Genomic DNA, 130,120 nt, shown 5'->3' with positions numbered 1-130,120 from the left:
TCTGATTCTGATGCGGGTTGCCAGCACGCGCGTCTTCAGTAACCCAAAGAACGTAGTTCGAGCGCTCGTATAGCAGCTTCAATGCAGCAAGGGAATCTGCTGTTATGTTCTGGAACACTGGTTCGTCCAAGTCCGACAAGTTCAGCGTAAGAGGGCCGTTGGATAGGGCAGGCGATATTGCCACCAAGTCGGAAAAGCGATCAACAGCATGTACCTGATCGAACCGGGTGTCGAGGTGTTGTTTCACGAGATCTCGAAGCACGCGTACGGAGCTGGAGGTACCACCGATAAGTACAACCGGGGTGGCACGATTCACAAGATCGCTAGAGGTGGCAAGGGGGTTGCGAAGGAAGTCGACCGTTTCATCGACAGCTTGTGAAACAATCGCAGAAGCAGGATAGGGAAGGGCATCAGCGTCAGAGGTGACAGTATCAACGCCAGAAAAGCCCGTCAGCTTGAGCAGCCGATCCCATTCTTCGGTAGGAACGCAGGGAGACAGAACACGGCCATCATTGGCACCCAACCACCAGCCAGGCAGGGAACCGAAAATGTAACCAAGGCGACTTTGCTCCAGGTTGGTGACCTCAAGCATTACCACATAGCCACCAGGCTTCAGAAGACGACGGAGGTTGCGCAGAGTCGTCTCTAGGTGGCTGGTAGCATGAAGCACGAAAGAGGCGATAATGAGATCGTATGACTGCTCCCCGAACCCTTGAGCCACAGGGTCCTTTTCCGCATCCAGGACCTTGTACACCATTTGGTCCTGATGGCTGGCGAAAATCTCACGGGCATTCTCGAAGAAGCCACTCGAAATGTCGGTAAAGGTATAACTGCCGAAACTGTGTCCGACCCGTTGGATCACCTTCTTGGTGGCCATACCAGTACCAGCACCTGTACAGATAGAACAGTGTTAGTGCCTGTTGTAGGATCAAAGGTGAAGTACCTACCAATCTCCAGAACCTTCATGTGTGGGTACCGATGAACAATTTGCTCAACCACACTGGCAAGGTAGTCACTGAAATGGCCAATACCCATTGCTTGCTCGTAGTACCGACTGAGCAGATTATCCTTGGTCAGGTATTCGAGGATGGTGGCTCGAGTGCTGATCACTTCGACCATATGTTCGCCAATGATGTGCATGACTGCTAAGTCAACGTTGTTGGGAAACCTGTTGCGCATCCATTAGCAAGTTCGACTTGATGGCTCGAAACCTAGATATGTGAAATACGAACCGCTGGCTTTCAGACTTGATAAGGGCCGCTGTATCCCGGGCCCAGTGGGGTTGGGTGTACCGATGATGACCACTGGCCACCTGCTGGGTTACATGAGTTGCATAGTTGAGCAGCCCCACATAAGACCCTTCATGCCGCGCAGAATGATCCATGGGGAAGGCGAGATGAATTTTCCGCAGGTAAAACGCCGACACCCGCTCGAGAACATAGGCCAATTCATACTCCTCGGGCGTAGCAGTAGCGTCGAAGTTGACTGTCTGCGAATCCGGGGCGGCTGGTCCCCAGACAACACCGCTAAAGAAGGGTCGATCCCGGTCTGCATTGGCGGCTTCCAAGGGAACCGCATGGATACCCTCCATACGGGTCATAGTGTACTGTCCGTCAGCAGAGTAAACATCAACATCACCTTGAGTGTCGGACGCCTTCATCATGGTGAGGACTGCGTCTAAAGGAAAGGTAGACTCTTCCCCGTTGCCAGACGGAGCGCATAGGGTAAGGTTGACCGCAATGCGATGAATCACCTTAGGCACTTGCGAGCACCAAAGTTCACCATCACCGGGGAAGCTCTTTGCGAGTAACACAGCCTGGATGGCAGCATCCAGCATCGCGGGATCCAGCGTAACAGTCGCCAAGTCGGCCGCCTCCTGTCGCGTCACTAGACCAGTAGCAATACCCAGCTTACGCTGCATCGACTTCAAAGCTCGGAAACGCCCGGTATAGCTGTACCCCAAGGGATCCAATGAGTTGTAGAATCGCTCACTAGGCACATCGACCATATCCACGAGAGAAGGACGCTGCATTGGAAGTGCATCCTTCCTGGCCGGACCATAAGTGATGACAAGGCGACCCGATGCGTTCAAGGTCATCTGCGTCGACTCCTTACCCACGGCGGAGTAGAAAGAAAACTGGGCACGGACCATGTCCTTGGAGTGGTGCGTCACGTCGGTGATGGAGACTAGGGTTTCCACCGAGGCATTTTCATCCTCGAAGACAATAGCCTGGCGAATCAGTAGCTCCTGCAGCTCCACCAACTGAATTGACTCATTGCGGGACATGGCGCGAGCAGCATCCACGGCTGCTGAGATATACCCAGCACCGGGGAAGATGATCTGGCCTTGAATGCGATGGCCCGTCAGCCAGGGTAGTTCCTTCAGGCTGAGGAAGTTGCGCCAGCGGAATTCCTGTTCAACGCCATCGGGACAGCGGGTTCCGAGAATTGGATGGCTGGCTGCGGTCCGTTGACGAGTCGCGCGAGACACGCGTGATTCGTACCAAAACACACGGTCATGATCCCAGCCATATCCAGGAAGATCTTTGATGACACGAGAGACAGCCCCCTGTGACAGAAATGCGTCGTAACTCGAGAGATCCACGGATCCGGGGGCAAGTCCCTGCCACAGCAAGCCCAGACACTCTGCCATTGCCTCCACATCATTCATACCACGTTGCAAAGTGGGGGTGTACGGCAAGGAAGTGTCAAGGAGGTCCTGAATTGTCTGCTGTGCCGGACCCCGGAGAGCTGGATGGGGACCAACTTCCACGGCCATGTTGAATGGGCCTCGGGCAGTGAGGGCTGACTCGACGGCCTGTGCAAACAGGACAGGGTTGACCATGTTGTCATTCCAGTAGGGACCCGTGAGATCCGCCAAGTCAGCCTCTGTGACTGGACCCTCGCGGACGCTAGAATACCAGACGCATTTGGTGTCAGTCGGCGCTGAGACAACGACGCGTGCCTTGTCCAGACAGGAGAGGTAACGTTCCGAGCAAGCCTGCATGTGGTGAGAATGGTAGGCCTTGTCGACCACCAACACACGAGCGAACTTCTTCTCTTCATCGAGAATCTCCTTGGCTTGCTCGATGGCGTCAGCATCACCAGAAAGAGTGACACTGGCCGACGAGTTGACAGCCGCGACAGACATGCGACCGCGGAACTCTGGCTCAGCGCAGAGCTCCTGTGCATCCTCCATTCCTGTACCCACGGCCATCATTGCACCCTTCTGGCCCCGAGGACCCTGAGCCAGCTGTGCGCACAATCCACGGTAGTAAGCAATGCGAATCGCGTCCGTGGCAGACAGGAATCCCGCAGTATACGCAGCAGCGATTTCGCCCGACGAGTGTCCAACAACAGCATCAAAGACAACACCGGCGCTTTGCAGCAGCTGAACCAAGACCACTTGTACCGCCGTGCACATGGGTTGCGAGATTTCCGCCGTCTTGATGCGAGATACGGATGCGTCGGCTGTGAGCTCGGAGGCCAAAGTCCAGCCAGGCCGGTCGCCAACAGGGAGCGCCTGCAGAGAGGCGTCCAACTCCTGGATGATCTGGCGCACCTGAGGCGACTGGTACAAGGCCCGACCCATGGTTGCCCATTGTGCTCCTTGGCCCGTGAAGACGCCCAGAATACAAGGATTCTCTGGTCGCGACCCTTGCTGCACGATCGTCAGTTGTTGCTTGGCATCAGTGCCATTCAATCGCGTCTGAAGGTTGGACCGGAGTCGATCGGTCGTTGCGCCTGAGATGACGGTCGAGAAGGGGAATCGTGAACGGCGAGCTTGTAAGGTCCAGCCCAAATCGCGGGCCTTGATGGTGGGGGTCTTGCTCAGGTACTGGGCGTAGGACTCCAACATGCGTCGGAGAGCATTCTCAGACGCTGCGGAGAAGACAAATGGTGTGAATGCAATGTCGGTCTCGTTCGATTTAGAGGGAGCAGTGATTGCAGGCTCATAGGCCTCGATGATCGCATGGGCGTTAGTACCTCCAAAGCCAAAGCTGTTGATACTGGCACGACGAGGAACGCCGGCGGGGAGCACAGGCCACGGTTTGGCGGCAGTAGCGATCTCCAAATTCGTGTAGAATGGTTGGATTTTTGGGTTGAGTTGGTTGAACAGCAGATTGGGAGGGATTGTGCCGTTGCGCAGAGCCAGCGAAGCCTTGAGGACACCCGCCAACCCAGCCGTTCCTTCTGTATGACCGACTACGGTTTTAATGGAGCCAACGAAGAGACTTCCACGATCCTGGTTGTTATCGCCAGGAAAGAAAGCCTCTCGGATGGCAGCAGCCTCCAGAGGATCTCCAGTCGGGGTACCGGTTCCTTCTTCTGTCAGCAAAGGGCGTTTTAGGCATGGGGGTAGGGACTGGCTTACCATGGGCTTCGAAATATTGGCAACGCTCCTCCGGCTTCAGGGGGTCGAGGCCCGCGCGGGCGTAGGTGTCTTGAATCAGGCGAGTTTGGGCCTCAGAGCTAGGCATGGTGATACCTCGGGTGCGTCCGTCTTGGTTCACGCCCGTCTCGCGGACCAAACATTCGATGTGGTCGCCATCGGCCAAGGCAGCGCTCAAGGTCTTGAGGACTACCGCTGCAACACCATCACCACGAGCGTATCCGTCTGCTTGGCTATCCCACATGCGACTGCGACCGGTGGGCGACAGCATCTGCAGCTTACTTTCGGCGATATAGGGCTCGGGACCCAGACACAAATTTGATCCAGCCGCCACAGCCACACGAGAACGGCCAGCACGAAGGGTCTGCACCGCCTCGTGAACAGCCACCAGACTGGAAGAGCACGCGGTGTCGATAGTCATCGAGGGACCATGCCAATCGAAGAAGTAGGAAACACGGTTGGACATGATACTCCGGGCGGTTCCGGTGGACAGATACATGGGGAAGGACTCTGGATCGCGCACCACGATATCGGCATAATCGCCGCACATCAGTCCCACATAGACAGCTGTCTCGGAGCCACGCAGATCTTCCAATCGCAAACCGGCTGATTCTAGAGATTCATAGACGGTCTCCATGAGCAGGCGCTGCTGCGGGTCGATACAGTGAGCCTCCGCGGGCTTGATACCAAAGAACTGAGCATCGAAGTGGCGATGATCCTCGGTAAGCAGGTAGGAATGGCGAACATTGCTGGTGCCATGGTGCAGGTTGTCGGGATGATAGAAAGCATGAGGATTAAATCGGGTAGGAGGGATTTCGGTCTGCACATCGCGAGGGGCTTTCAGCAGTTCCCAGAGCTTTGATGGTGAGCTGCTTTCGCCTGGGAATCGACATCCACTGCCGACGATGGCAATGGGTTCCTGTGGTGTCTGGTGGGGTGCCATCTTCGGGGAATAGTTAAGAATGAGTGAGGCAATGGGTATCCGAGTGAGGTAATGAGAGAGATAATGGACACGGCACCACCACTGATGTTAAGTTGGATAGATAGATTCTGACTTGAGATTCATGATGGGGGGGGGGAGGGTCTGTGGCACTGCTTTTGTTGACTTCCTTCGCCTGGTGTTTGCCGGGGAGCGATCGGAGGGCCTCTTTCGGAGCCGATCTTTCTATCGGTGGTGGCATTCGGAGGCTACGGATTGCATATCCGCAGCTAATACTGATAGGAGGCAGGTGGCTCAGGGCGAGATCCATGTTGGATTTCCCAAAGCAGCGTAATATTGAGGGAAAGATATCGGGGTCGCGTCTCTGAGTTGAAGCAGCGATGGTGAGTAGGGAGTAGGGAGGAGTGGAGATGGTAGAGGTAGAGAGATGTTGAATGTTTTTCTGAAGGGGAGACACAAGAGACACACACGTGGGTCTGGGCTGCCGTAAATGCTGCCTTACCCGCAAGGCCACAACCAAGTGTATATTCCTCGGTCCTGCGTCTACGTCCTCTACTAAACGCTCAGATCAAGCAATGCAAGACAAGATGTAGGTTTTTACTCGAGTACTAGATCTATACAGGGATTAAATTGCCTATATTTGGCGTAATTGATGTTGTTACAAATGTGCTGTGTACGCGGTGTGAAAATGCACTGATTTGCAAGATATATATCTCTAGTCAGATACAGCGCACCAACATGCATATAGTAGCTACCAGTATCATCTCCCAGCCCTATTATATTCCCTATCGCATAGAACTCTCTCACATTGAGATAGAATCCCAATTACCAGATTGCACATCAAAATATGACTAGTTTGACCCCATACGCTCATAACATCTGCTGTGAGCATCCAGAGAAAAAGAGGGGACATAACTATAACTAACTAGTTAGTGATTAGTTATTAAGCAGTTGCATATGCCAGCCGGCACTAATCAATCTATTCTCTTTCCTTCTCCAGCTCCACCTACTTGAAAACCACATCTCCGACCTCACAGACACCAAGCACCAAACACCACGCGAACCACCCTGCTCCTCGCGATCAACACTTGCCAACTCGATCTCATTGGCGAAACTCGAGGCCACTGGAGTCGATACGAGGGACCGACTCCGAATCCGACCGGCTGACTGGCCCGAAACCCGTGGCAGGGGCCCACTTCTTATTGTAGGACTAGGGGGTTGGGGGCCTTCCAAGCCTTGCTGAGCCTGGTGGAGCTCTAGGGCTCCATGCAAGGGTCAAGGCTGGAAGCAGGTGGATGCGGGATTCAACCACGTCTGGCAAATGATCAGATGATCTCAATGAGAGGGAGAGGGACTGGATCTGAGAGCAATGAGATGAGATTGCCATTGCATTGCCCCACGCCCCTATCTATGGCCTATACTCCTACCTATGCTGCTAAATCTTGCAGCAGGAGAGATCATTACGGTCCTCCGGATGACTTGCCCATGTGCATCCGTGGACTTCAATAATCTTACATCGATGTCCAGCTCAAGACTCTTAGGAAGAAAAGGAGAAAGGACTACGGTTTCGACTGTGACAAACAATAAATAAGAACAACGTTCTGCTCTAATAGGAGAAGAAGAGACTACTTTCTGGCTTCGTCTCCGCCAAGTATACGTCTTCGAAGAATCTCCCCAGGGTTCATTACCACTACACCACCACCTGGAAACCCCATCAACAGCCAAACAGAAGTGAAAATAAAAGTTGCCATAATGGCGTTAGAATCCATTCATAAAGCTTCTTCGCTACTAGTAACTAGCTATGCACGACCGACGAATTCCCGCATACAACACAAAAGCAAAAGCATGCACCGACAGGATCAAACCCTCCTCGAGATCCTGACCCACACAGTGGGCTGCTTCGTGATATCATCAAACTCCGAGACCAGGGGCATCTTCCAATCGGCATTGACAATTTGCATATCGTAGCGCATCAGCAAAGCCGCGACCAGGCCGATCATCTGCTTCTCCGCAAAGACGCGGCCGGGGCAGTGGGTTGAGCCACCGCCAAAGGGCTTGGTGGTGCGAGCGTGACTCTCGCCCTCACCACCGAGGTCCTTGTCCATGAAGCGACGCGCATGGAACGAGTCCGGGTCCGGGTGCAGCGCCTCGTTGAAGTGCATCAGACCGCAGGGGATATTGATGACGCCGCCCTTCTGGACCTGCCACGTGTTCTTGCCCGTGAACTTGGTGTCGGCCGTGACCTCGCGCACCGTCAGGGAGTTGTTGTGCATGCGCAGCGTCTCGTGCCAGATGGACCGGAGGAGAGGCATCTTTGCGGGCAGGATCTCGAGCATCTCCTCGGGCGACCGCTCGAGATAGCCGCAGGCAAGGAGCTCCTCGCGCACCTCGTCGGCAAGACCGGGTTCGGCGAGAATGTGGAGCAGGGCCAGGTATCCCGTGGGCATGGAGTTGAGGAGGGAACTGGGACGGTGAATTTCAGCGATTTGGGAAATCAGAGGGAGGGAGGGAGGGAGGAAGAAGCACTTACGCAAACATCGTGCGCAACATATCCGCACCTTGAGCTTGAGGGTTGATTCCCTGTTGCGTGAGGTACACCGTCCGCTCGTACAGGTATTGGGAAACATCCTTGCGGGTCTCGATATTCTCGACCAGATCAGCGTAGGTGTTGATAATGCGATCGCGGGCTTCGTAGGCATTCCGGAAGAGGAACCGAGGCGCGCGGAACAGCAAGCCCCAGAAGCCATCGCGGACCATGGTGGTGAGATCGTCCAGCAGCTCGGGGTGCTTCTCGAGAGTGGTCGCGCCATACAAGACCTGGCACGTCGCCTTACCCTGCACATCAACCACCGTCTTGAGACCCGGCCGCACAATGGCTTTGTCCGGAGCCCCCTCGACCTCTGCATCCAGGACACGGAGCTGCTCCTCAATGCGATGCAAGTAGTGCACCGCGATCTGGTCGTTTTTGTCCGACAGCAGCCACTCGAGATCCATGCGGTGCCACTCGGGCTTGATCTCCCACATGGCGTCGGCATCGGCCGGCCTGAAGCCCCAGATGGAGATGTAAATGAACCGAACGAACCCGCGAATACTCAGGGTCTTGCCATTCTTGTGGATACCGGCAATGTCGGCGGGGTCGCTGAAGATGTAGTGGCGACGGCCTCCCATGGGGACGCTGAAGGGTTGTCCGCCCGTTTTCGCGCTGACTTCCATTAGCATATTGTTCAAGTGGACTTGTGGGATTCACCCGGGGAATGCGCACTTAGCCCAGCGGAAAAAGGATCGCTTGCTGCGAGCGAAACGGAAGGCATGGCCGAAGAAGGGCATCCAGTGTGGGATGAGCAAGGGCTCGTTGGGCAGGACGGGCAACGAGAAGTAGCGTTGAGCGAGCAGGAAAACCACGGTCACGGCCGCGGTGGCCAAGACAGCGGGACTCACCATGTTGGCGGTGATGCTTGTCTGTCGTGGGTGGTCGTGGTGAGAGGACTGGTGATCAAACCTGACATCGTGTCTTGCGAGAAGGACTCTATTTAGGGCCGGGGCGAGATGCGGAGGGAGTGGGGAGGGGGGAGGGCCTCTCCGAATGGCCGTCCGAAGGGAGCCCGACCCCGAACGTTGGGTCCGATCTGACCACCAGAAAGGAAGAAAAAAACTACTCATCATTGACTGTTTCCTGGTGACAACGGAGTAACGAGAATACCCAGACCCATCATGGCTAAAATCCTCGAAACCACGGTCGCTTACCTGGTAGCGCTGCCAAAAGCGTCCTGGACCAGAATCACCTGGCACCTTGCTGTGGTAAGGATACCCGCCGGGCCAAGAAGATCGAAAAAACTCACTCTTGCCTAGCTTTACCTCGGATATGCCATCGTTCGCTCGATTTACAGGGTATGGTTTCATCCGTTGTCGAGCTATCCAGGCCCGAAGCTGGCAGCCATTACCCATTTGTGGTATGCCCGTCACTGGTCAGTACTCCGTCGGAAACCCTAGAAAATGCAGGGATCGCAATGCTGACGGCACCAGGATGGGCGGAAGATATCCATTTGCAATTGAAGAAGCGCATAGACAGTACGGTGAGTGATATATTATCCTTCGCTTTCAGCATATCCAGCATATTCAGCACTGACGGAGAATAACAGGCGAGGTTGTTCGCATCGCGCCCAACGAACTCAGCTTCAACACTGCCCAGAGCTTTAATGGTCCGTTTTGCGCGCTTCCTCATCACAAATATGTGGCTGACAATCCTAGACATATACGGACACACCACCAAGGACCACAAGCCATTCATCAAAGGCACTTTCTATGAGCATTACCAGCCGGAGCCGGGAATTGTCGCGGAGCGCAACCCGGAAAAGCATCGAGACACTCGAAAGTTGCTGGCCCATGGGTTCAGTGCCCGGGCTTTGAAGGCCCAGGAGTCCATCATTCACCAGTACAGTGATCTGTTCCTTGCCCAGGTGAAGAAGCTGGGGACCCAAGAGGGACTTAACATGCGAGAAGTAACGATAGCCCCCCTGCAATAGACCATTGAACGATTATTATAAGATAGCTCTCTGACCCAACGAACGACAGTGGTTCAACTTCCTGAGTTTCGATATCATCGGCGAACTTGCATTCGCCGAGTCGTTTGGCGCTGTGGAATCTGGCAAGTTCTGGCCTTTTTTGCGTTGACGGTAGACTGATTGCTCGCTTGCATGCTTTGCTAATTCATAAACCCTATAGCCAAATCCCACTTCTGGATCGACACCATCCACGACGCCGGAATCCTCGTCACGCTGTTCGAGATTGGCCGGCGTCTTCCCCTCCTGTGGCCGTTCATCCTGTTCTCCTTACCGACCGGCATCAAGAAGAAATTCGACCTCTTCCTCAAATACTCGCGCGACCTCGTCCGCGCCCGCGTCGCGCGACAGGACAACATCAGCCGCGAGGACTTCTTCGCGCGGCTGCTGGCGGACAAGTCCCGATCGCAATCGGAGGAATGGCTCCTCGCGCAGGCGAACGTGCTCGTCATCGCCGGGTCTGACACCACCGCCACGGCCCTGACCACCCTGATCTACTACCTCGCGGCCCACCAGGACAAGCTCTGGCATCTGCAGCAGGAACTCCGGGAGACGTTCGACGAGTCTTCCGACATGACCAGCGAGAAACTCCAGGGGATGCCGTACCTGAACGCGGTGATCGAAGAGGGGCTGAGAATCTGTCCGCCGACCTCTTTCGGTCTGCCCCGGATATCGCCGGGGGCCATGGTGGAGGGACAGTTGATTCCCAAGGGGGTGAGTCGAGCAGCGTCTATCTATCTATCCATCTGTTCGAGTCAACGTATACATGTACTAACGAAAAGAAAAATCAAAATTAAAAAATGACAGACGGTAGTCTCCACCTCCTCATGGACCACCGCCCACCGCGAGGATTATTTCCACGACGCAAGGGGCTTTCACCCGGAGCGCTGGCTTCCGGGCACGCATGGGCTCTGGAACGCCCGGTTCCAGCACGACCACCTTGCCGCGTCGAAGCCGTTCTCGCTGGGCCCGCGAGGCTGCCTGGGCGTCAATCTGGCGTACATGGAGATGCGAATCAGCCTGGCCAAGTTGGCGTGGAAGTTTGACTGGGAGTTGGTCAATGCGGAGCAGCTGGACTGGGAACGCGAGTTGCGGTTCGAGGGATTCTGGAAATTGCCCGTTCCTCGGGTCCGGTTCTTTTGCATGGATAACTAGATAGTGTTATATTCACTGTTGCGTACTCGGATAATCCACGCCGAGAGTGATTGGGAGATGCGATGTGGATAGTATAGTCAAGATACAAGCGCTCGATGTTTTGTCATCCCCACCTTGCGAACGAGTATGCCCTCTAATCTAGAGCGGGGAGTCAGAGTATCTTATTCTCGGGCTTTATATTCTCTGCTAATATCGAGCTGTTTATTAGAAATAAGTGGATGGATCGTTGGATCAAGCAAGCTATACTGGGGATTCAAGATATATATATAAATATATAAATCAACTTCTGTATGATCACTTCAAACCAATTCAATCCCAGTTATTGCCCCCTGTAGTCTGACAGTGTGGGCATTCAGTTATATACATTTCCATCGACGATCTGCCTGACTATTATTACTTCTTTATGCTTACAAGAGACAGGTAGTCTTTAACCCCATCGGATCATCTCGATTCACTCGCCGCATACAACCAACTCCCAATAATATAACATTGCACAGATAGTTATCCCAACCACACTCGCCACCCTACCACAGACACCAACCACCGCGACCACAGCAGCGCAATCAAAACCAAATCACTCACTCACTCACTCACTCACTCCTCCTGCACCCGAATGATAACCTTCCCCTTTGCCCTCTTACTCTCCATGCGCTCGTAAGCCTAAGCCAGAACCCAGTTAACCACAACCACAACCACAACCACAACCACAACCCCAACCACAACCACAACCCCAACCACAACCACAACTCAAACACCCACCAGCAAGTACAAAACCAACAAAAAAAAAAAAAAGAAAAGAAAAGAAAAGAAGAAAAAAAACATACCATCCTAACATCCCCCATCTCCCACACGGAATCAACCACCAACCTCACCTCCCCGCCCTGCACCAACCGCAGAACCCTCCCCAAGGTCGCGCGATCCGGCCTCGCACTATAAAACCGATAAGACCTATCCACCCCCCCCAACCGAACCGGCCACAACGGCAGCAGATGCTGATTCCAGACAAACCCCACCAAGCCCCAAAGGGTAGGTTTGGCGGTCATGGCGCCCAGATTGACAAACAGTTTGCCGGGCGCAAGGTACGGTTCGCAGTGGGTATACAGGTCGGTGACGCCGACGCAGTCGATGATGGCGTCGAAGGGGCGGTCCGCGTGGTGCGCGCGCAGGTACTCGTGCAGCGGGTGCTGGGCCGTGTAGTCGATGACTTGGTCAGCGCCGACTGACCGGATCAGGGAGGCGTCGGTGCCGGATGCGACGATCGTGCCGGTCTCTCCTAGGACGTGTCGCGCCACTTGGATGATCAGCATGCCTACGCTGGTGCTGCCGCCGTTGACGAAGAGCGTGTCGCCTGCGACTAGCTTGGTGAGGTCGAGGACTTGGATGGCGGTGCAGCCGCACGCGCTGAGGCCGGAGGCTTCGAGGAGGGATATCGATGCTCGTGCTGGTGGTGCTGGTACTGGTGTTAGGGTTTCGTCATCTTGGGTGGTGGGGCTGGTGGGGATAGTATAAGGAGGCGGCAAGGGGATCACTTGAGCGGCCGGGGCAATGAGCCGATCCGCCAGCGCGCCTTGACCCTGCACGAAGACGCGTTTAGCAGCACAGCAGCCCAGGACGAGCGTGGAGGGGAGGAGGTCAGGTCTCGTGGAGGGGATGGCGGAGCCGACGGCCAAGATGCGCCCGGAGAATTCGAACTCGGGGACGCCCAGGCGCTTCTGGCGGTTGTAGATGTGCGGCAGGGAGTAGGGCTGCGCGGGGAGAGAGCGCATCAGGGTCGTGAAGCCCGAGTTCAGGGCCACGTAGTTGACGGCGATGAGGAGCTCGTCGGGCCCGAGGTCGGCCGGTGAGGGCGCGGGGGCCTCATCGTCGAGGACGAGGGTTTGCGATGGGAGGCCGGATTGCGTGTATGTCCAAGCCCGCATGGTGGTGGTGGTGGTGGTGATGGTGGAGAACATGTCGGGTTCAGAGAGACGATCGAACGCGTTCACCTAATCCATGCGACAATCCTCTCTTCTCCGCAGGCCATCGTGGGGGACTTCCATCTGGTCTGATGTCAGTCAGATAAAGACTGGGTGAGGATTGATACAGGTCCTCCGATCTGGTCTGTATTCACTGTAGTTTCGCTCGGGGGGGCCGGTCGGGTCGGAGGTGAGGCTTATCCCCCGAATTCGGATTCGGACTCGTCAGAGAGTAGTTAGTTATCATTAACTATCAATCAGCACATCATGACCAATCGCTTGGCATCTATTAGGTGAATACCTACCTGCAAGACCTGCAAACGAAGGCGAAGGATCATGCAAACACGTCGTCCGTTTCCCGCATGAGGCTAAAGGGAATCAAGACGGGTGGGAACAGTATTTACTGCAGGGCCCAATTGAGGGATTATACTCGCCTGAGCCTCACCTGTGGGGGAACAAGGCGAAAGAAAAAAGAAAAAAGAAAAGAAAAAAAAAAAGAGTCATCCTAGGATCGCACAGCATACGCAAAAGGGTAAAAAAAAATAATAATAATAATAATAATAAATGTAAATGGGGACTCCTAGACTCCTAGTCTCGTACCCTATTCTTACGGACTCGTCCCGAGCCTAAAAAGGACGCCGTCTGATCCAGACAAAAGTCAAAAAAAAAAAACTAGCGCATCTCCCCCACAACCCAGAAACTAAGCTCGATCAGATCTAGATAGCGCTGGTGCTCTAGTCTAACTGCTTCTAGCTCTTTGCCTAGAATGGGCCCATCCGCGCCCGCCGCCCAAAGGTTGGATGCGAGCCGTGCACGCTGCACGCACCTATCACACAACCCCCAACGTCGGCCGAGAAGCCCCGTCTTCGCAGCCTTAGCAGCGCCTCGTAAGGTAAGCAACAAGGAATCTCTTTGTTCTGACTCAAATTGCATTACTAATGTTGATGCTCTTTCACGTTCTATCCATGGGAATTATTACCTGCCTCAGGTTGCAACACCACCCCCGCTAATAATACAATCTCTCCTCGATTGTTTTCCTCTCTTCCGTTCGTTCCCCTCAGAGAATGAATTAATAATAAACCACCCGCCATCAATCCCAATCCCAATCCCAACAACACAACACAACACATCACATAACATAACATAATATCGACGAAGAAAATACAACCATGACCACCACTATCCAGAAAGTGGCCATCTTCGGGGTATGTCCAATGTCTACTACCCCTCTATGAGATTCCCCCCCCCCCCCCCCCCTCCCTTGAAACTGACCCCCGCACGGGCATCGGGCAACTTTGGAACCCCCATCACCGCCGCCCTCCAACGCGCCGGCTTCAACATCACCATCATCACCCGCACCGAGTCCTCCTCGACTTTCCCCGCCGGCCTGCCCGTCATCCGCACCAGCTACACCCTCGAGAACCTGACCACTGCCCTGGCCGGCCAGGATGCCGCCATCTGCGTGGTCGGCCCCGGCGGCATCGGCGCGCAGGTCACCATGATCGAGGCCGCCGAAGCCGCGGGCGTCAAGCGATTCATCGTCGACGACTTCGGCTGGGGCCCGGATTTCCGCAACCTGCCGGAATTCCGCGCCATTCACGCTCATCGGCGCGCCGGGTGGGAACTGGCCAGAGCGAAGGCCGAGGCGAATCCCAACTTTACGTTCACTGGTATCACCTCGGGGAATCCGATTGATTGGGTAAGGCTTGTCTGTTTTTTTCTTTTTTTTTTTTTTGTGTTTGTGTGTGATGTGTATGAGAGGAGGGGAACTTGTGCTGACTCGTGGTTCACTTTTTTTGGTGTATGTAGGCAATGAAGCGATTCCCTCTGATGGGCTTCGACATCGCCCAGTGTTCAGCCCTCATCTACGACTCTGGCACGGAGAAATTCACCGCCACCACCCTGGCAGGCATCGGGCAGTCGGTCGTCGGCGTCCTGCAGCACCCGGACGAGACGGCGAACCGGTTCGTGAAGGTGCTGTCGCTCATCACCAACCAAACCGAGCTGCTGGAGGCCTTCCAGCGCGTCACGGGCCGACAATGGCCGGTGCAGCGCGCCTCCGCGCAGACTCTGATCGAGAGCGGACAGCGCAAGTTCCAGGCGGGCATGGGCGGCTGGGTGTTGGAGTTGGTGGTCGCGCAGATGTACGACGAAGGACAGGCCCGATGTGTCATGGCTCCTTCGTGGGAGGCGTCGGATTCCCCCCTGTTGGGGGTGAAGAATGAGAGTGCGGATGAGGTGGTGGCCAAGGTTTTGCAGATGTGAGCATGTTGTTGTTGTTGTTGTTGTTGTATGTAGTGAATTTGAGCATTGAGACCCCAATCTGGGCAATATTTCTTCTTCTTCTTCTTTTTTTTCTGTTCTTCGCACATTTACGCTTATCGTTTGACGGGGTTCTTACCCTTGGGCCTGCATTCGGCGTCGTCGACGGGGTGAAGCCCCACGCGCGTGGGATGCTCGGGGGTGTTGTAGCGGAAGCCCTTGCTCCAGTCGTAGCTCACGGCGTAGGCGAAGATACTACCGTCGTGGTTGAAGCCCGTGGAGGTGATGGGGCCCCCGACGGTGGGGAATGGCTTTAGACGGTGGTGGGCGTCCTTGTCCCAGAAGGCAAAGGTGCCGTCCGCCCCGGCGGTGCTGAAGGTGTAGTACTTGGGATGGAAGGAGATGTCATTCACCGCGTAGACGTTCTGCGCGGTTTTCCCGGCAGCCAGGTCGCGATGACAGCGGAAGGTGAAGTTTTGACTGCAACCACGATTGTTAGAGTGACTGTTTCCTTTCGTTGTAAAACCTGCACAGGACAGCCCACCTGGACTTGCTCTCGTCGACGTAGTGAAACCCGGTGCGACCCTCGGTGCTCCCGATCGCAAACCCCGACGCATCTGGGATGCAGGTGACGGTGCGCGTCTGATGCTTCAGGGGGCTGGTCACCGTCTGGTAGATCTGGCCCGGGTTGCTCAGCTGCACGAGATGCACGTGGCGGTCGGCCGTGGCCACGACGAGCAGGTTCTGGCAGAGATCCATGGCGTAGACGCGCTCCTGGCACTGGAGGGTCGCCAGGGGTCGGTCCTGGCGCAGATCCCAATACTTGACCGTTTGATCCCACGAGCCGGTGACGGCGATATTCCCACAGAAGCGGACGCAGCGAACGGGGGCATCATGGGCCGCGACCTGCTGCGCCTCTTTGCCCGCCGCCAGGTCCATCAGTCGCGCGGACCCGTCGGCCGCTCCCCCCAACACCTTCGCACCGTCGGGCGAGAAGGCGCAGCCCAGGACTGGCGCTGCGAGGTTGAACAGTGCTTTGCCCTCTCCCGTCACCGACTGCGAAACGTCGTAGATGCGCACCGTCTGGTCCCACGACGACACCGCCAGGTGGTTGGCGACGGGCGACCAGCTCAGTTGCGAGATACTGTCCGAAGGGGGGTTGGCCAGGCTGACGTCCTTGGCGATGGAACCCTGATTGTTGGCCATGGTCGCTGCTGATCTGCGGAGAAGAGGAAGGACGCAAGACGGCCGTGGTCGTGATTCTTAACGCTCGGGGGTTGAGGCTGTGGGCAGGATCGAGGCTCAAATAGGATAGATTGTCGGATCATTCCTTCTCTTCACTCCCCGAGGCAGATAGGGTCACTAACTACGTGGTCGGGTTCCCCAGTGGAGCATGTCGGAGCCTCCTCCGTCTCGTTTCCCCCCCCCCAAACCCCTTTGGGGTTGAGAATAGGGGCCGAATGTGCACACCAACAATCCTGGACATGTCCGATGGAGCGGAGAGGGTAATCCGGGGCACCGGCTGCGTACCGTAGTCGGAGATCCGAATTGGAGATTATCGGACAAGGAGGAGCACGAGCATTCGGGGGCCAAAAGTGGTCTGGGCCATGGCCATTGGCATTATTTAGCAGCAGGGTGCTAGTGGATGCCACGGAGCATCTCGGCCGGCTTAGTATCTTATTAGTGCTGACAAGATTAGTTGGTTGGTTGGGTTGGTTGAGTTGCTTAACCCAGTAGAGTCTTAGTCTACCGTATCTACCGGACCACTAATCTGCACTAGTGAAGCTTCCCAGACCCAACGAGCATGGGAAGAACTGCAATCCGTCGAGCTTTAGTGCTCGCTTGTCAAAACGCTCGTCCCTTAATTTAGCCTTGCCTTCCCAACCCTCTCATCGTGCCGCTTTTTTGTCATTCGTATTCAAAGGGGGGGGGGGTTTCCCGTCTTGGCTGCGCTTGGTTGAAAATTTCCGTGCTTCATTCCGCCAAGATGGTCCACCGAGAAAGTCAAGAGCATCGAACCAGTCGATATTTTGGAGTACCCTGAATAATGCTGGGTCAGGCTGTGACAGGGAGTCTGACTAGCGCTGTGTGGCTGTACTTACGGGGTTATCTTGGCGAAGTCTCAGCTTATATTCCTCCAGACAGTATCTCCTTCTTCAGGCCAGGCCGTCCGCCCAGCAACCAACTGCAGCCACGGCAAAGCCCTGGGACGAATCCCAGTACCGGTATATCAGATGTGACTGATGTACGGAGTACTCCGTATCATACAGGAGCTAAGTCATGCAGTCAGATTGATTATGGGAGATATGGCCACGAGTTCCGGCGATTCTGGTAGACGGTCGAAGACGGCGTTGGGGCTAGGGCTGCGGTTGAATGGACCAACTCCGCCCCAAGTGGTCGGGTTGGAGAGACGAAAGTGGACTCGAACCAAACTCAGTCACACCTTAACAGCCTCCCTTGAAGAACTGACACATCCATGTTACTAAGTAACTAACTGTTTCATCACAGTCACTTGACACCTCGACAGGGGGTCTCCCTGTCAAATCAACGTTTTCTGATCCGGGTAATCACATTGCTTGGTAATCCTCGGCCGCAGCAACAACTGTCCTTACGATAGCTCTCCAGCAATGTGATAAGTCAGAGCGTAAGTCCAAGTTGCACAAGAACGCATCAAATGTAACCCAAGAGCGAGTTTTGCTTTTTTTCGGTTGAGGGGCTTCGTAGTGTTATCTGGGACCTGCGATCGGGCCTTAGCCCTCCTCCACCTGGGTCCGGCTCCAGGGTCTAGTATGCATGCTTAGCCTTCCGAAATTACGCGTCAGCCGATGCGTTTTGTTGATTTCTTTTTTCTTTTTTCTTTTTTTTTTTTGCTCTTCGAGCTGTCTTCTCGTTTCATTCTCTCCTCATTCTGCTGCTACCGCCCTAAGGATTGCCGGGTCTGGTAAGATAGTCGCCATTCGACGCTCAGCCTGGGGAATCCACCACCCCCGAACGAAAAGGCTGAGACACATCGATGAGAAAGTAGTCTCAATCCGAATCCATTTCCAGTAGGGTCCTGCAGCTCCGCGGGGCCAGTTTCCACTGGGGTGGGAATAGGACACGATCCTCCTACCAGAATCCTCTCACGAGAGGGGGAATTAGGGCCGTCCGTCTATAAAGATCTACCAGCATCTCCACGTGGATTATACTGGTGCATAGCAACTATTGCTGCTGATCCTCCAGCCCAGCCGGAATGACTTACTTAACCACGGACTATCCGACTGTCATGAATGAGGTCGAACCATCTGTCGTGGTGGCCGACCAGCCCCGACGATCTGCCTGCGATCGTTGTCGGGGCCAGAAACTGCGCTGTGAGCGGCCAGTGTCCAACTCGAGTACGACTTCCTCCTGTCGTCGCTGCCTCAAGGCGCATGTTCGCTGCGTGACAACCATGTCTCAACCGCATCGGACGAAACCACTTTCCTCTCTTCAATCCCTGCATCACACCGAGTCCAACTATGATCCTCATTTGGCCACGGTAGCGGGGCAACCCTCCGTGACTGCTGCTGCTGCTGCTGCTGCTGCTGCTGCCGACGATCTAGGAGACATGGATCCTAGCTTGCTGGATATGACTGGTGCGCAGAACCCTCGTCGTCCCTCACATCCCCCCAGCATGGCAAACCCATGGGACTCGCGGCCACTCGGTCGCACACGGCAGATGTCCAACCCTGACCAATTTCCTCCTCCCTCTCCCTTACATCCGAATGGCGTGCTGGATACAGACGGGACACCGTTGCTGGACTCCATTGACCACCTGCCAGATATGAGTGCCAGTCGTGGCTTTGACTTCAGCGCCGCACTCACTCCACACTCCCCGTCCGGGGGCTCGGACTTCTTCGACTACTTTCGTCCCATGGCCGAGGACAGCGGTCGGTCCCCATGGATGGACGCCTTCACACAGGCCCGCCCGGATCACCGCGAGGGGACGCCGGCGGGGAGCCATTACCACGGCTCCCTGACAGGCGGAAACCATTTCCAGCCCTCATTGCAGTCTTCTCGTGGCTTGAACGGGTTCGAGACGCCCCAGCGCGAGTCCCGCCCTCGCGAGATGGACATCGTCAGCATCAAAAACGAATGTATTGCGCGAATGGGCGAGTTGAACCGCAACCTGCTGCAGGACGTAGGGCTGGTCCACTCGGGCAAAGTGGCGGGGACTCTGCTGTTCTCGCAAGCCTCCCGCTCGACTTATCTGGAGGTCGAGAAGGGCCGCCAGGGGGGCCAGAACTACGTGATCGGAAAGATGTTCCACAGCTCGAAGGAGCTCCTCGACATCCTCAAGCAGCTGGAGCGATGTAAAGGCACCTTGTTCCCACCGGGATGCACCGAGTCCACCACCACCACCACCAGCACAGCAGACGAGACTGGCACCCATGCCCCTTCCTCGCCCTTGGGAGGCAATTCTCTTCCACCACTCTCGGGGCCTTCCTCGGCCTCCGCCTCTCGTTCATCTTCCCGCGCCTCCATCTCCTCCTCCTCTGCCTCCCTCTCCTCCTCCTCCTCCACCTCCTCCACGTCCGCCCCCAACCCTAACCCCAACACCAGCACCAGCACCAGCACCTCCCCTGCCATCTCCTTTCAACTCGACACCACCCTCACCCTCCTCTTCCTGACCGGGTACACCAGCCTGATCCAGCTCTACGAGGGCGTCTTCTCGTTCATCCGCGACTCGGTGGCCGCCAACCCCTCGGGGTCCAACTTCCTGCCCACCCTACCGAACCTCCAGGTTGGCGGGTTCGAGGTCGGCAGCAGCACGCGCGACCTGCAGATCTGCATCCTGCTGCAGGTGAGCACGCACATGCTCAACCAGATCGAAGAGCGGCTGCACGCCATCCGCGACCGCGCGGAGGGCCATGTCCCCGCCGCGCTGCTGGACACAATCCTCGATCGGCGCGATCCATCGCAGCGCGGCGCCAAGGGGAGGGAGTTGTGTCGGATCGTGCGAGATATCAAGGAGCATCTGAGGCATTATGCGGAGTAATATATGTGAAAGTAGCTTATGATTGTGGGATATAAATAATGACTTTTCAACTCACTGCTTTGTGTGTAATATAAGATTTGGAGTATATAATCCAAATGTCGAGTTCGGTTGTGAAGGCTTGCTTCCTTCCAAGCAAAGTAACACATGAATAACATACATCTCCTGTGTTGACTCCGTGGCGCCGAGGAACGAACCAAGGATCAACAATGCTAGTTACTTAGCTAGGCTGTGTACAGGAAGAGAGGATAACACCTCAAAAGTGGAACCTGACCACACAGCAGGTTGGCTTCAACAAATACTCATATATTATCGCCAATAGCTACACTGAACAACAAACAATCTCATGTCTACTGTATCAGTTTCCCTTTCATAGCTATATGATATATCTCCCCTCTCTTCCCCCCCTCCCCCCCAGCAAACACAATCCCGCTTAAGAAAAAATCAAAACTTCATAAATATACACATAACTATAAACTATAAACTCAAGCGCATGCGGCCGATCCGGACGCTGCCAGGGTCATCCCATTCCACGCCGGACCGGACCGCCGCCTGTCACAAGCAATAGCTTATTCCATACCAGTAACTACAACGGCAGGTCATCGTCATCAGGATCGTGTCAAGACAAGCTCCTTGCTAATTCACGTCCGGTTTCATATAACTGGGTCCTGGGTCCGGGTCCGGGTCCGGGTCCGAGTCTAGGTCTCTCATCTCTTCTCCAGTCGCCACGTGCGGTTGATGCAACAGACCGGGGGTGGCATGTCTGTCGGTGTGGGGGCAGCAGCTGATCTAATGCAGGGAATGTCCATGCCGGTGGGAGATAGATTACGAGTGGATAGAAGAGAATAGAATAGAACAGAACAATCATTTTCTTATTTATTTGTTTGTTCATTCATAAGAATGCCTCGGCTCGGGGGTGGCTGTTCCGAGGATGATGCACAGGACATAAGAGCTCTTGTGTTGTAAGGGTGTGCATAAGGGTTCGTTTCGGGGTGGAGGGGATGGGGTTGCCCTTGCTTGCTTCTTCTTCTTTTATGATTACTATGTATTATATTGTGATGCGGATGTTGATGCTGATGCCGGGACACTGATCATGCTGTTAGACAAAGTAGGCTAGCAGGGCTAGGGCTACATGTTATTTCTTTTCTTTGTTCCCGGTGGTGGGATGAGGGGAGTAGTCGTGACTCTGCTTCTGACTTTGTTGTGTTCTGGTTCATGTCATTGCCGCAGTCCGATCACCGAAAATAACATGCTCTATCAGGTTTCTGCTTGCAATGGTCAATTTGTGCTATAGTCATACTATCTGCTTTCATCTTGATGGATCCATGACTGTCTTTACTCTATGACTTATGCTTATTCTGTTGATAATATTCTCTGTGCTTTTAAATTGTTTAATCTCCCACCATCAGTATCAGTGGTCTAAGTTCATGACTCACCAACAGAACAGAGCTGATATACACTACAACCAGAAAGTCAGGGCATTCACTCTAGTTTATTGCTCACTCCAGTATTAGTTAAATAAAATTCATCCGAAAAAGAAAACGCCATACATGCTGCATTCTAGCTCCACCTTCACCTTCACTCCACCCCCACATGCCACAGAATCGCCTATATGGCTTCACCATTCACCATCACTTCCCCCTCCCCAGCCCTTCACACTCCCATTAAAATAAATATTCACCATCTCAAGCCTCCGCCGCAGCTACCTCCGCCTCAGCCGCCTCCTTGTTATTCTCCTCCGTCTGCGCCTTCAGACTCTTCCAGGGGAACCCAAAAGACACGAGGAACCCAAACAAGGCCGCCGCCGTCGAAAGCCACTACCAACCAAGAATTAGCGCTTATCCTCCCAACCCTATCCCACACCCAACAAACCAATCCATCAAAAAAAAAAAAAAAAACAAAAAACATACCATAACCCCGGCAATTGCATCATTATACACTTCCAACACGACGCCCAACCTGTCCGGATCAATTTGATCCGTCAACTTCCTCACCTCCGAATTACCCGCCGCGACATACTGCTGGACCTGGGCGTCGGTCATACCGGCCTTGCTGACCAGGGCGGGGCGCAGCAGGTTCTGGAAGATCGTCTCGGAGATACTCAGCATGATGCTGCTGCCGAAGTACTGGAAGAAGATGACCAGCGAGAGAGCGACGGGGATCAGATGCTTCTGCTTGGCGAGGGCGAGCTGCACGCCGAGGGTGGGGGCTTGGATGATGCCCAGCGCGGCGCCCTGGAGGATCTGGTAGCCGATCCAGTTGGGGCGTGGGGTCGAGGGGTGGAAGTTGGTTTCGAGACCGGAGCCGATGGCTAGGACACCTGCGCCGAAGAAGAGCCAGGGGTTGAAGTAGCCGGTTTTGTTGACTGGATGGGGGATGGGGGGTTAGTATAGGGTTCTGTCTGGTGTGGGGATGAGGAAGGGAAAGGGACGGGGTGAAACGAACCGATGATTCCAATCACCGCCTTGGAAATGAAGTTGGTGATGACGTTGGGGAGTAACATCACGGCACTGGTCTGGGGATTGGCGCCCTTGATGATCTGGAACCACTCGGGCAGGTAGTATCCGACGACGACGTAGCCGCCCAGCAGGGCGAAGCCGTACAGACAGCTGGCGATGATGGTCAGGTCCTTGAAGAACTTGAGCGGGAGCATGGCGTCATCGCCCTGGTAGTGCTCCCAGACCAGGAAGAGGATGAGGGAGACGCCGGCGCCGCAGAACAGGCCGATGATGGTGGCCGAGTCCCAGGCGTGGGCTGTGCTGCCGTCGCCGCCCCACTGCAGGGCCAGGAGGAGCATGACGACGGCGGGGATGAAGACCAGACAGCCGGCCAGATCGAGCTTCTTGATCAGCTGCGCGAGGGACAGCGGGGTGGCGCGGGCGGGCCGCTTGGGCGGCCGGAAGAAGAGGATCAGGGCCAGCAGAGTGACGCCGCCGCAGGGCAGGTTCAGGTAGAAGCACCAGCGCCAGGTGGTGTGGTCGGTCAGGAGGCCGCTGATGACGGGGCCGAGCACGACGGCCGTGCCCACCAGCGACATCATCAGCCCCAGGATGAGCGACTGCTTGTCCAGCGGCACCACGGCAGACACGATGGCCAACGTGCCCGACAGCACCCCGGCTGCCCCTGCCCCCGCAATCGCCCGTCCGACAATGAACATGGGCGACGTGGTGGCCACGCCGCAGAGCAGCGAGCCCAGCATGAACAGGCCGAAAAACACCAGGAACACCAGCTTCTGCGGGAACTGGGCGTAGATCTTGCCCGCCAGCAGCTGGATGGAGGACATGGTGAGGGGGTATGCCGCGCCATACCAGCCGATATCAGCGGTCGTGTGGAAGGTCGAGGTGATGGATGGAACGGCCTATCGCAGATAAAAAAAAAGAACTCTCGAGTTAGCCAGCCGAACACTAATCATCAGAAGGCAGGTAGGCGGGCAAGCAAAGCAGGAAGAAGTTCAAACTGACCGTACCAAGCATGGCCATATCCATAGCCCCCAGGAACAGCGCCAGTCCCAGCCCGACCAGGACCGTATACAACGGCAGCCCAGTTAGGGCACTGGACCCAGCAGCATTGCTGGCAGACACTTCCTTCAGGGTCTCCGCCGTGGTGGCTTTCTCAACGTCACTGATCTCGCTCTCGCTCGTCCTGTCTGAGGCGGACATGATGGCGGTAGTTAGGTAGGTAGGTGGGTAGGTAGGTACTGGTCAATCCGCTGAGCAGAGATCCACAGTAGTCTAGTCTTCCTTCCCTCTTCCAGCCAAGAGAGAAAGAAGTAGGGCATAGTAATAGGGCTCTTGCGCTCTTCTGCTTCGAGCGGTCTTACTCATCTCCGACTCCGAGTCCGAGTCCGAAAGGTCGCCGAAATTCTAGACCGTTTCCTTGCATATTTCCTGCACAACAGGCTGGATGGGAGGCTGTCATTGGTGGGATGGATTGGTAATCGCGGGCAGAAGCATGCGGATGAAGCATGATGAATGAATCCGCCTGGTGGTTTGGGGTTGGAAGTTTACGGGTTACGGTATTCATACTTAAAATGCAGTTAAGATTGCAGAACTTGGTAAGTTAGGGTTACGGAGTAGACCCAGTGTACAGTGGTTGTAGGATAATTCATAGACAATTCAGATTCAATTAGGAACTAGCCGCAAAAAAAAAAGAAGAAGAAGAAAAAAAAAAGCACGAGAACGTAAAACACAAACAGAATCCATAGAATCCATCACTCATCACTAAAAACCAGACAGGAAACCTCGATACTCCAACGGTCGGGAGCACCCTGGGGCGTGCGGGGATCGCGGAAGGCGGAGTGGACGGCTCTGCCGCCCCGGACGGGGCCGTCCTTCTGCAAGGCCTTGGAGTCAAAGATCTGGATCAAGAGCGCCTCATCCTGGGAGATGCCACTGAGGTAGAACCAGCGCTGGCCGGCGGCATAGCGCGGGGCGCCAAAGTCCTCGCGGTACTGCTCCGAGGGATCGGGCTTGGCGACCGGGCGTCCGAGGGGCATGTCCAGGCCGCCGACGCCGCCCAGATGGCTGACGAAGATCTGAATATCGTCGTCCCTGACCGTGGCGGAGCTGGCGACCGCCACGGGACAGGTATAGACGGGCCCGTTGAGGGGGGTCCAGAAGTGCACGATGCGGTAGCGGCCTTGCAGCAGGCGGGGCCCGTCGACGGGGCCCATGTGGCGGAGCACGCGGTTGATGGCGGCGGGGCCGGTCTGGTCCAGATGCGCGATCATGGCCGGGGGGTTGTAGGGCACCGGCCAGTTCTGCGAGTGGCGGATGCCGTGCCGGAAGATGTGCACCGTGTGGGCGCCGGGGATGGCCGACTTGACTGCCGCTTCGACGGCCGGGTAGAAGGTCTTCTCCACGCTTGGGGGGCTGTCCCAGTTGACCTCCGGGCTGCGCGGCACGTCGCTCAGGCCCTGCAGCACCTGCAGCGAGTCGTGGTCGAGGCTGACGCTGTCTTCCTTGCCGCGCAGGTCCTCGACCGTGACCATGGCCGGCTCGCCGCGGATGTTGGTGTACGGAACCCCCGCCGGGGGAGGGTTCTTGATGAACATGTACCCCGTGCTGGGCTTGGGGAAGTTCTGCGCAAAGAGGACGGGTGTGGTGATGTCCCCCTTGGGAGGTGGAGGGAGGGTGGTGTCTTGTGCATGGGATGCCATGGTAGGGACAGGGGTTGCGGTGGCGGTCATTGCGGTAGCCATGGTTGGGATGGATGCGGAGGATGGAAGATTGGAATCGAAGATGGTCTGATTGATGTCTCCAGCAACTGGTGCTGCAGCTGCATTAGATATACACTGATGAGGGTTGTCTGTGACATCGTGAGGGAGGGTTGCTCTCCGAAATGCCCTCGGTGAGGTCGGAGCCAAAGTCGGATATCGGAGGGGCGGCTTAGGGCTGGGCACCGAAAGGGACTGTCAGATCTCACTCAATCTACATCGTGCGGTACAAGGGCTTAGGTTACAACCCGAAGCGCTTCTCCTGGGGATATGCTGATCAAGATTTAGTACTTGCAACGATTCTCTTTAGATAGCTCCCGCGCAAACTGCTCAGGAAATACAGATTGAACACAAACAAGACAAAATAACATAGAACACACGGTTAAAACATTGGGTATAGCACAAGTGATCAGGCCAGTGCGGCGGCTTCTCGGTCGGAGACAGATGGGAAGTACGCAGCTGGCTCATGCACCGGCACACACCAATCAAAAACATCCTTGCCCAACCCCCTCTGAATCTCCTTGATCGACTTGAAGAGTCTGTCTGCACACGGGTAGCCTCCATCCTCCGAGGGCTTATAGACGATCAGATCCTGGAGCGAGTCGCGGGTTATTGATCCGATGGGCACGAGCACTGCCGCCGTTCCTACAGCCAAGACTTCCGAGAATTCGGGCAACTCGGTGTATTTGATCTGGGATGGGATGGTGAGTACGTAGATGTGCCAGTGCAGGGGTAGGGGTAGGAGATACGAACCGGCCGGACCTCAACCGACCAGCCATACGATCGGGCGAGCTGGACGCAGCTGTCGCTGGTGACGCTCTGGATGATACACGAACTATCCGGGACCACCAGGGTGGTCTGTCCCTCATCATTTCTAACCCCGATGAAGCCCGCCGCCGAGAACTCATCGATCTCGGTGCGCGTCTTGCTGTCGAGGTGCAGCGGAATCCCATACCCCTTGGCGCGCGCTTTGGCAGCCCACCGCAGAACAGGAGCATAGTTCCCACCGACCTTGGCATTTCCCGTGCCCATTGGAGCTGTCCGATCAAACTCCTCCATGATCAAAGCATCCACGGGCTTGGTGCCGAGAAGACTGGTGACGGGAAGGACGAAAACACAGAATGTGTACTCTTCAGGCTGGGCCAGATTGATCTGAGGGCCGGAGCCCAACACCAGCGGTCGGATGTAGAGGGCAGCGCTGCTGTCAAAGGGAGGCACGAACTCGGCGTTGACCGACACGGCCAATGCGACCGACCGAGTGAAATGCTCCTGGGGAATAGGGGGGATGGAGACGACCTCACAGGAATGGGCCATGCGCGCAGCGTGCACTTCCGGGCGGAAGATGCGGATCTGCCCCTGCGGGTCGCGAAAGGCTGTGTGTGTATCCATGAGCTGGGCAATTGAACAGACTGCGTTAGGTTCTGAGTCTTACCTTTCATTCCCTCGTATGCTTGCTGGCCTATGCCCCCGGATGTTAGTGTTAGCACCAGATTGACACGACCACGAAGGTACCCTACCGTAGTTGAGAGCAGGAGAGAGTCCGCTGATGGTCAGGTCAATGCCCTTGACCACTTCGGGCTCACTCCAAGATCCAGTCGCAACATTATAGCGACATTGAACATGTCCATTGACTAGACTTTGTGAGATGGCTGCATGGAACTACTCGTCCAGAAGACAACATACCCTCGCGGACTTTGATGCCGATGTTGTCCCAGTCTGGGGATCGTCAGCATGGCCCAAAATCATAGCAGTGTACTGTAAAGGAACGTACCAAGGTCAAGGGGAGCAGGTGGAAAGAAGTCTTTGGGAGCCATAGCGCTCAGAAAGTCGGATAAGAAGCGGCGTAAATCTGGTCGTCGTCGATTGTCGTCACAGCGGACGTGGCTGTGGTATGATTAGTTTGTACTGTATTAGTCTCTATATATCAGCTGCATTCGGAGCCGTGAGTGCCCAGTCGGATCTCCGGCCTCGGAGTCGGGCTCTGAGGAGCATTCGTCGCCGATAGATAATGCTTGCTGACCAGGCCCTGCGGCCATCGAGGCAGGCAGCCCGGCACTGCAGACTGGAGAAACATGAATCCCATGATCGGAGTGTTGTTGAACGCCCCTGTGGCCTTGTTGAAAGGGGCAACTCTTGCCTTGTCGCTTTTCGGTCTCTATGTATGTTATTTTGCTTTGTTTTCTCGCGTGGGCTTGCTAACTTGCTCGTCTGATAGTTGTGTGGCTTGGCCATTTATCGTCTCGTCTTCCACCCACTTGCGCAGTACCCTGGACCGCTGCTCGGCCGAATAACCAATCTCTATGCTGCATACCACGCATGGAAGGGTGACATCCACGAGGATATCTGGCGCTGCCATCAGAAATATGGTGGGCTCGCCCCGGTCTTGTTCTTCCGGCCATGCCATTCACTAATTGACTCACAAGGCAACCACATCCGATACGCCCCGAATCGGCTGGCTTTTGATACCGCCAAAGCAGTCTCAGGTGGGAAAGTACTGCACCGTCGGCTTTCAGGCTCTGACCAGACTTGCAGACATCTACGGCTATGGTGGAAAGGTTCGCAAGTCGCGAGTGTACGACACGCTGGTCCATCGCACGGCCAACACCCTTACGATGCGCGACAAGAAGCAGCACGCCCAGCGACGACGCATCATGAGCCACGGGTTCTCTGACGCAGCCATTCGGTCCTTTGAACCTCGGGTGCAGGAGTTGGTTCGGACTCTTTGCGACTTGCTGATGGTCAAAGATGCCGGGTCGGATGGCGAATGGAGCGCGCCGCAGGATATGGCCAAGTGGTGTAAGTCAAGCCAACCCTCATCCCGACTGGAAGTTTTGCCCTCACTCGCTCACTCACAGCTGGACGGTCTAGTTGACTACCTGACCTTCGACATCATGTCTTCCCTCGTCTTCAGTGCATCATACGACACCCTCCGCCAGGAGAATTACCGGTCGGTGATCCGCGCCATCGAAGAATCCAACGTCCGGGTCAGTGTCCTCCTGCAGGCGCCGATCGTCACCCTCTTCCGTAGCGACAAGAAGCTCTTCGCACAGTCCATCCTCGGCCGTAACCGCTTCGTCCGGTTTATCGGTAGCACCGTCAAGGAACGAGTGCAGAAGAGCAAGCTCCTCGCCGGCCGGGATATCTTTTCCTACTTCCAGACGAGCAAGGACGCTGTCACTGGCGAATCGATGAACATGAACGAGCTCAGCGGAGAGGCTGCCACTCTGATCGTTGCGGGTGAGTGTCGCTCGCCTTCGTTTCAGCACCACATATATCCTGCGATTGCTCTCTCTCTCTCTCTCTCTCTTTCTCTCTCTCTCTTTCTCTCTCTCTCTTTCTCTCTCTCTCTTTCTCTCTCTCTCTTTCTCTCTCTCTCTTTCTCTCTCTCTCTTTCTCTCTCTCTCTTTCTCTCTCTCTCTTTCTCTCTCTCTCTCTCTGACCTCGTTCCTTTCAACAGGCTCCGACACCACGGCCACCACTCTCGCCGCAACGATGTTCTACCTGAGCCAAAACACCGACATCTACCACCGAGTCGCCCAGGAAGTCCGCCAAAGCTTCCAGTCGGCGGAGGAGATCCACGGGGGAAGCCAACTGAGCGCCTGTCGCCTGCTGCGTGCGTGCATCGACGAGGCACTGCGCATGTCTCCGCCCGCGGGGAGTGCGCTGTGGCGCGAGGTCGAGGCCGGGGGCACGACGGTCGACGGCCGGGTGGTGCCCGAGGGCTATGATGTCGGCGTGGGGATCTACGCCGCCCACCACAACCCGACCATCTACCCGCAGCCGTTCCGGTTCGACCCCGATCGCTGGCTGGTGGACGACCCGCGCGACGTGCGCAGCGCGTTCATGCCGTTTTCTCTGGGGACGAGAGGCTGTATCGGTAAGGGCCTGGCGCAGATGGAGGCCCTCTTGACCCTGGCCAACATCGTCTGGCGGTATGACTTCCGCGCGGTTCCCGGGGGGGAGGTCCAGCAGGAGTATAGGCTGAGGGATCATGTCACTGGAGCGAAGACCGGGCCGGTGTTGCAGTACCGTCGCGTGGTTCGGGGGAAGACAAAGACTGTTGTGGGTTGAGGATGGATTATGCATTTGTTGGGGTTGTTTTCCCGGAAAGTGTTGTATCCAGTATCTGCTTGCTGTGTGTGAGGACCATGAGAAGTTTATTGAAGTTGCTTGAAATTCACTATCCGATTCTATATAGATCCTTCTTACAGAGAGCACCCAGGCGGGGGAGTCCACCTTTTGCCGCAGTGGCGCTCACTCATCATTCACTGTATGCGTACTTTGTAGTTGTGGAAATAGCCTACCTTGTTTATCTTTTCAAAAATAATCTTGCATACAGAAACATACAGAGAATGACGAAAGTCCAAAAAACATCATTCTTGTGCCCACAGCTCGAAATGTGGCTTACTATTCTCAATTCCCACCCAGCACCGCAACAGTCACTCACACCATCCACTTCCCCCTGTCAACCCCAAACCCCCTATAATCCCCCCCATAAATCCCCTCTATAACCCCCCCATAACCCCCATAAACTCCCCCCCATAATACCCCCCAAAATCTACCCCCTCAACCCCTCAACCGTCGCCCCCACCCCAACAAGCCAAAACGGGACATCCACGAGCCAAAACCTCCGATTATTAACCCTCAACCACCCAGCCAACAACTCCATAGCGACGTGCGGCACGGTCTCAGGACTCATCATGCGGGTCTCGAACCTCAACATCTTCGGCGCGACGGCCAAGTGCGCAAACGAGAGGCCGAGGCCCACGGCGTACAGGACGCGGGCGGAACTGCCCGCGAGGTCGTCCGGGCGCACGAAGAGATTCAGAATCAGCACGACCCGCGTCAGCAGGACGATGCCGATGACGCCCGTCCAGACGCGGGGGACGACGGTCTGCAGCCAGTGCTGGAAGGCGGGGCCGACGTGGTCGATTTTCTTGGGCGGGGTGTGTGGGGGGAGGAAGGTTGAGAGGGCGAAGTATTGGGCTAGGCGGTTGGAGAGGCTTTGATGGGGGGGAGGGGGGTTAGTTGGTTTTTTTGGAAGAGGAGAGGAAGGGGAGGGGCGTACAGGATGGTGGTGGTGATGAGGGGAGTCACTCGGAGGAGCTTTAGGGCTAGGCTGTCTGCGGAGACGAGCTGGAGATCGAGCGCCATGGTATGGTATGGTATGGTATGGTCGGTTTGTTGGAGAATAGTTGGGACGGAGAGTGACTGGACTGGACTGGACTGGCTGTGAGGGAGGGAGGTCTTGGTCTGGGAGTCAATACTATGAAGACGCAGTCTTTATTGCTGAGGGCAGTCGGACTCGGATTCGGGCCTCTTCGCCACGCCTCCCGAAGGAAGTCGGAGATGTCGCCCGGCAGTCACTCACTATAGTACATACTATACTAGATATACTAGATATACTAGATATACGAGCGAAACACAGCATTCCCACGAGTAGTATTTTCTTTTCCCTTTGAATCCAACACACATCCACACACACACAATGCATCGATTCTTCAAATCAGAATTCTTCAACTTCGAATTCATCCGCATCCTCTCCGCGGCGCCCTACGGGGGAGCCGAAATCGCCGAATGCCTGGTCGCCGCCAGCGAGATCCGCAACGATGACGCGGAGAGCTGGCACCGGGCGTGGCTCCTGCAAGCGGACAAAGCGAAAGCCCTGGGGGACGAGGCCGTGCAATCCGGCGACACGGTGTCCGCGCGACGAGCCTACCTGCGGGCGTCCAACTATTACCGCGCCAGCGGCTACATGTTCCACGACCGCCCGGGGGCACCGGACGCCCGCGTCCTGCCGCTTGCGCAACAGGTCGTGGACACATACGCCCTGGCCCTACCGCTGCTCGACACCGGCGAAGCCATCCCGCTCACGATCCCGTTCGAAACCCTAACCCAAACCCACGGCCTCCCCGCATACCTGTACCTCCCGCGCAACCGCACCACGCCCGTGCCGGTGCTGCTCAGCCTCGGCGGCGCCGACTCCATCCAAGAGGAGCTGTACTACGTGTATGCGGCCAGCGGACCGCAACTGGGGTATGCGGTGCTGACCTTCGAGGGCCCCGGCCAGGGGATCCCGCTCCGGCGCGACCAGACGCGCATGCGCCCGGACTGGGAGGTGGTGGTGGGCCGCGTGCTCGACTTCCTGACGGCGTACGCGCAGCATCATCCCGCCGCGCGGCTGGATCTGTCGCGGGTGGCGGTCGTCGGGGCCTCGATGGGCGGGTACTACGCCTTGCGGGCGGCGGCCGACCCGCGCCTCGGGGCCTGCGTCGCCATCGACCCCTTCTACGACATGTGGGACTTTGTACGCAGCCACGTCTCGCCCGCGCTGCTGGACGCGTGGAACGCTGGCTGGGTGCCCGCGCGGGTCGTCAACGGGGTGATGGCCATGGCCATGGCCGCGTCGTTCCAGGCCCGGTGGGAGGTCGGCCTCGCGATGTGGTTCTTCGGCGTCGACTCCCCCACCGACACCCTGAGACATATGATGAAGTATACGCTGGCCCGTGACGATGGGACCAGTCGGCTGGATCGCGTCCAGTGCCCGGTGTTGGTGTCCGGGGCCACCCAGTCGCTGTATCTGGAGCCCGAGAGCGATGTGCTCCGGGTGTTTGATGCGCTGGCGCACCTGGGCGACGAGCGGCGCGAGATCTGGATCGCCAGGAAGCCGGAGGACGGCGGCTTGCAGGCCAAGATTGGGGCCATTGGGCTGGTGGTGCAGAGGACGTTTCGGTTTTTGGATCAGCATCTGAATGTTACGCGGTAGGGGAGTCATGTGGGAGGATTGGATTCTATAGGTAAATGGAGTTTTGAAGTGGAAATGAGTGCATTGATGCGTGAAAACTATGTCGTATCTTGTATCTTGTTATAGTGATGGATGAATTAATGAAGAAGGTCAGGGATCGCCTCCCTCGAGAAACACCACCAATTTCTCCCCCGACGTCCCGCCGGACTTCAGGATCTCCAGCCCCTTCAGGATCCCCTCGAAGCCCCCCTCGACCGTCCTGGCGGGGTGAGGGACGAACTTGCCCTGGTCGACCAGTCGCTGGATGGTCTGGAAGAACCGGCCACTGTCGGCGCGCAACTGCGGGTTGGCGCTGCGCTCGTAGCCGTCGGCCAGGGCAATCTCCTTCCCACTGGCCGCCAGCCCGACGATCATCTCCTTGCGAACGGTGCGGCGGAGATGCAGTTCCTCGGCGGGCTGTTCCAGGCAGGTGTACTTGCCGCCCACGCGACTGAAGGTGTCGTAGCAGATCAGCTGGGACTGGAGGTCGGTGATGATGTCGAGGACGTGGCGGAGGCGGCCGTGCGTGTGGCGCTTGATGTCGGCGGCGCACGTCTCGGATCGGTAGTCGAAGGTCTGCTCGGCGCCGGCGGCGTGCACGAGGTCGTTGTTGTGGGGAGAGCAGGTGGCTATGGGGCGGTATCCTGAGCTGGATGCGTTGCGGTTGTCAGGAGTGGGAGTGAGTGTGGAAGGGGTTATCGGGGACGAGAACGAGAACATACAGTCGCAGGATCTGGAGAGCGGCTGTTCCGGTGGAGGTACTACCCCCGTAGACCAGCACGGGGGGCACATCATCACTCGCCTGCAGAGGCTTGTCCGGGGTCCCCTCCAGCCCAAGCGACTCGTACAGAGCAATCCACAGAGTCGCGAAGACGCTGCCTCCGAGCACGGCCCCCCGCGCGAAGGAGATCTCGCTGGGCAGTGTCAAGAGCAGGTCCGCATGAGCAGCCACATACTGCGAGAAACTGCCGGATGGCAGATCGATCGGATTGGACCCGTGAATGCCGCCGCACACGCGGTCGCCGAGGCGAAGGTCTGGTCGGATGCGAGCGGCTTCAGGGCCGATCGAGAGCACGGTGCCGGCAAAGTCGCAGCCGATGCGGGCTCCCGGGGTGGGAAAGCGCGAGGGCATCTTCCAGTCGCAGGGATTGATGGACACGGCGACCGTCTTGACCAGCACCATGTGGGGTTCGGGGATGGGCAGTGGCGCATCGTGGTAGATTGTGGCCTTGCCGGTCTCGTCTTGGGCGATCACCGTTTGCTGCCGCGGGAGAGACACCGTCGCGGGTGAGAACCCGGCTGGAAGGGAGTACGGCTGGACGGTCATGTTGGTGGACAGGACAGGAAGGTGATGGAGTCAGGAGACTGGTGTCGTAGATCTGGTATCCCTGGTATCCGTTCAATTCACTTTTAAGGCCTCATCTTCGCTGCGGAGGGTCGGATTCGGAGATTCGGTCGGCGTCGATTCGGGTCAACCGGCCCCTCCAAGCCCTAATTAATCCCAGCCCCGCAACCCCCAGATCACCATCTCCCTGGGCTCCTTCACTCTACGTTCCTGGTCCGACTACATTCCTTGACTCTCAACCAGGGATCCCCATTTCTATAGTCGCCATGGCTCGAATCCCATTGGAGTTTCTGTCCATCACGCTACCCGTGCTCCTCCTGGCGTACTTCCTTGCGATTGAGTACGAAGTCGCTCTCCCAACCACCATCGCCCAGACCAACCCCGCCAGGAACCCGGAAGAATACCTCCCCACGATCTACGAACAACTGAACCTCGATCTCCCCTCGACCTGCACCGTGAGCCAGCTGTCCGCGTTCGACCGCACGCCCACCTCCCACCTCCCCTTCTCCACCTCCCCCTCGGAGCCATTCGACGCCCCCAAGCTCCCTTCGGGCCTGAACGCCACCGCGGGAGAGCAATGGGCATTTGACGGGACGTCATCGTCCGGCCGCAGCGGCCTCCTGCTGGGCATCTACCGGGACGCGTCGTATGCGTTCCTGGGGCCAGGCAACCTGCGGCTCTCGCTGGATCTGGTCTGGGACAACGGCACCACCTGGTCGACGGTCGACTACCTCTCCACGTCGACGGTGCACACCTGCCCCGACCAAGTAGTCGGCATCTGGTCGCACTCTGCCGACCACTACTACGTGTTCACTGTGACCGCCGACGCCAAGCAACAGCAACAGCACCAGCACCAGCACCAGCACGCGCGCATCCACATCCGCACCCCCGACGTGAGCGGCGCCGTCACCCTGCACAGCACCACCCCCGCGCGCTACCCGGACGGCGGGCTCTTCCCGTCTGACTCCGAGGTATCCTCAACGCAGAACGCCCCCATGTTGCACTGGGTCGAGCCCATCCCCGGCGGCTTGATCGACGTCGATCTGAAAGTCAACGGCGTCCCGTTCCGGTGGACCGGCCTCGGTGGGCACGAGCGCTGGTGGTCCGCGAAGGGGTGGTTGGACATCATGACGCATTGGGAGGCCGTCCGGCTGATGGCCGGGCCCTACGTGCTGAGCTTCTGGCAGCCCACCTCCCGCGTCGACGGGGTGGTGTATCCGTCCGCGTTCTTGACCAAGTACGGCGAGAGGGTGGTTTCGGCGGTGTGCGGCGAGGTGTCGGAGGTGGAGGACTATATTCTGTATCGTCCGGTGAGGGGGGAGGGCCAGGAGAGGGAGAGGGAGACGGAGACGGAGACGGGGTATGAGGTCGAGTTGGTCTCTCCGGGGCAAGGCAGGAGGTGGGTGTTCGGGTTGGAGTATCGCAATCAGGAGTTTGAGTTTGAGTTGGGCGAGACGGCGGGGGGCAGGGCGTATGTGGGCAGGGCGAAGGGTGGGGAAGTTCGTGATGTAGATGTGGAGGTGGAGGAGCCGTCCGAGGGCGTGTTCTTCATCGAACATGTGGACGTCGAGGCGTTGACGGTCCCCAGGGCTTATGTGGTTGTTTCGGAATGGTTCTATCGGGTGCGGGCGCAGGTGCTGAACTCGTGGGGGAATGGGGGGCAGTAGGATTTAGGATGCATGAGAGTTCAGATAGACTAGATGTTGAGAAAGGAAGTATCAATCGGTTTTCGGCTGTGGCAGCTTTATTTGTTATTTTCGACAATCGAGTGCTGGTATGCTTGGCTATCTACAGAGCATCTCTTGATCGCTCTCTGCGCGGCATGTCTGAGAAACCAAATAGTAATAAGAGACCAGAAGGACCTTGCGGCAGCTGCAGTACACACTTGAAATCTGGACAGCATATTCCTGAGCACATGACTGCATTTTATAAAGATGATCAGGAAAGAAAAAGAGAGGGCAGGTCATATTATTAAGCTTGAGTAAATTCGGACTGTTTATATATATAAAGATAGTTATGATTTATGTTCCTACAACCTATCTGTATTTATATTTGTGTTCTTGTATACTTACTTAACTTTAACCTTTTCTGCAAGTTCTTATTGTTCTGATACTTTGTTACAAGGGTGATTGGAGAGTAGTACTAATCCTGCTCCCACTTAGCGCAGGGAGTAGCAAAACCAAAGGCGCCGTTTAACAGGGAATTACATTTTCGAAAGCGAGTCCATTGTCCTTGTGGCCCTTGAAGTTGAATATCTTTGCTACAATCGGATGATGGTCCATGGGGCCCATTCGGGGGATGTCGTTGCGACTCCGAATCCATTTTGAATAATAATAACTAAAAACCTATCCCCTTGGGGCTCTCTGCCTGTAGTTCCTGTCTCTCAGGGAATAGTATATAACTCACTGGGCCTGGCGGGGATAAAGTCTTCTTCCCTTTACCTTTTGCTCCTTTTGGACTTCCCATTCTATACTGGACGGAGTCGCGTTTGCTTACGCGTATCTGCTCCGGACGGGATCTTCCCAGGCAGCCTCATCCGCTTGTTTATCAGTTGACGGTCCAAGACTGAACAATGGAAGTCAATAATCAGAACCCGGCGTAGCTCATCATTCCACAGAAAATTCTCCAGCCGAAGATCCTGATGTAAAACTCCCAATGAGCGAATCTCCTTTATCGATTTGGAGATGGAGCTAGAGATATCAGGGCTGGTTGCTTCGGTTTTGCTGATCGGCTTTCCTGCCCAAGCCATAAGTAGCATATGTCGAATCTCTCCGGCTCCATGCAAAAAGTAGATCTTGGCCAAGTCGATCGCGCCGAGAAACACCGGAACCACCGAACCCTGTATTCGCGAAAGAATACGATAGATATCTGCCTCGCGCGACACCTCGTTCCAGAGATAAGATGTAGTCCCTTTGCCAACAACAGTATAGCCATATATTGCACAGGTGATCTTAAACGGCGCCCCAGATGCTCCACAGCCTCCCATAGGTGCACAATCGTCGATATCATTATCCAGCTGCTGTTTAATCTGTTGAATCAATGTCTCCGCGTTGATGAGGTGCCGACTGCTGCTTCCCACCTTCCGGTGGAGTGTTACATTCGGGCAGTACTCGTCTAGTAAGCCCCCCTGTTGCAGGCCAAGTAGACACCGCTGAGTACAAAACTGCGCCTTATGATGTTGGTTTTGATCGCTTGGAACATATCCGGAGCCTGTCTGACGCGCCGATCGCCGTACAGATGGGGATGACGGAGACGACGTGATTTGACTGAAGCGACGCTTCTGCCCCCTGAGCGTTGGCTCCTCATCAGAATCTGAAGAGTCATTGCGAAGGCTTGGTTTCGATGGTGCACACTGAGTCTGAGACCGAGTTGGCGGTCGACGTCCCTCTGTAGGGGATTCAGCAGGGGACGATGGCAGAAACTCCGAACCGGTACGGTCGGGGCTCGTATGTACCGACGGAGTATATTGCGCATCTGGAGGGTTCTGTCGCAATTCTGCCTCTGGGATTCTGGAATGTTCGTGATCAAAACTCGTCGTCCATTCTGGAAGCTGATCCCGCGCATTATTTCGCCACTTCTGATCACGTAATCTTGAACGGAAGCTCATCAGGCAGAGGCATAACACTCGGGCAATACTTGTTGCTGGCTGTTGAAAGCTCTGATCATCCTCGGGATTCACTTCCTTATTGGGTTCGCAGAGGTGATAGTATAAAGTGGTCGGGTTATCATAAGGGACTCGCAGCAGCACTACCGCTAATCCGTTTGTTATATAGGAGTATTCGAGCCCTTTCTGAATCATCACATAGAACTCTTGGACTAGCGCCGAGCCTGTTAGCCGGGCAGCATTATATCTCAGTTTCTCGGGCTCTTGCGTAGGGATGGAATCGGGCGCCACCACCTCTTCCCAGAACCGCATCGGTCGCAATCCGGAGCGAAGATTTTCGACACTTAGTTTATGAGGTGGTTTGTACTCAACTGTTATGAGGATAGATTCTGAATTATCACCGACACGGCGTATGCAAAATAGATCTGGCCTGGAAGGCCGCGAGGTTGATAATTGTTTCAGTTGCGATAAGTCAGTTGCAGGAGGATTAAGAGCGTTTGCGTGATTATCAAAACTGACTCCATCACTCAACTGGAACTCATCTCGAGCGGCAGGTATCTTGCAGAGCGCTGCAATGATATCACGAACAAGATTTTCCACGCTGAAGTGTTCATAGATCACCAAATCTTGTTCACTGCTTATGGGTCTCCTCAATTCTTGCCCGAAACCCTCCAGCACAAGACGTGGAATGAAGAGCTGCTTGGCATCTTGCCCTGATGGCTCCAAATAATTGCAAACAGAGCGGTAGATTTCTTGCTGTCTGATTACACAGTCAGTCCACGGGAGGAGCTGTAGCGGGCAACATTTCCCAGTGGGCGCTGGTATCTGTCCCGTAGTAGAGCGAGACGGATCTTCGGTTCTCAAAGGTCGCGAGAACAGGTTATGGCAATGTCGAATGAGTTCACCAAAAGTCGATTGTCGAGTTTGTTCGTGTCCCTGATCCCTTTCCTTCTCTGCCTGACGCTGGCTTTCCTCTGCCTGACGCTGGCTTTCCTCTGCTTGTCCTCTTAACTCTGCTTCATGTCGTCGCTCTTCCTCTGCTCTCAAGAAGAGCGCTTTGTAGTCTGGGGAGCTGCTGTTAGCCATTAGCTCTATAGCGGGGCCAGGAATGGTGTTCAACCAGTGATGTCAAGGTGAGGTGTGGGGATGGGGCGCGTAGAAAGGGAGGCGCGTGTCAGCTGATAGCGGCAGGCGGTCAAAGTAATCTTCCGTATCGGCCTTATTTACGGCGTATGGTGCCTTGAAACCAAGGGGTCAATGAGATTTATTATGTGACTTGGACAGTACCTACGCATAGTAATTGAACGACCTATGCGCAGGCAGGTCAACTACTCCAGGCCACTTAGCAAGCAAAAAGCAGCACCAAGTTGAACCTTACACAGAGAAGAAAAGTCGTTGATATCCGCAGGAATCCTGTTCAGCAGGATATACTAGATCTACAATCAAACCTCCCCCTCCACACTCTCCACAGAGGGAACCTTATCCAACACCCTCCCATAAAACTGTGCCACAAGCCTCACGCACTCACAAACCCCCTCCACATCCGCCTTCTCGACGCCCAACCGTCTCGTCCCACGAATGTGCCACCGACTCTCCAGCCTCAAATTCTGCCCCATAATCGCCGGCAGGACCACCAACTGCGTATCCAAATCATCCAACACGTCTCTATCCGACAAGAACAACCCGTAGGTAATCTCCCTCGACAACCAGCCGAAATCGCGATGCGAGGCGAACAGATCCATCGTACTGGACGTATTCCGCGCGTAGAGCTTCTCCAACCACGCGGTGCCGCGCGCGTGGTTCGCCTCGTCGCATTGCCAGTTCTCCCGCGTGAAGGTGTAGTCTTTGTCCGAGGGGGATTCGATCGCGTTGATCGCGAAGATCGCCTCGAGGGGCTTGCACACGCCGACGATGATCACGCTTTTGAAGAGCGCTTCGCGCAGGCGTCGCACGAGGGATTGTCGGGCTGACGGCGTTTGGTACGCTGCTTGAGAGATCAGGTAGAGGTATAGTTGGTCGGCGCGTTCGGGGTCCGGGTTGCTGACGAGGGTGGAGATCGCGAGGATGTACCATTTTTCGGGCGGGAGGGTGGTGGTGTTGCGGAATTGGGCTTCCAGGGTTTGGAAGAGTTGCGAGTAGCGCGGGTCGAGGGTGGTGGTCATTTTGGGGGTGTCGTGGGGGAGTAGTAGTGGTGGTGAGGGTTCTGGTTGTGGTGGTTGTGGTGGTGGTGATGGTGGTAAGTGAGGGTGATGGTGGTGGTGATGGTGGTCGGATTGGGGTGGTGGTTCGGGGCGCGGAGGGGAGGATGGTCTTGGTGATGGAGGGTCTGCTCGTCAGGCTGAAGCTACGGCACAAAGGCTGCAGACGAGAGGGGATGCGGGACATGGTACACCGTACTTGGTCCTGGATGAGGAGGAGCAAGTGTGATGCTGCAGCGCCGCGGGTATGCGTTTAAGCCGATATCGGTTTATGTAATGGGGGCATGTCCCAATTGGGATGGCCTCGCCTCGACCCATCCAGGCACACTGTTGCTCCTCCTCCTGCTACTCCTGTTCCTCCGTAACACCAGGGTCCGTTTTGCTTCACCGGCCACCAACGACCCCACCAGGCAAAGAATGGAACATAGCTACATCATCGACCCTTCGCGGACGAAGACAGGATGGATGAAATCAGTGTGCCCCCACCGCACCGGTTATGATCTCAGCGACTGTCCGATGACATCACAACTATCTCGAACCAAGATTCAAGTTCTATAAAGTTGGCTCTTTCTCAGGTCAAGGTCGTTCAATTCAGACTTCTCAGACTTCTTCTCTCTACCATTCACAACTACTTACTCTCCTACGAACAACCCAATCTCTCCAATTCCCCCAATCTCCAATTTTCCCAATTTCACACAACCATGTCCGGACAATCAAGCGTCGGCAACCGCGCCATCTACGAGGCCGGCGACCAGCGCAACGAGGCCCGCGCCAACATCAGCGACCGCAGCCCCTACACCGAAGGCCAGAAGCACAGCCACAAGAACCTTGACTCGAGTATGTTTCCAACCTTTCACCCTTCCACCCTTTCCTATCGGTCTAACACTACGGAATAAATAGAGGACGAACGCTCCATCGCCAACAAGCTCGCCTCCCAAGAACGCAAGCCTGAAAGCGACCACCACCACAACTTCGTCAAGAACCCCGAGGCAGAGATGAGCAAGCAGGACCCGACTAAGCCGGTATGTTCCTGTTCCTGTTCCTCTGCAGCTGGATATCAGAGGATGTAACTGACAGCGTCACAGGCGAAGATGCACGGCCATGAGCCCTCCAAGGGAGCCAAGATCGATGCCGACCTGCAGGCTGAGGATGAGCAACGCCTGAGGGAGAAGGGGATCAAGAAATAAGCCGATGTGATGACTGGAAAAGTGAAGTGAAGTATTATCTGTATCTGTTCATGATTGCCTGAGCACGCCTGGAGCTGTACTATAAGTGTTCAATACCAATTTTGTTTTTCTTTTGGATTTTGTCTTGAGCTTTGTGAGTTGTCCGGTTTGGGAGGACGTTAATCATGTGCTATTAGTCGAGTGTAAACCGTAATAAGTGGGTTAGCTCAGTTCAGCAGATTAGTAGAAGTAAAGTCAGGTTGATATCCGACGGATGCTTATGAATGTCTATGTTTATTATACAAATATGGTAAAGTATAAGCAGGAACAGAAGGTATAATACAGCGGACAATCAACCGTCTCGTTCATAAACAGCATGTCGTAATTGCTTCGGATACGCTCCCAATCCGTTCACTCGTCCGAAAATTTGGGGTCGTCATCGTGCGGCTCCGCGAACACATTCGCCCAGTAGCTGCGCACCTGGTCGCACACCTCGTCTTTGCGCTCCCACGTCCGGAAGCTGATCGCATCGTCGCAGCTGATGTTCTTGATCTCCTCCCAGTACGCCTTCTCCACGTCGTATCCGAACCGCTTGACCGTCTCCACCGCCACCAGCCACGCCCGCCCGTCCGTGCCGTCGGGGCGCAGCGTGGGGGTCGTTTCCCACTTCATCCCGAACACCTTCTCGGCCGGGTTGAACTTGGGGTAGTTGGCGTGGATGAAGAAGGCCCGGGGCGGCTTGGCCACGGAAGGATCCTTCACGCGCCATTTGCCCGCGCTGGTCAGAGCATAGTCCTCCGTCGGATCGGTCTGCACCATGGCGGAGCCGGCAATCCCGCCCGGCTTCGTGTGACCCACCGCTTGAACGCGCTCACTGACGGCATAGTAAGGCTCTCCCACTGCCGTGGCAGCCTGGAGGAAAGTTTCCTTGTCCCCCTCGCCGGGAGCCCCTTGCGACAACAGCCGGAAGTAATGCGACGGACCATAAAAGTTGTAGTACGCCGCAAGGAGCAACGTCAGCTGATGGGTCTTTTTCGAGACCAGGAAGATCCCGGCTTCAGAGGATGCGTGCTCCGACAGAGGGGGCATTTCCTGGCGAGAGATGTTGAAGTAGAGGGGGGAGGCTGATGAGATCCAGAAATCCGGCCAGGTGACCAACCCCTTGGACGTGAACGGCTCCGCCTCCAGCAGGAGTTCGGGCTTGTGCAACGGGAAGCAGTCCGCGTCCATCCAAATAACTTCCTCGAAAGACGAGAACAGGACGGCAAAGATCTTGAGTTGGTAATGCTCAATCGCCCCCTTGCCCACGATGTCGGAAAGCACCAGACAGCGTGCCCCTAGGCCAGGGAGGATATCATCGCAGATCTCCTTCTCGTATTCACTCTTGTCCTTCATATAAACCTCCACTGGCAACGTCGACCCTAACCGACGGAGCATCCGGAGGGACGACAGGAACACGGGGAAATAGGAGGCCCCCGCCGTCGAGACGATACCCCGCGTGCCCGGGGTGTGAACTGGCCGCAGGCGTTCCGAAGTGCGACACCCGTCGAGGTAGCCGGCATGCGCCTCTTCCATCGCCAACAGGTCTGTATCATCGATGATCGTCAAGTCCGGGCGCGGGTCGGTCGTGGTGGCGTTGAAGTGGATCGCATTCACATCGGCTTGCCGCTTGGGGGCCGGGCAGCGCGGCGAGTGCTCCTGCAGGATCGGGTGCAAGGCCTTCCAGAAGGCATTCTGGCGTTCTGCGAGAGGGACCTCGAAGGCAGTGCTGGGAACTACTGAGGCCGGGGGCGGAGTCCAATACACATATACGGTGCAGATGAGCAGGAGGGCACCCGTGGCCGAGAGGATGCTTTTCAGTCTACCGGGGCGAAGGATCGGCATGGTGTGATCTGGTGCCTGCGCAGCTGGGAGGGCACTCTTTTATTGAGGGTTGGCAAATCTAGGTACCGGCTCGATTGTTTGTTGTGGTGGAGACACGGCAGCGGGGCCGTCGAGAATGAATGACAGGGGTAATCGAGTAACCGGAGTCAAAAATGATTTATGCGGTCAAACACCCATCAACATGACTGGCGATATCGGAAGCGAGGGGCTGGGTAAAGGGGGTCGAAGGTTCGGTCCTGGAGGCGTGGGCGTGGGCGTGGGCGTGGGCGAGTCGGGAGGAGGGGCTGTGGCGGTTGGGGGAAGCAATTCAACGCGACCAAAAGTAAACAATCAGGGGGGTGTCTACCGGCGGGCGGAACCCAGGTTTGCTTCAGCCGTGCAAGTTGCCAGCGTCCATGGAGGCTTGCTGGGACGAGGGATCGAAGCAGCAGAGCGCGCGAGCGATAGGAGGAGACTGACTGGCCAGCTTTTTGCAGAAGGCGGTGGCAGAACGGGGACTTACGTTGCCCGCGACTATAAATAACCGTGCAGAAGCAGGGCCACGCAGCCATGCATCAGTCGGCCATCATCAGGTGCTTGCTGAAGATCTCCCTCCAGAATATCGCATGGCAGCCACGCTTCTGGCACGGAGAACCCCAACGCCAATATTGCCCAGCCGCTATGTTCTGTCCCACGGGCATCGGCCTGGGCTTCGTATAGCGCGTCGTATCGGTCGTATTCCATCCGCGGAGAAGGCCAATCGACCAGACCGAGATCGAGTCCACCTATCAAGTTCGACGCCGGTAGACCGGAAAGTGAGTTCCCGGTGGATCTAAAGCAAGTTGTCGGTCGAGAGAAAGTTCAACTGTGGGCGAGGATCTGCTGGGGTGAAGTGTAAACCAAAGTCGAGGTGTGAAGAACCCGACCGAAAGAACTGGCCGGCGGGGGATGGCCGCTAAGCCGCATTGGGTCTTAGCCTCGGCCCTCCCAGTGGTGCGAGTCTCTCCAGTCATCCAGTCATCCAGTCATTCATCGCACTTGGTTGTGTCTCCATCCCACTCCATCCGTCCCATCTCCAACCCGTCCTTCTCCATGGTCCAATTTCGCCGACTCTCCTCCGTCATCAACTCAGAGCCCGCCAACTTGCCAAGATGCTCTCGCCAAGCCTCGCCACTCCACCCCAACTGCCTGGTTAACCTGCCTGCTCACCGTTGCTGACACCACGCAGGAGTTAACCTGGCCTTAATCTCCGGCGCTGCTGGCGGAACTGACCTAACGGCGGGTGATGCCGCATCGATCGTCGCTTATCGTCATCTCCAGTCCGTGGGATCGCTCCCCCCAAAGCCCATTCGATTATAAACAACCGCGCCGTAAGCACCCTTCCTTCCCCCTGCCTGCTAGCCTGCCTTCCTGCGCCCGGTGCCATCCCCCCGCCGTTCACCTCTCCTACTCGCCCGAACGAACGCTTCGTCCTTCCTCGCCCCCTGCCTTCTGCTAGCCTGCTGCCTGCTGCCTGCTACCTGCTGCCTACTGCTGCTGCTGCTGCCCTGTCCACCGGCTCACCAGTCATCACTCATGGGACCCCGCACTCCGCGTCATCTCCACAGCGCTCATCTGAGCTGATTGGCGTCGGTCCCCTATGATCCGGCCATCGCCTTCATCAGATCCCCTCATGGAACCTCTTTCGAAGGCTCGAGTCCGCAAAACACCGTCGGCCTCCGCCCCCGGGACCCGGAAAAGACGCAAGCGGACGGTCGTCAGTCAAGCGGCGGACGATTGCTTCACGTGCGCCCGACAGGGGACCCCATGCGACCGGCGGCGTCCCTACTGTTCCCAGTGCTTGGAAGGCGGCCGTGACTGTGCGGGATACAAGACCACCCTAACCTGGGGGGTGGGGGTGGCCAGTCGTGGGAAACTTCGGGGGCTGTCCCTCCCCGTGACTGGGGCGGCCCAGCCAGCCGCAAGCCCATCGAGACCTCGCCATGCGGCAGGATCACCACGAGTATCTCAGCCTCGACAGCCGGTGGAATCGACTGCAGAGAATTACTGCATTCCCCGAGAACGGCAGCCTTCTTTAGCGACCGGGTCCTCTGACAATGGGGCCCCGTTTATGGCTACACCCGGTCCACAAGCCAGGCCGGCAGTACCCGCACCCTGCGCACGCGAGCTCTATACCACGCATTCCACGATGAACCCGACGGCATGCGAGCCTTTACTACCGGGTTCAAGAAGGGCGGATTTGATGCCACAGTATCATATGCCACCCATCGTCTCAAACACCCTGGACGTGGAAATTGGGATGAGACCGGTACCGTCGGCGCAGTGGCCATGGCCTGGGCATTCTTGGGAGCAGGAAACAGAGAACGGGTCCGAGGAGCAGATCGAACAAATGTACTCCGATGACACGCGATCGTGGCTGGGTGCCTTCCAGTCGCCGTCGTTATCTCAGCAGTTACTAGCGCGTTCCGTGGGACGCACACCGCGACTTCAATACCTCATCAGCTATTACGCGGAGGTCATTGCGCCCATGATCGTGGCCTTTGATAGCCCGACGAACCCTTTCCGGACATATGTTCTGCGTTTGGCGCAGGAGAGCGTATCCCTGCAGGAGGCCATTGCGACACTAGCCACCTGCAACCTGCGGCAACGACGCGAAGGCGGAACAAGGTCAACGGAACGGACTTTGCCAGCCCGGCTGTCCTCTCTGGCTCACCAGGTCTTGACCGACGACACCCTCCAGGATCGGTCGGGAAACCCGGTTCCTGAGGCGTCTGCTCAGGAAGAACAGTTTCACCGCGGCATGGCAGTCAAGGAACTGAACCGGGAATTGGCCGACTCGCGCCAGCGGCTTTCGGACTCTGTTCTCGCGACATTGCTGATTCTTTGTTTATTCCACTGCTGCGATACTGGGGTCGCGCAATTCAAGACACAGTTCGCCGGGGTGACCAAGCTGCTGGCCATCCGACTGTGCAACTCCCGTTGCATGTCGGACGAGCTGAAGTGGTTTGTTCGCATGTTCACGTGGATTGACACGATGACAGCAACCACCAATGACCGCGAGGTGCAACTTCGCGGAGCCTGTTTGGATATCACTGCCGTCTCCGATAGCGAATGGGGCCTCGAGAACCTCGCGGGATGTGATGCTGGGCTCTTCAGAATGGTGGCGCAGCTCGGCCGATTGAACCTTCTGAGTCAGAACCAAGAAGTACGCACTCTTACACCACCTGATATCTATATTCCCTCCACAACAGTCCCGCCGTCGATGGCGTTTTACTCGTCGAATGGCAACCCGTTGCCACCGCCGCCCAGTGACCGTGATAGAACAGCGTTGCCACCGAAGTTCTGGACGGAATGGTACTCGCTTCGCCAGAAGCTCGAGTCCTGGCGGTTTCTTCCCCAGCGCCAGATGAGCACTCCTGACTCCACGCCCAACAACTCCTACATCTCGCCACCGTCATCTCCGCCGATTCAGTCCGTAGTCGCACCCCAACATGTGCAGGATGTCATCCAAATCTCGGAGTCATTCCGGCATGCGGCGATTCTGTATAGCGAGCGCCTCGCCTACCCCGAGCTACCATCTGCGCATCCTCGTATCCAATATCTTGTGCAACGCACGATGAGTCACATTCTAGCCGTGCAGTGCGATGCGTACCTGCTGTGGCCGCTGTTTATCGCGGGCTCGGAATGCGTGCTTGCAGGACACCGCGACCTTGTCCGAAAACGATGCAAAGACCTGTCCAGAGACTCGGGGTTTTTCAACAACCTCTCGTGTCTCGGGTTGCTGGAGAAGGTGTGGGCGAAGAGCCCCATGGGCTCCGGATCGGGCGAGGGCTATCCTACCGCATCGATAGACCTCAGCGCCATGCACGGAGCCGGCGGGAGGGAGCTCGGGGGCTGGACTTTGCCAGGTGCGTCTTCGATGGGACCAGCCCCGAGTCCGCGCAAACCGGGCCTCCGGTGGCACGAAGCCATGCAGAGCAAACGGGCGGAGGGGGAGTATATGACAGTATGAGACAGCGGGTATGCACATGATGGATATGGAGCAGGACCGCGAAGACATAGACATGTATGATGATGGACGGTGTATAGACCTGTGACGAGGATGGTATATAGACATGTATGATGACCGATGGTGTATAGTACGGGCATGAAGATTATGTACATAATGATTGCACTACAACCTCAACCCACTTTAACAGTACCTTACTTAGTTGCCTTACTCAACAGTAAGTATCACCTTGGGCAACAACCACAACAACCACCAACCAGCCAGCCAACCAACCCAACACACTCCACCCCACCATCCCCATCCCCATCACCACCAGTCCCATCTCATCCACGACAGGCAAGTATCTAGAAACCTCGATAGATAGATAGTCGATAGTCAATACAGAGTCCCGACACCCGCCCAACCCTGAATCCACAGCCCACAGCCCACAGCCCACAGCCCACAGCCCACAGCCCACAATCCACTTATCCACTTACCCTCCCGTGTAAAATTCTCCGTAACCTAGAAATCTAGTCTAGAAATCTAGTCTAGAAATCTAGTATAACGGCCGGTGACAACCGAATTACCATCCACATGAACAGAGTATATCCACTGCAACTCCACCCATCCCTCCAGCAACATAGGGGATTATATCCACCCAAACAAGACGATTCACCAATGGAAAGGGCGGTGTTGACCGTAAGTACATATTATACTCGACTAGACTCGACTCGACTTGACTAGATAGGAGATAGAGTAATAATAGATACCGACAGTGGTACTCCGTAACTGAGAGCATGTTGACCGCCAGATGTGGATTGATTGGATGTAGATTGGAAGTTTGTGAGTTTGTGAGTTTGTGAGTTTGGAACAAGGATGTGGTCTGCCAGTGCGCGCGTGTCAAGCGCTCATTTGCGGGGTTGGACTTTAGGGGGCCGAGGGAGGGGAAGGGGACTCAGTCCACTGTCGCCAACTATTGGGTTATTGTTCTATAGTTGTTAGCTATATTTCTTGACTATGGATGGATGTGTACATGTGTGTATGTCTTTTGTAGTTGCTTCGTGCTTTGGACTTTTCTAGAGATTTACCTCCCGGTACTGAGGAGTTTTGTAGTTTGTCAAGAACTGGGTGGATCGATAGATAGGTATGTAGGTATGTAGGTAGGTAGGTACCAGTCCAGATACACCGATTCCAACACCATGCAGTGTGTGTTTTTGCATTTCTGTTTGCACTTTTGTTTGCGTTTGTCTCTCTGTTTGCATGCGAGCTGGAACATGGATAGGATACTCGATAAATACTCGATACGTACTCCGTCCTGGCTACAGAAAGTACTGATTCAGTGGGTGGCTGGGATCTATGTAGGACAGGGTATGTCGTTAAGCCTAATGATGCAATGAGGGGAAGGTGGAGGAGGTGGAGGGAGTAGTAAGTACCGACCAGACACAGCCTACTTAGCTTAACTTACAGGGTAACTAGAAGCCTAACTAACAGTCACGGCATGGCCTAAGGCACTCTGACTCCGCTTAAGGCACCCACCCAGTGGAAGCCAAAACCATCCCACCTTGACCCCGCCATCTACTCTATCGCCTATCTGCATCCTACTAGTTAGGTTATTTGGTGCCCGGCTTCGTCATGGTATGGTGGATCACGTCGTATCGCTTACCTATATCCACTTCTATCTGCCTACTTCCATTTGTCTACGGTGTGGTGTGTATCTAGTGTGTACTACTAGGTGGGTAGTGTGTGTTTGCACCTTGTGCCTTGTGACAGAATCAAAGGTAGACGGTGATCTCATCAGGAGGGGTAAGCAAGCACATACTTTACTTGGTAGTTAGTACCTACCTAGTACTGAACACTTACTTTGAGTTGACGCTGGAGGTGACAATTATGGTGATAGGTTAAAGACCGTCATTCGTCACAGACGGCGGCTATTTCCATCTCATCTCATCACATCACATTGCATCACATCACGTCTGGCGCTTTGGGGGGGTAAGTGGTGGGTGCTTGCGTGCGGGGTATAGATGTCTATCTTCATCTTCATTTATCGCCTGTCTATATCGACTTAGTAAGTACGCGCTTGAAAGAGGGGAAGGGGGAGGAATAGGACGGAAGGATATATTAGCATGGCGCGTAGGTAGGGTGATATCGGTAGGTTGACTAGATAGCTTATTACTTAGCAAGAAAGAGAAGGGAAGGGAAGGAATACTTAGGAGGGGAGAAGGTGGTGTGCATACAAAGGAGGGGTAAAGAGGGAGTACCTAGTCTACACAGTAGTTATCCTTCTCAGGTTTGGATGTACCCCGTACCCATCGACCACCTCCCTATCTACTCCGTAGCTAGAGAGTCAAACCCCTCAAACAAGCCACAATGTATGTATGTACTTCCAAGCTCTGGATAACGCACGCATCTCCCATCTAGGATAAAGATCCTACTGACACGGCATACATACATACATACATACATGCATGCATCTTTATCCAAACAAGTTAGTGGTAAGTTGGGAATTGGTAAGTGGTAAGTGGTAAGTCTACCTAACCGCCTGCTGCCAGATCACGATCCTCCCGACTCGCGCGGAAGCGGAAACCTGCAGAAAGCGCACATAGCCACATACAGCATCTGCGCCGCCTGCGCCGGTGTTGGGTTCACGGCGTATTCGTTGGTCTTGATAGATAGGTAGTCGCGAATAGGGAGAGCTAGCCTGATGCTGTGCTATATGAATATATGAATTTATGTACGCATGTACGCATGTATGCATGCATGTATGTACCATATCTGTCCTCTCCAGGCGGAACACCCATCCATAGTTATCCCCTCTCTAGTTTACACATCTCACCTCGCCTCATCTCCACGGCATATGTAGATACACCATGTGGAAGCCCGGGTAATAGCTAGTAAAATCCTTCGGGCGGATGACTTGCCCTGACCACCCGAAGTGTATGTATGGTAGCAGTTACTTTACTCGCCATGTCATACTGAGAAGTAAGGCATCCATTCATCCATCTGAGGTGAGCATGCAGGCTTAGGGCTCAGGGCAAGGGCTGAGTCATGCGCACAATCCCAGCAGAACGGCAGAACAACCAGACAGGCAGGCCGAATAAAATTAAATCAAATCAAATCAAATAAAAAAGAAACACGGACGGATGGACGGACAGACAGACAGACTGGGTGGGCTGTGTGTGTGTGTGCGTGAGTGGGTAAGTAGATAGTCAGGCAGGCAGGCAGGAATCTGCCTGCACAGCACAGCGCACACGAGACTCGAATTCCGGCCGCGCGATCGGCATGCGGCTGGGAGCGCGTATGCAGGGGATGGATTATTTGCGTTTGCTTTTTGTTTCTGCTTTTCTCTCTACAGGAGAGAATTATGGATGGATTGATAGATGGGTATCTAGATATACACAAACTGATAGAAAGAATAAGTGGATAGATAGATAGACACTGTATGGAGTCAATGTAAATCTAGGTTGCCATGGCTGCTGTGCGTTGCCGTGTTAATGGGCCCGTCTTCATTGGATTACTGGATTAATATTGGCCCTGCTCCATCCATCGCGGGCCCGGGCATGCAAAGTATAGCAGTCAAATCAAATCAAATCAAACTGAATCTCAAACGCCAAATATTTCAATAACCCGCGCAAAGGTACGGGTACGCCGGTATGTACGGTACCGTACACCGCGGCGCAGGTATCTGGTACTTTACGGGTTCCAGAAGTCTAGATCATCGGCCCAGCTGGAGCAAGGGACGGTGAAAACTCTGCGGTTGGTGGGACGGAGCGGTGGGTCGCTGGCTGACCCTCCTCTCGATTGACTGATCCGGTTAGGGTGTGCTTTCTAATTCTAGACGATTTCCTTCTCTGTCTGTCTGTCTGTCTGTCTGTGCGGGCGTTGATTAGATGGATGCTAATTTCCTGTCTGCCCTGTCTGCCCTTCGTCATCCTCCGTGCGGTCCCGGAGTAATATCTCCTCCCAGTCTCATGCTGTGTAGCCTCGCGTCTCGGATGGTCTCAATCTTGGGAGCGATAGGTCCGGCCGGCCATTATACGTACATAGCTGGATGGCCATGGTCATGGTCATAGTCATGCATTCGAACCGTTGACGCCGAGCGGTTAGGGTCTCCGTCTCCCTCCCCCGGCCCTGATCCCGCGCCCGGCACTCGCCCACTCCTCGCCCAATATCCATCCCATCTCTAACCCACTCGGGCAAGCCTGGCGTCGACCCTTAAGGTTTCTGATATGATTCAGGATATCCAAACGCGGCCTGTGACTCCTCCGTCGCAAGTCCAACCAGCGACGCCACCACGTAACCATGATCACATCCGTCGCTGACCTGCTTGCACCCCCGAGCGCCATGTGCGACCCGACCAGCCTAGTCCCTCCAGCCCGCGCGTGAAAGGAGCTGCCTATCTGCCAGGGGTCGCGGAAATCTCTGCCTCGATACACGGAAGACTAGCAGTATCTAGGTACGGAGTACCTGGTATCTATCTACAGAGTACTCGGTAGATAGTCGCAGTTTTCTAAGCCGTAGTGTCGCGGCATCTGGTCTTGCTTTTTTTTCCCTTTCGCCTGCCGGTCGGCAGCATCGCGCATGAGGGTCTATCGTCTATCACATCGGGGAAGCACCCGCGACTTCCAATAGTGCCATGTCGAGACACGATGGGCTCTATCTGCTACGAGTCTGTCTTGGCTTTTATTATCTGCTGTACCGGAAGCCGGTTTCGTTCCTACGGCACGATTTTTAAACTGCCGCGCTCGACTCCCAACTTGCGGTCTGTCCAACAGGCGGCGTCCGATACGTGAAGGATTCCAGCAAGGTGTGGTTGCTGCCCAGCTGTCGGCGGCGGCGGTAACGCCCATCCTCCACCACCTGTTGCCCAACCCAGGCCATGCCATGCCCCATGGCTCGTTACTACGGTCCTCCAGGTATCTAGAATAAACAAACGGTTTAGATGGTAGATAGGTTAAGGTAGGTAGGTGGTCGGGTTCCGGATGAAACCCATGGATTGCCGACGGGTTCATCCGCGCCCTGTCCATGGAACCCGCCCGTCGAGATTCGGGGCGTCTACCTATGGGGATGGTTGGATGTACGGTACTTTGGACCCTGACCTGACCTGACCTGACCTGACCTGACCTGATCTCGACCCTGATCCAGGATGCAGTAGATGGTTCCTCTGTACAGTAGATGTTCGGGGTATGCTTCTATACTTCGGATCGGAACTCGCATGGAAGCAAATGCCGCGCCGTCGCCTTTCGCCGTCGCCTTCGCCACCGCGGAACGGGGAGAGGGAGAGAGAGGGAGAGGGAGAGTGACGGCCGGTGGCACAGAGTCGGCCTGTATAGGATGGATGAGCCACCGTCTGACGGAGGAATGGTGATAATGGTGATTACCTTGAGGAGAGGATATTAATATCCTCTTCACGACTGAGCCACCCGCGGCAAATATGATCATGACTCACATTCCATGGAGGGGGAGGACGACAACGTGATGGGAAAGGTCTGAGGGAGAGTCAAGGCTATCATGGCGGATGGCGGACAGAGATGAGATCTCCGTCTCCCACTCCGATTATCGACAGAACCGAGCCAGCCGTTGCCCAGTCAGGAATCAATCCAAGGCGGGATGCCCAACAGGGCGGTTCAGATGACTCCCCCCCATGGCGCCAATCGAATATTTAAGCACCAGTCGCTGCTGCGACTATGACTTGGGCCCCTGCGGCGATTTCTCACATGAACTCAAACCCGGAGGGATCATCCTCTGGATTATTCGGTGATGGGATGGGATGAGTTAGATGCCTCCTGCTCGTTTCACCCGCCCTACAGTTACTGAAACTATCTCCTACCTTACCTCCTCTCCTTATATTGGGAGGTATAAATTACCTCTGTATCAGTCTCGCGCAAACCGGACGTGACGGTATCTGGCGTAAACACTAAAGCGGCACTAGCGTGGCTCTGCCGGCGGAATAGATTACTTACTTACCTGACGGTGCCTTTCTTACCAGGCCCCCACCCACCCACTCCAATTCCGACTTTCTTACAAAACCGGTTGGCTTTCACTCACTCTCTCTCTCTCTCTCCCTCCTTGACTCCCTCGACTGCCTCATCTTATCCTGTCTTGACGCCCTTCTTGGGTCTTCTCCTCCCCTCTCCGTCGCTTTCCTACCTGGGTGACTGTCCCCCGTCCCCATCCTCTTCTTCCGAACCCCCTCTCATCATCCGGGTAGTTCAACTCCCACAACTCCCACAACTCAGCCGCCGCCTTCGAGTTCGAGTGACGACGTTCAAATGCACTCTCAGCACATCCAGCTCGATTCCTCCTCTCCCCTCGATTCCGTACCGCGGTGACGGTTCTCTCATCGATACCCCGTTCCGTTGTCCTGTTCCCTCGGCGTCGATCCGGCTTTTGAACGATATCCTGTATAATATTACCTGGGTTGTGTGCTTTTCTGCTTTTCTGCTGCTCCATTTCTAGCGATCGCTCTGCGCGTGGGAAGGCTTCCCCATTCCATCCACCCTCCCCAAAAAAAAAGTTGTCCTTCCGCTCTGCTGCCGGCTGCTGCTCCATGCTTGTTTCTCGATAATGTACCAATACTCCAGTCCACCTGCCGGGTGGCCCGCCTTCGACTACTCCAACCCTCCGCCCACCTCGCCGCACTACGCCTACTACGCCTCGCAGTTCGCCACCCCCTTCGCCTCGCCACGCGGCCCTCCCAAGCGCCACAATCGCAAAGCCAGCTACGCCGGCACCAAGGAGACCGCAGGATGGTACGCCGGGTACGGGCAAGGGTTCTACGAACCGCCGCCCGAGTACGGCACGCCGCCGCGCAAGCACGATCCTGTAAGTGCTTCTTTTGGTGGCTATCATCGTCGCCGTAGTACCATGTCTGGTGCGCCCGCCGGTCCGTGGGGTCCTGCCCCTCCGCCGCAGCCGTCGTACAAGCCCTCCGTCTTCGACGATGCGCCCCGATACGCCTTCCGCGAGGAATCCAGTCCTCCCCGTCGCAACCCGACGACGCCGCAGCGCAAGCCCAAGCCACCCACTGATCCTTATTTCTCCTATACTCAGGTGCCGGACCAGGACGACGTTGATTCCGCGAAGCGCTCCCGCGCGCGCCGCCAGTCCACCTCCACGCGCACCCCCTCGAAACCCAAGCCCGCCCGGCCCAGCCAAGCCCGCCCCCAAGGCCACGGAAGCGGACGCCGCGCGCGCCGGCATCCCCCCCGGGTACTCGATCAAGAACTGGGATCCGACGGAGATGCCCATCATCCTGCTGGGCAGTGTGTTCGACGCCAACTCGCTGGGCAAGTGGATCTACGACTGGACCATCTTCCACCACGGCGTGTCGACCCCGATGGCGGACGTGGCGGGGGATCTGTGGCTGCTGCTGATCAAGCTGGCCGGTAAGGTGAAGCGGGCGGACGAGTGCCTGGACCGCATCAAGCGGCGCGAGGCGCACGAGATCGTGGAGGATTTCCTGGAGAGTGGCGAGCGCCTGTGGGCGCGATTTAAGAAGCTGCTGAAGATGTGCGAACAGTTCATGTGGAAGGTGGCCAAGCGCGAAGGGAGCAAGGGCGTGTCAATGGGCCGCAACGCGGGGTGTGAGTTTGTCGAGACGATCTTCGGCCGCGACCGCGAGCTGGAGAGCACGGAGAAGCTGATGCACAGCATCCGACTGTGGAACATGCGATTTGACGCCAACTGCGAGGAGATCCTGCGCCGGCCGACATCCGCATAAGGGCGCGCGATTTCACCCACTACACTTCACTACCCTACACCACCGGAACCAAAAGTAATACTGATTTTTGTCCCGCGATGGGATGCATGCATACTTCGCACACAGGGATACAGGCGCGTGAGCGTTGTTTGATTCTACTGTTACCATCGGATTGCATTTGAGCGCGTTTGGTTTGGCTCGGACTTGTCTGGCTGGATTGCGGCTGCGTCTGATTATTGATACCCCCGTTATCAGCGCGGCGGGCTTCTTCTTCTTCCTCTTATTATTCTTTATTATTACCACCTTTCCTTTGTGATACATTTCTGATTCGTTCCTGGGACGGGGATCTGCATTTTGTCTGCGGCTGCATGCAAGTGACTGGCTTCTTCTGTCTGTCTTGTCTGTTATGATACCATTCTGCGATGACTCGGTTGTCTTGTCTCGGGGTTGCTGGTTGATTCGATCTTTTTGTGCGCGTGTTTGTCTGTCTGTCTTGTTGGGATGGAACTGCGTACTTAGACACCCACTACTACTACTACTACTACTACTACTACTACTACTACTACTACTACTACTACTACTACTACTACTACTACTACCACCATACCAATAGATTTATCTACCATATTTGATTATCATATGCTGGGAGCTTTGACATTTACTGAATTAACTCTGCTTAACAGCTATGCCTATGTTGACACTCTAGTCTGATGTCATATGCCCCAGAGTACCACATGTATACAATATACGTAACTAGTACAGAACAAACAGACTGTAGATTCCTAACGAAAGACCAACATGCACAGAAGACAGAAGAAGATGGCCGAAAAAAAAAAAGAAAAGAAAGAGAATCATTACCCAAACCAGACAAGGGCAGAGCACTAGTACTGACTAAGAGCGGAGGGGAAAGATCAGGAATGAGAGGAGGGGGGCCAGTCATGTTTGGATGTACTGATGGCGTGTATGCATGCACGGTTATGTCGCTCTGGCAGGAGGCGGACTGGGGACACATTCCTTTCCATTCCATCCCATCCTATCCCATCCCTTCATACATACGTACATACGTAGATACATATATACATACATACATACATACATACATACATACATACATACATACATATGCTTGTGATGATGATGATGATGACAGGGTAGGTGGAGTACTACCACCACTACGTGCCAGTGGTGGGCTGTGCTGTGGTTAGGGCCCCGTTCGTCATAGTGGTTGGTTGGCTATGTACTATACCTACATGGAATGTAGTCAGTCAGTCAGCCAGCCAGCCTCGGACTGACACCTTGCCTGATACCTGTTCGTGACGTGCAGGTGTCGCGTGCACGTGTAGCCTACGTAGCTTAGCATGGTCGTTGGTTTGTTTGTCTGTCTGTCTGTCTGTCCGTTTATCCGTCCGTGTCTGGGCAGGTAGGTATGTTAGTTGGTTGGTGGGTGGGTAGGTGGCGGGCCACGTGGTGGGTATGATGACATGGTAATTCATAGGAATAGGAAATAATAGGTTGGATCTGGTGTCGATTATGTATATATATATGTATATATTCATACTCTGTACTCTGTACTAAACTAGTTTTTTACTGATTGCTGATTGAGGTGATATAAGTAAGTAGATTAATAGGTAAATTTTGTGTGGTGTAGTGTGGCTGTTCAATATCAAGGGCTGTGAGAGACTTATTACTAGTATCATGGTGAATGGTACAGCCTAAGCTGGGCCGCATCTAAACAAGATCAAATAATCGAAGAAAAAAAAATGGCAAACCCTAGAGACTGAAAAGTACATATAAACCTTCGTGGTATGTATATAAATTGTAAAATCGTTTTTAATATTCTTTCTTATGAAACAGTAATAAATATTGATATACTAAGCCTTTCAGTAACAAATAAAGGTGTTCAGATTCTTGAATTATTAAATCATACAGGACCGTATCATAATAGTCATCTGGTAGTCTGAAATGATCATCTCGGATATCACCATGCGTGATCCCTAGTCGGTGCAATGCTAAAAGACGCGGATACGACCATGGAAGAGGCTATGATTGTATTCCAGTTCAAAAACACCGAGGCATCCTAGAATAGTGAGCTGATTGTGAAGTTCGCAGCTATCTTCATCTTCTCTGTAGGCTGCTAGGATTCGTCGTGATGGAAGCTTTGGCCTGACGGGCTCAAGGACAACGGCTCGAGGAGTAGTAAAACCGGAGGTGAACTTCGATATACCAAGACCAGCGATAACACCATGACATCCAGGGAAATAGATTCGTTCAGAGCTTGCACACGCCAATTCAATGCGGTGGTATGCTCGAGCCTCATTGATGTATGAATCAAGTTCATCTTTGACCTCCTTAAGGTAAAATTGAAGATGCCGGGTTCGATAAGGATGGTCTTCGATGGGAGGGAGGCGGGCTTGCAACGTATCTTATATATATAGTATCTACCAGGATTTACATACCCATCTACCCAATATCCCATAGACGATAAATCTTAAATAATAAGCCCAACCTAGCCAAACCTCGCGAACCCAATCGAAAAGTAAAAAAGAGAGAGGAATAAAATAGGACAGAAAAGGAAAAAAAGAATCCCCTCAAGAATCAAACTCCGCATTCACCCACCCCGGTTCCTTTGCGCTCGCCCTCAACCTCCCCCCAAACACCTGCAAGGAGATAAGCACCCCCGTCCCCGCAACAAGAACCACCAGGGCCTGTGTGGTGAATGTCCAGGTCCAGCCCGCGGAGGATTCCCATTGGGCTATGAAGAACTGTATATACAGATACGGGTATATATATATATTAGTGTGGATGATTTGAATGCCGGAGGGGAATGGGGGATGGAGGATGGAGGATGAGGGACGGGGCAAGAGGAAGGGATCTAAGAGACGAGAAAAAAGAAGAACGAACCGGATTCGCAAACGCGCTCAGATTGAGAAACACAGCATAAAAGATAATCACGCTGGTGGATTGCAGGGGATACGCGTCGACGATGTAGCTTGTGATGACGGTGTTGCCGATTTGGATTCCTGCGGAGACTAGGTGGATATATAGGTTAGGATATGTAGTTGGTTGGTAGGTGATATAGGGTTGGGGTGCAGGGGGGGAGAGAGAAGGAAAGAAAGAAACCCACAAAAGAAGAACGCCACCTGCCCTACCATCCAGTGGTATCCTCTGTCTATACTCACGCCCCAAAGGATCAGGCCCACTATATATATACTCTTCGTCAGCCACGATTCCAACCCTTATTATCTCAACAGAACCGCACCCATACACAGAGAGAGAACGAAACATAAACAGACACAGAAATAAAAAATAAAAGAAATACTAACCCACCGTCCCCCCAATCCCGCCATACCCCCCCAAAGCCTCATCTCCGGCACCCTCACCCCCCCATTCCTCCTCGCCAACACCCCCACAAGCCTATCACTCAACGCCCCCGAACAGCTCACCTCCGCGACCAACGTGCCCACCAATAATCCTAAAAACAGCAAGCCCTGGATCAGCGGCGAGTACTCCGCGTACGCGGACGGCACCATCGTGATCACCGACATCACCCACCAGTACCACGTGAAGGAGTAGCCGAGGACGGCGATGGGGATGACAGGGAGTTGAAATGTGAGGAGGAAGCGGGTCAGGGAGGCGTGGAGGGGCGGGTGCTTGAGGCCGGGGAGGGGGTGGAGGTTTAGGAAGGGGAGAGATTTGGTGCGTTGGGGGAGGGTGTCTGGGGGTTTGACGTCTTGGAGGGGGTGTTGTTGGAGGGAGAGGATGAATTTGGGGTTGTTGGGGTGCGCATGGGCATGTGCTGTAGCATCAGGGTGCGCGGGTAGAGTGTCTCCGGCATGAGAAGCAGTTCTAGCACGAGGAGGAGGGCGAACAGGATGGCGTTGAACCAGTTGATCCAGGCCGCGCTGAAGAGGTTAAGGAAGCCGCCGACTGAAGGAGCAGTTCAGTTAATAATCAGTACACACTGTCAATTCTGCTGTGCTGTATGAAGCTCAAAGAACGCACAGGTAGGTCCCAAGAGAAGCCCCGAGTCAATAGCCAGCACCCAGAGCCCGAGTTTCTGGCCGCGCTGGTAGTCGAAAAACAGGTCGGTTACTGTGAGGCCTATTAGCTATGGCTGAAATCCGTGTCTGCTGGACATATCATTTCATGTCATCTCATACCAACAGCCATCCCCACCGTCGAAGCCGGACTGACACCAAACCCCTGGAAGAACCTCGCAGCCATGTACCCGCCATAAGTCGTCGCGACGGCGGCGCCAACAGTCGAGACGACGGCGATGACCGTCCCCACGATGAACACGATCCGACGGCCATAGATATCCGCCAGGGAGGACCAGAGGAGCGGTCCCAGGGCGAGACCCAGTGCCGGGATGGCGACCGTCCAGTTGACCTGCGAGTAGTTGATATCGTACTGAGCCTGGATCTCGGTGAATGATGGTACGGTGGTGGTTGTGATGTAGGTGAATAGGAAGTACCTAGTTTAATATTTAGTGGTAGTGTCTGGGTTAGTTGGCTAGGTAGAAGGGAGGAGAGCATACATGAACATGACAATTCCTAGGATGGTATGTTTTTGTATGCTTGACCAGTTGAGTGGATCCAATGGGTCGGCGGTGGGCGTGGGATGGATAGGTGGTTTGCCATCTTGATCTTGTTCGATGGGGAGATCGTGGCTGTCGGTGCTGTCTGCTTCTGCGTCCGCGAACTGCGAGGGGTTCTTTTCGCGAATAACTGTCACGTCTATCGGCGGGGGAGGTTCCAAATGCATGTTGTTTGTTCTTCAAGCATTCATTGAGCAATCCGTGTGTTGAGTAATTATAGACGTACTAATCTCCATCGCAGGGCCTGTACCTTATGACGATATATGTTCTCATTGTATAACCGCCACATGAAAATGAAGTTACATCGCAAATATAGCCTCATGCCCGTCGGAGCAGAAAGGCTGAAACACCGATCCTCCACCGAATCACACGAGCGGACGATATCTCTGGCGTCTGTTCTGGGTTAGGACTGGACGGAAGGATTCCTCCCCTGTCAGCTGGCCGGGGCTAAAGGGCTTAATAGTTAATCCCCTGCTATAGAAGGATAAATAGCGGTCCGTCCCTGCCCGGGGCGTAGGGTTTAGATCCGAGACGAGACGTCGACTTTCTCGCCGTACTACGTAGGCGTGCGCTCATTCATGAGATAGTTGGCCGCGCTGGAGGCTGATAAGATGCATAATGCGATTTAGTATTGCATAGGGCTTATTTTGCTTTGTTAGGACTGGCGTACGTGGGCGAATAGCGGCGGAGAGATAGATTAATTAGGGCTTCCGGAGTGGGTGAATGTCCCTCTTTGTTGGTTTGCTAGATCGATTGTGGCCATTAAGATGATTTTTTTATCTTGTTATCGTGAAGGAAGTCTCTTTTCTGGGCTGTGGGAATTGGACTTGTCAGATTGCATGTGAGATTTTGGGCGAGTATAATTGGACAGTTATACCATTAGCGTGATGTTAATCCACATGTATAGTCGCCGTCCATCCATGATACCACTGCCTCATCTGCAAGATAGATGGTCAATTGATACCGACAAACAAGATAACTTGCGGAATGTCTCCGACCTACCATATCGGGAACCAGCACAACACATCCATCGCATCCCAACCAAGGAAGTATGTCCCTTCATCCGATATCCCCACCATCCGCTATATGTCCTGGACGTCACACAGCATGAATCGACCACCCCCACAGATTCCCGAATAGGTGAATACCGGGAGAGCCACCGTCTTTGTGGCCTCACGGGTCACGACGGCTGATAAGCCTAGCGTCTGACATATGTACAGCTGGAGCACAGATGTGGATCGCGGATCTCCACGGGGGATCATTTGGGTATCGGGCTGGTTGGTTCGTCGGTGCTGATCCGATCGAGGTAAGGGGTGGGTGTCTGTCTTGTCTGGAGATGGTAAGTTAATTGGGAATATTAACCTAACTGAGAATTGTTATACAGCCATGATCCCATTCTCTTGGATCGTGGATATCTCTCGAAAGGCGAAGCTCTACGTCCTCACCTTGCAACATGTACGACTCTCCTCCAGATCACAGTTACTGCAGTAGCGTCTCCTCCTCGGATATGCCTACCGAGCAAACCTCCCTTCTCTCCAGCCCGAGCGAGACCAACATCGCCAGCAATGCGAAGGGCTCTTTCCTGGCAGAATTTCTTCGACTACTGAAGGACTCCGTCCCGGTGATTCTGGCATACACGCTGCAAAACAGCCTACAGACCACCTCCGTGCTGATCGTGGGACGTTCCTCCCCCGAGAATCTGGCGACAACGGCCTTCTCGCTAATGTTTGCCATGATCACGGGGTGGATGATTGCGTTGGGCGGCACGACTGCGCTGGACACGCTGGCGTCGGCGACGTTTACGGGCAGCGCGAATAAGCATAATCTGGGGATCTTGCTGCAACGGGGATTTCTTGTTCTGGGTCTGTTCTATGTTCCGGTTGCGATTCTGTGGGCGTTCTCCGAGCCGGTATTTCTTCTGCTGGGCCAGGATCCCCGGCTTTCGAGGGACAGTGCGCGCTTTCTCACCTATCTGATCCCGGGGGGGTTGGGGTATATTTACTTCGAGGTTATGAAGAAGTATTTGCAGGCTCAGGGTAAGGTACCTGCTGGGTTGTTTGCTGTGGATCCTTGCTGATGATTGGTGTAGGAATCATGCGCCCGGGGACGTATGTCCTGCTGATAACGGCGCCGCTTAATGCGCTGCTCAACTATCTCTTCTGTTACCCGCTTCACATGGGATTGCTGGGTGCGCCAATTGCAACGGGCATTTCCTACTGGCTGTCTTTTGTGCTGCTTGTCTTGTATGCCCGGTTTGTGGCGGGCTCCGAGTGCTGGGGTGGCTGGTCGCGCGAGTCGTTCCAGAACCTTGGAACATTTGCCCGCCTGGCTTTTCTGGGTGTGGTGCACGTAGGCTCGGAGTGGTGGGCATTTGAGATTGTGGCTCTTGCGGCCGGCAGGTTGGGAACTATTCCGCTCGCCGCACAGAGCGTCATCATGACCGCTGACCAGGTCCTTAACACCATCCCCTTTGGCGTGGGGGTTGCCACGTCGGCGCGCGTGGGAAATCTTTTAGGAGCTCGTGATGCGTCGGGTGCAGCGAGAGCAGCTAATACGGCTGCCTGGCTGAGTATGGTGCTGGGAGGGGTCGTGTTGACTGTGCTGATGGGGACTCGGCACGAGTTTGCAAAGATATTCAACTCCGACGAGAGAGTGGTCCGGCTTACGGCGGAGGTCCTGCCGTGGGTGGCGCTGTTCCAGATTGCGGATGGATTGAATGGGAGCTGCGGTGGGAGTCTGCGAGGCATGGGACGGCAGCACGTCGGCGCGCTGGTCAACCTGGTTAGTTACTACTGCGGCGCGCTCCCTCTGGGGATCTGGATGGCCTTCCATGGATGGGGGCTGAAGGGCTTGTGGGTGGGACAGTGCATTGCGCTCTATCTGGTGGGGGCGTTGGAGTGGACGATTGTAGCCGGGAGTGACTGGAAAAAGGAGGTCGATAAGGCTTTTCTGCGGATGGACGTCCATGATCGATTGGAGGACGGTGTTGTGGATGGTGCCACGACAGCTGTGTAATGCATTAGATGAGTAGCAATGTCTCAAAGTCAGGTTTTGTGTTGGAAATAGAGCCGGGTTTCTATCTCGTCGCTGTACTAGGAAGGTGGTGTAAATAATGTGGGGTTGTCTGGAGCGCCAGTACTTTTTGTAGCGCTGGATGGGATAATATCAGACCCTTGCTCGCCCCAGTCCTGCCATCAAGGCTTGAACGGGATCTAGGCCTGGTTGCCGGAAGACTAGACAGGGCAGAAACATGATCGTCGCAGCTGATAAGCTGGCTGTATTGACATTCAGACGCAGCTAGACATGATACGCCCGGTGGATTGATTCATGCACGCTTATCAATACCAAGAACCCCACAGCTTCTCTGCCGGCCTTCCTATTTGGTCCATGAGGCTGATCTGCTTTGCATCCACGATGGTCTGTCATCCGACGTTTGGCATACAGACTGTTCTGCACTTCACGGATTTTGAGCAAGAAGAAACGGCACATATCTGCTATTGACGTTGGTGGCGCATGCTCCACTGGTGCACTCGAATGGTTTTCCTGTTATAGAAGGTCGCAGGAGGAGGATGTGATATGATAAATATTCCTATCCTATCAGCATATCAGTCGGATCGTTGATGCACGAACGTCTATGCCGGAAATGTCCCATGGTATGTGGCGCACACAGCGAGGCCTGGCAAAGTCATTGGACTCAGTCGAGTGTTGCCAGAACAGAATGTGCTGTGGGACTCTAGCTTTTTAATGGAGACGAGGGACATATAACATCCTCTCCCTGCAATGCAGGATCAGTCCTTTCAAGCCATTGATCTCAATAACCACAGCATGTTTCTCAGTCATCTCTGCCTGCTTGTTCTCTCCGCGGTGGCCTCTGCCCACAGCGACCAGACTCCCTTGGCTGGACCGCACCAGAGACTGTGGTACGACACCCTTCCCGGAGATGGAGGCACCCAGGTGAGTGAATGTCCTCGTGGTCAGTGTCAGCGATGGCTGATTCAACAGGCGGACTCGGTCTTCTCGGGAATCACGACCTTTGGCCGTCTGCCGTACTTCCCCTGCCTTTCCAGCGAGGCCGAGAGATACGACATTGCATTCATAGGCATGTTTCTCCCTGCACTTATTGGCCGAGGTTAACCTGCATAGGCGCCCCGTTTGACACAGGAACCTCATACCGTCCCGGTGCTAGATTCGGGCCCAGCGGCATCAGACAAGGATCTCGTCGTCTCAACCTTTAGTGCGTGTCCAATGTTCTCAATTGCGCATGCCCCCGCAGGATAGCTTATCAGATCTTAGTGGTGGGTATAATGTGCCTCTGCAAGCCAACCCCTTCGTCAGCGATCTGAAGATTCTGGACTGTGGCGATATCCCAGTCACCTCGTGCGTTACACCATCGTATCTGGGAGACTTATGCTAAGACACGCAGATATGACAACGCCTGGGCGATTCAACAGATCGAAGAAGGCCACAACAGTGTCTTAATGCGCAAACCATTCACCAATGCGGACGAGTACGGGCTCTCCAAAGCCGGCAAGACCCTGCCTCGCGTCATCACGCTGGGTGGAGATCACACCATCACGCTGCCCCTGCTGCGCAGTATCAACAGAGCCTATGGACCTGTAACGGTCATCCACTTCGACAGCCACCTGTAAGCTCCAATGCCCCTGCTGGTATCATCTATGATGCTCACCGAATAGGGACTCTTGGAAACCCAAAGTCTTCGGCGGTTCACCCAGCCAGGTTGCGGCGATCAACCACGGGACTTACTTCTACCACGCCGCGATGGAAGGGCTCCTGAAGAACGACACCAACATCCACGCGGGTATTCGTACCACTCTCTCCGGACCTTCAGACTATGAGAACGACGGATACTGTGGGTTTGAAATCGTCGAGGCTAGAGAGATCGACACAATCGGTGCGTGGTGGTCGTCCGCAGAAGAGTTCCACTAACACATCAATACTGTAGGAACCGACGGAATCATCAAGAAGATCAGGGATCGCGTTGGGGCCGAGAACCCTGTTTATCTGTCGATCGATATCGATACCCTGGATCCTGCGTGTATGTTCCATCGTCACTCAGAAGTGCCCTGCTGATGCCGGTATACAGATGCTCCGGCAACCGGGACACCCGAGACAGGCGGGTGGTCGACGCGGGAGCTCCGGACTATTGTTCGCGGATTGGATGGCTTGAACTTCATCGGGGCGGATATCGTGGAGGTTGCGCCGGCGTATGATACCAATGCTGAGCTCTCTACCATGTATGATCATGTCTTGTGGTGTTTTGTCTGGGGCTGACTGGTGTAGGGCCGCTGCCGACGTCCTGTACGAGGTTCTGACAATTATGGTCAAGAAGGGTCCATTGTCTGTTGATCGGTCGGATGAGTTGTAGGGGTCAGTAAGGGCCATGCGTTAAACGGTGGCTGGATTGTTAGCTTCTGGGAACTGGAGGGAGGTATCTATATGATGGAAAGACACGGCAGAGCAAAAAGGATTGTGGACAGGGTCCGATTGCACTAGGTTAGTTGACTATTGATGAAAAATCAACAATGAAGGAGAGGGGGTGGGAGGAGAGAAGTGAAGAGAAAAGAAGAAGCGCGAGGTCCTTGTTTACCAACAGCATCACATGACACGTGGTTTACAGTGAAAGGCTGTAATATCCAACCCATTATCACCTTGCTCCGATCTATTCCTTAGTTCTAGCGCAACAGGAAGAGGTTCATTCCGATTTACTGGAAACAATATCCAGATCCACCCCCCTGGCTAGTAAACCATTACCTATCTAAATTCATCAGACCTATACCAGTAGCTATCAGTCTCAGGAACATGACGAGTTGTTTAACATCCTACCACTTCACACACTTAGTTTCTATAAAGAAAGTGAACAGACAACCGGAGTACTCTCCACACAACTGAAGATATCCCCCACACCCACACCCACACCCACACATATTTTTAGAACCCCAACCACGGAGATAACCCATCGCCATCGCCATCGCCCTCGCCCTCGCCCAGCAGGATCAGACCCACATCCTTGCACGGAGTATACCTACCGACTAGATACCGACTCCACTGTAGATACTACCTATATTCAGATAGTCGATCTACCGATCCTCCGCAGAGTACCGTAGATAGATCTCATGATCTCATCAGCTGAATGGGTGGTGGGTGGGTAATCGACCCAGCCCCTTGCATGCGGCAGCGCCACTTACGAAATTTCCAACTTCAAGGGTGATTGGTCCTGATAATTCTGATAAAATACTTTGGATTTTGGATGTGTTCTATCTTTGGATGTGGGGGGGGGGGGGGAATGGATGGATCTATCGCTCAGTATCTCGTGAGGTTTTTGGTGGGTGGTTGGTGGTTGGTGGTAGGTAGGTAGGTAGGATGTGGTGGCGTCATTAGTGAGATGGGTTGAGATGGGGCTGGGGAGGGATTGTGACTGTCTGCCAGGTACCTCCAGGGTAGGTAGGTAGTGATCTATTGGATATTTTCCGATAGTTTGGTGATGAGTACGACCTGGATCTGAGCATGTTTAGATCGGTGGAGATGAGATCTGGTGTTGGTGCCTCGAACTGGGGTATTTGCTTTACGTCATTCCTGGTAGATGTGTGATAATTACCTGCTGGAGGCCGGTACGGGGGGGTAGATTAGTTAATGATGGGGATGGGGATGGGGAGGGGGCTGGAGGCTGGAGTAGTCCTGTTGGGATCTGTGTGTGCTAGGATTAGTATCCACAGTGTGCACTCCGAGGTCGAGGAATTGAGATGAGATGGATAGTAGATGAATGGGTGCTGTGAAAAAAAGGGTAGGAGGCAGGTGCGAGTCGGGCCCCTGCAGCGATGTCCCTACCAATGCGTATCGATATGGAGCTAGAAAAGACGAAGTTGGACATGGAAAGACCTAATGCAGGGACTGGGCACAGGACCGTATGGATGTTGTACAGAGTATGTAGGTGCTGGGTGGTTGGCCGGGCCTAAAGCCTGTTCCTGGTTGTTTTCCAGGACAGGAGCTCCAGAGTCCAGAGTCCAGAGCCCAGACGGCCATACGCATCTTGGCTGCCAATCGTCCGTCTGGGCATTGGATGCAGTAGGGATCTGACATTGACAGTTGGGTGGGATCCACCCGGATGATTGGGACTCGCGGCCTGTCTCATTGTCCGCCATTGTGGTGTGGCCGTGGGCCCTGGGCGTGGAAGAATGGCCGGCAAAGAAGGCATAGATCGTATGCACCATTGTTGAATGCGTCTCAAGACGGGGCAGAACTATTGCCAGAAGATCTGTTTTTTGGATCATTAGCCGGAAAAAGCAAATAATGTATGGAGAAACAGGCTCCTGTCTGCAGGGCGATCATTGCCGGACGAGCGTGGTGCCGGGGCTGGATCGACTGGCGGATTCAGGGGTAGGAACTCTAGACCCCATCCTGACATCCCTGGTCGGCAGCGCAGTGGCTGGAATGAATAGACAGACAGCAGCGAGGCGCGAAGCATGAAGACCGCATGTTTCTCGGCTTCTGGGTCTGGGTCTGGGTCTGAGTCTGAATATCACCTGAAAGCAGGCTGCTATATTTAGGGACTGCAGTCGGTGTTTCATGTGTGGCTGAGATGAGTTATGGAGAATGCTTTCCTGGATTAATGCCCGTGCTGCCGGCTCAACGGCCAGGAACTTCCCTAGGAGGGAAGTATTTTTCTTATTTTACGGAGCTGGTTAGATTAATTGCTCCTGTTGTTGCTATTTATTGCCATGTCCACCCTGATTGAAACACGCACCGACATTCATCTATCTGCCGGGACGGCTTTTTTTCATCATGGATAGTTAATCGATTGGGTTGGTCAGCAGGGTAGATAACTAGTTAGCAAACAGAGTGATTGGCCATCAACACCAATCCAATATTGATCATGCAACTAGGGCAATTCGGAAGACTTCAAGTAAATAAGGCCATGGTAAGTAAGCAGGAAATGATAGATCAGGAGAAGCCAGTGGGCGTGCAGCTCCCACGTTGGAGTCGGGGATGACGGCCGGGGGCTATCTAATATTGGGGATCCTCTGGTTAATCTCGCAGGGCGATGCTGATAGGCAGGCGGTCGGCCGACTTACGCAGCCCGCCGACCGTGGGAAGGGCAGCACGGTGCGTCGATGAATCAGATGCCACTCAACTGGCCGGGGCAGGCTTCATATATCGCAGGCGAGGCTAAGGATCCAGCTGGTGCCCACCCGGCCCTCGCACAGCCAATGAACCCCCCTCCAGATCTTCGAGATGGGGTTCGACTGTCGCACGCCCTCGATGGCACCACGCCGACCCGCCGGCCAGGAACGGGCTGTAAGACTGTAACACCCGAGGCCAAGCTTCTCTCCATCTGGACTCAGACTAACTGACTGTCACTGACCACGTCCAACCGTGCAGCGGGGAGGTTCGGTCGGTCGGTCGGTCGGTCGTCATTTCACTTGAGCCTGGCTTGTGACCGGACCAGCAATCCGGGCAGCAAGTGGCACTGGACGATGGCGCAAGGATGCAGATGCAGACCGATTGTTTGTGGCGGGAGTTCCTGGGTCCTGCGCGAGCTGAAAGAGTTGTCGGTCTCCTGTAGGTCAATCTCGAAGGTGCAAGTGCAACACAACGTCTGACACGGGCGCCGGAGTGGCAGGCATTGCGGAGGGAACCGCGATGACTTAAGGTTTTCGCATTGTCTGTCGGTTGTGCGCGTAAGGAGGCCTGCGGAGGGAGATGTATCGCGGGTAGGAGTATCGTGGGATCGAGTCAGGGCCAAATTGGCTGTGGGGGGGGGAAGTTTTTAGTAGTAGATTGTCGAAAGCATTCTGAAACAGCCCAAAATACTGACAACCACGCGACCGGCGAACGCAAGTGAAATAATAATAATGGATGGATGGCCTCCTCCGCCCGCGAACCGTGGAACTGCCCTGCCGGCGTCCGGGCTCCCGCAATTCCCAATGCAATGCATTGTCTGTGTTGAGCGCCGGTCGGGGATGAGACAATTACTGCTAGTTAGTTGTTGTTGACGGCCGACCACATCGGATCCGCAGCACTTTGGGCCCTACTACTAGTACTACTATCTACTATCTAAGCCTGTCCTCCGTAAGGAAGAAGGATCTGGACCCTCCAGCATGGGCGGCGAGTGGGGGTTTTTTTTTTTTTTTCCCCTGGCGTTGGTGGTAACGCCGTACTGTTGGTCTGTTACGGGACTGGCTGTACGGGACTGGTTGCCGTGTAGTAGTTAGTAGGTAGGTACATAGAGGCACATGGGCACATACAGATAAGTAGACTAAACAGGCAAACAATTGTGTCCTGTAGATACTTCTTCCCCCAGAGGTCAGGAACTCTCCTCTCCGCCTCGAACCACGAACCAGGAACCAGGAACCAGGAACCAGGACCCAACCGGGGGATCTTTTTTGTTTTCTGGGTGAAGGGAAGCACTAAGAGGAGGGGTGGTCCATTCACCATCCCCCATCCACGGCGCCGTTGCTGGCCGGCCCTCCTTTTCCACTTAGTCTCAACCCAGTCAGTTCCACGCCCCATCCGGCTTCGCTTCAACCTTGATGCCACCAATGAACTCTCCGCCTCGCTCAGGAGTTTGGTCTGATCTCTTTACCTCTCTCTCTCTCTCTCGTGCGTGTTCTTATTCCCTCTCCACCAGCTCCCTCCTCCTCCTCCCTCCTCCTTCTCCCTCCGCCTCCCTCCTCTTCTCCCATCTCAGTCTTTCCTGGGTGTCGCCGTCATCCGTCGACCCTCGGAGTCTAGATATCGGCCTCGACTGTCCGCGGGTGTCTGTCCTGTCGCTCCTTCCCCCCCTTCGCTTCAATTCTCCGGTGGTTGGCGCTGCCCGGAATAGTGCTGCTGCTCACTGCCCTCCGTCTCTCCCTCGGAGTCCTCCTCTGTTGGTGCCCTTCCTTTGTCTGCCCATCTGGCTAGTGGTCGGCTACCACCTTCCTGCCTCTGTATTTGGCTTTTTCATCTGTGCCTCGCTTCCCTTCTCGTCTAATCGGTCAGACTTCCACCAGAATCCTCTTCATCAATCCCATTTATTACGACCCGTGAACGTCGGAGAGTGTCGCAGGCCGCCATCTCACCCGAACCCCCCCCGATTCTAAATAATAATCCTAATCAACCCCCCCTCCTCACGCACACCACCGACCACCCACGGCAGATCGCATACATTGCTGGGTTCCTCTCCGTTACTGATGACTACCATCTCCGTTCCCTGACCAATCATCCACCTGTGTCCGCATACCATCGATCTCGCGGCCCAACCTCCCCCCCCCTCTCCTTCCCCGATCCTTATAAGGGGCCATGACCGGCTCGCCGCCCGGTTCCCCCGCGGGTGCGCCCCAGCGTCCGATCAGTGCCATCATGCGCACCCCTCGCAGCACCAGCCGCCTCAGCATGAGCAGTAAACATGGCGGAGGAAGTCGGGCCTCCGACGAGGATGGCAAGACGGCGGTCAAAGTTGGTGGGTGATCCTGATTGATTCGGGAGGGTGCGACCGTTCGACCTGGTCTGCATGCAAGGTTGCGGAGACCCCCTCCACTCGGCGCACCCGAACCTGACGCCTTTATTGTGGTCCCCTGGATAAGTACTGACGGGTCTCTAGCTGTCCGTGTGCGCCCGCCTCTTAAGCCCACCGACCCCGGATACGAGTTGGTCCCGCAGCGCTTCCAACGCTCCATGGTCCATGTCATGAACCCAACCAGCGTCGCCATCGATGTGCCCCAGGGCCGCAAGCTGTTCGTTTTCGATCGAGTGTTTCCCGAGACGGTCGACCAGGATGGCATCTGGGAGTATCTCAGTGAGAGTGTGAGCTCTTTCCTGCAAGGCTACAACGTCTCCATCCTGGCCTACGGTCAATCCGGTGCGGGCAAGTCCTACACGATGGGAACCTCGGGGCCGAGCGAGCAGCAAACAAACTCTATGGGTGGGTTCGACTCTTCGCAACAGACTGCGCGATCCGGCAGACGACTGACGGAAACAGGAATCATCCCCCGTGCGGCTCAGCTTCTCTTCGAGCAGTTGGAAGGACCGTCCAAACCGAACCGGAACAGCGGCACGGGTCTTCGCACCCCTTCTCGATATTCGGTCGGTTCCACTTCCAGCTTTGGGAAGGGAAGTGCCGATAAGACTTGGCAATTGAAAGCCACTTACGTTGAAGTAGGCATCCGGACACCCCATTGCGCTGGAACGGAAATGCTGAAGTTGGCAGATCTATAACGAACAACTACGCGACCTCCTGGTTCCCGACTCTACCCCCCAGGGTGACCGTGGGACAGTCACCATCCGCGAAGACACCAAAGGCCGTATTATTCTCACCGGGCTCCACCAGGTGAACATCAACTCGATTGAGGACTTGATGGGCGCCCTCAGCTTCGGATCTTCCATCCGACAGACCGATTCCACCGCCATCAACGCCAAGTCGTCCCGCTCACACGCCGTATTCAGTTTGAACCTGGTGCAACGCAAATCGCCCAACGGGGTCATCACCCCCGCCCCCAAGGATAAGCGGACGTCGATGGATGTGATGTCTGGCGCGGATGCTTCTGTTATGGTGGACAGCAAACTGCATTTCGTCGATCTGGCGGGAAGTGAAAGATTGAAAAACACTGGGGCCTCGGGCGAACGGGCCCGGGAAGGTATCTCGATCAACGCCGGTCTCGCCGCCCTGGGAAAGGTCATTTCGCAGCTGTCGTCTCGCCAATCCGGGTCCCACGTTTCCTACCGCGACTCGAAACTTACGCGACTGCTCCAGGATTCGCTGGGTGGAAACGCCTACACTTACATGATCGCCTGTGTGAACCCCGCGGAGTTCCACCTGAGCGAAACCTTGAACACCGTCCAGTACGCCCAACGAGCGAGGGCGATCCAGAGCAAGCCCCGCATCCAACAGGTCACCGACGAGAGCGACAAGCATGCCGTGATTGAACGGTTGAAGGCGGAAGTCGCGTTCCTACGTCAGCAGCTCCGCAACGCGGAGGACAACGGTCGACGAAGCGCGGCCCCCCCGGATCGGGCGGAGCGGCAGAACGAGCGCGAAGTCGAGATTCAGAACCAGCTGCTCGACGTCCAGGAGAGCTACAACGCGCTCAGCCAGCGACATGCCAAGCTGATCTCCGACATCGCCAGAGATTCGGAACAGGGCGGCGAGGCGGAGCTGAATGATGTCGCCAGCCTGGTCGGTCGGAGCTCCGTGGAGCGGCTCAAGCGTTCCCAGTCGTTTGCGGAGTCCATCGAACAGGTCGTTCTCGAGTATGAAAAGACCATCCAGAGTCTGGAGTCGTCTCTTTCCAACACTCGCTCCTCGCTGTCCAGCACCGAAAGCGCGCTTCTGGAGCGCGAAACCAAATGTGCCTACGTGGAAACCGTCAACGCCCAACTGCAGGGGCGCATTCAGAAGCTTATGGATCGCGAGAGCAGCACCGAAACCTATATGCATGAGCTCGAGTCGAAGCTTGATGGACACTCCTCGGGTGAAGAAAAGCATGCCGCCATCGTCTCGGAGTTGCGCAAGGAACTTGGCCGTGCCCGCGAGAGCGAGATCAACTGTGAAGATTACATCGCCACTTTGGAGGAACGGTTGGCCGAAGCGGATCAAGACATGGAGCTCATGCAACGGGAGATGGAACGGCTGGAGCACGTGATTGAACGCCAGCGCAGCTTGGGCAAGCTCGACAATCTCCTCTACGAACTCGACCACGTCCAGCAAAACGGGACCGAGCAGGAGCCCGAGGAGGAACCGGAGCATGCCCCCGTAGTGGTCAAGGGCGCGTTCAACCCTCGCAATCGGGCAACTTCCCTGGATGTGCTCACAGAAGCCGTGGAAACCGCCATCCCCGAGTCCGATGAAGAGCTGGGCGAACCAGTTCCTGATCTCGAAAAGGACGTCCCCGGTGAAGCGGAATCGGTTGCCGAGTCGGATGAGGCCGATTTGAAAGCGTTGGAAACCGCTACTAGCCACTTGGATTCCCGGCATAACGGAGTGGTGCACAGTCGAGCGTCTAACCCTACTCAGTCGAAGATCGTTGCGGACAAACTCGACACCGTGACACAAGAGCTTCTCGACCTGCGCATGCAGCATGAAACTACCATCAGCGACTACGAAATTCTTGAGACTAAGTACCAGGAGGCAATGAAGGCGCTTGTAGAGCTCCAGCAGGACGCTGCCGACGAAGTTCGCCATCCTGCTTCGCAGATTCAGGGTCTCCTCGCCCCCGACGCTCTTTCTCGTCCCGTGTCTTTTTTAGAGGATGCGAAGGCCCCCGGCTTGAACGGTGGAAAACAACTGTCGTTCTCTCAATCACTCTCTTCGGAGTTGTCCTCGGCCGGGGCGCCTGCTTCTTCGCCCGAGCCATCTAACGCGACCGAAGCTGCCCCCGAGGAAGGCGAGCTCGATGCGCGAGCCGCAGAAATTGAGGCCCAGGCGCAAGAGGTTGAACAGATGCGCCGGCTGCTCTCCGAGCACCAGGAAGGTGTTAGTATCATGACGCAGAAGTACGCCGAGTTGCAGTCGGAACATGAGGAGACGATGAACCTTATCGAAACCCTCAAGGCTGAGCTGCAGCGTTCCAGGAACTCTTCACCGCCAACTACGCCAGGTCTGAGAACCCCTGTGATCCGGAGAAAGACAAGCCAGAGTCTGATCGGCACTGTCGATCGGGCACACCGCTCCCTCGCCGCCTTGCGTAATATTGCAGTCGAGGAATTTGACTCACGCCCCGATACCATGCAGAACTTCGAGGTCCACCTCGACTCGGCTATGCACGAGCTGTACAACCGCATGGAACGGATCCAGGCGCTGGAAATCGAGAACCAGAGTGTTAAGAAAGAGATGGAGATGAAATCCACCATTATCTCTGGACTCACTCGCGAGAGATCCAGTTTACAGGGCGGCGCGTCTTCAGTTGACATGGGGCTCGTCTCTCAGCTGCGTGACCAGGTGGTCCAGCAGGAGAACATCATCAATGAAATGAAGGAGGCGCATGACTCACGGGAAAAGCAGCTCCTTGCCGAGATTGAAGTACTCAAGGGTTTGCTCAAGACCCAGGAAGCCGCTGCGAAAGCCCAGGATGCAGGCGCTGAGGAGCAGGACCGGAAGATTGCCGCCCTCGAGGGCGATCTGACGGATCTGAAGAGCAAGCACCAGAACGCCATGCAATCACTGCAGTCGTCCGAAGACCAACTGACCGCGACGTTGGCGGAGCTTGACCGTGCTCTGGCGTCCATCGATGCGATGCGTTCCGAGCAGGCAGCCGCGGGTGTAGCCTCTGCCTCCAAGGATGCTGCGGCCAGGGAACTGGAGACCGAGCGAGCCGAACAAGAAGACCTCGTCAACAAGTTGAAGCACGTTATCGACGAGCACAAGGCTACATCTGCGGGTCACCTGGAGAAGATCGCGTCGCTCGAGAAGTCGTATGGCGAGGCGCAGCTGCAACTGTCGGATCTGCTTGCTGCCAAGGACATTGATAGCAGCGAGGTCGAAGCGCATCAGTCTCGTGTTTCCGAACTGGAGCAGGAGATCGAGGGCCACAAGTCCGTGGCAGACTCGTACAAGGCAGAACTGGAGTCGTTGCAGGAGTCTCACAAGCAAGAGTTGAGCGAACTGGAGGCTCGGGCGGCGGCAGCGGCGCAGGCTGAGTACGAATCGCGCTTCACCGAGATGAATGCCGAGCATGACGAGGCGATCAAGGTTCTCAGATCGGAGATCGTTGAGTCCCGGAACGAGTTGACGAAGCTTATCAGCATGGTTTCAGGGCTCCTCAATTCCGACGTGACCGCGGAGAATCTGGCGGAGCAGATCGAGGAGGTTCTGACGCAGAAGCAGTATTTCTCAGACAAGTACGCGGAGCTCATGGATACGAACGAAGACCTCCGGAAGCAGCTGGAGTCCACGGGCAGCGATTCCGGTCGCCTGGAGGAGCTCACGAAGAGCAACTCGACCAAAGAGGCCAAGGTCAACGAGCTGGCGGTGTTGGTCGCCACCCTCGAAGACACGCTGCGGCAAAAGGACGAGCAGGTGAAGAAGAAGGAAGCGATAATTGCCGAGGTGGTGGCGGAGAAGGAGCGTAGCGTGCGGCTGGTGGAAGAACTGGAGGAGCAGATCACCAGCAGCTTCGACCAGCACCACAACCGTCTCTCGGTCATCCAGGCCGAGCGCGACCAGGCCCTGGAGGACGCGAAAGCGAAGATTACGACTTACGAGAGCGACATCGAGACGTACCGCGTCCGGATCGAGCAGCTCGAGCTCCAGATCAAGAACCAGGACAGCTCGCACGACCGCAGCAGCTCGATCACGTCCAACCTGCGCAAGAGCTCTTCAGCGGCCTCCCTTCCCTCGCCACCCCCGGCCATCCCCTTGCCGCCGCTGCCCAACATCGCGGCGACGGCCAACGGCACGGGCAGCATCTCGCCGCCCAGCTCGCGCCACGCGAGCAAGGAACTGGTGAGCGCGCAGATGGTGGAGGACCAGGAGTCGCGCATCCGGACGATCGAGAAGCACCTGAACGCGGAGAAGCAGCTGACGGCGACGCTGGAGGAGGCGCTCGGCGACCTGGAGGCGCAGAGCAACAAGGTCAAGTCGGACTGCGAGGCGTGGAAGAAGAAGGCGTGGCAGCTGGAGGAAGAGCTGACGACGCTCCGCAAAGAGCGCACCTCGCAGCGCCTGTCGCTCCAGGCCGTCGAGGAGGAGCGTAGCGCGCGGCGCGAGGCCGAAGCCGCGCGCGCCCAGCTCGAAGAGCGCATGAACGCGCTGAACAAGAAGAAGAAGAAGAGCACTCTCAACTGTTTCTAGACTGGCTAGACGCGAGGGCGCTAGCGAGTCTTGTCGGCCTCCTTTTGTTCCCCCCTTTTGTGCTACGATGTCCAGTCCCCTGTATTATGAACTCGCCATCGATTCCCCCTTTTGATACCTGTCTCATTTTCTTTTCTTTTTTTTTTTTTTTCTCGCTCTCTCTTCGCTTCTCCTGTGTGTATTTCATTCACCTCTTTCCGTGCACATGCCCTTTCTTCCTCTTCTACCCCTCCGTTGATGAATTCTGACTTGATGACCTTTCGTGTGGCCGTGACTGTACATTCCCGACTCCCCTGGCCATACCCGACATAGCTGCGTTGCGATGGTTGTTTTCAAGCGTTCAGCCGGCCCAGCCACGGCTGGGATCGTTGCTCTCCGTTTCGAATTGCCGATATGAAGTTGTTTTTATTACCGGAATCCGTAGTGATGTGTCTGCCCTCCACATTAGAGATAGATCCAGTCAAATTCTAGCAATGATTTCCCGCGCGAGTGTGTAGATCGGATAGGATATGTGCGTCTCTAAAAATAAACATGAAAAAAAAAAAAAAAAAACAAATCCGCGGGCCAATATGGATATAGATTGTGCCTGTCAGGACCCCGTCGGGCCCCTCCCATCACATGACGCAATCCGTAACTGGCCGCGTGTCTCTTCCTTCCACCACATCTCTTGACACCTACACACAGACATGCCCATCCAACCGCAATCCTTCCCTCCCTCTTGATCCCACGGCACAAACCAACTCCCAACCCCCGAACCTGTGAAAACCGACCCGAAAGAAAGAAAGAAAGAAAGCATGCCCCCCCCCAACATCACCATCATCCACCCGGACCTCGGCATCGGCGGCGCCGAGCGCCTGATCATCGACGTCGCCCTGGCGCTGCAATCCCGCGGCCACAAAGTCACCATCTACACCTCCCACCGCGACCCGTCGCACTGTTTCGACGAGGCCCGCGACGGCACCCTCGATGTCCGCGTCCGGGGGAACACCATCTTCCCCGCTCATGTCGGTGGTCGGCTGTATGTGCTTATGGCTATATTGAGACAGTTGCATTTGACGGGGGATCTGTTGCGCGAGCTGTGGGATGGGAAAATACACGGAGAGGTAGAGGGAGAAGGAGAAGGAGAGACGGCAGATGAGATTTTCATTGTTGATCAGATTCCGGCGTGCGTGCCGTTTTTGAAGATCTTTGGCCCGAGGAGTGGGAGTGGGACTGCGACAGCACGCCAGCGCATCCTCTTCTACTGCCACTTCCCGGATCAATTGCTCTCGCGCCGTGACGAGGGCGGACAGCTCGTTCGCTGGGCGAAGGGCCTGTACCGGTACCCGTTCGATTGGTTTGAGGGGTGGGCCATGAGCGCGTCCGACAAGGTGGTTGCCAACTCGAGGTTTACGAGGGGCGTTGTCGGGGGTGTTTTTGGGAGGGAGAAGTTGGGCGATTTGAGTGTTGTTTATCCTTGTGTGGATGTTGCGGTGGGTTCTGCTGGTGAAGCCAAGGAGGAGGGGTTGTGGGGCGGAAAGAAGATTCTCTTGAGTATTAATCGCTTCGAGAGGAAGAAGGATATGGCGTTGGCGATTCGCGCGTATCATGGTCTTGGGGAGAAGAGGAGGGGGACGAGGTTGGTTGTTGCGGGTGAGTTTATCTTCCTGTCTGGGTTCCTCGAGGGGAAGGAGGGAGAGACTACTGGGTGGGACTGTGGTGGTGACTTGGTGCTAACGGTACGGTGTGAGGACAGGCGGCTACGATAATCGGGTGCAAGAGAACGTGCAGTATCACCGGGAGCTGGACGAGTTGGCGACGCGGCTGGGCCTGCAGACGGCGACATCCAAGACGGTGGTGTCCGCGCTGTCGATCCCAGACTCCATCGACGTGCTGTTCCTGCTCAGCGTGCCGACTGCGTTCCGCGACACCCTGCTGCAGCACGCGAAGCTGCTGCTCTACACGCCCATCAACGAACACTTCGGGATTGTGCCGGTGGAGGCGATGCGCGCGGGCGTGCCGGTGCTGGCATCGAATACGGGCGGGCCGCTGGAGACGATCGTCGAGGGCGAGACGGGCTGGCTCCGTGACGCTAAGGTCGACGCCGACTGGACGGCCGTGATGGACAAGGTGCTGTACGGGATGGAGCAGGCTGATCTGGACCGCATGTCTGCCGCGGCAAAGCAGCGCGTCGAGACGGAATTCTCGCTCACGGCCATGGGCGAGAAGCTCGAGGACGAGATTGCCGAGATGCTCGGCAAGGAGAGACGGCCCTTCCACGGCTTCCAGCAGCTTCTGGTCTTCCTGGCGTTGGTCGGCGGCGTGCTGGTCGTGGCGATGGCGCTGCTTGTGCGGATTCTTTGATTGTTTGTTCGACGAATACCCTTTTTGCGTGTAATATAGGAAGATTCCCACTACTATTCGATTTGAACATATGTATAAGTACGAGTATAAGTATGAGTGTAAGTGTAAGTGTTTTGTCCGATAGTAAATGTCCACGTGACCTCGCGCCGGGGACGTGACCTCGCGACACGTGCGTTGCGGCGTCTTTCCGCCTCGTCGTCCTTCACTTCCTCTTTCTTCTCCTTCTCCTCCACATCTCCATCCCACCCCACAATCCTCATCCCCATCCCCCGCTTGGCATCATGCCTCCGCCGGAGGTCATCAGCCTCCTCTCCTCGACCCCCCCGCCCCCCATTGAACGACGCGAGCAGCTCTCCATCCGAAGAGCCCACTCCAACCCGCCCATTATCCCCGCGGAATCGATCTTCTCCGATGAGATCGACCTCGCCTACGACGATGACCTCGACACCAGCAACAACCCATCCAAACGCCGGCGTCTGAGTCACGACTCCACCCCTGTCCGGAATATTAGCCTCCCCCCATCCAAGAACCCGCTCTTTCTTTTCTCCGACGAAGACTTCATCCTGTCCTCGGACCCTGCGGCCCCGAAACTCCCCGTCTGGAATGGAGAGTCCGATCCGATTATGTTTACCTCGTCGGTGCCGGAACAGGTGGCTAGGTCGGATTCCAGAACAGGTACAACGATCACACAAGGGGTTGGTACTCGTGGTGGAAATAAAAATGAGATTACGATCGATGATGACCATGATGATGATCATAATGATAGTAATAATGACGACGACCTTCTAAACGAGATCACGAAAGATGTCCGCCGGGGAAAGGAGGAGATACAGGAGTTCAGCGACCAGATTGACTTTCCGGATATCAATGAGCTGCTTGAGGTGTCGAGGAGGGTCGAGACGGGGGCGAGCGCTTTTTCCAACCGCACGGCTAGCTTGCTCGCGAGTCTGGAGGACTCTGCAGGCGGGACATCGACATCGACATCGAAATCGAGATCTAAATCGACGGATCGACGCAGACACGAAGTGAGCGACGACATCGACGTCGATATCGAAGATGTGATGCCGCCGCCGCGAAAGCCGCCGCGCAAGACCACCAAGCCGAGCAATGCCGAAAAGGAAGCCAAGGCCAAGGACCGGGAGGCCGCAAAGGCGCAGCGCGAACGGGATAAGCAGCTCGAGAAGGAGCGGAAGCTGAAACTCAAGGAGGAGAAGGCGCGGGAGAAACAGATCGCTGCGGATATTGCGGAGGTTAATAAGCTGAAGGTCGATAAGAAGGAATCGACCCCGGAGATGATTGTTGATCTGTCTTCTGAATTCAAAAATACTAGTGTTGGCACGCAGACAGCGGAGTTCATGCGCCTGCTGAAGGTTGATCTCGAGTACTTTGACAGTGCCGTTCCGAATGTTGTCAAGTGGCGCCGTAAGGTACGTGCTCGGTATAGTGACGCCCTTGGACACTGGGAGCCCTGTGCGCCGCATATCAGCGACGAGGAAGAACATATCCTCTGTCTCGTCCAGGCGCAAGAGTTCGTCAATATGGTTATCGCTACAGCAGCAGCATCATCATCAACTACAGCAACAACAACAACATCCCCCACTCTCAACCAACATATCCACCAACTCAAAACCGCCCACCCCAACCGCACCCCCATCTACCTAATCGAAGGCCTCACAGCCTGGATGCGCAAGAACAAAAACTCGCGAAATCGAGCCTACCAAGCCGAAGTACGCCGACAAATGGACGACTCCCAATCCTCCTCCTCCACCAGCACCACCCGCCCCCGCTCCAAAAAAGCCGCAAACCCCGAAACCACGCCCCCAATCGACGACGACACCATCGAAGATGCCCTCCTGGACCTGCAAATCACCCACGCCTGCCTCATCCATCATACGAATGCGCCCGTCGAATCCGCCGAATGGATCAAGAACTTCACCGAACACATCTCCACGGTGCCGTACCGCCGGGAACGCATGAACGGGAACGACTCCGCCTTCTGTATGGATACCGGGCAGGTGAAGCCCGGGGAGAACCCGTCCGATACGTTTGTGAAGATGTTGCAGGAGGTGAATCGGATTACGGCGTCCATGGCGTATGGCATTGCGAGTCGGTATCCGAGTGTGGTTGATTTGGTGGCCGGGATGAGGGGGGGTGGTGGGGCGGGGCTGTTGGAGGATGTTAAGGTATTATTCTCCCTCCTATTTTCCTTTTGCTTTGCTTTTCTTTTCTGGTCTTGCCTTGCCTTTCCCTTGTCCTTCTCTTCCCCGTTCAGTCTAGGACTTACTCGAGGATCTTTCCCCGGGTTTGGTCTAAGACTTACTCGGGTATAAATTGTGTATTCTCTTGACGTGTACCAACAATGAATGAATCAACCTATGGGTGGATGAACAAATGCTAACGAGAGTATCTGTCAGAAATCCGCGAACAAAAACGGCGCCCTCACCGACTCGCGCATCGGTCCTGCGGCTAGTCGTCGTCTGTATAAAGTCTTTATGGGCATGGATCCGTCGTCGACGGATGTTTGAGTCTCCCCTTGTCTCTTCTCTCTTCTCTCTTCTCTTCTCTCTCCTTTCTCCTTTTCCCCACGGTTCCACCTGGCTAACTCTGCATACACTGGCACTTGTTTCTCTCTCCATGCATCACTGGGCGGTGATATTGATACACTATTGGTATTATATTGATCTTGGCCTTGGTACATTGTTATATATCCATCTTCTGGAGTCCTTCCTTATCGGGTATGTATATATATAATAAGTTATTTTCGCGCTGTGGTGTATACACAACACAGCACAACACAACACAACACATGGTTATAGCGGTACTGGGATCAAGGCTATTACTTACCCTATTAGGCTATCAGATTATGAATTTACAGATTACTCACTACAGTAGAATAAATACCCTGTGTAAATGCATCTAGTTACCACATTTTGTCTGATGTTATGTGAAGAACTCTCGCGGTTGATTATTTCCCCGTGGTACAACTATCCCGTCTATTCAATTGACATTCTCATCCATCTAGATAAGTATCGATCCAGCTGATTCTTTCAATAATACTAGTTAATCAACGTGAATCCGCGCTGAAAGAAATCACACATAGAGTATATCTCAATAAAGAATGATGGATAGATGGATAGATAGGAAGATAGAGAGAGAGAGAGAGAGAGATAAGAATCCGCCGGGCTGGCCACGCACGCAATAAGATAATAAATAGCAATTAGCATCATGTAGACCATAATGACACCGGATACCAATCCATAGATCACCAGTCAACTGGTCAACTGGTGAGTCAGCCAGTCACAGTCACAGCCACAGTAAGTCACAGTAACAGGACCGAAAGGCGGCAGGGAATATAATAAGAAATAAGAAATCCCATCAGCCTGCCCATGCCCACGCCCACGCCCAATGCCTACGAAAGGAAGAAAGAAGAAAGAAGAAAGAAGAAAAGAGGAAAGAGAAAAGAAGGCTAGGCTAATGGACGAGCGAGCAAACACCTGAAGAACCGCAAAGCCAAACAAGACTAAACCAAGTCAAACCCCGACTGACGGGTATCAGTACTGTAGAGGGTAGATATAAGCTAAATATACCGAATGGATGAAAGAACGGTATCCAAACCCGAGCCAATCCATCCAGTCCATCCAATCCATCCAATCCAATCCAACAGTATCTATTCCAGAAAGACCAATCCTTCCATCCAACCCAACCCAATACATAACCACCCCCATAAACCACAAAAGAAACATCAAACAACAACCCCCCTCCTCCTCCACAACCTCCACGCCGCCAACCACGCCGCAATAGCCACCCAAACACTAATTGTGCACCCGACAGCCCAAAACCCATAACACTTCCAACCATGACACTGGCCATCCGGCGAGCCATTCCCATGATCCGTAGCATCCTGGTACGCCTTCGAGTAAATCAGTCCCCAGGCGGCGGCGCCCGCGGCAGGCACCATGGCGACGATGCCCCAGTTCGTGGCGAAGTTCTCGACGCCCCAGACGACGGAGATGATGATGGGGACGAGGGAGAACGCGCTGCCGTAGCCGAGGCCGATCAGGGCGGTGGAGAGGTGGACAAGGGACGGGTGGGAGAGGGGGAGGGGGGTGGCGAGGAGGAGGTAGCCGATTGAAAGGAGGATGGCGGAGGGGAGGAGGAAGGCCAGGCGGGTGAATGTTGTTTTTGTGGTCGCGGGACTGGATGGGGGGAGGGATTCGATGTTTCCATTTCCGGTTCCGGCTCCGGGGAAGAGGTGGACGGCTGGGGGGCGAAGAGGTCGGAGAGGGAGCCGGTGAGGAGGCGGGCGATCGTGGAGGTTAGGGCGATCGTGGTGACGTGTGTTGATGGGAGGCCTGCCGGGGGTGGCGTGTTGGGGGGGCTCGAGATGGGGGTTAATGTTTGGACGATGGTGCCCAGCTGGAGGGAGATGTCAGTGAGATTATATCGCAAAGCAAGGCAAGTGAGTTGGGGCCATACGTTGTTGATATAACCTTCTCCTGGCCCCGTGACCAGGAAGAAGCCCGCCGCGAGCCACCACATGGAGGTGTCCTGGAGGAAGATCCTCGTCTCGTAGTTCAGCAACCAATTCTTCTTGCGACGCTCTTCCTCCTCTCTCGCCTTCTCGAGCCGTTCCGCCTCCCGATCCTCCTCCGACTGCGTCAGCGTGAGCTCACCGTCTGACCCGGTGCCATCCCCTTGCGAGAAAGTCCCGTACGCCGCGCGGACCTCGCTCCGGGACTGGAAGAACTCGCTCTCTTCAAGAATGCCACTGCGCTCCAGCTCGTCGACCGCCTCGTCGATGTATCTCTCTTCCTCCTCGTCGACGATCCGCAGCGCGAACGTGCCGATAACGCCCACGCAGAACAGCAGCAATGCCAGGAAGACAAAGTACTTGTAGACATCCACATCGCCGCGGGTGCCGTCATCGAGACGCTCATAGAGCAGGTACGTGCCGACCTGGCTCTGCCACATGCCGCTGAGACCGAACCCGGCGATGGGAACAGCCAGCATGATCCCCTTGTGTTTGCCGCGCCCGAAGTTCTTCGCGCACGTGGCCACAGCAGCCAGATACATGCAGCTGGTGGCCACGCCAACGGCAATGAACGCCACAATCATCACCCAGAACGGGTAGCCATCGCCGCCCACATCGGGGGGTGGTCCGCTCTTGTAGACCACCGCCGCCAGCAGATAGCCGGCCCCGAACACGAACCCAGAGAATAAAGCCAGGGGGGAGGGCGAGTAGCGATCGCAGAGATATCCGAACAGCGGGACGGGCAGGTACATGGCAACCTCCGCGGCGATAGCGACAGAGTTCACCCGGAGCTGGGAGTAATGGAGCCGAGTGAGCAGCAACGGGCCATATAGGGAGAAAGCGGTGATGCTACCAGCTGCCAGACTGAAGGGAATCCCAGGATCAGTAACCATTGATGATCTGTTGTGCTGCGACTGAAGAACTCACCAGCTGATGACCCCCCACGCAAAGCTACCCACCCTGATCACCTCCCTAGCCATCTTCCTCCTATCTCTCTCCAGTATCTCGTCGACCACGTCATTCAAGAGCCCATCGTCATTGTTGGTGGCGGACAGTCTGGATCCAGGGCGTGATCGGGCAAGAGCCGGTTCCCGCTCCGGGATGGGGTCGACGTCCTGGAGTAACGGGCGATGTGAGTCAAAGTCCCGTTTGTCGATAGCCGAGTCTGGCTGGCCATTGGGGCCAGTCATGCTGCTCTGTCGATAAGCAAGGTATGTACTGTTCGAGGGAGCGTAAGAAGCAATGAATCCAGGGTGAAATAAAATATCAAGAAGCCAGGGAAAGTAAGGTCTGTTAATTGAAAGGACAGCAGCCACAAAATAATGCCAATCCCAACTCAGGGGAGGGGCGAAAGAGAGTCAGCTCCAGCTCCTTCCGAGGGATCCTCGGCCCGGATAAGCAACAGGCAGATGAGCTATCAGTTGACCGATGCGATCGCCGGTCTCAGGCGCGGGAGGCTTTTTGGGTCATTCCAGGTACCCACAGGGGTCAGATGGCGGGAGCAGAGACACGAGACACACTCGTCACTGCCCAGCGGAAGAACAGAGCGAACCCCTGCGATGGGGAGGGGAATGCGGAGAGGGAGAGAGGAATGAGGAGAGATGAGGAGAGATGAGGAGATGAGGAGATGAGGCGAGACGGGCGGAGGATGACCTCACCGCTTCTTGGGGGCTGGCACGTGATGGCCAGGCTATACTACCGGATATAACTACGGAGTACATCCAGTTACATGCAAAATACCCAGGATACGACAGTCATACACACATACACAAAACACCGCAACACCGCAAACACATTAACAACCGATCAAATTATAGCAAACTCAGCAGCATGAGAACCGTCCGATTATGACCATCCTGTCTAATCTCTGCGCCCATCCGTATGGTATGTACACAAGAACAACACCCCAACTGCCGGATCGAATCGAATCGAATCGAATACACTCTGCGATTATCGAAAAAGCACGGATTAAATGTCCCCGGGAATCGGACTAGTTCCCAGGTGGTATAAGCAATAAGACATGTCCGAGAAAGGAAAGAAGCCGGAAAACAACCTGGACCAGAAACACTGCACGACACGACTCAAACCAGAAAGAAGCACAACACAATAACAAGCAAGTTCATACACGCCATGAAAATGTAGGGGCCCCACGGGCACCGTCTACCATGCGCCCGGCACGGGACAGCGCGCCCGAAGGGGCATCATGCCATGATCGTTCGTCAATATCGTAACGTAGGTCGCAGTCCTCCATCTATCTGTCCCCGCAATGCCGTACATCTTATCGACCGGGAAGGGCAAAGGACCAGCGGAACCGAATGAAGGAACCCCGCCCGACTCTCCGTCAGGTCAGTGCGATGCGAGAGCCTCGAATCCGCGGAAGCGGATCATCGGGCACATGGGGGAAAGAGGAAAGCCGTGAACTCCTGTTGAAACAGAGCGCAACCAAAGGGAAACGAGACTGGCGAATCAGAAAAGAAAACGGGGAACAATAGCTCATAGTGATAAAAAAGGACATCCATCCAGGATGGATGGTCTAGGTTTAGAAGCTGACCTCGCCCGGGTCAGTCTCCAGCACATTCTCGTCCCAGTAGCGCTCCGACGAATCGTCGCGGCCCGTATGCTGGGACCCGAGGGCAATGGCCTCGCCTTCGCCCCGTTCGACATAGTCGTCCTGGGTGATCTCCTTCAGGATCCGCTGGAAGTACATCCGCAGGCTGCGCAGGCCGCGGAGATAGCCGCGGTCGATGTCGTCCGGATGCTGAGGAGGGCAGGGGGCATCCGGGGACAGTTCGTCCTCGCCCGTGACGCAGTTCGCAAAGTCAACAATCTTCAACTGCACGTCCATGTAGCCGTCGTCGGAATTCTTGCGCTGCAGAGTGTCGCGCATGTTGGGTCGTCCCGAACGACCATTGGTCTCCTGAGACGCCTGGCCGGTGTTGTTGGGGTCGCCGTCATAGAGGATCAACAGACTGCTGGCATACAGGCGGTACCGCTTCAGCCTCCGGATCATGTTCTCCAACTTGGCTAATTTGTCCAGGATGACGGGGATCTTCTTCGCCACGCTGCGGTAACTGGCGCCGTCGTAGAGAAATCGCGTCAGCGCGTCTTGAAAATCACGGCCTGACTTCAGGTCGCGTCCGAAGTATTTGTCCTCAAACGAGTACTCCTGCTTCTTCACGTTCCAGGTCTGCATCCCGCACAGACGGACACCGAGCTCCTGCGACGTCGTGGATTGACACTTGCGTCGCTGGGACTTGCGTTTCTTCTCGTTGGCTTCGATTCCGTACTGACGGGTCCCCATCTTCAGATCCAGCACACAGGGCTTGTTCATGCCCGCTGTGAGATCCTCCAGCAGAAGGAAGAACTGCACGCGATCATCCTTTCTGGTTTGGGCCTCTTTAGGGTTGGACGGAAGTTGCGCCTCGCCGTCGTCCTTGGGCTCGGAGGGGATGGAGGTGTTGGAGAGGACATCACTGAGCGCATGGCCGTCTACATGCGAATTGTCACCACTCGATACCCGAGAGGTTGGGGGAGACACTTTGGTCTTCAAGGGACTAGACGGCGCTACCGCAGTATCACCTTCCATTGAGAAGATCCCATCTTCCTTATCCCCACCGTACCCGTCGTCTTCGTAAAACAACAACTCGCCTCCGGCTTGCCCGGAGCCCATGCTTCCTCGCCGTTGCAAGCCACTCCCGGACCGACGGCGCCGCATCGGTCGGCTCCGCGAGAGCGAGCTCGAACGCGGCGGGGAGTCTTCGGTTCGAACCTTCTCGAGGCGGTTATGACTCGCTTCCAATGCGGTAGACGCGGATGACGACAGACCCGGCCCATCGCTCGTTTGCTTCGTGATTTCGATCGCGGCAGACGGAACGGGCTCACTCGGGTCAGGTGCATTTCGGCGGCTGCTTGCGGTCTGGTCTTCCGACAGGTTGGCGCGCCGACGAACTCCAAAGCCATCTGACGACGTTCTCGGGAGATTAAGATGGCCTCGAGCATGGCGCCGGTGATGGTGGATAGCAGGGGGGCTAAAGACCTCCCGAAGCACCTGCTCTTGCAGCTTGGTATTGACAGTAGTGGCGCCCCACTGCTTCCTGTTGAAAGACTGCCCATCCAAGAGACAACCCCGCATATTTTCCTCCGCCGACATCTGTCCAGTGTCGCCCGAGAAGCTCCTGGACGCCGACAATGAGCCGTCTGCCGTTCTGGGCCGCTGGCAGCGAGAGAACAGATCCGCGGGAATGATGTGCCGATTATTTTCCAGAATCACCTGTGGCACAATCCCTGTCACCTGCTTCTGACTGAAGATCCGTTGGGTTTCTGCCTCTTTCTGCGGGCGGGCGCTGCTGTCTGCGGGCTGCCCGTGCTTGTCGGCCCCGTTGGCGGGATGTGTAGCGTTGGCGCTCTCGGGGCGCTCCGACTGACTGGTGGAGGAGGCTTTGGGTCGCTTCGGGGTCTTGGAAAAGGTGACGTTGAGAACTCCGATGTATCTGGTGAAACGGGGGATGAGCACGGAGGCGGACTAGCTAGGGTTCCGAGAAAGATACGCACCTGGGGAGAAACATCAGCATCTCCGGATGCCTACGCTCAATCCGCTCGTAGAATTCGTTTTCGCGGTTGTTGAGCTGCTTGCACACGGCGCGCCGGGAGAAGCGGAATACCGTTGTATGGCCCCCAACCTGGTGCCGGTAGGGCTTCAACTCCACTGCGCCCAGAGGAGCGGCCGACTCGTGCTTGCGGCGGGGCCGGGCGATGCGCGAGCGCTGGGTGGGCGTGGCTGTGGGCGTCACCTCAGCTTCATCTGTCACGCTCGATTCCTCGTCTCGAACCGACATGCCACTATCGTCAGCCGACGCAAATTCCGATTCGCAGGTGGAGTATTCCGCGGCGCGCTCGGGGATAGAACCAAGAGACTCTTCATTAAGTTCTTCTATGGGAGCATTCTGCATGCCTTGCTGCAGGTCGCCGTGTAGGATTCTACTATCATTTTTAGAGCGAAGGGATATGTCCACATGATTAGCTTCCGGCTCTTCGGAAACAGCATGTCTCTTGGGTACCAGAACGTGACTACTCTGAGGGGTCGATATATCAACGGGCTCCACGCCGTGCTGGCTATCCGGAAAGGACTCGACCTGGTCGACTTCTTCAGACACCGTCACCCGTTCGTGGGGGAAGTAGACGGCAGAGGAGATCAGCTCGTCATCCTCGTCTTCGAACTGCCCTGAGCCCCGGCGTTGTTCACGATCCGTATCCGACGGGGAGAACTGCTCCCCCAGGCCCGACGGCGCAGGCTCCTTGGTGAAATAGTCTTTGCTCCGTTCGGAAAACTGCGTGGGGATGCTCCGCGAGAATGACGTGCCCCGAGCTCCGCCCGGAGTAAGATGGAAGTTGCGGATCTCCTCCAGCAGACTTTCTGGCAGGATGGGAAGGGGCTTGGACACATTGTCGCTCGACATTTGCGGAAAGGTTTCACTTTCGGGACTGGGTGGGAAGACGGGTGCGTCCGCGAGCGATAGCTGCGACAGGCTTTTCGAGCTGGGCAGTTCGGCGTCGTCGGACGGAGAGGGAATGCGCAATTGGGAATCACGACGTTCCCGGTCATAACGCGGCTCCGAGTGCGCAGTTACTTGCTGCTTGTCATGGGGTTCCGCAAACTCATCATGTCGTCCGCCGCGCTCATCCCTGCGTTTGCGATCCGGCGAAGTGGTGTTTTCCTTGAACAGGCCCAGGTAGTGGCTGGACTTGCGGCTCCGCACATGGGACGCGGGCTCTGGGTTGGCCAGGCTGGCCTCAATGGACTGTTCAACCCGACCACGCCGGCCCCGACTCGAGCTCCGCTCGGGCTTCGGTGCGAGCGACCCGTCCTGTTGTTGTCCCGACCAGGGATGAGGGACCGTCTCACGACCGGTGCCCGTAGGCTTCTTAGTTGGGGATGATCGTAATGCGGAATGAGAGGGCGACAAAGTGCTGTCCGTCAGGGAGGCGGACAGCAGACTGCGGTGCGCCGCAGGGTCCTCGGACGGGGCGAATTTGGTGGCGAGTCCGTCCAACGGGATTCTGCGCAGGGGCTGCAGGGTCTCCCAGACCGGAGGATGTGGCGTTCGCGGCGACACGTCGGAACGCTTCTCCAAGGCGGCGAGCGAGTCCACGGGCAGCAATGGCGAGGAGCGAGGCACCGCGGAGGGAAGCAAGGAGGGCGGGCCTAGTGGGTGCTGCCTGCGAACGTCAACTTCCATGTGGGAAGGGCCGACGCGAGTGTGACGGGGGAGGACCTTGTGAGGGGAAATCGGAGGAGGAGAGGAAGAAACATCTTCGAAGAGGGGGATCAGGGTAGTCGGGGGTCATGCTGGGCATCGCCCACGGGCGCGACGTGCGGTGTAACGCTAGGCTCGGCGTCAGAGGGGAGGTAATGGGTTGCGAAGATGCTGTCGCGCTCGGACAGCTGCGGGCTATGGGAGCGATCCGGACGGGACAGGCGCTCGATGGGGGCGGTAGTGGCCCTTTTTAGAGCAAAGGAGGAGACGGGCTTGGCCCATTGATGGCCGGTGGGGGATTCGGCGCGGGACGGGGAGGGAGCTTGGTTGTGACGGTCGTCGTGGATGAGCTGGCCCCGAGCGTCGCGGTGGCGCCGGTGCTTGTCGAGGAGGGGATCAGGCCCTTCGGAGCAATCATGTTGGGCAGACGCAGCAGGTGTCACCAGGGGTCCTGACCGGGTGTTCTCAGTCGCAGGTGGAGGACTTGACATGGGGAGGACATTGGTCGGAGGTGCAGGGAGAGAGGGCAAGGACGAAAGATGCCGAGCGGAAGGACGCGTTTCTGGGCCGAGAGATATGGTTGGGTGGGTGTGAGTTTGTGGGTTGAGATTTTGTTTTGAGAGAGTGGTCGATGGGGATGTGATGTGTGGTGAGTGGTGAGTGGTGAGTGGTGTTTCACCGAGGGAGGGCGGGAAATGGAAGGGGTGAGGAGAGAGCGAGGATCTGTCTGGCGTCACCGAGCCCGAAAGTTAGGGAGAATCCAAATCCAGCAGGGCAGATCAAGGAACATCAGCCACGTTCGGGGGCAAGGGCATCTTACAGGTTGTTCAGACGGGATGGACTGGGTCAATGGGGAGGGGGGAGGGGGGGAGAGCGATGGTTGGAGGGAGCAGCCAGAGGATGATCGGGGAATGGAGGCTGCTGCTACTTTAGCGGGCGGTACTAGACTGGGGGAGAATAACTGGAGAAGGCAGGGGAGGTGATAGGGCGGGTAGGAGGAGCAACTAGTTGGCAGGAAGTAACTAGCAGTAATAGTAGTAGTGGTAGTAGAGGTAAAGTAAGAAAGTAGTCAGCCTGATGATCCCCAAAGCAGGGAAGGTGAGTGGAAGGAAAGGAAAGGAAAGGAAAGAAGAGGAGAGAGACGGAGAAGGAGAGAGAAGAGATGACGCGGATCCCCGTCACCGCCTTTGTCGCCGTTCTTTTCTTCTTCTACTACTATTGATCCGTTCCTTTTCTCCTACTTCCTCTTCCTCCTACTCATGAGGCCATTACCATCACCAATCGGGACTTCCATCCCCCCAGTTACAGATACGTAAAATGAATCCCTTTCCTGCTTGTCTCGTGGCATCCGTGGGATCCGTGGGATTCGTGGCCTAATGCCCTCAATTTCGGGGAGCAAGAGGGCATCCATCCACTTCTGCTAGCCGGCTGCCACCAGAGCTTTCTCCGCAGTCCTCCTTCCTGCCATGCGAACCAAAGTGGATGCTACTACTATCTACTCCGTACTAGCCTAGCCTGTAGATACTAAGCAGGCTAGATACTGCTGACATGGATGATAAGAGATACACCGTCAGCACTCCGCCCCGTCAGTATCCCAATCCCATTCCTAATCATGGAATGGGCAGAAAAGCCCCCCCTCCCTTCTTGACAAAAGTCGGGCTCATCACTGGGAAGGGGGAAGGGGAAAGGGGGCGCGGGTTCTCATGTGACGTGCCGTGGTTCATTGCAAGCCCCGGTGAAGAAAAAACCAACGACGGAACTGGCCAGCTGCAGACCCGTCCGCCGGGGGTTCGAAATGCAGGCAGTATGGCTGGCTGGCTGAAAAGGGGGGGGATACTTAAGTACAGGCGAGACGATCGCAGCCAATCCGGGGGTCACCCGAAGGTGAAACGTGAGAGTCCAAAGCTCGAAAATGGAGAGATAGACCATCTATCTATCTGGATCATTCTGCAAGGCCAAGTGCACGATGAGCGGTCGCAAATGGAGGTCCCCCCCCACCGGCGCGATTTAGGGCTTCCACTAATGGAGATTGGACTCAGACGCTAGTGATTAGAGTAACGTTGCTCCGGGACTCCGGAGATAGTGACTTATCTAGTAGATAGTATAGATACAGATAGTCTACCGTGATAATCAATATGATAGAGAATATACCTCTCCCCAGGTAGGTATATATCTCCAAGAGATATCTCACAGTCGTACAGAGAGCCAGGTAGGTCGGTAGTCCCACTTCCCATCCGGACACAGAAGCGGTCTTATCTCCTGCCCCCGCCTGACCCGTGCCCTCGATTCCCAGCCAAACCCTACCAATTGTTGGCCAACGTGATCGGCCCGTTGGTCAGGATCGCTTCCAGCCCTCCGAAAACGCCCAAACCTGCCAGATCCTGTGCCTAAACCCAATGCCGGATTGACCTAGTAGTAGTTTAGTTGACTAGTCAACTTCACTAATTGTCTGAAAGTGTCTGTCTGCTAGCCATCCACTACTGTACGGTGTCATCATTTCTGGAATGACGCTTGCTCCCCTTTCTGCCTTACCCGCCTCTGACTGGGTACAGGTACATACATGGTACATGCTTACCTGCATCCTGCATACTTCATAGTACTTCCATCTATCTATCTATCTATCTATCTATCTACGACTCATGACGTTGTTCCTGATCGAATCGATCAGACCAGGCCAGACCACCAACCTAAGGTCTCGACGAGTCGATCGGTAATACATGATGCATGTGTGTGGTATTGTGACTGCCTAGACAGAATCAGGCAGCAACCCGTCGGGTGGGTCGAAAATGAAATATATATACTACTATACATACATATTCTCTCGCTGCCGAATCAGGAATATATTTTGGCATTGACCAAACCAAACCTGATTAGACCCAAGTAAACCACAACCGCCCGAAATATCATATATTTCTGTTAATGTTGTACGAAAACCCAGCAGGTCGATGTTAATAGCCTAGTTACCTACCTCGCATCGTAACAACCCCCCCCTCTCCCAATGCGCACGTCCCACCGCATGATGATAGCTCATCATCCCGGTCCCTCACATACCCCCGGGCCTGGTCGCGATCTAGCAGCTCAATCTCCGACGTCGGCTCCACCCTCGTCTTCACCTGGTCTCGCATGGCGCCGAACTGGAAGACGCGGTCGGCGGAGAAGGCCTGGTGAATGGTCTCCCCAGACTGCAATTCCACCCCGATAGCTCGCTGCTCGTCATCCAAGAGGATCTTGCGTGCGAGCGCGTTCGTCAGGACTTTTGAGATTGGGACGTCCCAGGGCAGGCAGCAGGTATCCGTTGGCAGAGTAGCTGCGTTGCGTCACACCAGTGCGGTCGACAGTGAAGAGGGATCGGTGGGTCCCAATCCGGTTGCGTTAGAGCGATACTCGTCTCAGATGAGTGTACACTTGCTTACCTGCGGCACACTTTGGTATCATCCAGTCATACGCAGGGTTATGCAGCATTGCGCCCATCCCCGTCAGTTTCAGAACATTGGGGTCCTCGAGGACGCCCACCGTCACATTAGGGTTGGCGGTCAACCGGGAGGCGACGACAAGACCGGCCGTGCCTCCGCCGACGACAATATAGTCGAGTGGCTGTGCAAGGGATTCGCTGATGGAACAAGTCTCGGCTGTAGGTATGATGTCAGATTGAATTGATGATTATCTGGGGAGAGAAGCAGCGGAAGCTAAAAGCTGTTCTTGATAAGCCTGCAGATCCGACGATGTTGCGCTTATATGACAGGAAATGCCCCCCAAGAACTTCTGTCCCTATGCACATTGACCAATTGCCACAGCATGCCAACCCCAGTCCCATATCCCCTGGGATGAAACATGTCGGGTTGTGGCTTCTGGTTCGGAGTTTCGAACCGGAAGACCACCCCCCCCCCCCAAACTCGGGATGCTATGGCGTATCCCAGTCCGGGCACATAAATGGAACATAACATATGACGAAGACAAAGACAAGCGAATGCACTAGGGCTGGTAGGTAGATAGATGGCTGGTTACGAAATTTCGTCTGGCTATGGTTACTCAATGATATATCTCGGTATCCAAGATTCCAGTACCCGAAAACAGAAGCTACCTACTTATACTCCTATCCCCCGTCATACTATAAATCAATACCTGAGCTGGCTCGCCCGACTGTCCTTCCAACTGAATCTGCCCAGACGGAGGGGGAAAGGCTGGATGTTCTAGCGTTGCAGGCAATCCTTGTGGATCAGTCTCATTGGTACCGCACCTTTTCCGATGCGCAGTCGGACAGGCTACAAGGCAAGGAGTCCCAAATCGCAAGGTTTGGTCCCGAGCGCTGCGTCCCTCCCTCGCTTCTTCCCAAGCTTGGCTCGCGCATTGTCCATGTCGCTGATTTGGATTTGCATCATCTGCGGCCGGCCCACGAGCTGGCTACTCCACTGTCCAGCACAGCGGAGGATGACGACCCCACGGACTGCCGCATCGCCGTGGTAGGAATGTCCTGCCAGGTACCCGGTGCCAGGGATCTGGAGCAGTTCTCCGCGTTGCTGCGCGAGGGCAAGTCCCAGCACATCGAGGTTGCCAGTAGCCGATTCGAGATGGACACTGTGTGGCGCACCTTAGACAAGAAGCGGAAGTGGTACGGCAATTTCATCGATGATCATGATTCCTTCGGTTACCGGTTCTTCAAGAAGAGCCCTCGAGAGAGAAATGGGCTCGAGCATCGGCTGATTCTGCAAGCTGCCTACCAAGCTCTCGAGCAGTCGGGATACTTCCACGACCAACGCTTCCCGGACAAGCATATCGGCTGTTTCCTGGGCGTGGGGCTGGTGGACTATGAGAGTAACATCGCCTGCCACCCCGCTAGTGCGTATGCTGCTACGGAAAACCTAAAGAGCTTCGCCGCTGGTCGAGTCAGTCATTACTTCGGCTGGACAGGCCCGTCGTTGATGCTGGATACGGCCTGCTCGTCATCCGCGGTTGCCGTGCACCAAGCGTGCCGCGCCAGCCTCCACAACGAGTGCTCTGCTGCCCTGGCTGGTGCGGCCAATGTTATGACTTCGCCTGACTGGTTCCACAACCTGGCCGGTGTTTCTGAGCTGGGGAATCTGACTGATTTTGCGAGTTTGTTGCGCTGCATTGAAGCCGTGCTGGGGTATAGTGCTGGGGGTGAGCAGGAGTCAGCTGGTGAGGTTGGTCCTGTGCAGGTTAATGGCACCCGGGTCAATGGTACTCAGATCAATAAGGTCAATGGCACGTCTCACACGAAGTGCCACTCGAATGGTGTCCTCGCTGGTATGGCGACTGCAGTTCGGGAGGCGTTTGCCATCACGAAGCAGTCAACCGATACGTTCATCGAGCAGTACGGACTGGCCGACTACAACAGAAAGATCCTGCCCACCTCCACAGAGCTTGTCATCGTGCACATCCTGGATGCGTTTGATACCATGGATTGCTCTATCCGTCAGGCGCAACCTGGTCAGAACGGTGTCGAGGATATCCTACCTGCCACGCCACGAACGATTTGTGGACTTCATCTACGAGATGCTAGAGAAGACAGCGGGACTGGTGGTCGTCGAAGGTGCTCGCATCACTCGAACCAGTACCCCCTGTCCTGAAAAGTCAGCCACCGTTCTGCTGGAGCAGCTCCTAGCCGACGGCTCGAATCACTCGTTCGATCACCGTCTCACCTACATGACCGGCTCCCGGCTGGCCGACTGCCTCAGCGGCGCTGTAGACGGCGTCCAGCTGCTCTTCGGGTCAGCAGAAGGTCGCGAGCAGGCGACGGGCATGTACAGCCAGTCGCCCATCAATCTGCCCTGGATCAGGCAGATGGAATTCCTCCTGCAGGAATTCTTCGCGCACCTGCCTGCTGGTTCTGGCACGATCAACATCCTGGAGATGGGTGCGGGAACAGGCGGGACTACCTCGATCATGGCGCCCTTGCTGGCTCGCATGGGAGTTGACGTGATCTACACGGTCACCGACATCTCTTCCTCGTTTGTCGCCGGTCTACGAAAGCGGTTCAAGCAGTACCCGTTCATGCGCTTCAAGATGATCAACATCGAGGAGCAGCCTGCTGCCGATCTCTTGCAGAGCCAGCATATTGTTATCGCAACCAACTGCATCCACGCCACGCAGGACCTGGTCCGCTCCTCCACCGTCAACCCTGGCACGACAAGCTACACATCCTATCTGATCTCCTCGACGCGCCCGCCCTCGTCCCCTTCGCGGAGTGGACCCGGCGCGTGCGTGCGTTTACCGGACCTATCCAGGAGAACCCGGCTGCGCGGCTGGTCGATTTCCTGGACGAGCACTTCGTCGCCATGTCCTGCGATACCAATATGGTGTTGGATACGGCGAATAGTCGCGAGCATTCGGTGACGTTGGCGAGCGCGGAGGCGGTGGGGGTGGAGTTGGTGGGGATGTATGTGAGACGGTGGAAGGAGATGGAGTTCGGATGGGGGTGTGTGGAGTTGTTGAAATTAGCGCGGAAGTCCAAGACGGATCGGCGCGGGAGGTCGCGCGGGGAGAATCGGCGCTAGCGGACACGTGATACTAACTGCTTTGCGTGGCTGTCCAGAGGCATTTATAGACGGCGTGGCACGGGTGTACAGCGCTAATTAAACCATCTCATCTATTTTCTACAAGTAGTCGAGAGAACAACTCCCAGCTCTGTATTGTGTGGCCAATCATGTGGCGTGCACAATGGCCATGTAACCCAGACAGGGGAAACCACATTGGTCCGTCCCACGATGCGTGGGAAGATCCGGGGCCGAATTGGCTTTTTTTTTTCTGCCTGGTTGTTTGATCTGTAGGATGGTTCCTTTCGGTGTCTGTTTGTCTGTTTCACAGCACCGGAGAAGCTGGGCTCGGGCCCAAATTCAGCAGTCCTGTCTTGACGGAGGTGAATGCCATGGTGGAAAGAGCGTTCAGTGGCGTCGTTACGATCAAAGCACCGGGGAGGCATCCAGCGGTCGGTGGATATCTATCTGGTCCAGGGAACGATCGAGGTGTTTCCATCCCTGTCCAACTTAGGGCAGACGTTGGAACAGGGGCCTGAGGCCTCTCACCTCTCCCAAGCGGCCGTGGGTCACGTGATAGAGGCCGGATGACCCGGATGGGCTTCAGGGATGATGGACTCGTCCAGCAGTCATGAGCACTCTCAGGAGAACAGCTGCAGGTGGGCGCTTCGGTGCCGTCGAGTGTGACGCGCCCGACCGGCGATGTGATGTGACGGGAGGTGCTGGCGGGCCCAACGGGAGCTTCCCAATGGCCGCCGGTGTGAAAGGGCCACATTAGGGCCGGGCTAGCAGTGGATGCGAGCAGGCGATGCTGACCATTCGACCACTCGAGCCCTAGCTTTCCCCGCCGTCCATCGAGGCTATACATACATAACCCGTCGGCCGTCCGCAAGTCTCTCGCCCCTCGTTCTCGTTCGTGCATGTCTCTGCTCAGCCTGGGGAGGATACATGTAGATCCAACCCCCCAATGCAGTCCCAGCTTGAGTCGAGCTCACAGCCGTCGTCATGAGCGGACAACTGCGCCTCGACACGTCCAATCTGGGCGCGGACCAGAGATATTCCTTTCTCGAGACCCCTCAAAACATGCATGCCTCTAGGGGTCAATTGGGACATCAGGCCCTCCCGCCATCGACCGCATCAGACATCCAGGTGGCAGAACCGCAGGTCGGGCCCCCGCCGACCCAGATGCCCATGAACGAGAAATCGCCGCAATACCAGCAAGACATGTCGGCCTACGGCTACCCCAGTGGGCCAAGCATCGCGCAACATCCAGCCAACTATGCCCCATACGCCGATGAACCACCACCACCACCACAGCCACAGCAAGTCCAGTCTCAAACCACAATCCCCCACGACCCCCATACATACATCCCGCACTCTCCTGGACCCCTCCCAACCAAAGCAGACCCCATGGTATCCCATTCCCCGCACCCATCCAGTCCCCCGCCCATGGCACTCGCAGCCCCAACCCCATTATACTCGCCCTCATTCCCGCAGTACCCCCTTCGGGCAGCGTCCGGCGCCCCAATGACACCCGCAGGGATGGATATCACGGCGCACCACCGACCCGGACAGATCCGCCACCCGGACCAAGAAATCCGCGGCGGCACATGGAGCACGAGCCTCTGCGGCTGCTCGGACATCGGGGCCTGCTGTCTGGGGTTCTTCTGCCCGTGCGTCCTCTACGGGAAGACCCAGCATCGACTTTCGCGGAAGTCGCGCTCCGAGGACCCCACCAATATGCTGGGATATAGTTGCTGCAATGGTTCCTGTACGGCCATGGCGCTGCTGTGTGGATGTCACTGTAAACTATTCCTTTTCCATTCACTCGCAGCCGAGGGCATATGTAGTAGCTAACCGACTGTATCAGGGCTCTTCGCCACCATCCAACACACCCGCACCCGCAAGGCCTACAGCATCGAAGGCAATATCGCGTCGGACTGTATCCGCGCAACCTGCTGTACCTGCTGCACCCTCATCCAGGACGAGAGGGAAATCAAGAAGCGCGAGGAATCGCGGAGACTCGTCGTTCAGACGACCGGCGCTGCCCTCGTCTCGCCTTATATGACGCCGGTGCAGATGTCGTATGCCCCTTGAGGGATTATCTTGGATGGAGCGGTAGAGTGGGAGGCCCGGTTGGTATTCTTGGGGGTTGAGCTGCACATATTGGAATTTGGGGATGTGGTCTCAAGGCGTTGGGGCTCTTTGTTCTTGACGATAGCTTCTTTCTTTTTCTTGTATAGTTCTGATGCGTGGGATGTGGTTGTATATATTGCGTGTGGATAGTTCAGGGGTTGCTGAGTGGTTATCTGTCTCGTATTATTACTATGGTAGATGGTGGGCAATGTGATTGTTGCTGGTCTTCTTTTCTTTTTCCAGTAGGGTATCTGATCAACTGATATTAACTCTTTCCAGATGATTTCGGTCCTCTTTGCTACAGATGAGTTGTTACATGGTGCAGAAGAGAACCTGCCGGATTCTAATTCCCATCTTGACTTCTTACCTCTGTCTCGCTCGTATATACATAAACCATCGTGTATCCCGGTTCCCTCCTCGGCAGGTAGGGTTTGCCATTTTCAATGTACAGTCTTTCGTGTTCTCTACTAACCCAAATCCTAAGTTTGAGGAACCCACCCGAACGGCCCACTTTCCCCGGAACCATCCCCGGAATACAGTAGGGCTCGGGTTGTGGTCCACCACCCGAGTCCCGTATAAGGATGGATCTTGTCCAAGAAGTCTCCGAAGTGGACTCTACTGTTGTTCACAGTTTCTCCCTTTTTACAGTGGTACGGTTCACAGAATGGGTAAGCTCGATCCAGCCCACACCACTGCAGCTCGGTTGACCCCGGTGCATTTCTTCTCCCATGGCTCGACCATGATGCTGGGCGAGGAGTCCTCGTCTGCCGATTATTGGCGCCAATGCGGTGACGAGGCTCTCGCACGCGGCATTAAAGGGGTAGTTATTATGGTATGTCTCCTCTCACCCTATCCCCACTTTTCCCTTCTTCTTCTTCTTCTTCTTCTTCTTCTTCTTCCCACTAACCCCCCCAGGGCGCGCACTGGGACTGCCACGGTGACCAGATCCAAGTATCCACAAACCCCAAGCCGAACAAAAGCCCAGTGGCCTACGTGCACCCATCCAAATACGTCTCCTACAGCCTCAACCCGGACCTCCCCACCGCCCAACGGTGCATCGAGCTCCTCGCGCGCGAAAACTTCCGCGTCACCCCCAACCCCACCATCGACTGGATCCACGACGTCTACCTGATCCTCATCCGGATGTTCCCCGCCGCCTGCCCCCCCACGACCATCATCTCGCTGAATGCGCGCTACGACCCACACTACCACCTGAAAGTGGGAGCCACGCTCCGCCCCCTGCGGCGAGAAAACTACCTGCTCATCGGCACCGGCGGCGCGGTGCACAACCTCTACCGCAACCGATGGGCCCCGATGCTGCGGTTCCGTGATAACTTCGCCATGGAGAAGGCGCCGGAGCCGTGGGCGCTGGAGTTCCGGCAGTCCGTCGAGGACGTGCTCCTCCGCACGGAGGGGCCGTGGCTCAGGCGTGCGATGACCAGGCTGATGAAGCATCCCCAGTATCGGGGGGCGCATGCGACGGATGATCATTTCATGGCGGCGATGTTTGTGGCGGGCGCGGCGGGGGATTGGGAGGATGAGGGGAAGGAGAGGATGCTGGGAGCGGAGACGTGGGAGTTGACGAATATGTGTAATTCGCAGTTTACGGTGGGTGTAGATGGTGTTGTGTGACATGTCGTTGAGATTGAGATGGGCTTAGGGCTGTTCGGATGTGTGCATCATCCCTGGTATGCTGTGTGACTGTGTCAGTGCCTGTCAGTGCCTGTCAGTGTGTGTCGGTGTCTGTCAGTGTCTGTTTGGTGGTGGTACCGTAATGTCTGTAGGAAAAGAACTCCGAGAACCCCCCAGCTTGTGCTGCATAATTAGTGATCTGGATAAGTTATCCCAAAGGGGAAGGGGCAGAGCGGCACAATGAGTCAGCGGAAGACCCTCCTTCCTCCTCTTCCTCTCTTCTCTTCTTCTCTTCTCTCGTCTCCGGCTTCGTCTCTTCGCTTCCTTCGTCTTCTGCCTCGAGCCTCTCCATCCTTCTCCCCTCCTCCCCCTCCCCCTCCCCCCCCCTCCTCCATCCCCATCCCAATTCCGCCCCGCTCCAATCGATGTCTTGCGTGGCGGTTGCTCCCTCCCTCCCGTCTGCTCACCAGTCCATGCCGCGACCTTTTCCCCGTTGGGCGTCGCATCATGGCGGCTGTCAACCGGAACATGTTTGACGCGACCGTCACCCCTGACCGCCCGCATGCCGCGCAGCTCATGGCCCTGCCCCTCAACCTGATCGCCCAGGTCGTCTCCAATGTGCGTCGCAGCTTCCTTGTGTCTGCAGGAGCTGTCCGGAGAGCTGACCAGCTGTCTTTCTACAGGTCGATGACGCCGGCGATCTCGCCCGCCTCTGTCGAACATGCCGAGTCCTCAACTACATGGCCCTCCCCCAGCTCTACCGCCACATCACCCTGACCTCCTACGATAAGATCCGCTACCGCGATGACCAGCCCGAGGGTATGGGCAGCGCCAGCCCCTTCTCCATGGGCTTGAACGCCATCATCACCCGTCCCTATGCCTCCCTCGTGCGCTCGCTGACCCTCCGCGGCGTCTGGCGCGAGCTGGAGCTGGAGGAGCATGCGCGCGTCGGCCGCGTGCCGGACTCGGCCATGATGCTGAACATTGCCGTGCGGGCCGCCGTGGACCAGATGACCGAGCTGGAAAGCTTCAGCTGGGAGCTCAACACCAAGATGCTGGAGACCGTCTACCTGGGGCTCGCCAAGCTGCCCAAGCTGAAGGCCCTGACCCTGCGCTTCCCGTCCAGTCGGCATCCCCGGCCCACGATCGTCATCCCGCCCATGCCCCACCTGCGATATCTCAAAATCACCGACATCGACCCCCTCTGCTACCCGGATGACATCTCGACCCTCCTCTGGAAGTGCCGCAAGCTGCGAGAACTCAACCTGCACTGGTCGCCCCGCATGCGCAACGAGCAGGAGCCCAGTGTCATGGTCCACGACTACTTCCGCAAGTGCATCGCCGCGAAGCAGCCGCTCTCGGTGCGCAAGGTCGGGCTGCAGAACCTCTACGCCCTGCACACCGAGGAGTTCAACGTGGCCATCGACAACGGCGCGCTCGAAGAGGTGACCATCCTCAACAATTGCGGCGCGGATCTGTCGATGAACACGTTTGTCGACAGCACCTGGCCCACCATGCCGAAACAGAACCTCCGGATCAAGAGTGTCCGACAGGATGCCGTCGGCCGGAAACATGCCGAATTCATCGGCTCGTTCAGCGGGCTGGAACGACTGTATTTCATCAATGCCACCACGAACCCCGGCGACGACATCAACTCCCCCCGACCGCTGCTCCCGGCGACCGCTCTCACGCCCCCGGGCTCCGACCACCCGCCCTCGGAGACGAACGGGTCCGGGTCCTATGCGGTGGCGGCCAACTCGCCCAGCCTGCAATCCAGCATGCGGGATCTCTACCTCAACAACATCACCCTCAACCACGCCGCCACCTTACGACACCTCCTACTCCCCGCACGATGGCCGCTCTCCGCGTCGGCCGTGGCCCGCTTGGTGCACGCCAGCCCGCAACTCGAACAGCTGGGCTTCGCCACAGAGTTCAGCGATATAGAATCACTAGGTCTCCTACTTCCGTTCCTCCGCAACCTGGTCGCACTACGTCTATTGGTGCCCACCAGTCCGACATCCGAGACACAACGGGCGCCCCCCTCCAAGACGGCCCGGTACGCCTCCAAGTCCGCCAACATGCTCGCCAAGGCGCAGAGTCTCGCGGACGTGGTCGAAGTGGAGGACGAGTACCTGATCGCCCGGCTAAGCGAAGGCCTCGCCGACCAGCAGGTCTTCCACCGGCTGAAGGTGATTGGCTTGGGCCGGAAAGGATTCCAGCTCGGCGACTACTACACCGTCCCGGTCGACGAAGCGGAGCAGGGACACGTCCAGCTGCAGACGCCGACAGGCTCGCGGGCCCGAGCGCAGACGCAAACGGGACCCAGGAGCGCAGCCCTACCTTTGGCCTGCCAGGGTCAGCTCCGCCGCCGAAATCCAACCCGCCCTCGACGCTCGGGAAACGGAGACGAGAGGACGGGTCATCCGCCACGGCGCCAGATCACACACCGAGCAGCGCAACGGAGGAGCCCACCCCGGCAGAGACGGAGGAAGTGTTGGATGATCCGTGCGTGCATAAAATCTTCAGGGAGGGGCGGTACTGGCGTCGGCATGTGAGACGGGTGGGCTGGGATGTGCTGCAGCGGTGGGAGATTTGGGGGTTGGATAAACTGGAGTTATGATGCGGATCGGACGGACGGCGCTTATGATTCACGGTGGCACATGTGTCTGGGTATAGAGATGGATAGATGGTGCGGATTAATGGGACATAGATACCAATTTGACTCTACTGGATGAAAATACTGTAGTAATCCATCACCTAAAGGGACTTGATGTTTTCTACTAGATATTAATGGACTTGATGTTTTGTAGTTTATATTTATGTGTCCACGTGTGTCTCCAAATTGACTTTTTTTCGCCCATCCATCTTGATCTCACTCTCGCTCGGTTTATATCTGTATCCAGACTGTGGGGAGTTCGGTTAGTTGTTGAGTACTACCCAGTTGGGGTCTACTATCCTCACATAAGTTGAATGACACCGTGAATAAAGTATATTAATCAGTGTGGGACAGTTCAGCAGTCCAGTCATACTTCTTCCTCATTCAATCAGCCCTTTCTGGCTCTGTTATGTCTACCCCGGTACATTTCGAGGTATATGGTATGTAAAGCCCACCCACTCACTGGTAAAGACACAGACACACAAACACACTGACACACTGACACACTGACACACTGACACACTGACACACTGACACACTGACACACTGACACACTGACACACAAACACACAGACACACATGAGTTATATCCAACCCCAAACCCATACCCTCCTCTAAGCCTGCGCCGCAACCCCCAACCGCGGCCCCTCGGAATCAAAAACGACATACTGACTCTTCAAAAACACATCACCCAGAATCGACAAGCCCAGGCCACTGTTACTCTGCAGGCCCCCATAGCAGGTGCTGCTTCCGGTGGACACGGGGGCATAGTTGATGTAGGTGCCAGGGACGACGGCGCTATATCCACCGATGACGACGGTGAAGTCGGGCAGGCTGGCCGAGCAGGGGAAGACGTAGCCGCCGGCGGAGGCGCTGTTCTCGGCCTTGGAGACTTGCGCGTAGTAGGCGGAGATGGTGCTGTCGTCGAGGAGGATGAGGGTGGTGCCGGTGTCTGTTATTGGATGATTAGTTGTTGTTGTTAGAGAAAGACGGTGGGGAAAGAGAAGAAAGAAACATACCAGCAATAGCCCTAAACCCATCATCATTCACATCGGCATCCCCAACGGCATACCCATCCGCCGTGAAGCCCCAATATCCCTCCGAGCTATCGACATCCACATAGGCCAGAGCCCCGGTATACTTGGACCCATCGATGAAGCCGAAGTCATACACGCCGGGGGCATCGTGCTTCAAGGCGACCGCGAAGAGAGGAGAATCGAGCTGGTCTTTGACCGTATCGAAGAAGGTCGTCTGGGCTTGGGGTTGCACTGATCATTCCACATTCCGTCTTGATTAGCATACCCATCCCTACCCATCCTATGATAGGATGGGTGAATAATGATTTTGGGGGGGGGGGGGGGGGAAATCAAGTTCCTCACCAGTATTGATCGAACTGAACGCCAACCCCAACAGCCCATCATTCGCCGTATCCTCGACGAACTCCTCGCTGATCTGGCTGGCCGCCTCCACGGCCTGCTTCGTGGCCGTGACACCCCCGACCGTCACCACGTCCTTGTAGACGTCGCCGCTGGCGGAGCTGCCGTCGCCGTAGGAGATGTCCCACGAGTAGCCGGACATCTTGCTGGCGGTCGAGCTGGGCGTGTACAGGCTGTGGCCGCTGGATTCGGACGAGGGCAGTTCGGAGGAGAAGACCCATCTGGTTGTCTACTTGTTAGCCCTAGTCTTTCTTTCTTTCTTTTTATAAAAGGGAAGGAGATAGGTGAAGACAACATACAGATCCGCACTCCCCGTATCAAAATCCAAATGCAGCGTCGACCCCCCCACCGTGACGGGGGTCAGATACTCGGCATCATCAGCCTGGGGCGTCGTCACGGCGGAGCCCTCGCCCGCGGCGTCCTGGACGGACTGGGGCACCGTCGCGCCGAACTTGGCCAGCGAGCGGGCGTACGCGGCAGGCAGGTTGACGGAGCGGGTTCTGTTGGCGACAGAGGGTTTAGCGACTTGGTGGATGGAGAAGAAGCCTTTCGGTTGGGTTTGAGGGATTGGGGCTGGGGCTGCGATGACGGCGCTGGAGAGGCCCAGACCTAGGGTGAGGGCGGCAGTTTTGCTGAAGACGACCATTGTTGGGTTGATTTTGATTGACTGGTCTGGTAGGGAGTAGACAGAATAAGGGAAGGCTGACTCTGGTTGATGATGAGAATTGAATAGAATAGAATAGAATCAGTGGAGTCGAGCAGAGCAGACAGACAAGACAAGACAAGACAGAACAGCCTTCTTATACCTCCCTCTTTCTTCCCCTCCTCATTATACCTCCTCCTCATCCTCCCCACCTATACTATACAATACACCCTCAGAAGCCAGAACACAACCCCCAAAGTTGAAAAAGACAGACAACCAAATGTCTCACATCCAAAGCCACCAACCGGGCCATATCGCCCATCCAGGAATCCGCCGAGCAGATCCCCGACTGTCGTCCGGACGAGGATGAGGATGAGGAACATTCGCAGGTGGGGGGGGGTATCTAATGCTGTCTGCTGCGGGCTGGGATCCATCAAAGTAAGACATTGAGGACGTTTAGGGCAGTGAAGGTGGATAGAGATAGGTCCTGACTATCTGGGTTTTGGCCTTGGACCCTGGTTGTGGGGTTGGGTTAGGAGGGACTAAGGACTAGGGACTAGGGTGGGGGGGGGGAGGGGAGGGGACAGGTTGCAGTGAAGATGCAGATGGATGGATGGATGGATGACTGACTGCTCGATCGAAAGACCATAATGCCCATTTAACCCACCATAGACCCAATCAAACACCAACTAGATATAGTAAGAGAGTCAGTCAAGATCAGATACACCAGATCTCCGATCCAGCTACCCCTAGTCTCATTCCATAGTTCTATAGTAAAACAGATAGTACTATCACCCTCATATACATCCCACCCACTATTATTCAACAGTGTATTGTAGTCTAGTGTAGGATAGTATAGTATAGTATAGTATAGTATAGATAGATAGATGGCCATCCGCCGATCCCAAGCAGGGTCCATCCCGTCCATCCAGTCCGTCCCGCCCGCCCGCCCGCAACTCCGTCGGAACTCCAGCAGCAGCAAGTCACAGTGGAGCCAGATGGATGTTCTGTTATCAGGGGCCGGACGGGCGTCCAGAGGTCCTCCGTCCCTGCAGGAAGATAGTGTCTTGGTCTTCTCGTAGCATGTCACATTCTGCAGAGGGGGGATGGGGGCGATGTGACGGTGAGGGTTTGGCTAGATAGATAGTAGATGGGTTTGTTAGGGTTAGGCGTAGTCGGGATTGCATTACTCCGTGCGGGACGGAGACGGAGTACTCCGGGCCAGGGTGGGAGATACTTCTTAGAGATAGATGGTGATGGAGATGGAGGGACGGACCGAGGTATGATTGAGATTGACAGTGACATTTGACAACGCCATTGCCACTACCATTTGACACAGAGATAGTCACGATCATAGCTGGGACTTCGAAAGAGAAGACCGGGACGGGAAGGCCAGTTCGACGGAGCTCTACCGCACGACATGTGAACCCTGCATAGTATCGACTTTGCATCGGACCAGATACTACCTAGGACCTACTATAATAATACTACCTACTATATCCAGACTAAACAAGAATAGACTAACACACACAAACACACTAGTAGACATCACGCAGAAACCTCAAGCCGTCCACCCCACGGTCTATACAGCGAATAAATGGCGCACTCTGGCGCTATTCGGTCCCGTGGGTATATACAATGTACATACATACATACATACTCCCTCTCTCTTTCTCACTCTCTCGCACAGAGACATGGACAAATGGACACTTCTATCAACAACAGTCCACAAGACAGGGATACATACAAATAAACTTGCATCCATACAGCATACATGTAACGGCCACAGCTAACAGCAAAAACAGCGTCAAAAAAAAAGCTATCGCGTAGAGTCGTACAATCATGAACCAACCAATCAATCAATAGACAAGCGAGCTAGCTACACGCACATCATGACTGCATAAACTGCGACGGCAGATTCCCACCCGCCGAGTCCACGCCCTCCCCATTCCCATCATACTGCTCGTTCAGCAACACCTCCAGCATGTCGAACTCGCCGACCATCGGCCCCGTGCCGCCCAGCCCCTGGTCCACGACAGCAGTCGAACTGTTGAAGAACTGGTCCAGCGGGAGGGCGAACCAGTCCGGGAGACCGCCGGACGCGCCGGGGTGGTCATGCAGGGACTGCGGGGGGACGGGGCCGCCGTCGAGGTCGCCGGCCGGCGGCGTCGCGCTGGGGTCGTAGTAGTTGTGGTAGACCGAGGGGGGCGGCGGCATGAAGGAGACGTTGATGTTGGAGGAGTTGATGGGCTGCGCGGGGATGCCGGCGAGGGGGTCGTGCACGCCCAGTCCGGTGCCGGTGCTGTTGCCGTCGACGTAGCCCAGGTTCTGGGTCGCGGTGTGTGCCGGCGTCCAGGCGTGGCTGGATCCCTCGCGGCGACTCGGGGGTCCGTCGCGCGGCCGGGGCGATTGGTGCCGCGAGTTGGGCGCCGATGGCCGCTCCTGCTCGCCGTCGCCGCTGCGGTCCAGCGGGGCGAATCGCAGGAACCGCGTGCGGATGCTGGTCGTCAGCAGCTCCAGCAGCCGTGCGATCGCGTGGTTCAGGTGCACGTCGTCGACCACGCACGTCTTCAGGGCTTCGATTGTGCGGTCCTGCAGGTCCAACGAGACGCGCACGTCGTCTTCTTTGGCGCCGAGCGTGAAGGTCTGGGGAGTCAGCACATCAGTAGACACACACACCCACACACACACAGAGAGAGAGAGAGAGAACAAGAGAGGGAAAGAAAAAGATAGACACACCTTCAGAATAAATATCATCCCCGACAGGATACGAAAGCAGGTCCTCACAGGGGTATGCTTCAGATGGTCACGCGGGACAAGGATATCCAGGACAGTCTGCAAGATCTTGCGAGACGCATCGACAACCTCCTGGATATACTGCTCGTTGACGCGGTACAGCTCCATGAGCACCGAATACCCAGCACCAGCGGACGGGCCAGAGTTGGGCCGCGCGCACTGGGCCTGCGCGGCTTCGTTGGACATGGTCGTCCAGCGGTCGACCACCGCCTGCAGCGCGAGGGAGTTCACATACAGTCCTGCATCATTGTTAGACATATCCACAGGCAGAAGCAGGTAACGTACGGGTGTATTCGTATTCGATCATCAGGATACTTCTCATGGAGGGTGCCACTATACCAGAGACAGGTCAGTATATATCCACCAGCAGTATCAGATCCAGCAGAAGACTCACAATCAATCGTGTCGATATTATGTCGCCATTCCCGCAGAAACGGCTGGAACCGGTCGATCTGGTCGCGGTACCGGCCGCTGCGGATGAGCTCGGAGGTCTGCTCGCTGGACGCAAACAGCAGCTGGTTGCTCTGGTACATGATCTTGGAGATGCCGATCCAGCAGTCGTGCATGCGATCGACGATGGTATCGGTGCCCTTCCCCGTCGCCGAGGTCGGCTGGATGTCGTTGGTCCACTGCGGCAGCGGCAGCATGGACGGGATGCCCAGACGTCCACTGCTCTGCGTGATATACACCAGGATCAGACGACGGAGGCGGCGTTTGCGCGTCTGCTCGGCGGGCGACTCGCTGGCGGCTTTGGCGTCGTTCTTCTGGTCGAACACGCCCAGTTCGAAGGCCAGGGCCTGCGCGGTGCTCAGCAGCATCCACGACATCCGGTCGGACCGCCACGCGGGCTCGAGCCACTTCTGGAAGGCCAGCCTCCCTTCGGCGGCGCTGTTGGGCGCGCGGTTCGCCGTGCCCTCGACGTCGTGCTCCAGCTCGCGTTCGTACCGGCTCTGCGCCTGCGCGTCCAGATCCAGCAGCGCGTTCTCGTCGTCGCCCGGCGGGAAGTGCAGGTTCCGCGGGTGCCAGTCGGTCAGGATCAGCAGCGCCTCGATGGTGCCCAGCGCGCGCAGGTTGCCCTTGTGGCTGCCTTTCGCCGAGGGGGCCGCCAGATCGAACGACCGCGGCTTGCTGATCCCCATGCCGTTGCCGTCGAACTTCTCCTGGCCCCAGAACAGTCGCTCGATCATGCCGCGCAGGTACGACCACAGCCGGTCGTGGATGTAGAACGCCCGCGTGTACGCGCCATCGCCCTTGGGCTTCATGTGCCGCGACGCCGTCGTGAGGATCGTGACCGCCAGCACCGGCTCCTCGGTCAGGAGGGTGCGATGCGTCGACGGATGCGAGAAGTCGGGGATGACGATCGGACTCAGTGGCGCCAGCTGCTCGTAGTAGTACGCCACGTAGGCCATGGCCTCCTCGACGGACAGCCAGCCCGCGCGGACGAACCGCAGTCGCGACCAGGCCTTGACCGCATCCACGAATCCGGGGTCCTGGACATTCTCCGCCGCGTCCGCCTGGCGCCCATCGGCCATCTGCGCATCGGCCGCCCCCGCGCCGCCGGCCTGGAAGTAATTCCCCACCGGCACGGTCCCGGACCGGGGGGGCCGGGAGAACGACCCGCCCCCACTGCGCGGCGTGCCGGCCTGGGTGAGCGGCGACATGGGCGAGTTGAACGACGAGACGGACTGGCGGGCGGCATATCGATTCTCGAGGCTCTGGCGATTCAGATCCTCGGTCCGTCCCGCCGCCTCGGACAGGAGATGCAGCGCGTCATGGCTGTTACTGATCGCCGGCGACAGCAGCTCCACGGCGGTGCGGTTCATCATCGGCTGGCCGCCCTCCAGACTATAACTCGGGCCATGTCTCTCAGCAGCGGGGTACATAGATAACCTGGGACCTCTCGCTTCTGCAAACGGAGCCGCCGTCGGGGCTGTTGTCGTGCTCGCTCCCGCCGCTGCCGCTGCCGACGCCGCGGAATTCAATCGCGACGGGCCATTCGACCCTGATGCCTGGGTGGTAGTCGTAGCCGGAGACTCGTCCGCCCATTTCGCCGCGGGTCTCGCATTATTATCGAAGGAGGAGGTACGCTCCGGGGCCGGGGGAGCGGCGTAGGAGGATGTCTCGCTGACGGAAGAGCCGTTATTCGAGAGGACCTCACCGACCATCATGCGCTTGTCGCGGCGCAGCACGCCCTCGGCGACAGCGGCGGCGACGGTCTCCTCGGCATCGGAGGGCTTGCGTTTGCGGCGGGTGGCGGAGAACTCGCAGCGCTTGCTTTCGCGGCGGCAGCGCACGCATGGCGGAGGACGGGGATTGTCGACGCCTGGGTGGGGGGGGAGGGGGGAGGAGAGGATTAGCTGGGGAATGAGGGGGAGGGGGAGGGGGAGGGGACGAGAGGGGGGAAGAAGACATACTGCCCAGGTCGCACTTCACCTTGCGTTTCCGACATGGGTCGCATGCCTGGTAGCCGCGACGGTGCTGGGGGTTCTGCTGGCCGAGCTGCGAAGCGGGGGGCGAGGGCGACTTGGGGGCCGCTGGGGAGGGCATAGACGGGGTGGTGCTGGAGCTGGAGCTGGAGCTGGGGAGGGGAGGTGGTTGCTGGGGCGGGGGCAGTCATCATGATGGATCCCTCCGTCTGAAGGGGCCGATGCAAAGCGACAACAAGCGGTGGGGATTGGAGAAGATCGCAGCTGGTCGGGCTGTTCGGCTTTCTTCCGGGTGCCTCCCCCAACTTCCAAGACGGCAGGGTGCGTGGTGACCGTCCCACTAGGCGGCAGCTCTCTTTTTTAGGGGGGAGGAGGGGGGGGGGGAGGATGAGACGAGGGGAGAGAGATGATGTGATGTGCTGGGATGAGAGAAGAGATTGGAGAATGGCGAGGGGAGAGATGGAGAGAGGAGATTGGACTGGCTGAGATGGCTGGCTGCACAAGTCGGTCGGAGAGAGCAGAACAGAACAGAACAGAGCAGAGTAAAGCAGATCAGGTGTCGCGAAAAGAATGCGGGGTAGCGAATGACAGGAAATCAAATACAAAAAAAAAAAAAAAAAAAAAAAAGAAGTGATTCTCGGACTGAGGCAGCGTGAGGCCACAAAACACCGCCGCCCTTGCGTCGGAGCCCCGGTGGTTATCAGGCATTTGGCATGCACTCGCGTTGATCCAGTCAGATCGACTCTATCCTCAGCTGCACTCGGCCCATCTTACTCGTAAAGGCAGAGAACAGAAGGAGGAGGTAGATCAATTAGATGTGGGATTATCTACGCTGTCTGCAACTATGTACACGGCTGTCTATCTTCTGGCGGTGGAGAGACACTCTTAAACAGAGTGAGTGGCATCATGGCATGGCATGGCATGGCATGGCTTGATAAGTGGGCCAAAGGAACCACCAACCCATCTCTCTCTCTCTCTCTCTCCACTCCGCGATAAAAAATAAAATAAAACAGATAATAAGAAGAAATTAAGAAAAAAAAAATTCTGACAGACGAGAAAGAAAAAAAAAAAAGCACGCTCTACTCCAAACAATGGCCGCCCATGCATACAACAAATCTCACATATGCGTGGGGGAAAAAAAGATACCAACTGCCTCTGTAACTACATGCATGCATGCATCGTACACACGACATTCCATCCAAGCTTCAGGCCTCACAGTCACGACACCGACGGCGACACCGACGGCATCGCATCCACGAGGCCGCCTTTATTCAACAGCCCCATCACCCCCCTCCGCGCCTCCGTCGTCGCGCCGCTGTCCGCACTCCCGCGCCGCGACCCCGACACTGAGCCGGGGAGGAGGCCCCGGATGCCCCCGGCCTTGCGGGCGGGGATGTCGCTCGTCCCGGCAGTCAGCACGTACAGCAGATACTTCAGGTTCGGAAGGGTGTGCCGGATGTCGAACACGCGCAGCCCCTGCTTGTTCAGCAGGAACTCGATGTCCTTGTTCAGCAGAAACACGCCGTACTCGAAGCGGTACTGCACGTTGACCGGGTACAGCGGGTACGTGCGCTGCGGCAGGGCGGCCGACACGAGGTCCTGGATCAGCGAGGTCGACTGGTACGGGTTGATGGGGTACGGCAGCGGCACGGACAGGTAGAACGACAGCAGGTAAACCAGGTGCGCCGTGCAGCCCAGCGCCGCGGCCACGGCATCGCGGTCGTTCACGTCGCTGAAGTTCGAGTTCGGCAGGGCCAAGCCCGCGATCGTGAACACCAGCGGCTGGTCGGCGATCGGCTCGATGGGGTACACCGCCAGCAGGTCCTCCGAGATGCGTCGGATCTGGCCCTTGGCCTCGTCGGTGGTCTGGTGCAGCAGCCGCACACTCACCGCCAGCTTCCCCTGCGCGTCGGGCAGATGGCTCCGCGTGCGGGCCTGGCTGGAGCGGCCGCGTGCCATGGCGTCGCGGCGGGCCTGGATGCTGGCGAGCAGCTCGTCTTTCCGCCTGGATGCCGTGCGCAGCTGTTTCCGCTCCGTCGCGACGGCCTGTCGGGTGCGCGCCAGCTTGTCTCGCGCGCGCGAGGCATCGCTCGTCGTTCGCAGCGCGCGCTGGTTCTTCTCCAGGATCGAGCTGATCTGCGACTCCAGTTTATCGCGCGTCGTGAGGGCGTCCTGGATGCACTCATCCAGGTTCGCCAGGCGCATCAGGGCGTCGTAGGAGGAAGTGGGCAGCAACGCGGCGCCCTCCGCCGCTTTCGTATGCGTGGTCGGTACCGGCGCCACGACGGGCGGGAGATCGGTCAGGTTCGTGTAGACCCCGTCAGGGAAATGGAAGAGGATGGAATTCGACGGCAGGGGTTGGTGGAAGTTGTCCAACGACTTGCCCAGGAACTGCAGCGACTGCAGACACAGGTGCAGGTCGACCAGCGGCAAGTACTGGTCCATGGCGGCGGTCTTCGCCCACAGCTTCACCGTGGCGCGGTCCAGGCGCGACACGGCCGGGCCGCACATGTTCAGATCGAAGGAGCGGAAGCTGGGGTTCGTGGCCTGATCCACGACCTCGCTCACGTAGACCGGCTCCGGGATGCCGTCGCAATGGATCGACACCCACGTGTCGGCCATGCGACTGCTCGTGATCTCCTCCAATTTCACCTGTCTCGCTTGCGGATTGGGTCCGTTCCACGGCAGGGTGTTTCTTCGCTGCCAGGACCGCAACGGAGGAGGTGGTTGCTCGGGGTCGGGGTGGGCGTCGGCGGCGGCGGCGGCGGCGGCGGACTTGAGGTTGGTAAAGGATCGGGACTGGTGCAGGGATCGGGTGGCATCTTGGGTGAGGGCCTTGGAGGCGGATTGCAGAGCGTTGGGGGCGTCGTCGTCGTCGATGGTCTTCCCGCGAGGTCGACTGGGAGGGGCGACGACGAGGTTACGAACGGAGATCGCCTGCAAATGACGCAGCTTGCGGTTCTGCGCGGGGCGTCAGCGGACGGTCTGGGGAGCGAGTGGTAGTATAGGGAGGAGTAGTGTACCGGTAGAAACAGGCCTGGTCTGTCGCGACGACGTCCAGCATCGTCGGACTCCAGGCCAACCACGGCTGTGGTGGTGGTGGTGGTGATGGTGGTGGCCGTCAGCGACATGGCAGGGAAGCTTAGCTGTCGCAGTGGAGGGCGCGGTGTATTCGGGTCATCCTAGGGAGATGGACGAGGGGAGAAAGAGGGGACCAATTCGACAATTGACGATTGCAACCCGGGGACGAGCAGTCCAGCAAGGACCTCGAGGGTTGTGGAGAGATGATGTGGGGGGGGAGGCAGTAGGATGTAGTAAATAGAGAGTAGTGGCCGCAGCAGGCGGCGGCGGACTCGATCGCCCGTTCGGGATTCCCGTCGAAAAATTGATCCGCTCTCCATCTCAGCCAGCTTCCATCCGCTCTCCTCCCCGTCCACCACCACCACCACCAACACAACCACCCCACGTCCACCGCCACACCCACACCCACACCACTCCCTCTCACCCCCCAGCTCTCAGAGCATCCCTCAACCGCCCATCCCGCGACCAGGGATACCCGGTGGCCGCGGCAATGGCCACGCAAACGGCAGCGGCAGCAGCAGCGAAGAGGCCGCCATTCCAGAAGATCCTGGACCCGACCAAGGTCGGAACATGGCAGGTGGCGCGTCGGCCGCCAATTGAGCAGGGCAGCGTGATCCAAGGACGGGTCCGCGACCAGAACTCGAATGCCTTCAAAGATCACCAGGTCAAGGAGGGAGTGCGGTTACGCAAGGCCCTGAACGCGATCACCCACGGCAAGAATATCTTTGTCTATCATAATATCCGCACCAACCAGGTGGTGTATTCGCTGACACGGTATTTGGAGGTGAGCGGCATACTTCTTCTGGCTTCCATTGAGTTGAACCTGTTCTGTCCGATTGTCAGGCACCTGGCACTCAACCCAATGCACAATCTACCCTCCTCCCCTCTCAACCCCAACTAACATTTGCAATTAAAACAAAAAATACAGGAACACTCCGTCCTCAAACAACTCATCTACCACGGCAAAAAGACCGTCCCCTCCAGCCTCCGCAAAGACATGTGGGTACCGTACTACAGCGTCCACTTCAGCGAACCGAAAATCGGTCTGCGGGCGTACCACCTCCTCCGCGAATTCTCGATGCAGCGCCAACTCGCCCCGCCTCGGTCCCTGATAAGCATCACGGAGTCATGGCTGGCGCAAAGACGGCCGCGGGATCCCAAAGCGGCGGGCGAATTCGACGAGAAGTACGCCAACAAGATGGGCTGGCTGATGGAGAAGAAAGACCGGGCCAGGGCGGTGATGGACCAGAAGGCGACCAGCGTGGCGGATATCTCGGCCGTGTTGGCGATTCAGGAGCAGGAGGTGGCGGATGGGTTTGCGGATGGGAAGAGGGGGTATTTGACCAAGACGGCGAGACGGAGACGGAGGGAGGCGCGCGCCAAGGAGGAGAAGAAGCGTCTGGAGCAGAGTGAGCGCGTCGAGAAGTTTGCCGATACCTTGAGTGGGCCCATGGTCGAGTATACCATTCGCGAGGTGCAGGATACGACCGGCGCCGTGGAGGGCATGGGCGTCAAGATTCTCTGGACGGATGTGCATAATGCCCGGTTTGCGAAGAGTTGGCCGGAACGGGTGAGGCATGGTGAGTTGGATCTGAGCCGCGATCATGTCATGTCGACTCAGAAGGATGTTTATGATGTGAAGATTTTGGCGGATGGCGAGTTCAAGGAGAAGGGTGCTGTTGCTGAGACGAACTAAGGGGCTGGAAGCAGACTGATGGCTGTACTTTTACGCTGCCGGTGCTGGTGCTCTGATCCCGGGCTGGGAGAGATAGATGATGGATGACGATGGATGGAGGATATACATACTTGAAAAGATCGCCTGTTCTCGCATGATGCTACTGCTACTGTTATCTCTGTTATAAATTGTATTTTTATCTCTACATATGTTCGGGTCATCGTCCTGATTGTTACAAATGGCGTTTAGCAGACAGACAACAACACAACACCAGACAATCTAAATGTTTGGTTTTACTACCACTACTCCTGCACTACCACTTTACTATTATAACCACCACTACAACCACCTCTACTAATACCTCAACTACAATAAACTAATCCCATCCCAAAGGAAAAGCATTCACATGCAATGTAAAAAATTCCGGAATGGCCGAAAGACGATTGACAATTGATGATTACTGAAGCATGCGTCGTTGGTGCGCTGCGTCCCAGCTGACCAGATATCAAATGTACATCATATCACCATGTAGGATAGGATACAAACAAGAGCCCCCGCGACTGCGGTTACGGTAGCCGATCAGATCAGGCTGAGCTGGGTGCAGGGTGGCTAGCTGGCTGGCTATCCGGGCCATTTTTCTATCTACCACAAACCGAAGGCAGACGGACGGGACCGGATTCCGAACGAAGGGAGAATGGTGGGTGGATGTAGAACAGGAATATGATATGAACGGGGTGGTCAAAGGGAGAAAAAAGAAAAAGAAAAAAGCCCCGATCTGAAGAAGAAGAGAATAAAAGCCACACAAAGTAAAAGTTTGCATGCAGTCCGCGATCGACGCCAGCAACAGCAGTCGGGGGCAGGGCAGGGAAACAAGGGCACAGGAACGGGGTGAAAGAAAGGAGGAGTGAGTAGGCCAAGGGCAAGCAGCACAGAAACTCCAGGGTAGCCTGACGCTCTATCTCCCTTTGCAATTGCAAAATTTCACACGAAGACTCTCTAAGTCCAGTCCAGTCCATGTTCTATGGCTATGGCTATGGCCTATGAAGTCGGATTCCGGGGCTCCGGCCGTTTCAGATTGTTCACCACCTGGTTGTGCTGCTGTTCCTGGGTAGGGGTCGACACCTCCGGGCCAGGCTCCGAGTCGGTGGACATCTTCTGTAGGATTTCCTCCGTGACCTTCTCGGCCGTCTGCGGGTCATCGGCGATCCCCGCGCTGGCCATGCTCTTCCGCGCCCCTTCGATGATCTTGTCGGCCTCGCTCACCCCGCGCTCCACGTTCGTGGGCGGGTCCCCGTCCACCCCGATGAGATCGGCAGTCCGGTTGATGACCTCCTTCACCCGGTTGGAGTTGAACCGAATCACCATGCAGGACAGGTTGTCGGTACTGAACCGCGCAAGCGCATGGTCGACCAGGATCTTCGACGCGTCCTGGGCATCGGGTACGTTGCGGACGAGGTCGACGGCCTCTTGGTCACTGCACACATCCCACAGCTGGGTCCGTTAGCACATCAATACCCCACGACATGTGGACACAGAACTCACCCCATCACAAGCCAGGATAATAAACTCATCCGAGTCCGGCTGTATCACCGTCTCAGTCGTATACGGGTGTCCAGTGACAAGATCCTTGAGGTAAGCGTCACCCAGAGCTCTGGTCACCGCAAGCACGCCGTTAACCCGGTTGTTCAGTATCAGCCCGCCGGCGTTGGCTATCCGCTTCCCCTCGTTCTCGTCACTGCCCTTGTGGTCGTACGACAAGCGGAGCGCCTTTCCATTGCGGCACAGAATGATTCGCGCATCGCCCACGTTGGCCGTGTAGAGGACCCGCTGACGGAGGGCCTTCTCCTGTAGTTTGGGGAAAGAACCCGAGACGGCGGCCTGGGTGGGCGTATCCGCGTCCGATTCAGTGTCGCCCCGCGAAGCCGCGGCAGCAGCCGGCGCCAGAGCGGACGAGCCCGTCGCGGAATGCGAGCTGGGGACGCGGTCTTCCCATCGGAGAAGCGCAATCACGGCGGTACAGCCACTGTTCTTCAGCGGCAGCTTCTCCAGCTGCTGATCCACGCTTGTAAACGTTTGATCCAGGAGCTCCGGGACCGGTGTGCTGGGGTTCTTCCGCATGACATCTTCCAGGATCAAGTGCAGCTTTTTCCCGCACCACTCGGCCGCGAAGGTGCCGGCATGGCCGTCGAAGATCGCGAAATACCCATTGTCAGTTTCGACGACGCTGGTGCCCGTCTCGGTGGGGGACGCGGTCGTCGGGCTCGGCAGGGCTTTGCTATAAACCTCGGAGGGCGCGGGAGTCCCGAGAAAATTGTACAGGTAGGCATGGGTATCTTCCATCGTGCGGCGACATTTCCGATTGCGGTCTTCGGTCACGCCCACCTTGAAGGAGGAACGCGGCGTGGGGAGCGATTCGCCGGCCGAGTTGTTCAAGGGCCCTTGGGGGACGCTGAGGGCCGGGTCCATGCTCCCGAAGCGGTGCAGGGACGGCTGCTCCTGGATGGTGTAGTTATTGAAGGAGGACTGCTCGCGCGGACTGCTGGAGAGGCTCAGGGAATTCTTGGCGCTGGTGAAGAAGGAGGCGGCCTTGGTGACGGTGCTACTGCGGCGCTTCTTCTCGCCGCCGGGGGTCTGGTCCTCGCTTGCTCTGCGGGTGAAGAAGCCGCCGGGGGGGGAGAACTTCTTCTGGTTGATGCTGGACTCCTCGGGGTGGATGCTCAGGGGAGGCGTGTCAATGGCACCGGAGCGAGTGATGGAATCGGATCTGTCTTTGGGTGGGCTCGAGGAGCCACTGAACATTCTGTTCAGCAACCCACCCTGGCTCGAAAAACTTCTCCGCTTATTCCCTGCCAGCTTGATTGTGGTTTCGGGGGGAGAGGGACTTGAAACCGGGTTTGGATGGAATGAGTGAGTGGGCGGGCGAGTGTGGAGGGCGGCGGGCGGCGGCGGCGCGTGGGGAGGGGGTGGAAGACGGGGGGCGACAGGGACTGACGTAGGATGCGAATTGCGGCGGCCGCGAGGGGATCTGACGAGGGAAACAGGAGAGGTTAGCGACTCGGTCCACTTGAGACCCGATTGCAGGTGGAATCGGATGATGGATGGTGGTTCTTGGCGAAGCCGGGGGCTTCCAGGCATTGCTGGGCTGGCGATGACATCGTGGTCCAACCGCCCCGGATGCACGCCATGTGCCACACCCTCTATCTAGACCTCCGACACAGGCACGGAGCGAGCCGTGGGTGTTGGAATTCAGGCGCAAGCATGCCGTCTCTTTTGGGGGGGGGAACAGAAGCTCGACTGGCACCACATGTCATGCATCCTGGTCGACCCCACTGCGCGCGGATGGAGGGACAGAGTACACAGCAGCGGCAGCAACCACCACCACCACCACCACCACCACCACCATCCTCAGGTCGGGTGGAGAAGAAATTCAGGGGACTTACGGAGGTTAAGAGGGAGGAAGGTGAAGAGAAGTAGCACTCCCTAAAAGATAGATGTGGAACTGGGGGGGTGCGATGATGGAATTTGAGATGGAAGGGGGAGATGGGGGGGGAGAGATGGTGTGGTATGTATGAAAGTAGTAGTGTAGTTTAGTAGTAGTAGTAGTAGTAGTGAGGCGGGCTGGATTATTATTAGCAAGCAGCGGCAGTGGCAGTGGCAGTAGCAGTAGCAGCGCAGCATGAGCACAGAGCACAATCCACACCACCGCGGCGGTTCTCCTACTAGCACTCCGTACTCCGTACCCACTCACCAAACACAGGCAGGCCTTGGCTATTCTGGGAGGCGTCCGGTCCCGTGACCAGGGCTCTTGTGGGGGCCCCAGTCGATGACGACGAACGCCTTTCCCGGTGGCCATCCTTTTGTTCGATTAAACATGAACCATCCATCACGCACTCGCGTCACTCCACACTTACCCTCCACTGGTGGCTGTCATTTCCCATGGAATTGCGTTGGAGACAGACTGACAGTCGGGGCCATTATATCATCCCACGCAATATTAGAGTCGTTCCCAACCTCTGGGTCTCTAGATAACCATCACTATATATATATTTTCACGCGAACAATAACCCCAGCCCAACCCAACCTCCGCAGTATACCACATGAATCTCAAAGGGAACCCCCCCCCCCCCCCCCCCCAAGCAGAAAAAGAAACAACCGGAAAGTATTCTTAAATGTCCTATATAATTACAAGTTCAAGAATAGAAGACCCAAACAACATCTCTTTTTACAACCACTACTCGGTCCATAGATCACCCATAGTATAGACTACCTAATCCCAAGAACTAAAATCCCCAAACCCTCCGCCCTTAGACTTCTTCCTCATCGGCTCGGGTTCCGGCTCTTCATCCACAAACTCAACAATCTCATCCTCCTCACCCCCGGCAGCATCCCTCTCGGCCAGCGCCGCCTTCAGGTACTTGCCCACCCCACCAGAACCGCCCTCATCCTTGGGCGGCCCGGAGCCGCGCACGCGCTTCCCCGTCCAGGTCATCCGGTCGTCCTCGGCGCGGCGGGCCTTCTCGTCCTCCTCCTCCGCGTTGACCACCAGGCCCTTGGCCTTGAGGTCGTCCGCCTGCTTCTGCCGCAGGAACTCCTCGAACGGGTCGACGAACACCGTGACGTCGAGGATGCGCACGTCCGGGGTGGGGCGGTTGGTGGTCGGGTTGGTCGGGTGCGTTTCGAGGTTGTTGAGGGTGGTGGAGGAGGGGGTTGGGTCGTCGATGACGTGGCCGAAGATGGTGTGTTTGTTGTTGAGATGGGGGAGGGCGCGGTACGCGATGAAGCTGGCGGGGTGAGCACGGTACCGGACAGTATGAGGTATACAATTCCACCCCCAGAAGGAAACTCACAATTGGCTACTATTCGTATTCTTGCCCTTGTTCGCCATACTCAGCGTGCCGCGGGAGTCGTGCTTCAACGGCCCATCGAACTCATCATTGAAGTACTTCCCCCAGATACTCTCTCCGCCGCGGCCGGTGCCAGACGGATCCCCACCCTGGATCATGAAGCCACGGATATTGCGATGGAACGCGACGTCCCTGTAGTATCCCTTCTTGGCGAGTTTGATGAAGTTCCATACGGCCCTGGGGGCATATTCGGTGTGCAGTTCGAGGTTGACGTCGCCGGCGGAGGTGGAAATACGGGCGTAGCCTTTCTGCTTTACGCGGCCGCGTTTCAGCATGTAATCCTCATCGGAGAGGAGCGCCAGCTCGGCGGAGGTATGGGGCGTGATGCCGGTGCTGGTGAACGACGCCGCAGCCAGACCGGTCGTGTACTTGGCGGCGTTGTAAGGGACGGGTTTGCCGGATTGCAGGGACGTCCCTGTCTTCTTCACCTGGAGAGATGCAGGGCCCGCGCCCCCGGCTTTAGCCAGGTCCTTCGGGGTGGCGGAGCGCTGGGCTCTGTCGGCACGCGCCTTAGCCACGGCCTCTCTGGCCTTCAGGATCTTGGCCGAACTGCCCAGCGCGCTCGCATTGACGTTGTTGGCCGGGTCATCCCGTTCGCGGATTTGTTCATCAGTCAGCCCGGTCTCCCCCTCCTTCAAGTAATTGAAGGAACTCAGGTTCCGCGACTCGATATTCTGCGGGTCCTGCAGGGTGATGATATCCTTGCGGGAGAATTCCTCATCAGTGACCAGATCCCGCCACAGCTTGCCCTTGATATTCAGCCGGTCGACGGTGTCCCAGGCGAAGACGTTCCCGGTGTTGCGCAGCGCGACAATGTGAGTGTTGTCGGTGAAAACCTTGTAGGTGACAGGGTCGACGTACTCGCCGGACTCGTTCTTGGCGAGCGTGAGCTTGATGAGGTCGGAGCCCTTGAGGGGTGCGCCGTCGACGGGGTTGGTGCCGTGCTTCTTGATCCAGGGGAGGATGTTGGTCAAGTCGAAGATGGTGCCTGTCGGGGTGCACACCGGGTGGGAGAAGGGTTGGAGGGAGAGCGAGCAGAAGTTGAACGGCAGGCGTTTGAAGGTGTTATCCACTCCACCGCGCTTCGACCGGCCGATGCCCGCACCGGCGCTGGCCGAAAATGCGTTGTCCGAGGCCCATTCGGAATGCGTGATCTATGCGAGGCGGTTTGGTCAGTCTGGCGACATGCGATAAGAGATGGTTGCGAGGATGGAAGATTGGAATTTGACGCGGGGAGTCTCGTACATATAACTTGTCCGTTCCTGAAGAGAGATAGACATGTTAGCTTCGGAGGGGGTTCAAGCAGAGCAGGCAGGTGAACGGACCTTTTCCCATGGTTGCGACGGCGTTCAAAAGGTTGGCGGAGCTCCATCTGCGCGATCCTCGCCGCCTCGAACGAAGGATGATGTATTGCCGTATCTGGTCCTAGCCGTATCGGGCTAGACCCCCCGCCAACAAGCGCTGTTTTGTAACCGTGTTACACGGCTTGTATACGATGTATACTACTACTACTACTACTACTACTACTACTACTACTACTACTACTACTACTACTACTACTGGGACCATGTAGACTGCACCATAGACAAGAACAATATCTTGCAAGATCAATTGCTAGGCTACAACTATAATACAAGCAGCAATAAGCCTCGTAAACGAGACGCCGCCACACAGTAACCATGTCACACCCCCAATAGGTAGACTATCGAGCAACCCCTATCTTCCAGTAAACGCCCCAATGTATGGCTTTTTTTGATCGTCAAATCGTCATGAACATGCCCGCCCCTTTTCACTCTTTTTCCCCCCTTCCTTTCTTTTCTTTTTCTTTTTTCTTACACAGGAAGGGGCTGGTAGCGGAGCGGCACAACCCACCGGTTCCCAAAGTCAATCCCATGTCGCCGCCGACTGCCGTATTTTCTCCACACTATCTGGGGAATGCCGATGTCTGCCACGGTCAGGTTCCAATGGAGGCCCTCTCCGGATAGCAGTGCATTGAGGATGCCGGTTTTGGGAGCCCCTAGGCAAACGACTGACTTCGCGTTGACGCAGAGTCTGCCGCCTTCGACGGTTGTTACATCGCCTGTAGGAGATGGCACGTTAGTTATAGCGCAGGGGACGATGGATATTCGAGAGAACTTACCACTGATAGCAGACACCCCCGATGGTACGTCGACAGACAGGATAGTGAGGTTGCTGCGGTTGGCCCATGAGATCATCTCAAAGGCCGTGGCTTGATCATCCGTACGAAGATCATCAAAGGCGATATGGATTCCGAACAAGGCGTCGACGACCAGATCGGGCGAGAACTCGGATGTGGCAAGCCGGGTCGACAGGTCCTCCCATCGGTGTACTCGTCCGCCAATCTTCTTGAACACGTCAAGCTGCTTACGGCAGCTCTCCAGCAACTCGGTGTCGTGCTCCATGCCCAGCATACAGACCGTCACGCGGTGCCCCCGATTGCGGAGATGGCGAGCAGCAGCTATAGCTCGTGCGCCGCTACGGTGGTTCCCTGTGAGGACCAGCATGGTGGGCGCGGCCTCATCACTGGAAAGAAGACCAACAGCAGCTTCCGCAATCCCGCGTCCCGTGTTTTCGGCGATCATATCCTCGGTCAGACCGAGCTCGGCAACGGCAATCTGCTCCACCTCGATGGTCTGCAATGGACTTACGGTCGGGCAGCTTCTGTTGGTCGTGGTGAGTCGGAAAGTGGCGCCTGCCGCGCCGGATCCGCTGATGGGCGACGCGGTGACAGATGTCTTGTTTGGCCGGGGCTCGTAGTGCGCGAGGAGCCTAACTGACTGCGCCCCAGAGAGTTCAACTGCGGCGGCACCAAGGGCTGGCCCAGAATGGTACTTCCTTTCCGGGAGCTTGACGCCCGGGACGCCTTGGACCGCTCGCGGCCCGAGTAAGTACCGCTACTGAGCTTCGCATCGCTGGGGACGCGATCAGTCTCGCTTTCGCTCTCCGGACTGTCGAGGACATTTTCGGTCCAGTGCAAGTTCTTCCCTCCGTTCGTGCCAGGCTTGGGTTGTCTCCTGTTGAAGCTGACCAACCGGTCTTCATCGGCCGTCGTGTCATCATTCCGGATCTCCTCGAACACCTTCCGCTTATCGAACTTGGAGAGATTGCTCTGGAAATCGAACTCGCCCAATTCCTGGATGTCCGTCGCATCCTCCGTCGCCCAGCCATTGGCGTCCTCCGCATAGTTTGCCCTGTTGTTCTTCTTCCGGCGCGGCTTATTGAGCGACTTGGCTAGATGCGGATAGGAGGGTTCAACAAAGGCCGTCTGGCGCCAACCCTTGCTTTTGGGGTCGGTGTTCGTCGCCCCGTCGTGCTCGTTGAATGTCTTGGGGGTCTTGGGCTGGCCGCCGCGGCGATTCGCCTTCACCCCGTACTGCGAAGTGACTTGCGACGTAACCACGGCCCCCCTTGCACTGGAGACGGGACCGGTGGGCACGGGATTGCGGGTCTCGACGGTGTTCTTCCCGACGTCCAGCTCCTGGATGTTGCTGAAGGGTTCATTGAGGACCGCGGCCTGGTCCCGATGAGCCTGTGGCGCGAACTGGGGGTTCTGGGACGGCGCGCGGCTGATCGAAGGGGGAGGTAGCTGCGGGGGCTCTGACAGCTGGCTCGGAGGGACGACGGGGGGTTTGGAAAAGCTCAGGATGGCCGGATCCACGAAAGGCTGGGGGGGTGCGGGCGGTGCGGGCGGCGCAGGCTGCCCCTGTGGTACCAGTCGGGGTTCCTGAGTTGGGGGCGGATGCTGTGCGGGGGGCTGTACGGGGCCAAGAGACAGGTCCGCAATGTCAGGAGCCTCGAGGAAGTAGGTGGGGAGTTGGTGACCCAGCCAGGAGAGCGTCACTAGAGGGGAGGGGGGGGGTCGGTGGTTAGAGCTCTGCGTCGAGAAGTCGCCGCGTGGGGATACGTACCATTCCGGAGCATCAGACGCTGGCCGACGACATTGGCCACTTCTCCCTGCACGGTTGCATTTGGTGGCGCTCGCAGGGTCACCAGGACATTGTAGCCGATGAATTCAGAGGCCATGGTTGAGGATTTGCAACTGGCGACAGAGCAAGCTCCAGGCCGAGGGAGAGGAAGACAGTCGCAAAGAGCGGAACGATCAAGACCGTTGCGTTGCGTTGCGTTGCAGCTTTCGGCAGCCACCGTCACGTGCGGGGCAGCCTAGCAGGCGCCCGATAAGCACGCGTCCCGCCATGTGGGGCCTTACTAGGGAGGGTTGCAGTACTCCGTACAGAGAGTATAGAGTATATTATTGTTTGTTAGGTATATATCTCTAGTCCATTCTGGCATTCATTGACAGTACGTTCCCTTCCCTCTCCCCGTAACCATGTACCTGCTCATCCATATAAATGCTCTAGATAATCCTGCTCAAAGTCCTCCTCCGGGTCGTTCTCCACCGCCTTCGGAGCCTTGGGCTTATTATTCGACTTAATCACGTCGCTGATGCTGACGAGCTTGGAGTAGAACTCCGTCACCCGCGGGTGCACCATCACCTTGCGCGCTTCGAATCGTGTGACCTGGAGGCCCGCCTTCGAGGTCGCACGACTCAGAGCCACATACGCCTGTCCCTTCTCGAACACCCGCCCCAGGTCGACCTTCACCCGCTGCAGGGTCTGGCCTTGGGCCTTGTGGATGGACAACGCCCACGCCAGGATGAGAGGCACCTGTTGCCGCTGCGCCTGCACCTCTCCGTTGGGAAGCTCGATCTTCCACGTCTCCGGCTGACAGAGGAGATGCCGCTCGGTGCCGTCCGGCTGGACGAAACACACGAGCGGCCACTTTCGGGTCACCGTAACACCACCATCCTTGTGCGCCAGGGGCTTGAGCTTCTTGCGGGCCCGGGCCATGATCTCGTCATCGCTGTTGTCCCCCTGTCCCCCGGTGAACTCGTTCTCGTTGTCGATGTAGTAGTCGAAGGTGGCTTCGTCCATGAACGCCACCACCCGTCCGATCGACCCGTTCACCAGCATGTCCTCCATGTTCTTGATCAGCATGACCTGGGCCCCCTTTTTCAGGTGGATCGTAGGCGGGGCCATGCAGTTGGACAGCAGCCGCTCCCGAAACTGGACGTCCTGGATGGTTCCCGAGTCGACGGCATTGAACGTCATCACTTCACCGGACAGTCGGTTCATCCGCGCACTATTCGCGCCGTCTACTTCCTGCCGCGTAGGAAACCTGATAGATAGTCAGTATTCAGTATGTGCCTGTGCAAAGCGGCGGCGAGCAGAAGCCTTACAGTTCTGTGGCCTCGAGAGCGTCGTGGAAGTCCAGAGGTCGAGAAAGCTGCTTGAAAGTCTCAATGGTGCGGGGCGTGATCTTTCCCAGTCTCAGCTCGTTGAGCATGTCCGCAAACTCCGGGTCTCTCTGACGGAAGATGTGCGTAAGGAGGATCGTGTGCTGGATGGAAGTATTCCAGGTGGAAGCTGCGAAAGCAAACTTGGCCTCCCGGTTGGCCCCGTCCGGGACCGGGGGCAGTTGGAAGAAATCCCCGGTCACGACCAGCTGAATGCCCCCAAATGGTCGGCCGTTGTTCCTGATCCGCCGTGCAATTTCCTCCAGCTTGTCGAAGAGGTCCCCATCAACCATCGACACCTCATCGACGACCAAGACCTTTGTGCGCATCCAGCGGTTCCGTGCCTTCTGGTTCTTCTTGATCTATATGATGTTAGCCCGGCTATGCCTTTCGGTGGGAGCAGATGCCGACCTTTTTAACGAGCTCCGGAACGGGCTCTTTACCCAATCCAATGCCCGCGAAACTGTGGAGGGTGACACCTTCGATGTTGCAGGCCGCAAGACCGGTGGACGCTGTCACCGCAACCCTATCCGGCTCCTTCTTGTATTTATCCCGTAGCTTCTTGATGATCTCCCGCATCAGCACCGACTTTCCTGTTCCCGCAGAGCCCGTGAAGAAGATACTCTTCCCTTGCTGCGCCACCGCATCGAGGACATGGCGCTGTTCATCGCTGAGAAAGATGGATGCAACCTTAGGGCGAGAATTGTGCAGCGGAGGGTTTGCCTGCGCTTTCTGGTTTTTGCTCTGCCGACGCATCTCCCGTTGCTCGTCCTTGATCGCACTCGCCGACTTGTTCCAGGGGGCAGTCTGTTTCGGGCGTGCCGGGGTTTCGAATTTCTTGGGGAGAGGCTCCGGTTCCGGCTCCGGCTCGTCTTTCAGCCATGGCAGGGTTCGGGGTTTCTTGTTCGGTTTTTGGAAGTGGGCGGGAGGCGAGGACGACCAGGGGTATTGTATGCTGCTGGACGGCGGGACATTGTCGTCTGGAACGGGAGGTAGGTCTGGATACCGGATTGCGGATTCGTGCTTCGGCGTTTCCGTCAGGTCGACGATGGGTATCTCCTCGTCCTCCGGGGTATGTAAAGGCGGATAATCGGCGGGGTCGGCTAGCTTGACACCGGGTTTAGAAATCGGGGCGGGCGCAATGAACGGATCAGGCGCTCCAAAGTCCAAATCGTCGTCGTCGTCGAAGTCGTTCTCATCGAAGTACACCTCGTTGTGGAGCGACCCCAGAGTCGACTCCCGCGTCGCGGTCATGTCGATCTTGCGCTTGACACCTAGTGGCGGCGGGGGAGGTTTGGCCGGGACAGTCGCATTGCTGCGCGTCAAGGTGGACTGGAGGGTTGTTGCCGACGTCGACGCGGAGGTGGACGTGGACGCAGCCGAGTGATCCTTGACGGCTTTCTTGAACATGACCGCTGCCCCCCCAACCGGCGAGGTCGAGTATCTGGACGCGGGTTGCGGGCTCAATGGCGGGCCAAACGAGAAGAGCTGGCGGAGAATAATAGCTGGGGCCCGGGCTCGGTGCCTGGGCAAGTACATATAACAATAGTTAGACAGTCGGCGGAAAGAAGTCGCAACCCATCGGGATCGTCATTCATCGACTTGGAGGCGTTCGAGTTGCGCGTTTTTGTCGACACGCGCCGCGCCACAGGGGCACGTGATGCCGATAAGGGCTGGCCCTAGCGCTATGCCTGTCTCGGATGCGTTGCTCTCTGTTCCTGAATCGGGGCGTAGGAAGCGCTACTGGAATCTATCGATACGAAGTACTGTAGTTTGTCGTCTGTTGTCCGCCGACCTCCTGCCTGTCCTCAGGCATTACAGCATCACGTGACAGCGCATGCCTCGGGGACGCGCGCCGGCGCGGAGGTCCGAAAGCCCAACAGGAAAGACTCTCGCAGGCCTCCGTTGATGCCAATCATGAAGCATGGCAGAGAAAGCACCCTCAAGTCCGTCCTCCCCTCCATCCCGCGAGCCCCCCCCCCCATGACCGAGAACGAACTTCCCATACTGACTCGCCTCCAGACAAGGAGCATCCTCTGGCGGGGGTGGTCCTCTGCTTCACCTCCATTCTCCCCGAAGAGCGGGTTCGTCAATCCCCTCGCCTCCCAAAAACAACCAGCGCTAACGACACGATCGTCTCTAGTCTGAACTAGCGCTCGTCGCGGGTCAGATGGGAGCAACCCACAAGTACGACCTGACCTCCGACGTCACGCATCTCCTCATCGGCGAGGTCAACACCCCCAAGTACAAATTCGTCGCGAAGGAGCGACCCGACGTGATCGTCGTGCGACCGGAATGGGTGGAAGCGGTGCGCCAGTCCTGGATGCAGGGCGGGGACACAGACATCCGCGCCCTGGAGGATGAGTACCGGTACCCGACTTTTGCTGGCCTGTCCATCTGCATCACGGGGTTCGAGGATAGTGAGTAGGCGATACCGTCCTTCTTCGACACACTGCGGGGGGGCAGATGAGACTAACGGACGATCGGCTCGGCTACAGTGACGCTGCGGAACCATATCGAGAGCACAGTTACCGCGCATGGGGGCGAGTTCCGCAAAGACCTGACGAAGAACGCCAGTCACCTCGTGGCGAAGAATACCGAGGGCGAGAAGTACAAGTTTGCCACGCAGTGGGGGATCAAGGTTGTCACTGTGAAGTGGTTTACGGATACGCTTGAGCGAGGGATGGTCCTGGAAGAGACGCTGTATCACCCTCTCCTACCGGAGGAGAATCAGGGCGTCGGGGCCTGGAGCCGAGCGCTGCCTGCGCCGAAGCCGAAGGCCCCCGAGGCCGAGAACCCGTCGAATCCGAGACCGAGGAAGCTGCGCCGGATTGCCAGCGTCAAGCTGGAGGACCAGAATAAAGGGATCTGGGGCGATATTGTCGGCACGGGATTCGAGAGCAGCAGCGAGCCGAAGCCGGCCAGAGAGGGCCTGCGGAGGAGTGAGTCTCTTCAGAAGAGCGCGTCCATACTGCAGGCATCCCGGTCATTTGCGAGCGAGACTACCTTTGCAGAGGCTCAAGAGCCTCGCCCGCCGGCCGCGGAACCCGTAGAGGAGCACCGCAACGGCTTCTTGGATGGCTGTTTCTTTTTCATCCACGGGTTCTCTTCAAAACAGGTTCGTGCACGTGGTTTTGGCCGTTGACCATATTCTGACTTTTAAAGACAACTGTACTCCGCGATCACCTCTCCTTCAACGGGGCCCAGATGGTGGGATCTCTGAGCGAGTTCTCTCGACCGGACATACCCAAAAGAGGCCACGGCCTATACACGATCGTACCGCACAAGATGCCTCGCACGCAGGTCCCTTCCACCGACGATCTCGCCTTCGAGTGCGAAGTGGTGACGGACATGTGGTTGGAACGATGTCTCGACGCGAAGAAGCTCGTGCCCCCTGAGTCGCATATCGCCAACACCCCGATTCCCTCATTTCCCATCAAAGGTAACCAAACCCCCCGCCTGCCTATTCTCTATCACGGAAGATATATAACAACAGCAGGCTTTGCCGGGATGAAGGTCTGTTCCACCGGGTTCTCCCGTATCGACCTTCTCCATCTACTGAAACTGGTCAACCTAATCGGTACGCACACCACCTCCAATCACCTCCTATATCTAACCCCCCTAGGTGCAACATACAACGAGTATCTAACCCCGACTGCCTCCGTCCTGATCTGCAACCCATCGGTCCCCACGAACGCAGACAAGCTCCGCCACACGCAAGAATGGGGCGTGCCCGCCGTCTCCGCCGACTGGCTGTGGGCCTGCATCCGGACGGAACAGAAACAGTCGTTTGACAACTACCTGGTCCAGAAGCCACCCACGCAAAGCCGAAAGTCCCTGGAAGCGCGAGCTGGTTCTCGCCCAGAGCAACCGCAGCCGCAGCCGCAGCCGCAGCCGCAACAACAGCCTCAAAAGAATAACGAGAACTCCACGACTAGCCACGACATCTCGCCAGCCAAAGCTAGCGCCAGAAACACACCCACGCGCCAGAAAAGCACCGATCCCAAAACAGGCCTCGCATCACCATCAATATCCCAAAACACGCCGTCAAAGCAGAACCAGAAGCAGGCCTTTAAACCGAGCTCTCCTGCATCGATCACCTCTCCCCTCAAACGCAAATCATCTCCCCAACGCACCACCACCACCACAGCTCCAGCTACAACTACAGCTACGACGCAATCGGCCCTCAACCTAACCGTAACCAACCTCCTCAAACACGCCCGCCCCGACACCTCCAACACCAATCCCAATCCAAATCCCAACCCTGCAGCCACAGCCACAGCCACCGGCTCGACAGAACGAATCCGCCCCCGCGGCCGAATCCGCAAACCGCTCCTCGGCCGCGCCCCCTCCACAACATCCACCACGACCTCCCTCTCCCAAAACCAGCCTTCCAACCCCAACGCCCCAATACCACAACCACAGCCACAACCACAACCACAGCTCAAAGGCCTCTCCCGTGCCAGCTCAATCGACACCCTCAACGAAGATGGCACCGGCAGCATCATCGGTATCGACTCCACCGACGGCACCGGCACCGGCCCAACCCTCCCCCGCGCGAACTCCAACATATCCAACTACGTCCCCCCACCCTCCCCACCCCACATGGCCAAGCCCATAACCACACTCTCCGAAGAAGAAGAATCCGGCGACCCCCCCATGACGCAACTCGACTACGAGGACCCGGACGCCGTCGCCATGCGCGAAAAGTTCCTGCATCAGGCCGGGAAGGTCGTTGCGAAGAAACATCCCGGAGATGGCGAGGGCGATGGCGCGGGCGGGAGGAAGAAGCAGCGGCTTGTGCCGGGGGGGTTGGAGGCGGATATCTTGGGCGCTGGGGGGGTCGGGGTTGGGGCGGCGAGGAGGACTAGGAATGCGGTGAGGGTTTCGGAGGAGTATTGATTTGTTTACTTTATTTTATTTTATTTTATTTTTCTTTGTTATGGGGTAGGAGTTGGACTTTTGGAGGGGGATGGGGTTGAAGAAGGAGAGGAGGGGATAAGAGGGAGGAGTGATTAACTATTTCATGCATGGCGAGGCGTCTTGCTTTTTGTTTAATAAATTAGATTAAACATCATCATCCATAGCTTGCGTGTCTTTGTGTTATGTTGGGTAGGTAGTAGATAGGATAGATATGATATCACCTGTTATGCTGTCCCAGTCTACCCAGCATATTTACTTATATCTACTACATAGGGGCCCGGAGGCGTGCGTAGAGAGGGTCACAGCATAGTTCAGTAAAAGTCAAAGATGGTAGCTTACTATTATTTATATATATTTAATAGTTTGCCACACTCACTGACCATTTCATAATAGTTGTCAAACTGTTACCTACAGTAACAGTTAGGTTGTAGCTAGGTTGTGTTACAGTTGCTTACAGTTGCAAAACAGTTATTTATTATTATTTACATATAATAATAATTACTAACGATACAACCTCACCCAAACCGGGTAATTACATACAAACGTTGTTAAAGTTGAATACGATTCAGAAACTATTATGTAATTATAATTTAACAAGAATAGTTCTGTAATAAAATAGATTAGATACGGAAGATATCTATTACTTATGAACAGAAACTGTATTTTATAGATATATAACAAATATTAATCATAATTTCTAGACATTATCTGGTATTTTATAGATATATAACAAATATTAATCATAATTTCTAGACATTATCTGGTATTTTATAGATATATAACAAATATTAATCATAATTTCTAGAGATTATCTGGTTACACTCCTTAAATAATAGTAAGATTCTTATACAAAATATTCTCAGAAGTAATATATAATCATACGAAAGTAGTAAAAGACCAGAATATAATAATTTGTTATTTACATAAAATCAATATTCCATGAACAGTATACTAGATCTTGTCTAGTATTAATATCAACTGATACCTGTCTGTAAACATTATCTATATCGATCATAAATGCCGGCTCAACTTTACTTTGTAATCCTGACAATACCCATCTCTTAGAAGAACAATAGAAAGGAAGAGTTGTTGCCTTATCTGTATTTCCGTTCCGTACCCAAGGCTGTAATAAAAGAAAGAAGAAGCATTCTGATTGTGTATAATGCTTTATACCACAACTCACATATGCTATTGAAGACTGGTATTTAATAAAATTTCCAGTGGTAATTGTCTGTGAATGACTGGAGAACAGAACACAGTTAGTATCTTGGAATAGAAGATATATAGAAATCAGCTGCGAAAGCCTTTCACAGCTGTCTCCTTAAAAATAAAGAAATCATACCGGGAACAGAATTTGATCTGACAATAGTAAGATAATTGTGTTTTATCATACTGGCGAGGAAGTGAGATTGAATATTCTTGCCGGTACGCTGAAGGTAACATGTCCAGTATATCCTGCTCAGAAAGCGAAGAATGAGGCCATTCAATCGGATGTGTCATTGTAACTTGCAGGTCAGTAATAAATTCATCTGCAAGAATATGTTTCTGGATCAGACGTGGGCAGGACATATACAGATCCTGGACAATCTCTAGTAGAATTGGATGATCATCCCGCCAGGAACCCGCAAGACCCAGGCGTAAAGAGTGGTGGAGCCGATCTAGCCGGAAGAGATAAGTCATCAGCTGAGGCGGCGAGGCGCGATCTATCCATCTCTTGAATATTCTTATATAGTGTGATACTATCAGCAGCTGGCTATAATTTAGAATAGGTACTTACCTATGCTTCAACTCACCGGCTAGAACATTACAGTTCATGAGCGGGCCATACTCAGCAGCAAATGTATGAAAATGAAAGCCAGCATGAACAACTGGCACCCCAAGATACTTAAACCATTTATCTTTATTATGCTTCTTATTATAATCATGTGGCAGTTTTCCTGCTTCATGTTAGCTAGGTAACTGGCCAGCGAATACCACAGATACAGACCGATGGATGCTGAATGCCTGTAGCTCTGAATCAGTCATGGCTGAAGCTGTAACCACCAAATGCTGAAAGATTCGCGGCTGTGAGTAATCCTTGCATTTACCAGTGCAGGAGGCAACGCGCGGCTGGTTGAGATAAGGGTGGTTGTCAATGCGATCTCTGCACAAGCACGGACCAGCCACATCTGTGGCCGAGGACACATTTTCGGTATTTGGAAAGAGATGTGGTATAATATTTTTAATCCGCAGCAGGAATCTCGGGTGAAACCAGTCGGGGCGGGCACATACTCGAAGAATAATAGGTAAGAGAATGATCCCTCGACCAAGGTCTGACAATGTCCAGGTTTTTAGTGTTTCAGAGGAGGAAAGTGA

General features: G+C 56.0%; 44 protein-coding genes across 44 annotated transcripts in view; 21 read left to right on the top strand and 23 right to left on the bottom strand.

The window, feature by feature from the left end:
- Positions 1-5,336, bottom strand: part of BO70DRAFT_419404 (putative hybrid NRPS/PKS enzyme) — a gene marked incomplete at its 5' end in the record, with an annotated part of 12,646 nt that extends 7,310 nt beyond the window's left edge. The window contains 4 exons of the mRNA XM_025547476.1: positions 1-891; positions 948-1,168; positions 1,233-4,326; positions 4,376-5,336. The exon at positions 1-891 is cut by the window's left edge and continues 1,354 nt beyond it. Of these exons, the coding sequence (XP_025394747.1) occupies positions 1-891; positions 948-1,168; positions 1,233-4,326; positions 4,376-5,336 (5,167 nt within the window). The remainder of the gene's footprint in view (positions 892-947; positions 1,169-1,232; positions 4,327-4,375) is intronic.
- A 1,807-nt stretch (positions 5,337-7,143) lies between these two features.
- Positions 7,144-8,774, bottom strand: BO70DRAFT_383172 (cytochrome P450; the record flags this gene model as incomplete). The annotated part of the gene is made up of 3 exons (XM_025545573.1): positions 7,144-7,796; positions 7,864-8,535; positions 8,596-8,774. The coding sequence occupies 3 exons, from the start codon at positions 8,772-8,774 to the stop codon at positions 7,193-7,195; spliced, it is 1,455 nt and encodes a 484-aa protein (XP_025394746.1). The 3' UTR covers positions 7,144-7,192.
- Positions 8,775-9,044: 270 nt separating this feature from the next.
- On the top strand, positions 9,045-11,153 carry BO70DRAFT_419395 (cytochrome P450; the record flags this gene model as incomplete). The annotated part of the gene is made up of 8 exons (XM_025547475.1): positions 9,045-9,131; positions 9,183-9,298; positions 9,357-9,406; positions 9,473-9,532; positions 9,582-9,832; positions 9,906-9,978; positions 10,056-10,606; positions 10,700-11,153. The coding sequence occupies 8 exons, from the start codon at positions 9,045-9,047 to the stop codon at positions 11,045-11,047; spliced, it is 1,536 nt and encodes a 511-aa protein (XP_025394745.1). The 3' UTR covers positions 11,048-11,153.
- A 488-nt stretch (positions 11,154-11,641) lies between these two features.
- Positions 11,642-12,966, bottom strand: BO70DRAFT_374804 (NAD(P)-dependent alcohol dehydrogenase; the record flags this gene model as incomplete). Its single annotated transcript, XM_025544992.1, has 2 exons — positions 11,642-11,707; positions 11,872-12,966. 2 exons carry the CDS (start codon positions 12,964-12,966, stop codon positions 11,642-11,644), a joined length of 1,161 nt encoding a protein of 386 aa, XP_025394744.1.
- A 969-nt stretch (positions 12,967-13,935) lies between these two features.
- Positions 13,936-15,332, top strand: BO70DRAFT_366583 (aromatic alcohol reductase). The gene is made up of 3 exons (XM_025544370.1): positions 13,936-14,207; positions 14,285-14,701; positions 14,812-15,332. The coding sequence occupies exons 1-3, from the start codon at positions 14,172-14,174 to the stop codon at positions 15,265-15,267; spliced, it is 909 nt and encodes a 302-aa protein (XP_025394743.1). The 5' UTR covers positions 13,936-14,171; the 3' UTR covers positions 15,268-15,332.
- Positions 15,333-15,380: 48 nt separating this feature from the next.
- Positions 15,381-16,470, bottom strand: BO70DRAFT_400896 (WD40 repeat domain-containing protein; the record flags this gene model as incomplete). The annotated part of the gene is made up of 2 exons (XM_025546957.1): positions 15,381-15,744; positions 15,809-16,470. 2 exons carry the CDS (start codon positions 16,468-16,470, stop codon positions 15,381-15,383), a joined length of 1,026 nt encoding a protein of 341 aa, XP_025394742.1.
- A 1,721-nt stretch (positions 16,471-18,191) lies between these two features.
- Positions 18,192-20,302, top strand: fmpR (Zn(II)2Cys6 domain-containing transcription factor fsqA). Its single transcript, XM_025548393.1, has one exon. The coding sequence runs from the start codon at positions 18,497-18,499 to the stop codon at positions 20,279-20,281; it is 1,785 nt and encodes a 594-aa protein (XP_025394741.1). The 5' UTR covers positions 18,192-18,496; the 3' UTR covers positions 20,282-20,302.
- Positions 20,303-21,936: 1,634 nt separating this feature from the next.
- Positions 21,937-23,993, bottom strand: BO70DRAFT_346022 (putative transporter). The gene is made up of 4 exons (XM_025541520.1): positions 23,740-23,993; positions 22,724-23,636; positions 22,189-22,643; positions 21,937-22,095 (listed from the first exon to the last, which is right to left on the bottom strand). Exons 1-4 carry the CDS (start codon positions 23,935-23,937, stop codon positions 21,964-21,966), a joined length of 1,698 nt encoding a protein of 565 aa, XP_025394740.1. The 5' UTR covers positions 23,938-23,993; the 3' UTR covers positions 21,937-21,963.
- A 495-nt stretch (positions 23,994-24,488) lies between these two features.
- Positions 24,489-25,478, bottom strand: BO70DRAFT_301850 (uncharacterized protein; the record flags this gene model as incomplete). Its single annotated transcript, XM_025539724.1, has 2 exons — positions 24,489-24,719; positions 24,789-25,478. The coding sequence occupies 2 exons, from the start codon at positions 25,476-25,478 to the stop codon at positions 24,489-24,491; spliced, it is 921 nt and encodes a 306-aa protein (XP_025394739.1).
- Positions 25,479-25,877: 399 nt separating this feature from the next.
- BO70DRAFT_433200 (branched-chain amino acid aminotransferase) lies at positions 25,878-27,307 on the bottom strand (the record flags this gene model as incomplete). Its single annotated transcript, XM_025548392.1, has 6 exons — positions 25,878-26,184; positions 26,247-26,866; positions 26,926-26,952; positions 27,011-27,124; positions 27,177-27,209; positions 27,265-27,307. 6 exons carry the CDS (start codon positions 27,305-27,307, stop codon positions 25,903-25,905), a joined length of 1,119 nt encoding a protein of 372 aa, XP_025394738.1. The 3' UTR covers positions 25,878-25,902.
- Positions 27,308-27,565: 258 nt separating this feature from the next.
- BO70DRAFT_433199 (cytochrome P450) lies at positions 27,566-29,595 on the top strand (the record flags this gene model as incomplete). Its single annotated transcript, XM_025548391.1, has 6 exons — positions 27,566-27,652; positions 27,709-27,859; positions 27,917-27,976; positions 28,026-28,289; positions 28,362-28,730; positions 28,951-29,595. The coding sequence occupies 6 exons, from the start codon at positions 27,566-27,568 to the stop codon at positions 29,562-29,564; spliced, it is 1,545 nt and encodes a 514-aa protein (XP_025394737.1). The 3' UTR covers positions 29,565-29,595.
- Positions 29,596-30,051: 456 nt separating this feature from the next.
- BO70DRAFT_383165 (uncharacterized protein) lies at positions 30,052-30,728 on the bottom strand (the record flags this gene model as incomplete). Its single annotated transcript, XM_025545572.1, has 2 exons — positions 30,562-30,728; positions 30,052-30,496 (listed from the first exon to the last, which is right to left on the bottom strand). Exons 1-2 carry the CDS (start codon positions 30,645-30,647, stop codon positions 30,052-30,054), a joined length of 531 nt encoding a protein of 176 aa, XP_025394736.1. The 5' UTR covers positions 30,648-30,728.
- Positions 30,729-30,959: 231 nt separating this feature from the next.
- Positions 30,960-32,275, top strand: BO70DRAFT_419373 (alpha/beta hydrolase family protein). Its single transcript, XM_025547474.1, has one exon. The coding sequence runs from the start codon at positions 30,982-30,984 to the stop codon at positions 32,257-32,259; it is 1,278 nt and encodes a 425-aa protein (XP_025394735.1). The 5' UTR covers positions 30,960-30,981; the 3' UTR covers positions 32,260-32,275.
- Positions 32,276-32,388: 113 nt separating this feature from the next.
- Positions 32,389-33,604, bottom strand: BO70DRAFT_346013 (zinc-binding alcohol dehydrogenase family protein; the record flags this gene model as incomplete). The annotated part of the gene is made up of 2 exons (XM_025541518.1): positions 32,389-32,926; positions 33,000-33,604. The coding sequence occupies 2 exons, from the start codon at positions 33,602-33,604 to the stop codon at positions 32,389-32,391; spliced, it is 1,143 nt and encodes a 380-aa protein (XP_025394734.1).
- Positions 33,605-34,053: 449 nt separating this feature from the next.
- On the top strand, positions 34,054-35,124 carry BO70DRAFT_279932 (uncharacterized protein; the record flags this gene model as incomplete). Its single annotated transcript, XM_025539006.1, has 1 exon — positions 34,054-35,124. A coding segment is annotated over one exon (1,071 nt), but the record flags the coding sequence as incomplete, so codon positions are not given.
- A 752-nt stretch (positions 35,125-35,876) lies between these two features.
- On the bottom strand, positions 35,877-38,340 carry BO70DRAFT_366579 (uncharacterized protein). The gene has a single exon (XM_025544369.1). It carries the CDS (start codon positions 38,310-38,312, stop codon positions 36,090-36,092), a length of 2,223 nt encoding a protein of 740 aa, XP_025394732.1. The 5' UTR covers positions 38,313-38,340; the 3' UTR covers positions 35,877-36,089.
- Positions 38,341-38,486: 146 nt separating this feature from the next.
- Positions 38,487-39,864, bottom strand: BO70DRAFT_366578 (uncharacterized protein). The gene has a single exon (XM_025544368.1). It carries the CDS (start codon positions 39,386-39,388, stop codon positions 38,669-38,671), a length of 720 nt encoding a protein of 239 aa, XP_025394731.1. The 5' UTR covers positions 39,389-39,864; the 3' UTR covers positions 38,487-38,668.
- A 261-nt stretch (positions 39,865-40,125) lies between these two features.
- BO70DRAFT_356577 (uncharacterized protein) lies at positions 40,126-40,611 on the top strand (the record flags this gene model as incomplete). Its single annotated transcript, XM_025541939.1, has 3 exons — positions 40,126-40,261; positions 40,325-40,446; positions 40,510-40,611. 3 exons carry the CDS (start codon positions 40,126-40,128, stop codon positions 40,609-40,611), a joined length of 360 nt encoding a protein of 119 aa, XP_025394730.1.
- Positions 40,612-40,858: 247 nt separating this feature from the next.
- On the bottom strand, positions 40,859-42,876 carry BO70DRAFT_366576 (alpha-mannosyltransferase). The gene has a single exon (XM_025544367.1). It carries the CDS (start codon positions 42,472-42,474, stop codon positions 41,002-41,004), a length of 1,473 nt encoding a protein of 490 aa, XP_025394729.1. The 5' UTR covers positions 42,475-42,876; the 3' UTR covers positions 40,859-41,001.
- Positions 42,877-44,125: 1,249 nt separating this feature from the next.
- BO70DRAFT_374791 (uncharacterized protein) lies at positions 44,126-46,465 on the top strand (the record flags this gene model as incomplete). The annotated part of the gene is made up of 1 exon (XM_025544991.1): positions 44,126-46,465. One exon carries the CDS (start codon positions 44,126-44,128, stop codon positions 46,463-46,465), a length of 2,340 nt encoding a protein of 779 aa, XP_025394728.1.
- Positions 46,466-53,005: 6,540 nt separating this feature from the next.
- On the top strand, positions 53,006-54,161 carry BO70DRAFT_400881 (uncharacterized protein; the record flags this gene model as incomplete). The annotated part of the gene is made up of 2 exons (XM_025546956.1): positions 53,006-53,544; positions 53,579-54,161. The coding sequence occupies 2 exons, from the start codon at positions 53,006-53,008 to the stop codon at positions 54,159-54,161; spliced, it is 1,122 nt and encodes a 373-aa protein (XP_025394727.1).
- A 2,567-nt stretch (positions 54,162-56,728) lies between these two features.
- Positions 56,729-58,364, bottom strand: BO70DRAFT_374789 (putative MFS transporter; the record flags this gene model as incomplete). Its single annotated transcript, XM_025544990.1, has 4 exons — positions 56,729-56,902; positions 57,042-57,169; positions 57,490-57,855; positions 58,301-58,364. The coding sequence occupies 4 exons, from the start codon at positions 58,362-58,364 to the stop codon at positions 56,729-56,731; spliced, it is 732 nt and encodes a 243-aa protein (XP_025394726.1).
- Positions 58,365-60,244: 1,880 nt separating this feature from the next.
- BO70DRAFT_301754 (MATE family efflux transporter) lies at positions 60,245-61,752 on the top strand (the record flags this gene model as incomplete). Its single annotated transcript, XM_025539721.1, has 2 exons — positions 60,245-60,773; positions 60,827-61,752. The coding sequence occupies 2 exons, from the start codon at positions 60,245-60,247 to the stop codon at positions 61,750-61,752; spliced, it is 1,455 nt and encodes a 484-aa protein (XP_025394725.1).
- Positions 61,753-62,562: 810 nt separating this feature from the next.
- Positions 62,563-64,291, top strand: BO70DRAFT_390693 (agmatinase; the record flags this gene model as incomplete). The annotated part of the gene is made up of 9 exons (XM_025546179.1): positions 62,563-62,691; positions 62,740-62,836; positions 62,881-62,971; positions 63,031-63,114; positions 63,161-63,382; positions 63,432-63,649; positions 63,701-63,793; positions 63,842-63,992; positions 64,039-64,291. 9 exons carry the CDS (start codon positions 62,563-62,565, stop codon positions 64,121-64,123), a joined length of 1,170 nt encoding a protein of 389 aa, XP_025394724.1. The 3' UTR covers positions 64,124-64,291.
- Positions 64,292-68,945: 4,654 nt separating this feature from the next.
- Positions 68,946-75,005, top strand: BO70DRAFT_324309 (kinesin family protein). The gene is made up of 4 exons (XM_025540615.1): positions 68,946-69,196; positions 69,338-69,658; positions 69,716-69,891; positions 69,944-75,005. The coding sequence occupies exons 1-4, from the start codon at positions 69,037-69,039 to the stop codon at positions 74,519-74,521; spliced, it is 5,235 nt and encodes a 1,744-aa protein (XP_025394723.1). The 5' UTR covers positions 68,946-69,036; the 3' UTR covers positions 74,522-75,005.
- A 197-nt stretch (positions 75,006-75,202) lies between these two features.
- Positions 75,203-76,917, top strand: BO70DRAFT_366568 (GDP-Man:Man(1)GlcNAc(2)-PP-dolichol alpha-1,3-mannosyltransferase). The gene is made up of 2 exons (XM_025544366.1): positions 75,203-76,153; positions 76,257-76,917. The coding sequence occupies exons 1-2, from the start codon at positions 75,316-75,318 to the stop codon at positions 76,862-76,864; spliced, it is 1,446 nt and encodes a 481-aa protein (XP_025394722.1). The 5' UTR covers positions 75,203-75,315; the 3' UTR covers positions 76,865-76,917.
- A 210-nt stretch (positions 76,918-77,127) lies between these two features.
- On the top strand, positions 77,128-79,676 carry BO70DRAFT_324301 (uncharacterized protein). The gene is made up of 2 exons (XM_025540614.1): positions 77,128-79,047; positions 79,279-79,676. The coding sequence occupies exons 1-2, from the start codon at positions 77,146-77,148 to the stop codon at positions 79,387-79,389; spliced, it is 2,013 nt and encodes a 670-aa protein (XP_025394721.1). The 5' UTR covers positions 77,128-77,145; the 3' UTR covers positions 79,390-79,676.
- Positions 79,677-80,606: 930 nt separating this feature from the next.
- Positions 80,607-82,994, bottom strand: BO70DRAFT_390690 (MFS transporter; the record flags this gene model as incomplete). Its single annotated transcript, XM_025546178.1, has 4 exons — positions 82,323-82,994; positions 81,341-82,259; positions 81,123-81,280; positions 80,607-81,060 (listed from the first exon to the last, which is right to left on the bottom strand). The coding sequence occupies exons 1-4, from the start codon at positions 82,583-82,585 to the stop codon at positions 80,607-80,609; spliced, it is 1,794 nt and encodes a 597-aa protein (XP_025394720.1). The 5' UTR covers positions 82,586-82,994.
- Positions 82,995-83,934: 940 nt separating this feature from the next.
- Positions 83,935-87,631, bottom strand: BO70DRAFT_400872 (inositol polyphosphate kinase family protein; the record flags this gene model as incomplete). The annotated part of the gene is made up of 2 exons (XM_025546955.1): positions 83,935-85,885; positions 85,947-87,631. 2 exons carry the CDS (start codon positions 87,629-87,631, stop codon positions 83,935-83,937), a joined length of 3,636 nt encoding a protein of 1,211 aa, XP_025394719.1.
- Positions 87,632-87,720: 89 nt separating this feature from the next.
- Positions 87,721-88,140, bottom strand: BO70DRAFT_400871 (uncharacterized protein; the record flags this gene model as incomplete). Its single annotated transcript, XM_025546954.1, has 1 exon — positions 87,721-88,140. One exon carries the CDS (start codon positions 88,138-88,140, stop codon positions 87,721-87,723), a length of 420 nt encoding a protein of 139 aa, XP_025394718.1.
- Positions 88,141-88,883: 743 nt separating this feature from the next.
- BO70DRAFT_174741 (uncharacterized protein) lies at positions 88,884-89,788 on the top strand. The gene has a single exon (XM_025538391.1). The coding sequence runs from the start codon at positions 89,198-89,200 to the stop codon at positions 89,693-89,695; it is 498 nt and encodes a 165-aa protein (XP_025394717.1). The 5' UTR covers positions 88,884-89,197; the 3' UTR covers positions 89,696-89,788.
- A 764-nt stretch (positions 89,789-90,552) lies between these two features.
- BO70DRAFT_400870 (uncharacterized protein) lies at positions 90,553-91,482 on the bottom strand (the record flags this gene model as incomplete). Its single annotated transcript, XM_025546953.1, has 4 exons — positions 90,553-90,562; positions 90,701-90,956; positions 91,063-91,278; positions 91,410-91,482. 4 exons carry the CDS (start codon positions 91,480-91,482, stop codon positions 90,553-90,555), a joined length of 555 nt encoding a protein of 184 aa, XP_025394716.1.
- Positions 91,483-91,642: 160 nt separating this feature from the next.
- Positions 91,643-94,164, top strand: BO70DRAFT_433181 (ketoacyl-synt-domain-containing protein; the record flags this gene model as incomplete). The annotated part of the gene is made up of 4 exons (XM_025548390.1): positions 91,643-91,709; positions 91,844-93,056; positions 93,103-93,871; positions 93,895-94,164. The coding sequence occupies 4 exons, from the start codon at positions 91,643-91,645 to the stop codon at positions 94,162-94,164; spliced, it is 2,319 nt and encodes a 772-aa protein (XP_025394715.1).
- Positions 94,165-94,771: 607 nt separating this feature from the next.
- BO70DRAFT_366566 (DUF614 domain protein) lies at positions 94,772-96,105 on the top strand (the record flags this gene model as incomplete). Its single annotated transcript, XM_025544365.1, has 2 exons — positions 94,772-95,947; positions 96,014-96,105. Coding segments are annotated over exons 1-2 (813 nt in total), but the record flags the coding sequence as incomplete, so codon positions are not given.
- An 838-nt stretch (positions 96,106-96,943) lies between these two features.
- Positions 96,944-98,019, top strand: BO70DRAFT_390687 (DODA-type extradiol aromatic ring-opening family dioxygenase; the record flags this gene model as incomplete). Its single annotated transcript, XM_025546177.1, has 3 exons — positions 96,944-96,947; positions 96,978-97,111; positions 97,195-98,019. 3 exons carry the CDS (start codon positions 96,944-96,946, stop codon positions 97,909-97,911), a joined length of 855 nt encoding a protein of 284 aa, XP_025394713.1. The 3' UTR covers positions 97,912-98,019.
- A 273-nt stretch (positions 98,020-98,292) lies between these two features.
- Positions 98,293-100,604, top strand: BO70DRAFT_366564 (uncharacterized protein). Its single transcript, XM_025544364.1, has 3 exons — positions 98,293-98,529; positions 98,595-100,178; positions 100,238-100,604. Exons 1-3 carry the CDS (start codon positions 98,419-98,421, stop codon positions 100,529-100,531), a joined length of 1,989 nt encoding a protein of 662 aa, XP_025394712.1. The 5' UTR covers positions 98,293-98,418; the 3' UTR covers positions 100,532-100,604.
- A 577-nt stretch (positions 100,605-101,181) lies between these two features.
- BO70DRAFT_419302 (pepsin-like aspartic protease) lies at positions 101,182-102,649 on the bottom strand (the record flags this gene model as incomplete). The annotated part of the gene is made up of 4 exons (XM_025547473.1): positions 101,182-101,519; positions 101,587-101,835; positions 101,947-102,224; positions 102,303-102,649. The coding sequence occupies 4 exons, from the start codon at positions 102,647-102,649 to the stop codon at positions 101,182-101,184; spliced, it is 1,212 nt and encodes a 403-aa protein (XP_025394711.1).
- Positions 102,650-104,506: 1,857 nt separating this feature from the next.
- On the bottom strand, positions 104,507-108,140 carry BO70DRAFT_174630 (uncharacterized protein). The gene is made up of 5 exons (XM_025538390.1): positions 107,857-108,140; positions 105,837-107,765; positions 105,728-105,775; positions 105,386-105,681; positions 104,507-105,292 (listed from the first exon to the last, which is right to left on the bottom strand). Exons 1-5 carry the CDS (start codon positions 107,987-107,989, stop codon positions 104,537-104,539), a joined length of 3,162 nt encoding a protein of 1,053 aa, XP_025394710.1. The 5' UTR covers positions 107,990-108,140; the 3' UTR covers positions 104,507-104,536.
- Positions 108,141-108,985: 845 nt separating this feature from the next.
- Positions 108,986-111,202, bottom strand: BO70DRAFT_390682 (putative UV radiation resistance protein (UVRAG); the record flags this gene model as incomplete). The annotated part of the gene is made up of 3 exons (XM_025546176.1): positions 110,892-111,202; positions 109,156-110,829; positions 108,986-109,021 (listed from the first exon to the last, which is right to left on the bottom strand). Exons 1-3 carry the CDS (start codon positions 110,997-110,999, stop codon positions 108,986-108,988), a joined length of 1,818 nt encoding a protein of 605 aa, XP_025394709.1. The 5' UTR covers positions 111,000-111,202.
- A 67-nt stretch (positions 111,203-111,269) lies between these two features.
- On the top strand, positions 111,270-112,900 carry BO70DRAFT_324285 (mitochondrial 54S ribosomal protein mL67). Its single transcript, XM_025540613.1, has 2 exons — positions 111,270-111,733; positions 111,878-112,900. Exons 1-2 carry the CDS (start codon positions 111,440-111,442, stop codon positions 112,643-112,645), a joined length of 1,062 nt encoding a protein of 353 aa, XP_025394708.1. The 5' UTR covers positions 111,270-111,439; the 3' UTR covers positions 112,646-112,900.
- A 762-nt stretch (positions 112,901-113,662) lies between these two features.
- ptcG (type 2C protein phosphatase PTC1) lies at positions 113,663-115,423 on the bottom strand (the record flags this gene model as incomplete). Its single annotated transcript, XM_025539723.1, has 2 exons — positions 113,663-114,115; positions 114,167-115,423. 2 exons carry the CDS (start codon positions 115,421-115,423, stop codon positions 113,663-113,665), a joined length of 1,710 nt encoding a protein of 569 aa, XP_025394707.1.
- A 1,386-nt stretch (positions 115,424-116,809) lies between these two features.
- BO70DRAFT_390679 (peptidyl-prolyl cis-trans isomerase) lies at positions 116,810-121,622 on the bottom strand. Its single transcript, XM_025546175.1, has 7 exons — positions 121,458-121,622; positions 120,359-121,389; positions 119,669-120,299; positions 119,365-119,608; positions 118,926-118,953; positions 117,472-118,682; positions 116,810-117,405 (listed from the first exon to the last, which is right to left on the bottom strand). The coding sequence occupies exons 1-7, from the start codon at positions 121,570-121,572 to the stop codon at positions 116,892-116,894; spliced, it is 3,774 nt and encodes a 1,257-aa protein (XP_025394706.1). The 5' UTR covers positions 121,573-121,622; the 3' UTR covers positions 116,810-116,891.
- Positions 121,623-124,502: 2,880 nt separating this feature from the next.
- BO70DRAFT_356553 (BRCT domain protein) lies at positions 124,503-127,744 on the top strand (the record flags this gene model as incomplete). The annotated part of the gene is made up of 5 exons (XM_025541938.1): positions 124,503-124,605; positions 124,865-124,926; positions 124,986-125,262; positions 125,341-125,960; positions 126,008-127,744. The coding sequence occupies 5 exons, from the start codon at positions 124,503-124,505 to the stop codon at positions 127,742-127,744; spliced, it is 2,799 nt and encodes a 932-aa protein (XP_025394705.1).
- A 918-nt stretch (positions 127,745-128,662) lies between these two features.
- On the bottom strand, positions 128,663-129,682 carry BO70DRAFT_366557 (uncharacterized protein). Its single transcript, XM_025544363.1, has 2 exons — positions 129,108-129,682; positions 128,663-129,006 (listed from the first exon to the last, which is right to left on the bottom strand). Exons 1-2 carry the CDS (start codon positions 129,443-129,445, stop codon positions 128,685-128,687), a joined length of 660 nt encoding a protein of 219 aa, XP_025394704.1. The 5' UTR covers positions 129,446-129,682; the 3' UTR covers positions 128,663-128,684.
- Positions 129,683-130,120: the final 438 nt, after the last annotated feature.

This window comes from Aspergillus heteromorphus (assembly GCF_003184545.1).
Source record: "Aspergillus heteromorphus CBS 117.55 chromosome Unknown BO70scaffold_47, whole genome shotgun sequence".
Taxonomy (NCBI): domain Eukaryota; kingdom Fungi; phylum Ascomycota; class Eurotiomycetes; order Eurotiales; family Aspergillaceae; genus Aspergillus; species Aspergillus heteromorphus.
This window is presented reverse-complemented; position numbering and strand designations above follow the sequence as displayed.

Coding starts and splice junctions, on each gene's coding strand:
- BO70DRAFT_324301 (XM_025540614.1), top strand. CDS start 77,146: ATGCCTCCGCCGGAGGTCATCAGCCTCCTCTCCTCGACCCCCCCGCCC. Junction 79,048..79,278: donor GGCTGTTGGAGGATGTTAAG/GTATTATTCTCC, acceptor AGTATCTGTCAG/AAATCCGCGAACAAAAACGG.
- BO70DRAFT_366578 (XM_025544368.1), bottom strand. CDS start 39,388: ATGACCACCACCCTCGACCCGCGCTACTCGCAACTCTTCCAAACCCTG.
- fmpR (XM_025548393.1), top strand. CDS start 18,497: ATGACTTACTTAACCACGGACTATCCGACTGTCATGAATGAGGTCGAA.
- BO70DRAFT_324285 (XM_025540613.1), top strand. CDS start 111,440: ATGGCCACGCAAACGGCAGCGGCAGCAGCAGCGAAGAGGCCGCCATTC. Junction 111,734..111,877: donor CGCTGACACGGTATTTGGAG/GTGAGCGGCATA, acceptor CAAAAAATACAG/GAACACTCCGTCCTCAAACA.
- BO70DRAFT_390679 (XM_025546175.1), bottom strand. CDS start 121,572: ATGGCCTCTGAATTCATCGGCTACAATGTCCTGGTGACCCTGCGAGCG. Junction 119,609..119,668: donor GGGGGTGTCTGCTATCAGTG/GTAAGTTCTCTC, acceptor CATCTCCTACAG/GCGATGTAACAACCGTCGAA. Junction 117,406..117,471: donor AATACGAATAGTAGCCAATT/GTGAGTTTCCTT, acceptor TCACCCCGCCAG/CTTCATCGCGTACCGCGCCC.
- BO70DRAFT_366557 (XM_025544363.1), bottom strand. CDS start 129,445: ATGACTTATCTCTTCCGGCTAGATCGGCTCCACCACTCTTTACGCCTG. Junction 129,007..129,107: donor CAGATCAAATTCTGTTCCCG/GTATGATTTCTT, acceptor TCTGTTCTCCAG/TCATTCACAGACAATTACCA.
- BO70DRAFT_366579 (XM_025544369.1), bottom strand. CDS start 38,312: ATGGCTAACAGCAGCTCCCCAGACTACAAAGCGCTCTTCTTGAGAGCA.
- BO70DRAFT_174630 (XM_025538390.1), bottom strand. CDS start 107,989: ATGCCCTCCCCAGCGGCCCCCAAGTCGCCCTCGCCCCCCGCTTCGCAG. Junction 105,776..105,836: donor TAATATCGACACGATTGATT/GTGAGTCTTCTG, acceptor TCTCTGGTATAG/TGGCACCCTCCATGAGAAGT. Junction 105,682..105,727: donor GATCGAATACGAATACACCC/GTACGTTACCTG, acceptor ACAATGATGCAG/GACTGTATGTGAACTCCCTC.
- BO70DRAFT_366564 (XM_025544364.1), top strand. CDS start 98,419: ATGGCGGCTGTCAACCGGAACATGTTTGACGCGACCGTCACCCCTGAC. Junction 98,530..98,594: donor TCGCCCAGGTCGTCTCCAAT/GTGCGTCGCAGC, acceptor GTCTTTCTACAG/GTCGATGACGCCGGCGATCT. Junction 100,179..100,237: donor ACGAAGCGGAGCAGGGACAC/GTCCAGCTGCAG, acceptor AACGGGACCCAG/GAGCGCAGCCCTACCTTTGG.
- BO70DRAFT_419373 (XM_025547474.1), top strand. CDS start 30,982: ATGCATCGATTCTTCAAATCAGAATTCTTCAACTTCGAATTCATCCGC.
- BO70DRAFT_174741 (XM_025538391.1), top strand. CDS start 89,198: ATGGATGATAAGAGATACACCGTCAGCACTCCGCCCCGTCAGTATCCC.
- BO70DRAFT_324309 (XM_025540615.1), top strand. CDS start 69,037: ATGACCGGCTCGCCGCCCGGTTCCCCCGCGGGTGCGCCCCAGCGTCCG. Junction 69,659..69,715: donor GCAGCAAACAAACTCTATGG/GTGGGTTCGACT, acceptor TGACGGAAACAG/GAATCATCCCCCGTGCGGCT. Junction 69,892..69,943: donor TGAAAGCCACTTACGTTGAA/GTAGGCATCCGG, acceptor TGAAGTTGGCAG/ATCTATAACGAACAACTACG.
- BO70DRAFT_366576 (XM_025544367.1), bottom strand. CDS start 42,474: ATGCCGATCCTTCGCCCCGGTAGACTGAAAAGCATCCTCTCGGCCACG.
- BO70DRAFT_366583 (XM_025544370.1), top strand. CDS start 14,172: ATGACCACCACTATCCAGAAAGTGGCCATCTTCGGG. Junction 14,208..14,284: donor AGAAAGTGGCCATCTTCGGG/GTATGTCCAATG, acceptor ACCCCCGCACGG/GCATCGGGCAACTTTGGAAC. Junction 14,702..14,811: donor CGGGGAATCCGATTGATTGG/GTAAGGCTTGTC, acceptor TGGTGTATGTAG/GCAATGAAGCGATTCCCTCT.
- BO70DRAFT_346022 (XM_025541520.1), bottom strand. CDS start 23,937: ATGTCCGCCTCAGACAGGACGAGCGAGAGCGAGATCAGTGACGTTGAG. Junction 22,644..22,723: donor GGCGGTGATTGGAATCATCG/GTTCGTTTCACC, acceptor TCCCCCATCCAG/TCAACAAAACCGGCTACTTC. Junction 22,096..22,188: donor ATGCAATTGCCGGGGTTATG/GTATGTTTTTTG, acceptor CTTGGTTGGTAG/TGGCTTTCGACGGCGGCGGC.
- BO70DRAFT_366568 (XM_025544366.1), top strand. CDS start 75,316: ATGCCCCCCCCCAACATCACCATCATCCACCCGGACCTCGGCATCGGC. Junction 76,154..76,256: donor GACGAGGTTGGTTGTTGCGG/GTGAGTTTATCT, acceptor GTGTGAGGACAG/GCGGCTACGATAATCGGGTG.